Source organism: Rhipicephalus microplus, chromosome 1 (genome assembly GCF_043290135.1).
Source record: "Rhipicephalus microplus isolate Deutch F79 chromosome 1, USDA_Rmic, whole genome shotgun sequence".
NCBI lineage: Eukaryota > Metazoa > Arthropoda > Arachnida > Ixodida > Ixodidae > Rhipicephalus > Rhipicephalus microplus.
Window position 1 is genome coordinate 295,591,050 of NC_134700.1, and position 144,179 is coordinate 295,735,228.

At 45.9% G+C, this 144,179-nt stretch overlaps 2 protein-coding genes across 2 annotated transcripts; one reads left to right on the forward strand and one right to left on the reverse strand.

Moving 5' to 3' along the window:
- Positions 1-2,713: 2,713 nt before the first annotated feature.
- On the reverse strand, positions 2,714-60,163 carry LOC119160149 (uncharacterized). Its single transcript, XM_037412857.2, has 11 exons — positions 60,033-60,163; positions 57,862-57,985; positions 52,174-52,296; positions 45,363-45,564; positions 36,372-36,475; positions 32,569-32,774; positions 23,429-23,597; positions 19,700-19,975; positions 14,639-14,783; positions 6,627-6,887; positions 2,714-5,445 (listed from the first exon to the last, which is right to left on the reverse strand). The coding sequence occupies exons 2-11, from the start codon at positions 57,958-57,960 to the stop codon at positions 5,297-5,299; spliced, it is 1,734 nt and encodes a 577-aa protein (XP_037268754.1). The 5' UTR covers positions 57,961-57,985; positions 60,033-60,163; the 3' UTR covers positions 2,714-5,296.
- A 33,845-nt stretch (positions 60,164-94,008) lies between these two features.
- LOC119159442 (luciferin 4-monooxygenase) lies at positions 94,009-141,420 on the forward strand. Its single transcript, XM_075865275.1, has 10 exons — positions 94,009-94,024; positions 102,497-102,639; positions 106,374-106,575; positions 107,823-107,926; positions 109,417-109,616; positions 113,217-113,388; positions 118,429-118,713; positions 124,074-124,218; positions 131,792-132,049; positions 141,103-141,420. Exons 2-10 carry the CDS (start codon positions 102,514-102,516, stop codon positions 141,267-141,269), a joined length of 1,659 nt encoding a protein of 552 aa, XP_075721390.1. The 5' UTR covers positions 94,009-94,024; positions 102,497-102,513; the 3' UTR covers positions 141,270-141,420.
- Positions 141,421-144,179: the final 2,759 nt, after the last annotated feature.

Genomic DNA, 144,179 nt, shown 5'->3' on the forward strand with positions numbered 1-144,179 from the left:
CAGTGGTAGATATATAAAAGGCGTGTTTTTAAAGCTTTTAAAGTATGTAAGCGTGGCGCAGTGAAGAGCGTGCCAGAAGCGGTTGTCGCCGACCGAGAGGTCCTGAGTTCGACTTCCGTTGACGGAATTTTTCTTTGCCGTCTGAATGTTAGTTTTAGACGTTATTTCCGTGACGGAAGCCCGACACTAAAATTTTGATGGAACGTGGCATAAAACACTTTCTCGTTAAAAAAATACGCCACGCATAAACGTCAATGGCAGCCTGTCAGACGTCCTAGAACTGGCATTAGCTGCACGAGTCGCTGCTGTTCTTTTTTAGAGCAGAGCGTCTGCGAGAGCGTTTGAGCCCAGGCAAGCCCTTGTCTATGCCGCGGTGCTCACTCATTTTAGCGGTGCTGGCTGTGTAAACAATTCACAGGGTCTTTATGCGATTCACAAAAGCCCTCATCACTCTAACGAAGGCGAAAGCCATCTCCTTCTTCTTCATCTCAACCCGTTCAATAATCCTGATACACGTCTGAAATCTTTTCACGTGCTTTCAGGCAGCCTCAATGATCGAAAAAACTGCACGCTTCCTGCTGCGCCTCACCAGGTTTAGTGTGGCCTCCCTGATCGGCCAACCTTTGATGCAATGGGATGACGTCATATGATGCTATAACGACGTCACTAACATTGGCAGTCATGAGAGCTATAAAGACATCATATGAAACCGTAATCACTTGATCGCTTTGCAAATCGTCACGCCGCTGACAGTCCGTTTTGGCGTTTGAAGAGGCGTCTTATGGCTTTCGCCTTGAAACTGTTGCGCGACGATTTTGTATGCAAAAGCGTTGCCTCGTTCATGGTTGAGATACCTAAGGGATGTGTACTATCACAAAATTATAACTTCTCCGCTCGTATACCTCGAACCAAATGAATATGGATTAGATGGAAGAGCAAGCGGTATATAGACAAGATGCCTGAAGGGCCACATGCTCACGAGCGTTTCACAAATCACTTGGGAGGACACCGCACTAATCAATGCTCTTGTGGCTCCATGATATTGTTGTAATTACATGATTGTTTTATCTTTCTCTTTTACGATGTTTTCGATCAAGTTTTATACGAGCGCAGTGCCGCTATCCTTATACATACTTGCTCACGACCGCCCAGTTCCGGCACTTTTCTCCTTTGTGGCTCAACGCAGTTATTTGGGAAAAAGCCAAAAGACCGTCCCCGCTGTGCCCAAAGAAATGCCGAATGAAAGCTTCAAAATATCGCTAACGTTGCCGTCTTTTCTGTTATTTCGACATTTCGTGGAATAACTTGAATCCACAAGCCTATACATTATATAGCGAGCGTCATAACAAGAAACTCTTTCTGAAACATCGGCTTCAACGAATTTCCCTGTTCATCTTTTTCTCACTACTTGTAACCTTCGCCTTGCAATGAACTACTGTGACGGAAAACAAGTGTAAATTTAAGAGTTCATTTTCTTTGATAGTGTAATAATGAGCTGAGGCACGTTTTTTGATAGCAGATACTGTAATGTCAGGTGGGATACCATCGTAGGATTAGCTAGCGCGAACAGCAACAACGTCCAGCTTGAGCCACTCCTGTGTAGCGCTGACGGTATACGGCTGCAGATTTGTGATGACGATGATGATGATGATGAATCCGCAACCATGGTCGCACACCCACTCGAAAAGATCGCACCCCCCCCCCCCAAAAAAAAAAAAAAAAAACTACCGCTTACGTGAGCAGTTGCACCAACGTATCTGACCCACAGCGCGACATTAGCGAGTGAAGTCAGCACCAAAGGCATGCAGTGTTACGTTTGGCCCGGCAATTCGTCTTAACAGCCGTCGCAGCTTTGTTGGGGATGCGGAGCTCTGCAGGGTGCACTTCTTCATTACAGTTAGACACAATATTAATTAAGAGACAATGATGCCAAGGAAAGTATGTGGACGTTATTACAAGTAATTGTATGTATATGTGAAAGAAGCGATTGTGTATTTTTGACATTTTTTATAAGAGCTTCATAGTGGCACACTTACGATCTTTCAGCTCCCATTCCGCCATTACCCCTGCTACAGACGCACTCATGTATACAGGCACGCACACAGCACACACGCCTTTCCCAATAATAACATTCCGTTGATCGTGATCGTGCTTATTGAAGACCGATTGAAGGCAGTTCCGGTGGCTCTCGAAAATGAGACCCGTTTCACAACAATAAATTTTGTCTTTGTAGGCGCAGCTGTATTGCCTGGAGAACAGAAATAATTTCGAAAATCGTGCGAGAGCCACGTCTTCAGATAGGCCGTCGCTGCTTCATTCAGACTTGCGTCAATGTGGTGATCAAAGCATAACGCTTTGTTTGTATCCACCTGACATATGTACACGTGTGTAGCCTCTTTTCTGTTACAGCCTTCAGCTGTTTCCGCCGTCCGTTGGCGTTGATTTTACAGCGAAAGCTGCTATAAGATCAATTTTCGGCTCACGCGCAGTGCATGTTGTCCGCCGCCGCCGCCGCCACCGGTGTTTGTAACCACATAGTGCGAAATCAGAAAAAAAAAACAAAAAACTTGCGCAATGACACAGTGGGGCTTGAGCCCGGGTCCACTGGGTGCCAGTTCAATATTTCTATCACTGAGTTACGCCGGTGCTTGTAACTTGTCAAGCTTGTTTTAGGCAGGCATGACCTAGCACCAATGGCACAGTGGGGTTCGAGTTCGGGTCCGCTGGGTGCCAGCCCAATATTTTACCACTGAGCTAGACCAGTGTTCTTTTTCTTTAATGAATGAAATTATCACCAGTAAAGTGTACACAACATATTTCATCAGAAGTCAGGCAAACACTCACAAGTGTCAAGAACGGGAAGCCACTCGGGAACAGGGTCAAAAGTCTTAACAACACTGCGCACTTGAGCAGCTGCTTCTCGGAGGACAGATCTCGTCGACCGTGGTGGCTCGGCGTGTCTATTAATGATGCGACTTTTCCATAGTGAATAAAGCCCAAACAACATAAACAGGTCATAAGGAGTATTAACAGTCAGACTCTTTTTGAATGGGAGGAACCTAATACCATGAGCTGTGATAGGAAGTTCTTTTCTTAATGTTCTATTTAGAATTTATTTAGAAAAATTAAAAAATAAGCGTCACGACAATGAATGAAACAATACTCTATAGTCTCAGGTTGGTTAAAGAGCCTACAATTCCCTGTCCAGGGTACGTATTTGTCATTCAGCCACGTTTTCAATGGCAGCGTACAAGTGTGCAGTTTAAAGAAAAATGTTTTTGCTGAAGGAGATATCCACATTCTACGAACACGAAATAATACATCGTGACCAGGTGAAAGCGAATATGGCTTTCGATAAACAGGTTCAGGGAAAAGGTTATTCACAAGTGCAGCTGTTAAATTTGTTCTGTCAATAGTATACAAATACTCTAAGGTAAACCTGGCTTTCAAAAAATTGACAGTATCAACAATTTCTTTTAGGAATCCCCGCAACGGCAATTCCTTAGCAACGCTTGTTGTGACATGAATAAAAGGAAGGTGGTAACATAGGCGGTTACGAAGAACTGCTAAAAAAAAGGGGGTGGCACACATCCTTGAGGTAAAAAAATCGCAACACCAACTGTCGCACGAACAAATGCACAAGGCCGAGGCCACCCTTTTCAAGCGGAAAAAAAAGATTGTCTCTTCTCATGGGTTCCCAGGAGGAGCTCCAAATAAAGCAGGCAAATATCCTATGAAAGGCTTGAATGTGTACACGAGAGCAGTGCGACACCTGCAGAATATAAGCTTTGATACAAGGAACATATTGCACGCTTTTGCTCTGGCAAAAATTGAAAGCTCCCGTCCGTGCCATGTTGCCACCTTTCGGCGGATCGTAGTTATCGCAGCGGTCCAGTGTGGGCCACTGTTACGATAGTTATCGAGAGGCACACCAAGGTATTTCATAGGAGTCGCATTCCAATGAATATTTGCGAAGACGGAATTTTTGGGCCCACATACCTAGCCAGAATCCACTACTTTTATCAAAATGTATGCTGGCGCCAGCGTCTTCACAGAAACGTAAAGTAGTGTTGACTGCTTCTTGAAAGCTGGGTTTATCAGCGCAAAAGAAGGCAAAGTCATCTGCATAGGCTAGAACTTTAACTTCCTCAGCATCATATTGGCAGCCTCTAATGCTAGACTTTAGAAGCACACTCAAACGTAATGGTTCCAGATAAATTGCAAAAAGCAAAGGCGAGAGCGGACATCCCTGACGTACAGATGAATTTAACTTTATTATATTGAAAAGTGCGTTGTTTACAATTAGCCTAGTTGTGCACTTCTTCTAACAGAGTGAAATACCATTGTACAGTACATCACCCAACAGCAGGTGTCTTAGGAGCCGGAACAAAAAAGCATGCTGTACCTTATCAAATGCTTTTGCAAGGTCTATTTGAAGGAGGGCTACTTGGTCCATGCTACCATCAATACTATCAAGAACTGAACGTGTAATATGAATGTTTGTCTGTATAGAGCGACCACGAATTCCACCTGTTTGGTGGTCACCTACACATTTAGTAATCACTTGTTAGACCGGTGCTTGTGACTTGTTGTCAAACTTGCCTTAGGCAGGCTTGATGTCGGGAAAGCAATCACGTTAATTCTACTCATAAAACGTTTTACAACAGCGAAAAAACAACCAGTCGTCGCACAGTGCAATTAGCATAACGAGTGGGCCATCCAATGCTCCAACCCATTACAAAAGCGTGTTCTAGTTCCCCTATTAACTGTGGCGCATACACACTACAGCCATAATTCCTCATCGTCGTCAGCCACTGCGTGGACAACTGGCACAAAATTCTTTGCAATTGTTTAGTGTATCGACCACGCTTCTCATAAGAATGATAAAAAATGGCATAGCGAATGCCGGCCTACTACCCAAAAGCTTATTAATTATGCCCTAGTGGGTACCAAGCAAGTGTGCTTGCAGCAGTTACCCAATGAGTGTTCAGAAAAGTCTCTGAAAGGCCGCTCTTCTAGCTTTCGCTGCGACTGTGCTGCGCCTACCAAGCAGGCCTGGCGTTTTTTTTTGTTTTTGTGGTGTGCCGTGAATTTCTTAGCCTTTCGCTTTTTCCTCATCATTGAACGAGCAGAGTCCTTCACCTAAACCCACTGTGATGTCTCTTCTTTCCTTGGATGAAAGATAGAAACGTCGAAATAATGCTAACGTCCACTTGGTTGTGGTCTTCTGGTCTCGCATTTCCAACGGCGTGGGCCGCTCGCAAACTTTTGCAAGCGCAGCACGTGGTGGACGGATTCACGGTGTCGGGCCAGGCCGGTCGATTCGCGGCAACGAAACGAGGAGTTCGGGCAGCTTGCGACGCAGTATCTTTCCAGTATCAGTTCTTGGAATGGCGTCGGTGAAATAAACACCACCGTAGAGGTGCTTCCACGGTGAAAGACGGGCTGCGTGAAAGAGTTAAAGAAAGAAAGCGAAATATTAACTTAGTATGTATGACACATACGCAATGCCGAGCTCATGATCGCAGCTTCTCTGCAAAAAGAATACAAGCGAAACGAGCTCGGAGTGGTTGACTGTGTACACCGTCGACAACATCGGAACTCGTGGCGGCGACTCGGTGCCACCTACGGCCAGTGGCTGCAACTGTTTTCGCGCAGGCGCAGAGAACACCGTTCGCCGCGCTCTTTTATCCTGTGAATGCTTTCCACCGCGACTATTCGAAGCGCGGCAGCAGTGGTTAGCGGATGACGAAACAGCACCACTCACGCGAAACTGAGTTGTCGCCACCGGCCGACAGATGTTCCCTTTAACAGTGGTCCACTGTGTACACATACGTGCCAGCATCGTTGCAACTATGTACCGTAAAAAAATTTTGTTTAAACACCGGATATACCCTAAATTAGCAAACATTTACCACAGTTACGTCATCAAAATGTGACATGGGCCCGTGACAGTTGGCCAATACTAAGCAAGAAATAACCAATATTAACCCATGTAAAGGGACATTAGTCACCTTATCATTATGCCAAGACACGCAGATGAGGTGCTTTAGTCAGGCGTACTTACAGGAGAGTACTCGGCACGAAAGTCTACAAAGTGTCGTCCTCTTTTTTAACACATTCGTCTTTGATGGCTGTCCATAGCAATACGCAGTACTACCATTTGTTGCGACCACCAGCGGACTTGAGCGTACGGACTTTGAGCATTAACTAACACTAGCCGACAGTAACTGTAGTTCGGTCAGGATTATTCGACACCAGCTGACATTAGTTATCGTTTAGCCGAAACCAGCCAGTGCTATAGCTGATGTAAGTTAGGGAAGACGATACGAAGCTTTTGGTATCCGAGTGAACGCTATAGATCGACACTCCGTTCGCGAATCGCAGGAATGTACTCACGATAACAAAATTCCATCCGTAGTAGTGGAAGGGGAAAGGCATGGGCGGCGAGTACAGGTCACGAAAGAAAGGAGTGCACGTGCTATACCTTTGGACAGCGCTTTCAACCGACGCGTTCGCCAAGAGCCTTGCTCTTCTACGACAAATAAAGTCCGCCTAGACCTCCAAGGTGACATGACAATATGCTCCCTCACATGAAGAGATGCCAAGAACATTCTGGAACTCACCCGCCACGTGAATCTTGATTTGTTCGGCCAGCTCCTCGCCGCTGTTTTTGCTACATGGCTTCAGCACCACGATAGCGGCAGGTACCACGCCTGCTCGGGAGTGCGGAACTCCCAGCACGGCTGCTTCGGCCACGTCCGGGTGTTCCATGAGGCAGCCTTCGAGCTCGCAGGGACTCACTTTCTTGCCGTAGCAGTCCAACGTGAACTTGGCCCGGTCGATTAGATACAAGCGGCCGTCCTCGTCGTAGTAGCCGACGTCGTCTGCGTAGTTCAGGCACGCTATCTGACGGACATTTGAGAACAAGTGCCTTGAACACCAAAACTATAGTTTCTGCCATTTTGCCCAGCCGCGGTGGTCTGGTGGCTCAGGTACTCGGCTGCTGGACCGCAGGTCGCGGGATCGAATCCCGGCTGCGGCGGCTCTATTATCGATGGTGGCGAGAATGCTGTATGCCCGTGTGCTCAGATTTGGGCGCACTTTAAGGAACCCCAGGTGATCGAAATTTCCGGAGCCCTTCACTATGGCGCCCCTCATAATCATGTGGTGGTTTTGGGACGTTAAACCCCAAATATAAATCAAATCAGTGTATGTTGTTTTCAAGTTCTCGGATAGCCTGGTTTACCAGGCTTGCCCTCTTCTACTATGTACTAGACGCAACACCAACAAATATAATAAATTACAAGCACAACGGCTACACAAAACGTCTTGAACTGTTTTCCCAGATTCGGCTTCCTCACGTAACACATGAGTTCCATTTTACACTCGGAGCCGCTTGGCTGTACAAGTTTAGCCTCACCATGATCGGTTTAAGGTTCGGGCTCTACAAAAAAAAAAAGCTTGATTGATTGATTGATATGTGGGGTTTATCGTCCCAAAACCACCATATGACTATGAGAGACGCCGTAATGGCGTCTCTCATAAAAAAAAGCTAATGACTGATGTGTGCCAGTGTGACAACCGACGCATAAGGCAAGGAAGTTGCGTAAGTAAGTGATATCGAACGCATTTATAAAGCTCATGCTCACAGATCGTGCGACCAAGAACGCCCCAAATGTTTTAGCACGCTGACGTCCCAAGATCACCAGGTTGAAACAGTCTCTGCTAATCCGAAATGCAATGCTTTGCTTCGGTGCTCGGTTCTGCAGCTGTGCGATGTTTACCGACCTATATCATGCAGTGGATAAACAATAACCATTTTAACAATGACAGGGGCGTAATTATTGTACTTTTGCAGCTAATAACAGCTGCGCATGGCCAACCTCCTGTGCCCGTGGGGGCGGAGCAAGACAATTTCTCAATTGCGAAGTATTTCTTTGCGTACTGTAATCACCTTTGGTATCTATCTATCTATCTATCTATCTATCTATCTATCTATCTATCTATCTATCTATCTATCTATCTATCTATCTATCTATCTATCTATCTATCTATCTATCTATCTATCTATCTATCTATCTATCTATCTATCTATCTATCTATCTATCTGTCTGTCTGTCTGTCTGTCTGTCTGTCTGTCTGTCTGTCTGTCTGTCTGTCTGTCTGTCTGTCTGTCTTCTGTCTGTCTGTCTATCTATCTATCTATCTATCTATCTATCTATCTATCTATCTATCTATCTATCTATCTATCTATCTATCTATCTATCTATCTATCTATCTATCTATCTATCTATCTATCTGTCTGTCTATCTGTCTGTCTGTCTGTCTGTCTGTCTGTCTGTCTGTCTGTCTGTCTGTCTGTCTGTCTATCTATCTATCTATCTATCTATCTATCTATCTATCTATCTATCTATCTATCTATCTGTCTATCTGTCTCTCTGTCTCTCTGTATATCTATCTATCTGTCTATCTATCTATCTATCTGTCTGTCTGTCTGTCTGTCTGTCTGTCTGTCTGTCTGTCTGTCTGTCTGGTAAACCAAATTTAGTATGGGTGGGTGACATGGTTTGATGAATACGACTCCCTGGTCATAACATAAATGATGTCGCAATCCCGTCGCGTAAGTCTTCGAACGCTCTCCGCCAGACAGTGACACTTATACCCGTGGGCGAGTATGTGCCACTGGTATGCGGGTATGTGCCACAGGTGGTTGAAACTTGATATATGTCTAGAAACGGCGAGACTGCACATAGGTAATTCCAACGCATGAGCGTTAGGAAATTGGTGACATATGGTTACGCTCATCCAATGAATGTAAACAATAACTGTAAGGTTCAAAGCAGGAACCAAGTATTCTTGCCACGCCAGCTCTCGCAACATATTTTCAAAAAGACCTTAATGTTCGTGAAGCGTTCATTGGGGAGGAAGTGATGGCTATCCACTTTAATAAGCATTACATATGTATTCCTACGATACAGCTGTCACGTTGGGTTAGGATCAACTGTAGTTAAGCGCAGTGTGCTCAATGTCATTGACAATTTGTATCAACCAAGAAACGGCGAAACAGGGTCGCCACAGACTTTCAAGTAAAGTCGCCCAACGATGAGCAGGAAGTTGCCAAAAGTAGCCATTTTTCTTGAAATATTGTCAAAAAAGTCGCCACTGTAGATGTGTTTGTCATGCTTAGTAAAAAAATGCAGATTATGCGTAGCCCTGTACAATAACCCCCAAAATATGTTGACGTTTCTCATTGCCAGTCGCATCTCCCGGTTTACTATGAGAGTGCTTGGTGCGCCTGGTTCTCCGACTAGCCATCAGATGCACTTGGTGGCGCTAAGGCTGCATCCGTTGTGAACGGAGCACTCATGATCATCCTTCCATAGCAATCGGCTGAACACCGGAAAAACGGAAATAACTTCTTCGAAAGTACTTTGTAATCTTCACAATGCGCGCACCAGGCTTTTTGCATGACCTAGTTTACGCTAAACGTTAGCCTCACTGAAGTTATTTGCTGAAAGCCGCTCAAAGAAGCTGACAACTTAGTGTGAATGAAAAATGGGTTAATAACAAAATAAACCCTACGTAGTGAGAAGGCGCTGCAGCAGTGACAAAGTCGACAAGCTATTCAGAAAAGTGGGAGCTATGGTCGAAACACATGGCCTAACTACCGTCTAGCCACCTCAGAAGCCAAACTTTAGAGATTGAAGCACCTTGAAGAACTTAGTTTAATACCTCAGCTTCGCGGCAAGCGAAGCAATCCGCTGACTTACACTTTGCTGGTAGGTGGCTGGGGGACGCACCAGCACCTCTGTAATCTAGGTTAATTAAGAAATAGCACTGACATACTGAAGTGCGCAAAAAGTGTGACTTTTACTTGTGAGCCTAAAAGAAATAAAAATAGAAAAAATGTTCCTCACTCGTTAGGAAGGCACTGAAAATAGAATGCATAATTCAGTGGAGACGTAAGCCGAAAATCGCCGTAAATTCGCCATGTCGTCATTCCTTATTTTAGGTCACCACGAGTCTCTCAAATTCTCCAATTTGGCGAGAAATAGCCACCAGTGGGAACCCTGCATGGGCGCAAACAGACATTGGTAACTTTCGTTCGAGATCGTTAAGAATAATCAGTGCATCTTCACAAAGTGAAGAACGACGAGTGGGTGAAGCTGTAGGTGCTAAGATCCATTGTGTCTACATAAAAATCTCCGACTAGTATAAAGGACGAACGAACGGACGCATGCATGGATAGATGGATGGATGAGCACCTACACGGATGGAGAGGTGCATGGACGGATGGACAGATGGATGGTGTGGGGGACTATGTATTATGTTGTCGTATATTTGATTACACATTAAGCCGGTCGTCTACGCATATGTTTTCGTTTTTTGTTGTGCAGGTGTTCAGTTTCGGTTTGGGTTTCGTGAGGCACCATGGACGTCAACAAGGACGGCCCTAAAAAACTTCACCCGTAAAATGTAGGATTGGTAGCATCGACCCAATGAACGCGTAGGATAAATGTCATAGTCCCAGCAGAAATTAAACCCCAGCACTGTGCGTGGCAAGTATTCTACGACAGAGCCAAGGCAGGTATCGGAACCGATTTTCAATTAGACCTCAATGTCTATCATGTGATAGACCGGGGCAAAGCGCATGTCGAGAAGGACTTGACTTCTAGATTGAATCACTAACAATACAGACAAGAAAAAGCACGCTCAACCGCACGGGTGGTAATCTGCCCCCCGAACATGTTTAGATCAAGTGCTGTAGACCATTTAAACGCGGAGCTTCCACCTTTGCTGCCATTGTGAACAAGGCTCCCGTTTTGTGTGCCGGAACGTCTTTATATTTCTGTTGTGATCGGCGTTTGTGCATTTTTATTCAAAGACCGTAATGTCCGTAAAACGTCGATTGTAGTTGCAGTACTTACTATCCAATCTTATAAGCCGTGCATACGCACTTTTATCATACAGCCGTCACGTCGGGTTAACAAGAATAATAGTAAATCGCCATCCACTGAAGCTCATTTACCTAGCAGCGTCCATGGCCGCCGTCCTCGCTGGCGCTACATATCAGCTTACCGTAGGGAGCCTACATGAACGGCCGTTTTTAGGGTGATGTCAGCCTTTGACCCACTACATGCCACCGCCCGCCAAAACACAATGTTGCCAGACAGCAACGCCGCGCTGTCGCCCCATCTTGGTGCCCGCACTGCGTCTACGCCCGGTTGCGCTTAGTTCGCAATAATACGGCGTCGAACGTTGCGGTAGCGTGTTAAACGCTGCCGGTGAAGCCTTAGAATGCCTGGATGCTGCGTACCGCTCTGCACTAACCACAACAGAAAGGGGGTGCGAATGTTCCGCTTCCCAGCGAGCCCTGGCCGACGACAACTATGGCTGGCTCAAGTGAAGCGAGACGGCTGGGAGCCCACCAGTGCGTCTCGTATTTGCTCTGTGAGTACTGCGTATTTCGGTCACTGTTTTTTCCTGCGGCACACGTATATGTGTTTCGCGGTGTTCGCGAATGAGTAGATAACCGAAGTTGTCGTTGCTGCGTCCACGCATTGCGAGTAGGAAGCCCACAAACGGGACGCGTCCGCGCGTTCGTACGGAGACGCGCTCGCTAGTCTGAGCTGTTGCCACGCTTGCGTTCGTGTCAGCGTAACCTCAGTATTATGTCGCAAGTGTTTGTGTGTGGGCTGCGAATTTCTTCGTGCGCTCACTTTGAGAACTGGGTCGCTTACACGACCCTGAGAACCGCCACTGTCAAAAGCCCAGGTGTTGTGTGTTGTTACAAGGGCGGCTGGCTCCAAAATGGCGGCGCACAGAAAACTATGCTGAATTTGGTGGAAGCTGGCAACAGCGTGCCCCGTTGCTTGCTGGTTTTGGCTGAGTTTCTTGAAGGCACTTATTAAGATGTCTCCACCCTAAAAACGGCCGTTCTTGTAGGCTCCCTAGCTTACCGCTTCTGGTGTGGATGATACCCGTGTTGTTGCTGGCATCGTTACGCAACAGTAAGCATGTGACCGTTTAGCATATGTCTGTGGGCACAACATCTGCAGATGCCCCACCGTGGTGGTCTAGTGGCTAAGGTACTAGGCTGCTGACCCGCAGGTCGCGGGATCGAATCCCGGCTGTGGCGGCTGCATTTCCTATGGAGGCGGAAATGTTGTAGGCCCATGTGCTCAGGTTTGGGTGCACGTTAAAGAACCCCAGGTGGTCAAAATTTCCGGAGTCCTCCATTACGGCGTTTCTCATCATCATATGGTAGTTTTGGGACGTTAAACCCCACATATAAATGAATCAATCAATCAACGTTTGCACGTATCTTTAGCGTTATGTCGTATCGTTTCGCTCAATCAAAAATACTACACTGTCACCTCCCCTCCGCATGCTTCTCATAACACCAATTCCCTAATAGCGTGGGCCCTGCCGAATTTGTTTTTCATGTATTCTAAAAATCAAGCTGGAACAATCGCGAAAAAAAGATTGCAACCTCGTCTACAACAGTGGCGGCCCTTGCCAACGAGGAAGATTTATCGCATTCTAAAACGTCGTCGGTTTCCTTTAAATCAATGTTAAAGTTTCAGCGCGAAGGTGATGCAGTCAATGCGATAACACGAAAGTGGAGTGTTGTGCAAAGTATGGCTATAGCAGATACCTTTTTAGAATCCGCTCTCGCGTAACTCAACTAATCACTGGTTTAGGGCAATATACCTGCTCCAGACAGCGAAGCGGTTTTCACGCTCTCGGTCCTCCAAACGAGAATAGAGAGCACGGCAAGTTTACGAGCCGTCTCCCGATGCCCCTCGAGATAGCGCAAGCGCTTGGTAGCGCGCCTTTCTGGGTAAATTACCAAATGTTAAAAGTGCATAGAATGTTTGAAAGAGACTAGACAACAGAGGAAAAGAGTTCTCAGGCAAAGAACCATTCTAAGGCAAAGAGCGTTGACTTATAAGTAGTTCTATCACTTTTCCTGCCTTTTCTTTGCTCGCACCGTCCTCCCTTATATCGAAATAAAGCTAGTTGGATGTTAGCGCTCATTGCCTCAGTGGCAATCGATGTGATAACATTGATAACATTGCCCGCATCAACACTTGCCCAAGCGTCAACCCTTTCATATGAGAAATAAATGCTCGCAGTTGCCTTCCACCTCATTGAAAGACGGCTGGCATTTTTAATTCCTCTTTCCCTGAGGAGCCATATCGAATGCGGGCATCACACATTGTGCGATGTTATCGCATGCACTCTCCGTGTGCAAGAGGTGATTGACGGTTCTTTCCATGTCTGCTTCAGCGGCATTCGTCTCAATAGCGCTTACATGTTCAATCGTAGAACATATGATGAGCGGGTCGATATTATCGATTTGCAGTTTACACGGAAAGTGATAAGACGGCGATAACCCACCGAGAGTGGTAATATCCTCTTCAGCGGCTTAGACTATACGTTTTTGTAAACATTTGGCAAAAACAGAGCAAGGTACTGCAGTACACGAATTGAGCATTATACAGAGTATACACACTCAGTCAAGACATGCTTACTCTGTCATCATCATCATCATCATCATCATCATCATCATCATCATCATCAGCCTGACTACGTCCACTGCAGGACATGGCAGAGGCCTTTGTCCTGCAGTGGACGTAGTCAGGCAGATGATGATGATGACAAAGTAAGCATGTCTTGACTGAGTGTGCTACGTACGACTGCAGCCGATAAGTTTAGGGAAGTCACGATGTTAAAAACTATTAATTTTATTTTCTCGAAATGTATGTTAACAAAAACACCTTGTGCACACATTTGTAGCCTATGATTTAATAGCTTTTATGTCGAATTGGAACACGACTGATTTCAGAATAAAGAATTACAACTGATTGGTGAAACTGAAAGGCACATTTCTTTATTTTCTTTTTTTATTGTAATGCTTAGCGCCTTGAAGTTATTTTATGTAAGTTTGACTCAGCCGAAAACAGTGCATTCTAATTCGCCCCCAAAGGGGGTGTAATTAATCGCAGAAGCGTAACTAGCTGAATACTGTGCGCGTTCGTACACGAGAAGAAATCTGTGCGCAGGGCAAAGATAATAACACGAATATGTATTCAAGCGATGAAGCAAATTATGAAGACTTCCACCGTGTACAGCTTCTCCCCGGAGGGGTTCCAAGCTGTGGAGACTTTGTCTCTTTTTTATGTTTTTTTTTATTAATTTCTGTTGTTTTTTTCATCACGCCAAGTGGCGACAGCCCTCCGCTCTTAAAAATCATGAAAGGCGATGTGCCACATAAAACTGCGTGAATGCCACTACTCAATGCTAGTCCACTAAATATGGCAACAGACGGGATGCAATCATCATAAGAGAATAAATAGACAGACTAAACCAGTAATTAAGAAAAGCTTCAAGCAACCTAGAAAGAACCACGCTAAGCCTAATCTAGAAAGAACCAGATTAAACTTCGTAATTGTCTAGCTTCGTTGTTTGGCGGCGTAGTGAGAGCTTCGCCATTTTGTTTTTTTCTTCCTAATTTGCGCATGGTCTGTTTCTGTGCAATGGGCGCAACCACGTCAGCATTGGCGAAGCTTGTATTAGCGTCTCAGGGGAAACAACTCGATTATATATACGCCTAGTGAAGGCACCTTACTTGTGTGAAACCATCCCTGCGCATCCAGAGCAGCCGCAGTTTCGTCACTCATTTTGTAGTAGCCTTTCATGGTGGAAGGGGAGTGCACTAGGACTTCACCTTCTTCCATGGGTCCCAATGCTGTACCAGACTCTGTGTCAATAACCTGGCAAAAGTACAGCATCACTTAGAAGTTAAGGGGGGACGAGGGTCATAAAAAACGTTTTTTATTTATTATCTTAATGTCATACAAATTATCATGCATGCGTACCAATAAATAGAGATACCAAATCTACAAACAGAATTCAAATATCTCATTTAGAAAAAAATGTAATAACATATTTGCACATTACAATAAGGCGTTCTTTTACGGGTCATTATGGTTACTCGCAATAAAAAGTTAGTTTTCGAAACTACATGTTTCCTTTGAAAAGGTTAATCCCACAGGCCAAAGCAAACTAGATGTGAAAACGGCTGTTTCTTTGATCAGAAATAATTTTTAAACTTGGAAGGTAAAAATTAGTTTCCAGTAATTAGCTGGTATTTGTCATATAATTACAATTTTATCAAGGTTGAGAGAAAAAAAGGCTTCAGCCTGTAGTTCAAGTAATGCGGAAAAGAATGGTACCAAGTTTGTCTAGATATCTTCACAGAAACTTGCTCAAATTGTCCGTAAGGCAGGTTCACTTAATAAAAATACCGATGTCATGAAAATTATGTTTCCAGTTTCAAAACATTTGCAATTTCATATATAAAGCTTTTAAGAAAAATAAATGGTATTTTGTCATAATATAAAACTTTTCCAAAACACACTTTTCACTATGAATACCTAATATTTCAATTTTTGCAAGTCATCATTTCTTACAAGTTTGTGCTATTTTAAGACCCTCGTCCCCCCCTTAAAAATGCATGAATAGCTAGGACAATGCTACGTTCCGTAATCGGCACGCTGTTATTGCGTGTAATATTCATTCTTAGATGTATTGCATCACTTTTCATTTGGGAAGCATGGTTTTAGCGTTCTGTTTAGTATTATAGGGCGTTTAACTTTTTACATATATTAACCGTTCGCTACTGTAAGGAAATAATAAAAAGAAAACTATTTTTTTGTATTAGTAAGTTATTTTTTCAAAATGTGAATATGACAACTCTCGGCGTGAGAATACACTTGGTAAGCGAGGAAATGCCCAAAACAACAAATGCTGGTAATGACGCTACTTGGAAATTCCCGCACCAGTCGACGTGACGTTAGTTATTCTCAAGGAGGATACATAAAACTTGCTGGAGTGGAAGGGGCGCTGTGCGAGTGAAGCCAGCCGCCGCCATCTTGCCAGTGGCAAAAAGTGTGCTCAGCGCCATCGCGAGCTACTGATTTCGTCCGTTCTTGTTTCACCTTGTCGGCATGTAAAAACAAATGGTTTACAATGGTTGCCTCTTGCGTCGTTTACGGATGTGCCAACAGGTTGAAAAAAGGTTGTGGCCTCACATTACACCTGTACGTACACGAAAACGGCTTCGACATAGCCATTCCGCGCTCGTTACTAAAGGGAGCTATAGCTGACGCGATCTAAGCGCGTGCAAAACATAACAGTCCGGATTCGTTTTACAGGTTTCCTAAAGATTCCGTAACGCGGAGCCTCTGGGAGTGGGCCGTTCGCCGTGAGAAGTAGAATGCGAAAGACTGAGATCACTTCGCTCTGTGCACTTCGCGCCAGAGTGCTTTGACCACCTCTTTGACATTGAAGGGAAGCATGTGAAATGGGGTTATGAAGTGGCATTGAAGGCACTTCAACGTGAAGAAGGGTTGTGGCTCGGAAACAAACTTACGAAAGTCCACGTCCAATGGGAAAAGCAAGAAAACGAAGGTATGATATGCTGTACAACTGATCGAGTGCCTCAGTTGCCGACGCTTTGGACTTCTGCGAACAAAAGCTAAAACTTCCGATATTCAAGGGTGCCAGCACAAGATCTACGTTTATTAGAACTTTTGGTGGCCTGTTTGGCATCTTAAACTCCAGGAACCCGCTGGCAAGGTCGTACAAAGCGCCCCTTCGGCAGGGGAACGAAGCATTCTGGAAGTCTTTTTTTTTGTGGAGACTCGAGCGTACATAAACGGGCTGAGAGATCCGGCAGTGACAGAAGGACTGAAAAAAAAAAACGGATTCATTGGTTTTTGGATACGCATGGCAAGCACGGAAAGAATGTTTGACGGACTTGTCAGCCAGGGTCATCTGAAATACTTACTGACACACAAACTCAGTCAAGACTATGTCGAAAACTTCTTTGAATCAATACGTGGATGAGGCGGCCATAACAACAACCCAACAGCTTCGCAGTTTATGGCTGCATACAAGCGTCTATTGGTTCAGACGGAAGTCACGTCTTCAAGTTCTGGACACTGCAGTCCCAAGATGTTCTCTCCGTATTGAATGCAACGACTCCTGCAGCCATGGTACATCCAAGAAGCAATCTCACTGACATGCGCTAGGCCCCAGTCCTGCAGCTCGATGACCACGACAATACGCATCGCATTGACTAGCCCGAAAGCTTTTCTGCTTTTGCCGGTTAATTCCCAGGTGCCATACATAGCAGGCTTCATTGGTCGAAAGGTTGAACTGCAACTACCTGTGAAAAGTGCATAGCAGCCATGCACTTAGATGAGCTGACACCTTTAATTAAATGTAAGAGGCGACGTGGTCTTGTTTTACCGTCGCGAGATGTCATTAGCCCATGTAAAGAAGTCAACCTGGTTGTAAGAAGTCTGGTTGTAAATAAACATTTACAACCAGAATTACTTGTTTTCGTTGCTTTATAAACACATGAGTCACTTCACCCGCAGCGCGATGAAGCATTAAATTTGCAGAGCTCGGCTCTTTTCTGTCACTGGCGGATTCGCTCGGAGGATTTCAAGCTGGACGGTTGTGCCCTCGCGATCTCCGACTTCAGCGTAGCTCCCGCCGACTGGTTCGCCCTCCGCGGTCTCCTGATGCCGTGCAGCTCTCGCATTGTGGCACCCCGCCCTTGGACTGCTTCGACCGGATCCCCACTTTCCTATCTCCTTCTTTTTTCCTCTCGTTGGCTGGCGGCTTCTTCTCCGTCTATTTTCCTTCTATTCTTTTTATCCCTCCTTCCTTCTCCCTATATCTTTTATTCCCCATATCCCATTCCTCTGCTGACCTGTTGAGGTGTCCTCGTAAGGAGAGACAGTTACGGGTCGGCTCCTTTCCTTTTCTTTTCTTCTGATATAACCACTTATATATGTCACTGGCAACATGACCGCCGCATGCTCGGCGCGGCTTCACTCTCTCCCGTAGCGGCGCATAGGCGGCTTCTACTCCAGCAAGTTTTATGTATCCTCCTTGGTTATTCTATGACGGCGCCTGCTTGGGCTACGTATAGTTCTAAATCGATAAAAGTGAAATTCATTGTGCTTTGAAGGGGGTTAGAGAAGTAACATACCAAGTTCCAGGAAACCTCTTTGAACCAAAGTCGCCAAAATACCGTAAGACACTCTGAAGTCTGTGACGTCACGTGTGGATGTTTCGGCGAGAAATATAGAAGTGAAACTATTGTTTCCCCTTCTAATAATAAACCTACGATGGCGAAAATAATGACAACGATGAGGCCGCTTTTCGCGTAATTCCCTCGAAAGGAGGAGGGGTTGCAATTTTGCCATCAGTTTCATATCACCTATAGGACTAAATTGCGCTGAGACGTGCTCTCTACTAGCGCAGCAGAAGTTGCGTCTTTCCCTTTCGCCAACCTTTTCTCCTTTCCCTCTGAATGGTTCTTATGATCGTCACTAGATGACGCCAAAGGAGGCTGTTGTTTAAAGCCGCGATAGACGATTTTCCGCAGCGACGCCCGGGCGCTGCCACGTTTGATCACGTTGCCCAAGCGAACGCATTGGGCCAGTGAAGCGAGGGCGTAAGTTCCAGTAGCTGGGTTTAGAAGCCAACATGACAGCACCCATGCAGACGTAACTGCCCGCTTCGATCCAAACACAGGCGTGCTACTGATTGATTGATATGTGGGGTTTAACGTCCCAAAACCACTACATGATTATGAGAGACGCCGTAGTGGAGGGCTCCGGAAATTTCGACCACCTGGAGTTCTTTAACGTGCACCCAAATCTGAGTACACGGGCCTACAACATTTCCGCCTCCATCGGAAATGCAGCCGCGGCAGCCGGGATTCGATCCCGCTATCTGCGGGTCAGCAGCCGAGTACCTTGGCCACTAGACCACCGCGGTGGGGCTCAGGCGTGCTACTGGCCCACTGTCGTCACGCCAATAAGTAAATGGTGAAATCAGCTACCACTTCTTGTCATCTCACGCCTAGGACAAGACATCACGTATGCACCGTCTTTATTAAGGAGATTAGCTGTGTTTATTTAGCCATGTCTGATGAGCCTTGTCTCCGAAAATTCGACAAGTATGAAAAACACTGCAAAATAGCGATGCATACATTGCTCACGAAGCTACGGGACGTAAAAATAAAGCAAATAAACGGGTGCGTTGCGAACTTCCGGGTCACACATCGCAGGACGACGACATGATAAGATCGAGGTAGATGGGAACTGCACCCATTGGTGCCGCCATTTGGAGTTCTACCGTGGCCGTCTTTTTACCGTAGCCCTATGCAGCACTGCTGAACATTCGCGTCGCGTCGTCTGCTCGGTGACCCCCATAGCGTCTGTTTACTTGCGCGCGCACAGACGCTATGGGAACACTGATCAGACGATGCAAAGCGGTTGTTGAGCACTGCTGTAGAAGGCCACGGCATAATGACGGCCATGGTAAAGAGACGTCCATGGCTTTGTGGCGCCATCTTGATTTTAATGAGCAAACCTGCTGCGGGAAATCGCCTATACTGTCGTTGCACCCGCTTGAGCGTGCTGCAAGCAGCCGCCGGATCGCGCAAGCCACGCGCTCGCGTGTTCCCTTTCATAAAAATTTACAGTGCACATATTGTACTTGCCGTCTTCCGAACGTAGAAGTTACTGGACATCAGTGAAATTCGTAGATTGTCGAAATATTTGTCTCATTATCTGAGTCCCAGTTAGGAATCGCATATGTATACCTTGACCCTGGTTCCGGGCAGCGGAAACCCGACGTTGTCGAAGCAGCACTCTCCCTGTGGAGGTATGGTGAGAATGCCGCCGGTTTCAGTGGTGCCGTACGCGTTGCGCATCTCGCCCGGTTGTAAGGTGGCCCCCACTTCTCGAGCGACGGCCGTGGACAACGGCGAGCCGGCGAGCAATATGCTCCTGAGCGATGGTGGTGGACCACGGCCACTCTGCTGCACTTGCCGTGCGTAGCCCAGCGCGCGAAGAGGCGGGCTCATGAACCACGTCACCTACGCAGGAATGAAAGAGACGACTGAGAATTCGAGAAAAGAAAGAGACGCTTACAACGTGGAATGGACGACCGTTTTCAGTCATCTGCACGTGGCGTGATCCCTCAGCGGCAGCAATGGCCTGCTGTCATAACTGAATGAGAGAGCGAAAAAAAACTATCTCTTTAGAGAGGCTAGTTATGCAAACAACCCCTCGTACAGTGAAGACCTACTGGAACATTTTGGTTAAATGGCAGTGTTGCACTACCAAGCGTGTTGCTTCCCAGGGCAATTGAGCACCGCCCATTAGAAGCAAATAGGACCCCATCGTAAAATAATAAATACTCCGGGAAGTCATGCGGTGTGCAGCACGATATTGTAAATCTAACAGAATGTTCAAATGCCTTTGCCGTACAAAACCGAGGGTTGTTTCTTATATAGCCTTCTTCAAGAGGTACGATGTTCTTCGCCTACTTGCCATGCCGTTACAGCGAGTGCTGTCACCGAATAGAGATGGCGCTACGTGAGCGTCCCCACATCCTGCTCATGGCTGCTTTACTGATTGTTTTAAATCCCACTGAATACGTTTACATGCGACGCCAAAGCAGGCGCAATAACATTGTCATAAGGTCATGACGCTAAGAAGACGGCAGTCGGAGTGAAGTCTGTACACGTCGACTGTGACTTGACACCTTGGCTCGAGTGTGAAGCCGCTTGTCACATATACTATTGTCAAGACAGGAGACTTCGTGTTGGGATTGAACTGTTTATTTGGGCGAACCTGTGCCCGGTGAACGGAAAGTCCAATTACAGCAGCAGTCTCGCACAGATTGCAGTCTCGGACGGATAGCGGCGAACGGAGCGTCGGCCTTCGATCAACAACTGACAAGCGGCGAAGCGCGTCGGCGTTTATACTCTTGCCATCGAATGTTCTAGCGTTATCGCTGGCGGTGGCGTAGGTTCCAGAACGCATTTCCGATGGAGGCGGAAATGTTGTAGGCCCGTGTGCTCAGATTTGGGTGCACGTTAAAGAACCCCAGGTGGTCCAAATTTCCGGAGCCCTCCACTACGGCGTCTCTCATAATCATATAGTGGTTTTAGGACGTTAAACCCCACATATCAATCAAATCAGGTTCCAGAACAATCTGTACCGTTCGCACAGTGGGCGTGATCTTATCGAAATGATCTACTACAGTCCGGAACCTTTTCGAAAGCTGCAGGCGCGGTTTGCGCTGAGAATCGTGTGATGTTTTGGGACGATAACAGAAACTTGGGAAATGGAACGTGGCACTATGTATCGCATAAGATTTTCATGTAGGTACTAGTGAATTTTCGTCCGAACTCGGAATATGGTTTGGACGAGGTTCTTGGTGGCGAAGCAAAGCCGGGTCCGTTTCTTCGCGAGGAGGATCACCGCCGTCTTCGTGACTTTTCCCCAGAGGAAGACACCATCACCGCTGATCGTTTTACTAGTAGAACTTTATGTACACAAATATTTAGTATGCAAAAAATGGCAGCAAAAGTATGACCTCCTAGCAGCAAAGGACGCCCCGTCCTTTCCCTGGCGCTCTTTTTATCCCACCGTCCTCGTTGCCCGTGGCCCTCGTCGACACCGGGCAGGCAGTTTCGTGGAAGGAGCAGGGGAGGCAGGGTAATACCCCTGTCACATGGCCACCACAAAACTCCGTTGAACACCGTCAACGTAAATCTCCCCTAGGGGGTTCGACGGAGAAGGAGTTGTGGCACGGCAATGACAAGGTTGTAACAGTTGCCGCGAGGAGGCTCAGCTGGCGCTGTTTGATTTTCGGAAAAGTATTCTAATTTCATCACTATTGATTTTTTTGTGAATCCTCGTTATGCAGTTTTTACAAAAAAGCACCATTAGGTAGGTATGCGACTAACTAACCATTAAAAATAATTTCAAATAAAAACGCATTTGCTGAATGTATACCGATGCTGTTAGTGACGCTGGCCACATTGTGCTTTTAGTTGTTTTGTTGCCTGTGTACATGCCTGGTACGAAAGTTCTTATGCCTCCTTGCCTCGCGAGCGCACATTTTGTGTTCTTCAGCCATGAGTGACACAGCGCACGACGTGAGGAAGTGGTACAATATTGCACTGGTAATGACAGTGATCGGCTGGCGCCGGCCGGCCCGACTCGCGAGGCACGGTGTGTAGGGCATCGGTGTTGAGAGTAAGTGAACTCTGGAGGGCGTAAATATATGTAAACAAACACGCGTTGTGAATGAGTACTACAACGAAAGAACGTTTAATATTGCCAAAATGTATTATTCTTTCACTGCGGCCACTTAGTGCTCGAATTTTTTCTCTGGCTTCTAGACTGCTGGGGACGAGAGTATCTCGTTTCGCTGCGAAGGGAGATCGTTGAACTTCCTTTGCGAAATGCTCCGTTTACCTTCGTTTGTGTAAGGGTGGTCGTGTGACACCGACCGCATCTTCGTTGTCGTAAGGAAGAGGGAGTTAAACGGTCTTCACGGGTGCCCGTGTGACAGGGGTATAAGCTATGGCGCTGTTTCTCGGGAATGCGTCAGGCAAGCGAGGAAGGGGGCGCCACGCCGAGCAGGCCCTGTTTCTGGGAAGGCGTGTTATCAAGAAGGAAGGGAGCGGGGGATGTAACGCCGAGCGCTACCTCACAGTGCTCGTTCTCGTTCATTCTCAGAAATACGTAGGCAACGCTAATTCATCGTATGAGTAATTGTTGTGGCTAAAGGCCTCGCGAATCAAATACATTTTTATTTTTTGTACTCTTCTTGAACACGTGGGATGTGAAAGAAGGGCGTGCGTTTATGTCAGAAGCCGATTCATTAGTGAACAGATGTTCGAGTGTTTAGCTATGGCATAAAGACAAGACATTGCAAATTATACCTATGCTAAAATAGCGTATTTGGCTGGTTCAAGATGTCTAGCGGCCCTACAGTTAACGGTTGTCTCACTCTGACTAGCAAGCTGTCTACCATTCTGTAAGACAACCTCTCTCTCTTTCTACAAGAACAAAAATGAATTGTTACTGTGCACAGGGGAGTCTATCGAGATGAGGAAGAGAGGTTAGAGGAAGCACCACAATCAAGAATATGTGTTCCAGTTCATAATAGTTTGGTCAGAATATTTCAGCTATCAAATTGATTGATATGTGGGGTTTAACGTCCCAAAACCACCATATGATTATGAGAGACGCCGTAGTGGAGGGCTCCGGAAATTTCGACCACCTCGGGTTCTTTAACGTGCACCCAAATCTGAGCACACGGGCCTACAACATTTCCGCCTCCATCGGAAATGCAGCCACCGCAGCCGGGATTCGAACCCGCGACCTGCGGGTCAGTGGCCGAGTACCTTAGCCACTAGACCACCGCGGCGGGGCTCAGCTATCAAATTGCAGTTATGGGTAATTGTATCTAAGGTATAGTCGTATCGATCACTGCCAAATACACCCAAATAAAGGGCGTTGAACTTGACCTTATGCCTGACAATGGCGTCTACAAGGCCGTGTATGCGTTCACGCTGCTCCATCATCAGGTATGTGGCGCCAAGGTATAGTCCCTTGAGGTAAAGCGTGAAACCAATGTACGTGCAGATGTTGGCACCGGTGACGCATATGTCCTCTGACGTCAGTGGCTGGGTGACCCTGCAATAAATCAAACTGACATTAATTTTTTAGGCGTCTGATAGCCGCGAAAGGCGATCATCATGCATGCGCTCCCAGAACACGAGCGCCAATTTCTTCCTTGTATTACGTAATCATCCTACAATTATTTGTAGCAGGGACACTAAAGAGTAAAACTATTTTTCGCAGATTAGTAAAGTATAGGATCCCGAAAACACAATTCTTTCCGAGACACGCGCCGCTTGGTGAGTGAGAAAACATGCGAAAAGAAAATGCTGGTGGCAACGCCACAATGATATTCCAGCACCAAACGCCGTGACTTCGGAAGGCTGAGTCATAGCTTACAATCGAGAAAAGTCAATGTAATCTGTGGCTGCAGCATGCTATAGACTTAGCATATGAAGTTTCGGAAAAATTTATTGAGCCACTGCCATGAAAATACCAAAAATACATTTTGAAATTTTATACGTCATGGACAGAGATTTTGGTGCGAAATTTAAATATGAAATTTTATACCTAAATTACTCCCCTAGTAATGAACTTATGATGGGGAAACATGCGGCGTTAGAGTTCTCAGAGTGTAGTTTTTCTATCTAAACCAAGTCAATGTTCCTCTTTCGTGTCCCTTTAACCACGCGGCCCGCCGTCTGAACGCCTGCGGCACGCACATGACGGTCTTTGTCCCACATTTATTTCATGACTGTGACGCTTCGTAAGGTCGATGAATAGTGCCCGCATAATTTTCTCACCTGTTATGATTAATAACGCTTTGTGAGGGTGAGCTAGAGAAACGTGACTAGTCCGTTCTTTTTTTTCTCTCTCTCTTTTTCGTGAGGCACGTCGCGGGTTCAGGATCGGCGTCCAGAATTTAGACATTATCTAAATACACAGGAGAAATGACTCATATGTGAGATACTATGAGATACGGGAAAGGCCTTTTCTAAAATGCAAACGTAAGAGGGAACTCCCATTTCGTGGTGGTACCGGCTTTTCGAGGGACTGCATTTCGTGACTGCGTCCCTCTAGCTATATGCTTACAACACCCTTACTTGAATGTAACCATTCGACAGATGTCTGTCTGGTTGGGTATCAAACAGAAAAATGATTTAAACTCTAACCAAAAGTACGTGAAGAAACCCGATGTTTCGGAACCGCCTTGGTTCCTTCCTCGGGGGCAACTGGGGCTATGTTGCAGCGGCGTTTTTGAAGCACTCGCGGGGTGGTTAATGACACCCCCCCCCCTCCCTCCCTCCTGTTTTGCCGTGGAGCGTATTCTGTGTGTATACACTGGGGCAACAGTTCCGAGAGAACCAGGACTCGCTCGCTGGATTTCGTGCCGACCGGTTGTGCCCCCGCGATCTCCGATGACAGTGCCGCTCTAGCCCACTGGGCTCGCTCTACGCCATCTCCTGACGCCGACAAGAGCTCTCGCCAGTGGTGCCCCGTCCTCAGACTCCCGCGACCGTCTCCATCTTTCCTATCTTCTCCTTACTTCCGTCATTCGCTGTCCCTGCGCCTCGCTCTCTCCTTCCTATCTCTCTATCTTTTTACCTTTTAATCATATCTTTCATTCCCTCCGTCACCTCCACCTCTCGTGAGATACTGTTGAAGTGTCCTCCCCCTGAGAGACAGTTACGGGGCTCAATTTTCTCCTCTTTTCATTTAAAATCCCTTTCCCCAATTCCGAGAGAATGGTTGATGTTTTGGACCGTTCGCTGTATATGCCACGACCGCAGCCTGCCCTTTCTCGACGTCCAGGTGGCAAGAAAGCGCGACGGCTTCGAGTTCTCTGTTCACAGGAACGCATTCCTGCCGCTACCTTCAATATGATACGTCCCATCCCACCTGCCACAAAGGCTCGGTTGTTAACACGTTACTCCAGAGACCCAAGAACATATGCTCCAATGACACAGAGCGAAAAGAAGATTAGGCTCGCGTAATTGCGGACCACAGAAAAAAACGGATACCCAAAAAACTTCATTCGAGCCACCACCCGCCACGCAGAGCAACAGAGGATGCAGAAGTCCCAATCAGCAATAATTGGCAGCCCTCCGAAACGCGTATCGGCCGGATACGGCCAAGGAATCAGCGAGATGTTGGCGCAGGCCTCCAAAAAGTCCGAAAGACCGGCCAACAATGTACAGGACCCTGAGTGTCGTTTACCAAATTCCGAGCGCTAAGTGCCCTTCTTCGAATATTGCCGAGACAAAAAACCTACCGGAACAAATCAAACAACACGCCAACGATGTCCGGAAGCTCTACAAAGAACGCAGTGCAGTCACCGAGCATTCTGGGACGTTTGACCAGAGGATAAATTTTGACGCAACGATCATCCTTGAAAGCGAGACTAACTAAAGGAGAAGGTTACTACACGAGTCGTGGCGTATACAGCGAAAGGCCCAAAGCATCAACCGTGCTCTCGGAACCCTTCCCCCAGTGTATACAACGGACTACGCTTTACGGCAAAACGAAAGAAAGAGAGGGAGGGGGGGTCAATAAAGGGACACTAAAGATAACTCTTAAGTCGACCATGATTGTTGAGATAGTGGTCCATAAACCTCGTAGTGTTACTTTTGTGCCAAGGATGGCCTATTTTGAAATAAAATCATGTTTTAGTGGTCCGCATCGGGTCAGCGCACTTCAAAATACCCGCCTCAAAAAGCAGACCGACCGGACCAACCCACGTCACTGTTGCCCTGCACAACGTTACTCGGCTTTACGGCGCTAGTTGCAGCAGACCGAAAGCAGCGGGAGCCACAGAAGCAACAACGGCCATTGATCAATTTCCCGCCATTGACTTCGAAATCGCAGACGTTTTTTTTTTTTTTGTTTCAACTGCGCCCCGCTAGATAGCAACACCTGTCCCGCGTAACCACGCGAAAATTGAATTTTTGAAACACTCGCGCCTTTCCCAGTAGTAACTTAGAAGTGTGGCAGCTTGGGCTAGTTGGTATGGCATGACGATAGTTATAGCGCGAGAACAAAACGACGACACAGAGACAAGAAGTTTACGAAAGACCCGTGTCTTTCGTATCCTTCTTGTCTCTGTGTCGTCGTCATGCCAGTAGTAACGTCAGGCGGTTTTTTTTTTCATGAATCAAACAGAAACGAACAAGAAACACATTGTTACGTCTCTCGGTGCATGGAAATCTTTTTATTTAAAGAGTTAGATAGATTGCTAGTGATTAATTGTAGGCATTCCGTCTGATGTCATAGGAATAGTTTTGAAAATGTCCTACTGCGGCACTTTTGTTATTCTGCATTAACCTTAATTTCTCGGTAAGTAGGCCACTGTTGTTGATGATATTGTCGTTTTAGATGTTGTGAAACATTGAGCTTTCACTTTGACGTAAATTGTTATTTGGCTTTAGTGTCCCTTTAACCGCCCCGCGAGTGCGTTGAAGGCGCCGCTGCAACATAGCCTCAGTCGCCCCCGAGGGAGGAACCAAATGGGTTCCGAAACGTCGGGATTCTTCACGTACTCTTTGGTTGGAGTATAAATAATTTCCCAACACCCTTACTATGCTACACTATACGAGCCTATAAACCGTTCCATCGGGCGAAAAAAACCCGACTGGAAGCTAGCGCTTTGCCGACGGCGCGGAGTCACTGGCCGGTGCTTGGATGAGTGGCGTTGTCGAACATTTAGCCTGTTTTAGGTCAAACTGGAAATTTTCTTCTGTTTTATGACGATGTCAGATAGCGAAAGGTCAACGGGAAGCCACTGTGCTCCCTTTGGTGTTCCAAGAATTACAGAAAAAAATAAGAAATTCCCGCCTGAATTGTACGGGGCACGCATCGCCAAACGCAGTGTTCCTTTTTGCTTCCTGGTACACGTCATTTGTGTTACGTGGCAAGTGTTGTATCGGAAAGAGAGAAATAGAGAATAAAATGAAGGAAAGGCAGGAAGGTTAACCAGAAATTGTACAGCAATATACCCGGGATGCCCAGTGTTACCCTCAAGCGGACACGGTTAGGTTGATGACCAAACATAAGCGGTAAAATACAGCCCTGTCCTTTACAGAACATCTATAGGCACCACTAGTGCAGTAACCTGTGTTGTTTTTGCTTCGTTTTTATCATTATATTTTGTATGATGGGTTCGGTAAAAGCAATAGGCCTCGTATACCTCGGCTCAACATTATGATCAATATAGTTAATGTGGCTGTTTTAACACGGACAAGAAACCGCTCACCTCACATCAGGTAACCAGCATTAGACAATTAATTTATTCTGCGCACCGGCCTTGTGCAACCTGAACATTCACTGAAGTTTACATGAAAAATACGTGGCGGAATTCTTTCATGAGTGTACAAGTTACGTAAGACGGTGGGATGTATCGTGCACGCTGTGTGATGTGAAAGCCGAATCCAGAAAAAAAAAAAGGGGGGGGGGGGGTCTGTCACTTCGTGTTTGGAATAACTGTCTCAGAAATACAAATGCTGGCCTATACGCGGTAAAATAGATTAGCATAATGAGTACTTCAACGCGCAGGACCATGAATTTCTTTACCAGGACAGGCATCTGCTTGACGCACTAACCACGGGGACACGAACGCACGCGTCACGTAGGCACATTAGCCCCGCATATCGTAAGAATTCAAGGGGGAAAATGGAAGAGGCGCGCAAATTCTCTCTTTGCGTCTCAAGTTATATCCATCTATTCAAGCAACAAATTACTTTAACTACACATGTGTTAAATAATTTTCGCCATGTCAAGTGCTACTGTTGGCCACGTCAGAGCACCGTCGTCTACGCAGATGACCAATGTCACAGGACTGCCGTGTACGTAAGGTGATTCCTACGTGTACGTCATGCCCTCATTCTCTGGGCGCGCGCCCTCGAAAGAGAGAGAGTAGCATTCATCTTGAAACTTGGTTTATTTCTGCGGCAAATTTTGCAATTTCGCAAACTTTAGCAGGCGTGATCATGAATGCCCCACGTACGCATTGCGCTTGTCAGCTCAAAATTGTCAAACCTGGTGAGTGGCCCTTTAAGGACTACAGATGCCACCACAAAGATTCCGCCGCACGAAGGCGAACCAACAGGAAGCTACTCAGGCAACCTTGGCATCGACATTGGTGCCCACGCAGCAGCAGGAACCACGGATGTCTGCGCGCTCCTAAATCAAACTCCGGCCTGAGGGGAAAGCAGCCTTGACACTACCACCCTCTCCGAGCGAAGAGAAGGTGATAACTGCATCTTCCTCCTCTTTTGCCACGGCCGTAGCTTCTTGCAGGAACACCTTCTCGCAGCAACACCATCTCGTCTCCTCTCCCAACCCCAGTGGCAACCGAGCAAGCAGCGCCTTCCCCACCACCATCCCTAAGTGCGTGAGTGCCTCCAAGCACTTCTCCGCGCCCTCATCTGAGCCACTAGGCACTGCGCCGTGCTCCCGACCGGGTTGCAGAAATTAGGTGCTTTTTCTCATCTTCTAACCATTACCACCATCACCATCTGAGCCACTAGGACTTCGAAGCCGTTGGAGATTTGATTCCGAGCGACTGGGCGGCCACGATCAAACTTCCTAGCTGTGTCGAGAGACGCGATCACCGCTTTCCTCTCGGGATTTCCTGCCACCAAAAGTACACGGGTAAACTTAAAACGCAACCTGGTTGCGGTTGAAACGCACCCCATCACCGATCTAAAAACCCTGCTCCAGGGCGGGATGATCTACGAGGTACAGGTCCAGCCCAAGCAACTGGACCTGAACACCTGTGTCGGAATGATCTATGGGGTGGAGCCGTCCATCCCCTTCGAGGACCTAGCCGACAACATCGCCTCACCAGTGCCACTTGGGGCCGGTTTTCGTAGAGGCAACTGCCTCACCTTGGCGGGGACCATGATTCCCCCTGACATCCTGCTGTATAAGCAAACGCGCCATGTTTGCCCATGCTAGCTCAGACCCATAGAGTATTTCCGTTGCGCCCACTTCGGGCACGCAACTGCCGCTTGCTTACGACACGAACGGTACCTGTGCTGCGGGGTCAAGCAAATCCCAGGACCTTGTGCAACTGAACGACCTCGCTGCATTAGCGGAAAACATTCCGCAATCGAGCCATGCTGCCCTTACCGGCAGCTCTACCACAAGGCCGCCATCATCATGGCCTCGGCTGGTGGCACCGTGACCCGCCGCAAAGCTATCGAACAAGCCGGGGCCCTTGGAAACAAGCGAGATAGTGCAGCGGTCGTCAAGGGCTGATTGTTCCGGGATGCGGTCGCCGGTGCCTGCAGAACGGCTCCGGAAGACGTTCCTCTGCTTACATCACATGCGCCCGTCGTCTGCACGAGCACTACGGCGACATCGCCCTTTATCTCAACTCAGCCGGCCTCTGCCGCCATGACCACATGGTCGACGGCGGCACAGGCACCGCGTGCTTTCTCGATTCCGCGGGCCTGTGCCGCCATCTCCAAGAGCTCGAATATACGAACGGACGGCTTTCTCGATTCCGCCGGCCTCTGCCGTCGTCTCTGAGAACTCGACTCTACGACAACCCCAACTGCTTCCTTGAGCCCACCGGCCCCTGCCGGCCTCTGAAGCTTCCAGGGACAGACAGATTGCCATACTCGTTACGGCAATTCGCCTGATGGTCAGGTTCCTCACAGCCGACTCTTCGGAGTGACGTTGCAGTGCTAAGCTCGCCGTGCCAACTTCAGATTAGCTCTATGATGTGGCGCTACCAATGGGGCTGACTAGACTTACCACCTGAGTTTGTAAGACCCCGCTCTTCTTCTTCCTCTTGCCCAGGTTAAAACATGCATATCACTGTACCCCCGGTTTTCTTGGCGGTTTTATTGGTCGACTGCGCGTTGCACGGGGGTCAGTTCGAATGTTTTTTATTATTTTATACTTCTCTACTCTTTCCTTCCTCATCCCCCACGTGGTGTGGTTGAGGTGACCTCCACAGACGACGCGCTTATTTCTTCCCTTTTCCGTCAGAACCTCTTCGGACGAACAGAGCGCGTGCCGGTTCACGATGATCATCATTTCCGACGGACAGATCTCGGCGAGCATCAACTGCTCCGCTGTTAATCAGGTGGCCGACAGTGCCCTTCCTTCGTCTTGTATCTGCACTGTTTTTCAACTTTTCGAATCGTGCTTAGCTTACGACTCATTTCTCTTACCACTACGCTGGCATCGTGGTGGTGCATCACACGTACACATGGGGAGACCAAATAACACTGCCCGAAAAACAAGCCACTTGGAAAAATTGTTGCGCTCTGCTAATTGACCCCGATTGCACTCTGCGCGTTTAGCCTAAACGGCCGCTGCAAAACGACGATGGCGAACACCGAGTTCTGAGCGGGAGAACGCTTAGGAACGAGATAAGAGCGTCGGGTATGGGAGGATCCTGACGCGACAGAATTTAGCCGTTCAGCTTTGCTCTGCCTTTAGGGTCTCTTTACGCGCTACCTGCTCAGCATGTGGCGAGACACCTGCCGCATCCAAACGTAGGGCGAAACAGCGAATCGGCGACTCGCTTGCTGGATTCCGGGCTGACCGGTTGTGCGCTCGCGCGCTCCGCGCGCTTGCGATCTCCGGCGTCAGCGTGGCTCTGGCCGACTGGGCTCGCCCTACGTCACCTTTTGCCGCCGACGACCTTCGACGACAGTGTAGCTCTGACCAACTGGACTTGCTCTACGCCATCTACCGACGCCGAAAGGAGCTCTCGCAGGTGTCCCCCTCCTCGGACTCCAGTGACCGTGTTCCCATCTTTCCTATCTCTTCTATCCCCTCAGTTTGTAGTCGCTCGCTCTGGATTACCACCTCACGTCTCTTCCTCTCTTCTCCTTCTTCCGCTTTCCTACACCTTTACTCCTACCCCTTTTTATCCCTCCTCACCCCCATCCCTTGTGAGCTACTGTGGAGGTGTCGCTCACTGAAGCAGACTGTAACGGGGCTCACTTTTCTCTTCCTTTCTCTTTTAAGAATCACTTTCAGTGACTCGACGACGCTCTTTTGCCCTCCGCTAGGGTGCAGCAGGTGTGCCGGCACGTGCGGTGTGGTCGGACGGGTAGCGCAATGACAGGCCAAGCGGAGGGTGAAAGAGCGTCGCCGATTCACTCATTTGCCCTCCGCTTGGGTGCTGCAGGTCTCCCGGCGCGTGCGGTGCGGCCCGGCGAATAGCGCGTGGACAGGCCCTTAGTGCCGTTCCACGCGCTTCCCGCACAGCCGCAACGCACGTGCCGGGACCCCTGCCGCACGCAAGCGGGGACAAATAAGCCAATTGGCGACGCGGCTTTCTGTGCGGGAAGCGCGTGGAACGGCCCCTGCGCGACTAGTGCAGCGTACGCCCGACTTTCTTTTCTTTTTTGAGGACGTAGGTTTTACGTTACAAGACAAACATACGTCTGTAAGAGATTCCACTCTTGATTGCTGTACACTTTTTTACTGTTTTGTTTTCTTGTGCACTTTCAGTGTTATGCGAAATAAATGCACTCCCCCCACCCCCCTCGACACACAAACCCGGCACTGAAGCCTACATGTGATGATACTCCCTGAATCAAGACAAGAATCATTTCGCCAGTGTCGTCAAGCTATACTTAATAAAAGAAAACAGGAATGAATCACTTCGTAGTTTTTAAAGCGTGATTGCGGTTGCTGGCATCTGCCCCACGCTAAGTGAAACCATCGTGTAAATGAAGTATGTGCTCAAAGAACTCTGGTTCGCAGAAATCTGTCGACTGTAGAAGCAAGGTAAATGGCAATTTTTAGCTCTTGTAAAAGGTGCCAAGAGTGGCGTATATATATGGAAAAGAAAGAAAATGAATTGGCGTGTCCTCGTATAACCGAAGCGCATCTATTAAAATTTGACGCGGCAAGTGTGCAGGCCTAAAAGCTACATGAATTTTTTTATGATCTCACTTAATATATAATTTTGTGCAAACTACAAATATCAGTCAAAGCGCTTTAGAAAAATGGCCCAGGCCGTCATTGGAAAGAGTCCTTAACGCCTTAAACGCGAATATAACTTCCTGTCAATAACTCTCACTCGGCTGCGACCAGGCAGTAGAGGAGGCACCCTTGTGGTATTTCAATGTTCTTTGGAAGCCCGGACGTCCCGCTGCTGTACGCAATCATGGCTACGTCGTCTTCACAGGTGGCGCTGTTCCAGTTGTCGTGGAAGTGTTTTCCGTTCGCCCACTGCGGAGACGACACGCACGTGAAGCCCGGCAACTCGTCCACAGACAGCGCGCCCTGTCGAAAAACAAAAAGAACAAAAGATTGAGCCGACAACTAGTCTTAACATTTTTTTTTTCAAATACATTAACTCCTCCTTTCCCCCCACTCAAATCTACGAATGTTCAAGGAGAAAAGCACAATTCATTTTTTTTTTTCGCAATATTCGATGGAGGGGGCATGTACAGCTGGGAGAAGGAGTGGTGGTAAAGGACAGGGCAGGGTTCGGTAAAGCTTTTTCGGGCAAAGAACACTTTACGTTTTGCTAAACTGTCTCCGTGGCTTCTCATGACCCTCAGCTAAGCATTTTTCGTGATCGCTGGCTGTGGGGAAGGGAGTATTTAGAGGGTGAAGAGGATTTTAGCCAACCTCGCCAGCTTCAAAAGTCTGTTACTGCAAGTTTCGCATGAAAAACAAAATCACCGCATATCCACGAAGTGATTTTTTTTTAAATTATGGCGGCGGTTAACGTCCTGAAATCAGGAAATAATTATGAAATATGCCGTAGTGAACGGCTCAGAAAATTTCAACCACCCGGGGTTATTTAACGGGCATATAAATTTAAGTAACTTGGCCTCGAGCATTTTCACCTCTACCGAAAATGCGACCACCGCGGCCGGCATTCGATCCCGCGACCTGCGGGTCAGCAGACTAGTGCTATAACCACCATCGCGGGGGGGGGGGGGGGCACCCATGAAATGGATGATGATGAGTGCGCGAAGCGCGTGGATCGCTAACCCGCTTTGAACCACGTAGCGGAAACTTTTCAAACGTTCCTGTACGTTTCCTCTACGAGGTTCAAAGCGGGTAAATGATCAGGGTCGGGTGAATCGCAGTAGCCGTACTTAATGCTTTCGATATTTTGCAGTCACTTCCCGCGCTCTGGCTGCCTCCGGGTGCGCTTGCCAGCGTCGACGTGCCGCTGCAGCTTCGCGAGCCCTCAAGTCTGGATAAGCTTTTCTGCGTTGCCATGCTGTAGTCTCTCTGTGAGACCTCAGCGAAGCGTACAGTTTTGCCGCCATGTCTTCATTGTTTTCGCTGTCGAAGAGAGAAAAATCACGCGCTGAGAGCGAGTGATACCGCAGTGCCCCTATCGTTATGCACTCGAACCCGGGGTACGCGCCGGCAACGATGCGCTTCATTGGCTTCGCTGTCAAAGGAGAGAGCGCTTGCCTGGAAGCGAGCACTGGCCGCAGCGCCTCTAGCGGGTGCTCTAAGTACTATGTCACGCCAACGGGAGGACAAGGCTCGACTCTAGCAGGCTTCGTCTCCTAAAAGGTACACCTATTTCTTCTTTTTCATATGCAAGTGGCGCAACAGAGCGTATAGCTGCGATCTAACTTCGCAAAACTGCTTGCTAGACTTAAGCAACTCATCTGTGGCATATATAAATCTTCTGATAATTATGAATAGTAACTTTATCTGTCCTTTTGTACCTTTACACGAAATCGATACCACGAGGGGACGTGGAGCTTCAATCTAGGCTGTGTTTCAGGATCGTGGTTTATAGCTGCTTCCAGAGTTTAGTTTTCTGTGAATTAGGAGGGCGTTTTTTGAAGAAACCTGGTGTTTATCGGAGTTTTTTTTTTTTCGTGCACCTCTAATCCTCCGTAACACAGTGTTTCATTTTGCATTTTAAATTCTTGCAGTGATGTGTTCTACTATACTTTTAATTCCAAAGGATATGGTTTGCATTTTTGCTGCTATTCCTCTATATTCACCCTTTGATTTAACTTCCTGTTCATTTACCCTGATAATTGTACCACGCAGCTGGTTGAATTTTATCATGATTTATCCTCTAGTATTGACGAAAATGGGCAAATTGACTGTATTTTTCTTGATTTCCAAAAAGCTTTTGATTCGGTTTCGCATGCGCTCCTTTTGCAAAAACTTAAGTTATTTAATTTAGACCTAAATGTGATAATCTGGATAGAAAATTATTTAAAGCATCGTCGCCAATGTGTTGTTTTGAATGGAAAAGCATCCAGTTATGTCGACGTGACATCAGGTGTGCCACAGGGCTCCGTTTTAGGTCCTTTGTTGTTTTTAATTTATATCAATGATATTTCGGTTGGTATCTCATCGTCTATCCGGCTTTTTTGCCGATGACTGTATAGTCTACCGGAAAATTAAGAGTGAGCAGGATTCCTCCCAACTTCAAAATGACTTGGTGCGTATTCATGACTGGTGTACAACGTGGAAAATGTCTTTAAATTTTAATAAGTGCATTAACCTTTGTTTTTCAAAGAAGACAAATAAGATCGAATTTAGATATTGTATAAATGGTGTGCCAGTTACCACGAAGACAACTTACAAATACCTGGGTGTGTTCTTTTCTTCTGACTGTTCATGGAATATACATGTTGATTATGTTGTCGCGAAATCTGCGAGGGTGTTAAATTTTATTCAGCGTAACTTACGATGTTCGCATCAGCGACTTAAAGAATGTGCGTATTTGACGTGTGTACGACCAGTCTTAGAGTACGCCTGCGCTGTGTGGGATCCGGCGCAGGTACATCTTAGTGATAAGATAGAAAAAATACAGAACAGGGCGGCAAGGTTCGTCCTGGGACGGTATCAATGGCGGGAAAGCTCTACCGCTATGAAACAAAAATTTAATTGGGAGCTGCTTTCATCGCGTAGAAGAAAATTGCGATTAAAACTTTTATATCTAATATTTAACAATAAAACTGGAATCAATAAGGATATGTATTTACAGACGCCGTAGTATTTGTCAAATCGAATTTATCATCCTTTTAAACTGAGGGAATACCGTCCCAGAACTGGAATTTTCGCAAATTCTTTTTTTGTCAGAACAATACATGGGTAGAATGGGTTCACAAGTGCACAAGTGTCTGCTGTAAATGAAAATTTGTTTTTTTTTCGAATCTGTAACCCCCCTGCTATAACGCCTTCGGGTGCTGCAGGTATGCTTCGAATAAAGAATAAAGAATAATTAAGGTGTTAACTTGCGCTACTGTGAACTGGCTGAAGTGTACTTTTTGTGGAGGAAGAGAGTCCACGAGCTAATCAAGTTCCTTCTCGGCTTCCCCCCCCCCCCCAGTTTTTCTCATCTTCTTGACGAAATATAAATGATTTAATACTGTTACATCCTCAATAGTCTGAAATGTTAAACTAAGTAGTATGTGAACATGAAAACACATGCCAACAGACTAAGTGTATTCTAGAAGTCTGGAAGGTCTCAACACACAAACACATATACTGCATACAAGCACAAATACATGAATACAAGACACCTACGTTTGTTCGCATTACAATTTAAGGCTTGCTGTAACAAATGCAAGCTTACTTTTCTGGGTAGCTGCCACTGATGTAAGTGTGCTTCTTGCGACTGGAAATCCTCAGCTTAAAAAATGTCATTTGATCATTGAAAATCCTATTTGAAAATCACAGTTTACCCGAATCTTTAAAGCTTTTATCGGTGAGTGTTTATCAGATGTTTGCCGGATTTATCCGAAAACACAGAACCCTAGTTATAGCGTAGTGCACATGACCATACGAAAAAGAAACACCGTGGAGCTTGGCCTGCTTTAGTAAAAATTCGTTTGAAAGATTTGAGGGGTTCGGACGACACTCGCGGTAAAGGAATCTCACTTTGAGTTTCAGCTCCGGTAGCAAAGGAATCAGTCTGTTGGCTGTTTCGGAATCGGTGAGGAGGTGCGTGATGTCCAGCGACTTGATGCTGGCCAAGTGCTCCGCTGGAAAGAAAAGATTGCGAAACCAGATTAGCTGTCTGCGCACAAAAAAGTCATTCTCGTTGATAATCTGTGTAACGCTGTGACCCAATTTGGGCAAACAGCCAATCATTAGCTAGTACATTAGGGACTGAAAGTGTGTGTGGCCGATTTCGTAGTCATTAGCATAGTTCTGGTAAACTTTTTTTGTCAAAAAGCAGCCAATGTTCTTGATTTATCGTTATACAACATGACATATTAACATGACAGTGTTAAAGAGCTTGCTTGGCAGAAATTCTGGTGTCGGCGTAGTTGGTTGTGAACGAAAAATCATCATCTTGTGTTTGACCGAAACATCGGGAAAGATGCAACACAATTTTCGGGCCCGAGTGAGGATCGAACTCAGGCTATTTGCGTGGCAAGCCGCTGTTCTACCACGCAGTCTCGCATCTGCTTGGAATTATATTGAAAAGAGCTTCCTGTGCTTGAGAATACTGTGAAAATAACGTGCATGCTTTACAAACACACGTGCCATGTAAACAGTCTTCACAATTAAACATGTAGTATTGCAGTAATGCTGCATCGTACAAGTGTATATTGCCATCTGGCGACAGAACACGTGATTACCATAATTACCTCGTGGTTTACTTTGTAATAGGCACATACGTTACTGCGAATATTGCTGACCACGCAGTGGTTGTATAGAAAGTTCGAAAAAATTTCACGCGCATAATTGCTCGTGGTCTAAAGCAGGCCACCCGTTAAAAAGAATGAATCCATGTGCGAAAGCCTCAATGACACGAGCCACTTTGAACTTTATCAATTACATTGCAGTAATCCACAATTTAAACTGCTCGAGCAACATCATACAACAAAAAGTATGCTCTAAGGGGTTGAAGTATATAACACTCTAGGACATGATATCGCGTCAGGATCCTCGCCTAAAACAATTATAACGAATGTATACAATCCACCTAGAGAGAAACAAGTATACTTCCGCCATCTCATTAATTTTACAGCGGAGAAAGCTTCAAGAGGGGACCAAATCATAATACTGGGTGATTTCAATGCACCACACTCGCACTGGGGTTATCCGAACAATACTCGTAAAGGGAAGTATCTGCAACAAAAATCTACGGAAGAAAGATACACTCCCAAGAATGTCAATGGGCATGGGAAATAGCGTATCAAGGGACATGACTCGGGATCTAGCATTCACCGACAACCCGCATCGATCGAGGTGGACGAAGGCAGAAGAAAATTTAGGCAGCGATTATTATGTTATAGCACTAGTAATGAACTTCGCAAAATTAGGAAAGACGATCCATGGGTTCTGCGGTCATAACAGGCTGGACAGCCTTCAGGGCACAACAAGACAGACCTCATGGGGAAGAAAAGGCGAAGTCCTGGGCTCGATACATTAGAGACATGCATGACAAAAGAACAAAACAATTGGCACTCACAACCGAAACACTGACAGTAGGCGGTCATCTTTTACACTTATGGGACGCTCAACGCAGCCTAATCAAGAGATAGAAAAGGCAAAGACGCAACAAAAGGATTAAAGTAATACGCATACCAGGACTAGCGCAAAAAGCGAATGAGCATGCTCAGGCGTTGTATAACAACTGAAGGCAATTCTGCGACTGGGTGCAGACAACGAAGAAGACGTGGGCAATCCTTCGCAGCATGATTGACCCCACAACTACGAAAACAACAACCAACAGAACACTCAACCTGTTAGAGAGCGAGTGCGCAGGAACGAATCCCCAGATAACAGAAACGTTTAAAGAAATCTACGTTGGCGTAGCAGCGCACCAACCATATGATAAACTGCACCAAGGGCCTGCAAATACGGCGCTAGATGAGCCCATAACGGTAGCAGGAGTTTATGCAGCCGCAATCGTTGCAGAAAAACACGGCCCCGGGAAGCGATAGGAGGCAATGATCCGCAACCTCAATGACAATACGCTCAAACAGCTCACGAAATTCTTCGATGAGCAAGTCTGAGTGGAGGGAGGTGACGTTCCACAAGAGCGGAAAGAGGCAAATATTATATTACTACCGAAACCCGGAAAACTAAGAAACGTACAGAACTTGCACCCCATTTCACTCACTTCGTGCATAGAAAATCAGGTTCAGAAGGTAATACAAACAAAATTGAGTGATCATATCTGAAGTAATAGACTTTTACTTAACTCTATGTTCAGGTTCCAATCACGTTTCAGCACGTTTTTCTCCTGTTAAAGGCCAACTTCTGCAATTTTTCGGCCATGTCAAGGTAATGGTGTTTTCATGAGACACTCTTCTCACGAGCCCAATAGCTGAAGTGCTCAAGAAATTTGAAAATCATTTTTAATCAGCAAAAAGGTGCAATACCAAAAACGAAATCCAACCGGGCGCCCTGTCTGCGTATGACGTACTATTTGGTAAGAACTGGAGGCCATATGCTGGTCCCGCCGGCGCAGTATGAAAACTGTGAAAGCCAGACCAGCGAAGCGCCGGCCAAACACCACCTAGGAAGAAAGGGAGCTTTCCCGTGCTATACCCGTGCCAAAAACCGCCACCGTCACCTTGTGGTCAGCAAAATGAGCGCTTTAGCCGTTAAAGTAGCGATGCCATAGGCTGCGTCACTTTCATTGACATGCCAAACATGACTTCACACAAACAGTGTTGCCAATAATTCTGTCTAGCGAGGTGAGCTTTTCTAGGCAATCCTTAAAATTAATTTGCAAACAATCAGCGCATCTCTCAAGCCAGTAATTTGGCATAAATGACAAAAATGTCCAAAGAAACGTACCCAGTGAATTTTATTGATTGAAAAATCGCCGGAGTTGGCCTTTAGAGGCGGACGCACTAAGCCCACCAAGCGATCAGACAGAATACGAGCTCCTATAGCGCTGGAGACATAAAGGAAGCTTATGATACATTATCAAATAGCCTAATCCTAGAATAACTTAATAATATTCTATGTGGAAAGCGAGTTTATCAACACATTCGCTCTTTCCTAATGGTTTATCAACACATTCGCTTTTTCCTAAGCTATATAACGGCAACAATAGGCTTGGCATTAACTAGGTAAGAGCCATTCGACATACCAAACAGAGGGACGCCGCAAGGTTCGATACGTTCGTTGCTACTTTTTAACATATAGGATTGAGAAAGCTTGCAATAAAGCTAAAGGAAAAAATACTTAGGACATGCAATTTAAGCTGATGGTATTAAAATCTGGGCATATTAAGGTCCATACGGAAAGAAGCAGAATTTTCGGCAGAGCACTATCTCTAAGTTGAAAAATATACCGCAGACGCAGGAATGCACTGCTCGCAAGTAAAGTCTGACTTCATACAGATCTGGGCCCCATATTCGAGAAAGCAGCAACGATCACACATAGAGCTACATCTACACGGCCGGCCTATAAAAGAAGTGAAAATACCGCGCATATTAGGTCGGTGGATTCAAGACGACGCAACGTCGGTCACACCTTAGCCAAATTGAGGAAAACCTCGACAAGTGTAGCGCGCATGGTCTACCGAGTCACCAGAAATAAGATTGATTCATATGTGGGGTTTAACGTTCCAAAACCACCATATGATTATGAGAGACGCCGTAGTGGAGGGTTCCGGAAATTTCGACCACCTGGGGTTCTTTAACGTGCACCCAAATATGAGCACACGGGCCTACAACATTTCCGCCTCCATCGGAAATGCAGCCGCCGCAGCCGGGATTCAAACCCGCGACCTGCGGGTCAGCAGCCGAGTACCTTAGCCACTAGACCACCGCGGCGGGGCCATAAATAAGAAGGTTTGGCAGAAGAAACGAACGGGCTAGTGCAGGCTTTCGTCGTAGGTCGCGTGACTTATGGCCTCCCATTCCAGAAACTATCAAACACAGAGACCACCAGGTAAATGCTTTAATACGCACAGCGTACAAAACAGCCCTAGGACTGCATGCCACGCAATACAAGCACAGAAAACTTGAAGACCTGGGTATCCATAACACATTTGAAGAGCACGCAACGTCAGTGAATGCTCAAACAGCATGGTAAGGTAGAGCCTTACTACAAAAACGCTCCCCCTAGCGTGCGTCGCCGCACTAAATCGAACGATTGCCTTCAACCAATGACACGCGCCATATGTGACATCATTCCTATTTTAAAAGATCTCGCGTCTTTCATCAACTACAAGTACCGCTTTCTAGTTTATAACATCTTGCATCTTTTCATCATCAGCTACAAGTACCATTATCTAGTAAACACTACAAGAACTAAACGAGAGGTGGCTACATACAGGAGACGGTACCGCCATCTAGCGAACACTGCAAGAACTAAACTAGAGGTGGCTACATACAGGGGACGGTACCGCCATCTAGTGAACACTGCAAGAACTAAACTAGAGGTGGCTACATACAGGCTACAGGGGACGCACAGCCCACGCCCTAAGGAGCTTCGCACCTAAAACAAGGGTGCCCTCTAAGGCCACAATACTGCGGAGAAAAGACACTTCTTCTACCCCATGAGGTAGGAGAACACATAATGGCTTCTCCCATTCCCAAAAACATGAGTGTCGACAAATCACAGCATATTTAAGGAGTGAACGATGATGAGTGGGGTGAAGCTTCGGAGTGTTGTATTGGTAAACCGCGAATCGTCCGTCCGTTCGTCCGCTGGGCACGTCTGTCTGTTTGTTTATCCGTCCATATCCGCCCGTTCATCCGTCCGTCTGTCTGTCTGTCCCTTCGTCCGTCTTCCTGTCTGTCCGTCCATTTGTCTCCTGTCTGTCTGTCTGTCTGTCTGTCTGTCTGTCCATCCGTTCGTCTATCCGTCTGGCTGTTCGTCCGTCCGTTTTTCTGTATGTCTGTCCATCCGTCTGTTTGCCTGTCTGTCTGTCCATCCGTCTGTTTGTCTGTCTGTCTGTTCGTCCGTCCGTATGTCTGTCCATCTGTCCATCCATCTACCTGTCTGTCCGTCTGTCTATCTGTCCATCCGTCCGTCCGTCTGCCTGTCTGTCCATCTGCCTGTCTGTCCGTCCGTCTGTCCATCCGTCTGTCTGTCCGTCCGTCTGCCTCTCCATCCATCTGCCTGTCTGTCTGTTCATCCATCCGTTTGACTGTCTATCCGTCTTTCTGTTCGTCCATCCGCTTGTCTGTCTCTCCATCCATCTGCCTGTCTGTCTGTTCATCCATCCGTTTGACTGTCTATCCGTCTTTCTGTTCGTCCATCCGCTTGTCTGTCTCTCCATCTGTCCCTTCGTCCGTTTGTCTATGTCTGTCTGTCTGTCTGTCTGTCTATCCCTTCGTCCATTTGTCTGTCTGTATGTCTGGCTTTCTGTCCGTGCATCTGTCCGTTCATCTGCCTGTCTGTCCGTACGTCTGTTTATTCTATCTGTCTGTCTGTGCATCTGTTTGTCTCTCCGTCCGTCCGTTTGTCCGTCAGTCCGTTCGTCTGTCTATCTGTCGTTCGTCTGTCCATCCGTCCGTCTGTCTGCCTGTCCACCCGTCAGTCTGTCTGTATGTCTGTCCGTCCGTTCGTCCGTCTGCATGTCTGTCTGTTCGTCCGTTTGTCTGATCGTCCGTCTGTCTGTCCGTCTGTCTGTCTGTCTGTCTGTCTGTCTGTCTGTATGTATGTCTGTACGTCTGTCTACCTGCCTGTCCGTCGGACCATCTGCCTGTCTGTCCGTCTGTCTGTCTACCTGTCTGTCTGTGTCCGTCCGTCTGCCTATCTGTCCGCCCGCCCGTCTGCCTGTCTGTCCGTCCGTGCGTGCGTTTTTCTGTGTGTCTGTCTGAATTGTCATCTGTTCATCCTTCTGTATGTTTGTATGTCTCTCCATTCGTGCGTCCATCTAGTGAACATTCCAAATACCGCCACCTCGCATCTTTTCATCATATATTCATCATATACAAGTACCGCCATATAGCAGGCATTTAAAAAAATTGGCAGATTCCACATACAGTGGAAATTGAATATATGTGAAGCACGAATGAGGAATGTTGTATATGGCACATTAAAATCAGCACAACGTTACGAGGCTGACGTAAACTATGCCGTACATGATTTCCATGTCATGATTATCATGTTTGCGTCTGGCAATCGTCTTCGTCGTCAAACGCGAAAACCAAACTTGGTATATGTGACGCTAGCGAAACGGCCACGAACGCTCTATGAGCGTAGGATGTAGTCATGTTTTACATGACACGCGTATCATGATTATCATGTTTGGACGCGCCATTTACCTTGTGGCCTATCTACGTCCCGTAATACCAAATTTGGCATATGTGAAGCTAGCGAAACGGCCGCGAATGCATCGTGAGCATGGTATGTGGTCGTGTTCTTACGTGACACGAATGTCATCATTATCATGTTTGCGCCAGTCATACACCTTCGTCATTCATTCACGTCCCGTAACACCGAATTTGGTATACATGTGAAGCTAGCAAAACGGCCGTGAGTGCACTGTGAGCGTAACATGTAGTCGTGTGCTTACATGACACGCATGTCATGAATATGATGTTTGCACCAGTCATACACCTTCGCCATTCATTCACGTCCCGTTATACCAAATTCGGTATATGTGAAGCTAGCGGAACGACCACTAGCGCACCATGAGCGTGACGTGTAGTCATCACTTTCATGACATGCATGTCATGATTTTCACGTGAGGGCGTGGGACTTATGCTCAAAATGTAGTCAGGTCATACCATACCAGTTTTGTAATATTTCATATGAACGAAGCCACCGTAACAGTAGCAAGACCTTGACAAGTAAATCATGACATTCATAATATACATGTCATGATTTTCATGTTATAATTAGCCACTTATGTTCGTCATACAGTCATGTTATGCCATACCAGTTTTGGTACAAATCCCATTATTGAAACGGCCAAAAGAGCTAAAAGTCGTAGGCGGGTAGATAGATAGATACGGTCAAACTCGCCGAAGTTCGCTAAGAAATGCTTCGCATTTGAAACTAAACGAGCGTTGGCTATACTACATACATCGAGGACGCACGACCCACAGCTTAAGGAGCGTCGCCCTAATATCATCAGAGCAGACGAGAAGCCAGGGCCAGAACTTTGCAAAGGCAGTTCGGACACCGTCGAGACGTGTACTGCACAGACGCGTGCAAAATACCCAAAGACAAATACACTGTCATAGCAACAAATCAATCCAGTACAATCAAAGCAACCATACGAACTGTCTCAGTTAGCACGGCATAGTAGGCAGCCGCAGAATTTGCCATATGAGAAGCCGAATACAAGACCCAAGACGCCCTGTTTTTCTCCGACTCGACGTCATAATGCCGTCAATACCTGATCGGCGTTCTAACAAAAATTACAGCTAAAATCTGACGAACACATATTGAACAATATCACGCTGTCACTTGGTGTCCAGCGCAGGCAGGGCTAGAGAGTAATGAGAGGGCCGACGTATAAGCTTGTGGAATTAGTATCCGAGTGCCGATAGTGACTCGAAGAACCTCCAGTCAGCCCGCGCGACATCGTAGAGGCACAAAGAAAAGAAAGACGAAAATTCAGCCCACCACACGCCAAACTTGACATCGGGTACGTCAGAGACTGGCGCCAGTTCAAACAAAAAACGTACCCCAATCTAGTAATTCTCAGCAAAATTCACCCAACGCAGTACCCGGACACATGTCCGTCGTATTGGGAGTGGGCATTTCTTGTCCACATAACGGGACGTGTAGACTGAGGCCACCCAAAATGAATTCACCTTTATTAGGTAGAAACCCATCTGAGAGGCAGTGGAAGGTTTGGCTTGCGACCAAGGATCGAGAGAGCCAAGTTGCTCTGCTCGATCAGGCCCAGGGAGCCGAAAGGACAGTGGGGCCCCGGACCCCACCCACTTCATCCTAATTCCTTCTAGTACAAAAAAGTTACTACTACTACTACTACTTCTACTACTACTACTGCTACTACTACTACTACTACTACTACTACTATTTCTACTACTACTACTACTACTATTACTACTACTACTACTACTACTACTACTGCTACTACTACTACTACTACTACTACTACTACTACTACGACGACGACGACGACGACGATGACTACAAGTATGATTTGTGTTCGTTAGAGACAGACAGACAAGGAACTTTATTAGGGTCCTGATTAAAAAAGAAAACGCCAGGCCTGCGCGAAAGGCACAGCACAGTCACAGCAAAAGCTAGAAAAGCGGCCTTTCAGAGCCTTTTCCAACAGTCATTGGGTAACTGCTGCAACCACAATTGCTTGATAGCCACTGCGGCACTAATAATAAAAACTTTGGGGCAGTAGACCGGCATTCGCTATGCTATTTTTGTCATTTTTTCTGAGAAGCGTGGTATCCGCTAAACACTTGCAAGGACGAATTTCGTGCCAGTTGTCCAGGCAGTGGCTGACGACGATGAAGAATTATGCCTGAAGTGGGTATGCGCCACAGTTAATAGCTGAACAACAACAACCTTTTTTAATGGGTTGGAGCATTGGAATTGGACGACCCACTCGATGCGCTATTTACATTGTGCGATGACTGGTTGTCCTGTCACTGTTTTAAAACGCTTTATAAGTTGCATTAACGCGATTGCTTTTCCGACATCAAGCCAGTCTAAGGCAAGTGATGGAATACTGGGAAGGCATGCAGGCGACCCGGGATCGAGCCCAATTGTGCCATTGGTGCCAGTTTTTTTTTCTTCTAATTTCGTGCGATGTGCACACCAACGGCGGTGGCGGACAACTGCGCGTGACCCGAGTTGTGATCTTATAACAGCTTTCGCTGTAAAAAGGAATACAGAGAGAGGCTTGGTATGTGGTAAGCTCACAAGCGTGATTATAGTATTGCTACGCAAACTTGTAGCGAATGAAACATTCGCTGATGGAATACGATCCAATGTGTGCGCTTCACTTACCCTGCGTGAAGTCTCCGACGATGATGACCGTGGCTCCGGTGAAAATCACGGCGCACAAGGCAATCAGGCCGTCGACGCTGGAGCTGCAGAAGCGCGTGTAGACTCGGTCGCCCCTGCCGAGCCCGAAAGCCTGCAGGCCGGCCGCGCAGGACCTGAAGCGCTGCAGCAGCTCGACGTGAGAGACCGCTTTGTCGCGGTAGAGCTGCAGACCAGCCAGTGGAAATGGCGAAAGGCGGTGGATTGCTTTCAATACGTGGATATGCACATTCAAGTATTGGAACAGATAGCGTGAATGAGCTAGATGTGGGACGCTATGAGATCTTGAGAGATTTTTTTTTCTGGTTCCGTGTAAAGCGCTAACTGGTAAAACCGCACCACGCGCCGTTGTATGTGCGAGTGATAGCACGCGAGCGCTGCCGATGAACGCCACTCAAGCAAAGATGAAACGAGCCGGCCATCTCCGAGAAACGAAATACTTATGTATGCGAGATTGTGGTTATAAGAGGGAAAAGAAAAGAAAAGTGAGCCCCGTAACTGTCTCCATCGGCGTGCGACACCTCAACAGTAGCTCACACGGGATGGGGGTAAGGAGGAATTAAAAGGATAGGTTTAAAAGTATAGAGCGAGAGAGATAGAGAGAGAGAGAGAGATGCGCAAAGACAGCGAGCGACGACATATGAGAGATAGGAAAGATGAAACACGGTCACAGGAGTCCGAGGACGGGGCACCACTTGCGAGAGCTCTTGTCGGCGACAGGAGATGGCGTAGGGCTAATCCAGTCGGCCAGAGGTGCGCTGTCATCGGAGATCACGAGGGCACAACCGGTCGGCACGGAATCCAGCGAGCTAGTCTATGTATTCGAAAGCATGAACACATGTAATGCCTCGGAGCGTGTCACCACGTGGCTTTCTGACGCGGCGCCGGGCGCTCTCCCATTGGTAACAGTGGGTGCATGGTTACGCGAAGCTGCGTCTACCTTTTTCTCAATAGGGAGAGGGCGAGGTGACGGGAAAAGGGGGGGGGGGGGGGGCTGTTACGTGCTGTGCGGATACGACAGAAAATGTTCCCCTTGACCAAACGAATGTGGTCGCATGTGTTGTACTTCATCTCGTTAAAGGGGATCAGCGAATTACTAGTAGTTTTTTGCGTGTTACACTGTCATTGGAAGGTTTACAAGCCATAGGCAACACACACCGACTCGCTCGCTGCAACGGTCTGTGCTTTCTAAATGGCAGAGCCTTACTCCGTACAATACTCTAGTTTGTTGCTGTCACATTCATTCCCTCGCCATTGTGGGGAAAGATATTTCTTTTTTCTTCCTTAACACTTTTTCGCCCACATATTCCTTAGTGCTCTTTCCAACAATTGACAACGACAGAGTGCGTTTTCAAGATATAACATTTCGGAAATTCGATTACAAAAACTACAACAACAAAAAAGAAATATAACCTCCAACGAAAAGGTGAACACGTGCCCTGCCTCCGTTTTTTTGCCGGATTTTCAACGCAGGCGGACACGCCGACCCGATTTGCTCTTTCCAAGGCCCCCATATTTTTTTTGCTTGTCGCAAACTCGTGGCGCCAGAAATCAGCAACACTACAAAATGTGGCCGAGCTTGCAGTATATAAGCCATTTTTCACCAGACGAGTTTTGTTAGAGGAAACGCCTGAAGTTGCTGGCGCTATATAAACGGCCCTAGATGCACCGTCATGATGGCTGGTTGGCTCATATCGACAAATAAAGTACAGCGCGCCTTAAAAAAGCACTGATGCAAACATTTTGCAATTTTTTTTTCTTTGTTGCAATAGCTAGCTTATGAGCAATTTTTCACGCCTGTAAAGCTCGTTTGTATGAGTGCGTGGTGTGTTCATTTATTTAGAGACGTTTTGTGCCGCCCATACTCAGTTTCATTTTCAGAGAGCACCAAGCTATACAGCAGCAGTTAGGGGGCAAGGTAAACACATGTGACCACGTGACTACGCAAAACTGTCACTTAGGCGTCGCGTGCCAGAGCATAGGCCAGCGGTCGCTTTCTAGAGGGTGTTGGCGGTCGTCGCACCAAGAGAGAGCACAGCCGGCGCACGCGAAGCCGAAGGCACGGAGGAGAAAATAGACAGTTATAGTATACCAGGCTTGCCGGGATACCGGGCATACCGTGACAGCGGGATCGAAGTGCGCATGCGCAGATATGTACGGTACCCGAATAGATTACCGTATGCGCACTATTTTTCAGATTTAACGTTACCATGTTAGCGTTGAACGTAAAACATGGCGGTGCTCTTGGACACCCGTTTCGAAGCGATCTTGGCGTAATTGTTGAAATATTTACTTTGTTAGCGGCAAACGACTGTTTCAAGTGGCTTCGCTTGCCTTCTGTTAGCTTCGACGACCGAGTATTGCGGACCAGTTGGCGTAGTTTTTGAGATAGCTTCCCATTTCGAACGCGTCTAGGCCTAACTACGAGATCGATGGAAACAAATCGGCAACACAAATGTTTTCGCGTTTGGTGCGTGGTTCATACTTATTTACTTTTATTATTTCTGGAATAAACGTGTAACAACGCTTCGCGCGGTGACACAGACAGACATTCTCTTTTTCTTTTTATTTTCACTGCTCTTACTTCTCAAACATCCGATAGGCGGTGCCACCATCCCAACTGGGGCACGTAAACAACGTAAATACTATTCCGATAAACTATTAGACGCTGCCAGGAACGAACGTTTGCTGCACCGTAACGCCTCCGCTATCACGTTCATGGTAAACTATAACTTTCTAACCAGAAGTAGCGCAAGCACAACGCGCGTGCTAGCAACTAGCCAACCAAACTCGTGATGTAGGTTTGTTTACGATGTGCCTGCGTTGATGTTGGTTTCGTGGACGAATCTGCATCTCGCTCAGTCGCGTGCTGTAAGATTGATGCTAAATATGTCATCGGGTATATTTGCCCTTGATATCTCGTAGGTACTGTGTATGTCTCCACATAAATCTTTCTCGTTCATTATGCCGCCCTTGAAATTTTGTGTCAGTGCTCCTTTAAGCATAAAAACGAAGAAACAAGTATACCACACAACAGCGCTTGTTGGGTGGCTCGTGCTTTTTGGTCCCCATGCTTTAGACACGTTGTTTCGTAAACAACACTAGATATCAACGAATTTAGCTGCCTACTTTTATTGCAGGAGACGCCTGCGAGCGAGTTATATGAACGCTGCATTCGAAACTTACTAGGCACGCGTGCCCCTCCACGCACCAACTGGAAGGCAGATAGCTGAAGAAACGTATGCTAATAGCGAAAGTTTCTCGCCCCCCCCCCCCTTACACCTTACACAAAGAAGCGCTCACATGCACAGAGGGAAAAAGAAAAGTGCAGTTGCACTGAACGCAAAAGCTATAGGACGTGGGATACAGTTCTTTACCAGCCCTTTGGTGACATAGCCAGGCATTCCCGCCAGCTACTTGGACTCGCTATGTGCAACAAATGAGTGCAGGCTAGCACCGTTCTAAGATACGTTCAGTGACGCTGGCGTTGCACCCGGGCATGCAGCTTGCTCGGTGTCCATGGCGGGAAACGAAAGCTCTCCTCCTTTGCATCTTCCTCGTCGTGATATCACTCCTCCTCACCCACGCTTCCTTTATCGGCCCTTGCTATACAGTGCTATACTATATCATGCATGACCAAGCTATGGGCTATTTTTCGTGAGACACCTGGAAGTAGCCATTTTGGGCTGTCCAGCCGATGTTTTCTAGTTGTTGCGTATCACGACGTGACCAATAATGTATGCAGCAAAATAACCGTATTCATGCGTATGCGTCTACCGTACCAGTGTCCGCTTAGTTGTTAAAGATACAAAACACAAAGTATAAACCGCCTAGCGTGGCAACACTAAAACCAATCCGTAAAATACTATATACATGGATACGCCATACGAGGTTTTTCCGGGGTGAGGAGCAACATGAGGCGGCAGATTTCGACACCATACGACAACCCCCCGTTCTTAAGGTAAGGGATGCCTCTTCAATGAGAGCAGCAACAAGCAGGACGTTTGTTACTATCTCGGGTTGGACTCATAGCAAGCGGCCGAACGTGCTAGACATTTCCATGCCTGAGTACCGCTTACCTAGTGTTGATTATCGCTAATTCAGCCGCAAGCACGTACAAGAGAATATGCGGAGAAATGCTGATCGGAACAGGGTTGAAGCAAACTCGTCTACATCAGCTGGACATCATAGCTCCATCCTCGGCTGAGAGGCTCGCGCTTCATAACTAATGAATTTTAGAAGAAAGTCGGAGACACCTATCTTGGATGATTTTGATTGCGATCTCGGTTACGAAGGGGAGCAGGAGACTTCGTGTGTTATCGTGGAGTGTGCATTTTTGAGCTCTTTGTGACCGGCATGTTCCTTCTCGGTCAATGCCAGTATTTAATATTTTAAACAGATGGACAGAAGGAAACGCTAATAAACAACTACTGCTACTACTATAACTACTGCTGTCCGTACTGCCACCAGTACTGACGATGACCATTACTACTACTACTACTACTACTACTACTACTACTACTACTACTACTACTACTACTACTACTACTACTACTACTACTACTACTAATAATAATAATAATAATAATAATAATAATAATAATAATACAACATCATCATCAACAACAACAACAACAACAACAACAACTCAACAACAACAACAACAACAGCGATGACGACGACGACGACGACGATGACGGTGAACAGTGCTTAGTAGTTTAAATCCGTGATTGTTTCAGATACTGATTGATAGGAATAAGAAAAGGAATTCCCGAAGTGGATAGCGCAGCTGCACTTCTTCGTCTTATATATATAGTGGAAGTAGACGGTGAAAAAACATGGGGCCGCCTACTTCGCTCAACAACATTTGAGACAAGGTGAACATTTAAATGTAAATTCAATCACGACAGCAGCGAAAAAGAAGAGAAATACTGTAAGGTCATGTCTGAAAAATTGTCAGGCTTCTTTTAAGAATAGGATGGTACAAACAGTGTATGGAAGATGGAGGCTGATGCGGGGTCCACATTATAGGTACCTGCAAGACTGGGCACAAGAAAGGAAAATTAATTGACAGTACGCTTAATTATACTATATTGTAAATTTAGACATGGAGTACACCATATCTCACTCGAGGCGTATTTTTATTAAATACAGTCGAGTTGCATTCGTGGCTTTAGAATATTAGGCAGTGAGGTTAAAGTATTGGCTTATGCAGACGATGTCGCATTCTTTTGCACAGATAAACCAAGTGTCGAAAATGTGGTATATACTATTGAAAAGTTCGGCGTAGTATCAGGAGCTCGTTTAAATGCCTCTAAAAGTTTAGGACTGTGGTTTGGCTTGTGGGGTAGCACACCGAACCACTTTGCAGGGATTAATTGGACAAGAACTCCTCCAACATACCTCGGTGTACCATTGCATGCATATAGATTCAGTGCGCATTACTGGAAGGAACGCGTCCCTAAGCTTGAACGACAGGCCCAGACATTTGGTCCCTATAGACTTTCGATATTCGGGAGAGCTGAAGCTTGCAATACTTTCTTAGCAACAAAACTTTACTATGTATTGCAACTTATTCATTGCGCAAGATTCTATATACAACGCTTTCATCGAATTTTCGCTACTTTCATATGGTCTTCGACTTTTGAGCCCATGCGTCGTGATAATATATTCAAGCCAGTTAGTGAGGGTGGGTTAGGACTAAAACACCTTTATCTATGGCAAATAGTGTCCCGATTCTTCTTTTTTCGAGACAATTCCCATCCTGTAATCCGTTCCTTCTTGCAGGTTACACTCGTTGATTGCTTACCAGATTTAATTGTTTCATCCAACTTTTCCAAACGCCCATGCTTGTGGGGATTCATGCAGGAGGTTTACCTCGCAGTTCAGTTCCTTAAAGCTCGCTTCTCTGTAGAATACCTGTACACAGTATCGCGCAAGGCGCTGTATAAGGACCTACTGAGTACACTCTTCCCACCTCCATTGTACCGTTTAATCTACGCCAATCTTCCAGGTCACGATGTGTGGAAGCGAGTGCGCAAAATGTACATTCCACCGAATTCAAAAACATTCTTCTATAAACTCCACTCTGAAACATTGGCGGTAAACACATGGTTAGAAAGAAAAGGTATTTTCATTCCGTCTGTTAACTGCCGTCTATGTGATGTGCCGGAAACGATTGAACATTGCTTTGTTAGCTGCAAAGATGCCATACTGTTTTGGGATGTCCTTCAGCGAGCACTGAAAAAACGTTTTGTCATTAATTCTCACACAATACGTTATCTTCTGCCAGCAGCGCTTGATGAAGTACCATATGATATGTTTTTCCTCATGGGTATGCACAGCTTGTGGAAGACACGAATGCAAGACCGCAATGTAGAGCCCACCACCTCTTCAAGCGCACACTTCCTTCAAATGGCTATCCACCTGAAAAACATTTACGACGAGCTAGACTTTAGACCGGACTGGTACTGCGTCTTAGAGAACTGTTTGACCTCACCCCTTTTTTGTTTGTATAACACAATGTGAAAAACTCTCCATGTGAAGAACACGCGTTGTGTTAGGCATTTAGTGTTTATGAGTAACACTTGAACGCTTACTTTCGCGATTTGATTGTACTTTTGTTCGCTTGATTTTGTCATGATTGCCCAAGTACTTTAATAAATACCATGGTAGAAAAAAATTATTAGATCAATGGAGACATACTTTATTGTTCTGGGTAGGTGCCTTGTGCACGAGAAAAAAAGAGTAGGGTGGTTCATCTTGGCAAACTTACAATCGCCGCCTTGTCTCCGCTTCTCAGCATGCGCTCTTCAAGGAGGGCAAACAGCGAGCACGATGGAACGTGCACGTCCGGATAGGGCGAGTGGATGACACCGTCTTTTATCGTCGCTCTCATCTGCAACGCACACAGTAGTCATGCACAGTCGACTAGCCAGGAAAGCACGAACAAGTCTGCTTGGCGTGCTGACGATATATGTTTTGTGGATGTCTATATTCGGCCGGTATTTCTACAACCAGTCCAATCTTACGCCAACTAAACATCAGTATGTGCATGAAACTCGTTTGAAAAACTAACTTTTCACATTTGGGTTGTAATTTCATACGTTCATGCTCCATGAGATGCTAAGTAACAGAGAACTAGACTAAAAAATACAAATGTACGTACAAAAAATTGAGCGCTTTTTTGTATATGCTACTATTTTACGCCTTTTGACCTGTTTACGTTTTGCTGGACATCTACCCCTACTCTGATTCTCAAATTATCGGCTGTCTTCACGAAGTTTCCGATTAATGCGAATTAACTCGCAATTCCGCGCGTCATAGAACCACTGGTGCTTATATATCCAGTGCTGCTTCAAGTGTGAGTTGAACTGATTACGTCAACTTCAGCGGCATCCGTGTTGCTTGTCTCGTCACCTTATGTAGGTTACCAGGGCTTTCCTCTCTCTAATGAGTGTCACCCATCACCACTCCTTTCTCAACAGAATCCCCGAGGCACGTGCTGAAAAACGCTTGCTGTAAAGCCTAATCCTAAAGAGGCGCTGTGTAAGAGAACGTAGAAGTATTCGAGGTTGGATCGGGCTATAGGTGGCAGCACCATCTTCGCGGTAGTGTGGATAGGTGGACGGCGACGTTTGTACAAATACACGCAGTGGCGCTTCGTTGCGTGCGGTATGAGCATATGTCGGCGAATAAAATGCGTTCGCTGCAGTTTACTGGCAATACTTGCGCTGCTGTCCACTGAATTGGTGCACGAAGCCTATGCAACGTTGCCATTACTAGCGAGTGAATCGCATTCTGCCTGTCAAAGGGATGCTCGCCCTAGTTGACCGACTGCGCGCTTTCACACTAAATCACGATTTTAATTTATGTGTTGTTTGTACGTTCTTATCTTGTGATCCACCTGCTATAAACTGCTGTAGCGTATTCACTTATTTCTAACAACTTATGTCCTTCTTTCTCATCTGCATACAAAAACAGCACGCAATAATTGCTTTAAGTATTCATTTTTTCCTCGCACCATAGTCGAGTGGAACAAACTAACTAATGCAATTGTTTCAGCACCCTCATTGGCATTGTTTTCCTCGAAATTAGAAAGTGCACTAACCAGTTGATTTGTTGAATCGTATTACATACCACTGTACATGCTTGTATAATTGTAGTCTTCTATTTTTTATTGTATGATATTGCCAGTTGAAGTTTGTATTTGCCCTATACACATTGTATAACCTGTATATATTATATGTCATTGTACTTGCCATTTATTCATGACTAACTTCATGTACCACCCTGCTAAAATCACCAAAGGTGATTGCAGTATCTGTAAATAATAATAATAAAAAAAAAAAGAAAGAAGCCAGGGCTGCGTGGAACGCCCAGCACTAGCCACAGTGAAAGCTGGAAGAGCGGCCTTTCAGAGCCCTTTTTGTTAACACTGTTTGGGTAGCTGCTGCAAGCACACTTGCAGGGTACCCACTATGCCATTAATCATTGTGTAGTAGGCAGTCCTTCGATAATGATGATGATGATGCCTCCACTATGACTCTTGGCCACTCAGGGGGATGGGCCAAAAATTGGTGATATAAAAGTTTAGGCCTTTCAAGTGATACATAATAATAAAAAACAAAGTAGGATAAAGCAAACGTCGAAACAGAAAGAGTTCAATGATTCAATTTTTGCCATTACGACCACACAGAATAGTATATATCTTAAATGGAAATTACAGTAATTTCAAACATGTCTAAAATTGATGTTTTGAATTTGATTAATGATACTATATTAAAAGTCAAACAAAAATTTAGAGGCGAATTTGTTTTGTTTCAGGAACAATACTGCAAACGGCATCAAAGGCATTCCTGTGGCTGTAGTCCAGAACCGAAGCGCCAAAGGTGAGTATACTGTCAATGGTGAAGGGCAGCTCAAGATTAGCGAATGGGAGGACAAGTAGACGTTTTAAATGCGAAACATGTCTTAGAGAACTTTGGTGTCTTTAAGCGTATCTATCTATCTATCTATCTATCTATCTATCTATCTATCTATCTATCTATCTATCTATCTATCTATCTATCTATCTATCTATCTATCTATCTATCTATCTATCTATCTATCTATCTATCTATCTATCTATCTATCTATCTATCTATCTATCTATCTATCTATCTATCTATCTATCTATCTATCTATCTATCTATCTATCTATCTATCTATCTATCTATCTATCTATCTATCTATCTATCTATCTGCTTACGTTTGGGTGCTCTCGTGGTCAGACCCTTAACTCGGCGTGAACCAAAATTAGCATGAAAGGGTAAAATGGTTTGACGAATATGACGCACTGGTCAAGACATGAATAATGCCACAATCCCGTCGCGTACGTCATCAAACACTTCCCGTCAGACAGTGGCCCACGGGCGGGTTTGTGCCACAGCTAATTGATACTTAGTATCTACCAAGGGACCATGAGAACATATATGGGAAATTTTAACGCGTGAGCGTTAAGAAATACCCGACATCGGTAGCGTCGACCCAATGAATTCAAAAAAGAAATAACAGGGTCTCAGCTGGAATCAAACCCAAGCATTCGGCGCGGCAATGAAGCACTTTACCACAGAGCTGCGCCTGGCCTCGGAACTACTTTTCAAATAGACGCGAATCTTCGTCAAACGTCAATAGTGGTTGCAGTGCTGCCTACCCTATTTTATAAACATTACATATCAACTCTTTTGATACAGCCATGACGTAGGCCATTCAACATCTGAACAAAAGCTGCTTAAGGGACATATCACCAGACCAGCCCTGTGTGAATATAGATTAAAAGAGGGCACACGACATTGTAATCTAGTTAGCATGACTTCCAGCTGTCTATATTGCACCAATTGATATTTCATCGATATTTTAAATATCTAAAATCAGTCCATGGCGTTACTGATTCTATGGTATCAGCACTAAGGGAAAATTTTTGATATCTTATCGCCGTTACACTAGCCACTACCGGAAGGACAGAAAGTATTGGCCCATTTAATGCCACTCGAGCTAACGAGTTCGCCCTTTAATTTAACTCTAATCCGCAATGCCCACGTACCTATAATAATTTTAAGAGCTTCAGCTGTGGAGGAACTAGCGTAAAAAATTTCTGTAAGGTATCTGTTTTAGATGATGGTGTAAGTGACGTGCATACGCACAGGGAGTCTGTAATTATCAAAGCAGTACGGTTGTTCAAAGTAAGTTTATGTGGTGCTAGAACAATTGCAAAAACGTTCAGCTCCAAATGTAAGTGTGCTGTTCGGTAGCATTACTGAAAACCACCAGTCGAGAGAAGGAGAGTAAATACCTGCTCCTGCCTTTTTCTATATTACTGAAGCATCAGTGGCTATTACATTATTTGCTTCCACATGTGCAAGATAATCTTGCAAGCGGCTATTTAAGACCACGTGTGATTGAAATTTACGCTTATAGGGAAAAGTTTTGTGATATTTCATTGTAAGATATTGATTTGGCACATTTGCGGCTGGTGCATTTCGAATTTTCTCGTTTAGTCTGTTTATAATTGCCTATGAACAAAAATAGTTTGCGGTGTAAAAAACCGTGGCCAATCAGTCATAAAAAAGTGTGTGGGTTGTTGATGAATGCATATTGTGATTGTATTGACGAATAGCTCTAAAATTTTAGACATGTCTGAACCGTCAGGATACGGAATTGACAAGACAATCTTGGTAAGCGCACCTCCTGATACAGAACAATGCAACCAACTGAGGCAGCCCTAGACATATTCGCAGGGCTTCATGCTCCAAGATGATCAAAGACTTAAGTTTATAAGCAGGGCCACTTGAGAATAACACTCACTCAAATTTTAGTATGGGATGCATGCAGTACATTTTGTACATCATCACCAGCGTGTCCCTACGTAAATTATAGCGTTTGCAGGTCAATCTACGAATCATGGCTAAGACACATTGTGCCTTACATGCCATACTCTCTGTGTGAGGAGTCCAGTTTAATTTATCATTTTAAGTCATTCCCAAACATTTGAGCGACTCAACTTACGAAATAGGCTCTTTAAAAAAATTTGTAATTGAGATATGATCTGTTTACGGAACTATCAACATTACACTTTTGTTTGCATTTAGCGGCATGCATATTGTCTCTAACCACTCCTCTACAAAATTCATGTATACCTCTGCAGTTTTTCATTTAGAATCAATGTTAATGTCTTAAAAAATTGACAGTAATTATGCGATCCTTCGTCATTATTCGGAGAAGCGTGGTATCCGCTGCACACTCGCAAGGAGCTTTGTGGATTCTTTTTTGTGCTGTGGCTGACGACGATGAAGAATTATGCCAGAAGCTTTTGTAATCCCCACAATCCCCTACAGTGGTTCCGCCCCATTATAGGTAGACAAGCTCTAGCTTTTGCAAAGGGTGGGAGAATGCGATGGCCCACTCGTTGCGCAATTCGCATTGACAACTGCTTGTTCCATTGCTCTTCTATACGGCTTTACAACTCATATTATTGCGACACCTTACCTCGGCGGTCTAGCGGCTAAGGTACTCGGCTGCTGACCCGCAAGTCGCGGCATCGAATCCCGGTTGCGGTGGCTGCATTTTCGATGGAGGTGGAAATGCTGTAGACCTGTGTGCTCAGATTTGGGTGCACGTAAAGGAACCCCAGGTGGTCAAAATTTCCAGTCCTCCACTACGGCGTCTCTCATAATCATATGAAGGTTTTGGGACGTTAAAGCCCACACATCAATCAATGAAACGTCATATTATTGCGACAGACAGACACACACCCGAACAGACAGAAAGACGGGCAGTCAGATGAGTGGACGGAAAGACTGACGGACGCTTCGTCCCACTCATCATCATCCACTCCGTGGATATGCTGTGATTTTTTTTCTCATTTTGTTCACCATGAAATGTGAGAGCGTCAATAAATCTAGTCCTGACAGCTTAATGGCTGACGGTGCTTTGCGCTGCATTGCCTTTCCTACGTATACACACATGTTCCTGCATATGTAGAACTATAATAACCTGTAAGAGTTGAGCAGGGAGCTTTCATGGATGGATCACGTGCATGATAGTGCTAGAACAAATGTCTGTTTATTTTATAGGGCAAGCACATTTTTTTTTTTCAAACGAAAACAACCGCTGTCTTCCGTTTGTAAATAACAACGCCACACAAACGCTCAAGACAATGTGAAAAATGAAATGTTCAGTAAAATTATACTACAATATATGTAAGGCATGCCGTCTGAATTAACCTATATTGGGGGAACAATATACCTATATAAGCTGAACAAAAATGTGCGCCCAGCGTCCTCATATATATGAGTAAAAAACCACCTTCTTTTGAGGACAGCTACGCTCCATAACAGGTGAAGTTAAAGTTAGATATCTCAGTCACTGAAGAAGGATTGAGGAAACCATAGTGATTGATCACAGATAAATGAAGACTACTTACCGTTGTTTTCCTCTCGGGAAAACTGTATGCGTCGCTGTGCGATGATTCGCTGATGTCCGTACTTGGCCAATCAGTTGCCGCATGTGTTTGCGTGGTCATGGCAAGCTGAGTGGCGTGTCTGAAACTTTATTAACTGGAGTTAATCCGGAATAGTCGATATGGCAAATATTAGCATTATTTGACTGTTAACCCCACCTCATTATAATATAAGACAGGGAATGCTCGAAAGTTCATTTTTCTATGAACGTGTACCAAGCCCAATCATCGCTCGAAGAAAAGAAGAACCCGAGATCTACCCGCTCACGACTTTTAGCTCTTCTGGCCGTTTCAATAATGGTATTGATATCAAATTGGTTTGGAATAACATGATTGTTTGACGAGCATAAATGACTAGTAAAACATAAAAATCATGACATTCATGTCATGATTTACATATGATGGTCTTGCTCCTCTTGAGGTGGTTTCGTTCACTTTACATGTTGAAAAAGTGGTATCGTGTGGCATGACTGCATGGCGTACACAAGCGACAGACCCTAACATGAAATTTTGACATGCGTGTCTCGTAACAACATGACTACTTGCCACACTCATGATTCGCTCACGGCGGTTTCGTTAGACTCACATATACCAGATTTGGTATTACGCCACGTGAATGGATGACGAAGGCATGCGTCTGGTGCAAACATTATAATCATGAGATGCGTGTCATGTAAGAGGATGACTGCATGCCACACTAATGAGGCGCTCGCGGTGGTTTCGCTGGCTTCATATATACCAAATTTGGTATTACGGGACGGGGATAGATGACAAAGGTATGTTACTAGTGTAAGCATGATAATCATGCAATGCGTGTCATGTAATAACATGACTACATGCCATGCTCATGATTCACTCGCGGCCGTTTCGCTATAGTTTCACATATACCACATTTGTTATTACTTGTCGCGAATTGACGACAAAGCTAAAGGACACGTTGAAACATTGTAATCATGAAATGTGTTTCATGTAATGACAGGACTACATGCTACACTCATAGTGCGCTGGCGGTCGTTTCGCTGGCTTCACATATACCAATTTTGTTGTTACGTGACGTCAATGAATGACGAAGGTATATGACCGGTGCAAACATGATAATCATGACATGTGCGTCATGTAAGAAAATGACAACATACCATGCTAGAACATGACAACATACCATGCTCATGATAAACTCGCGGGCGTTTCGGGACCTTCTTAGTACCAAGTTTGGTATCAAGTGTCGTGAACAGGCGACGAAAGTAAATGACACGTCCAATAACCTTGATATGCGTGTCCTGTAAACGTGACTACATGCTACGCTCATAGCGTGCTCGCGGCCGTTTCGCTAGTTTCAAATATACCAAAATTAGTATTACGTCACGTGAATGGACGGAGAAGGTAAATGACACGTTCAAACATGATAATCTTGATATGCATGTCTTGTAAAACATGACTACATGCTACGCTCATTGCGCGCTCACGGCAGTTTCACTAGCTCGATATATACCAAATTCGGTATCACTTGACGTCAATAGACGGCGAAAGTAAATCACACGTCCATACATGATAATCATTACATGCAAGTGATCTACGGCATAATTTACGTCCGTCTCGTAAAGTTGTGCTGATTTTAAAGTGACACATGAACCTTCCTCACTCGTGCTTCGCATATCATTGATTCCCGCTGTACGTGGGATCTGCCAATTTTTTTTTTTCATTCGCACAGCAATATTTAGCACTGATATACTAGAAAACCGACGAAAGTAAAAGGAAACTCGTTTGTAGTGATTATGATGTAATTGTGAAGAAAATACTGCGGACGAAGATATAACTCGCCGAGGGCAGGCACCCAACCTGCGACTTTAGAATAACGCATCCGATGTTCTTTCTACCAACGCGCATATGCCTATTAAGGAAATGCGTAATGACGGACGCTGTGGCTGAATTGGTAGAGCATCGGACGCGGTAATCCGAAGGTCACATGTGATAGTAATAAACGCATTCGTGGGCCTTGCATTGGCTTGAATGAGAAATCGGCGAATGATGTTTCGTTACAGGAGGCGTCCTGCAGTGACAAACCGATCGCAGCGAAAGCTCATCTTACCCCGCCTCCTGATCCGCTCCGATCACAATACGATGGAATGTTCACTTACCTGCTATACCTTAGGTTTAAGGCGTGTGGCGCAAGCTTGTTAGTGTACACCAGTCTCACTTCAAACCGCAATGTTCAGCCGAGTCAACGCAGTGGCGAGCACTTCTGGCCTCTCAGTGGCACTGTTCACGGTGAGCCTGCTTTTTCAATTGCGTGTTTTCTTTATTTTGGTCGGTCATTATTTTTTTCTTTTAAATAACAGCTTCGGCATTGCCAGGAGGCAGACCGCGTTTCACAGGTAGGCCTTGAGTGTATATAGCACCAGCTGTTTCCTGTGTGCAAGGTAAAACTGTGATCAGAATTCTAGTAAGCGAACTCGAGGCCTGCTTTTCGGTTGTTCGGGCTATGAAGCACGCTATGAACCAGAGCTTCATTTCGAATTTTAGAGCTTGTAAAGAGATTTCAGGTGCTTTTGAATATTGTGTACTCCAACAATTCAATGCTGTAGAATCGTGCATTAACATGGTTACGCATGCACGTGCTTATGGCTCTGAAAATCACACGAGAACTATGTAAACTTTGCCAAAGTACACGAATAGCAGCTGCCGTCAGTAGAATATTTTCGTCAGTAAGAAAAACAATTGGCAGATCCCATGTACAGTGGGAATCGATATATGTGAAGCACGAATGAGAAAGGTTGATATGTCACTTTCAAATCACCACCATGTTACGAGGTGGAGGTAAATTATGCCGTACATGACTTCCGTGTCATGATTATCCTGTTTGGATGTGTCGTTTACCTTCGTCATCTATTCACGTCACGTGATGCGAAATTTACTATATGTGGAGCTAGCGAAACGGCCGTGAGCGCTCTATGAGAGTGGTATGTTGTTATTCTCTTACATGGCACGCGTGTCATGATTATCATGTTTGCACCAGTCATATACCTTCGTCATCCATTGACGTCACGTAACACAAAATTTGGTATATGTGGAGCTAGCGAAACGGCCTCGACTGCTTCATGAAAGGCCCAATACACTCCAACGTAACTTTGACGTGTGCGCACGCTGGGCACAGCAACGCTACGTTAGCAAAACGGGAGCACTCTGATGCCAAGCGTGACAGGCGCGACCAGCGTCCGTCGGCGTCGCCTGACGGCAACCGGCACGAACTGCAACATGCTGCATTTCGTGCCGATGCGTTACCCAGAATACAGTACCTAGAATATATTCTAGACACTATACCCAGACATCACTGATTCTGCCTCTTTTCGAGACGGAGGGACGCCGGACGCGCTGAAACGCGCACGCGTCAAAGCAACGCAGCGCGGCGCACACCTGCTAGTATCTGGCAATACCGGCGCCTGGCGTGGCAACGCCGGAGTGACGCGAGGAAACGAACGCCTTGACTGTGGAAACGCCTTGACTGTGGCATGACGTAATGTTCTTACATGACACGAATCTCATGATTATCATGTTTGCACCAGTCACGTACCTTCGTCATCCATTGACGTCACGTAATACATACGTGTAATGGTATATGTAAAACTACGAAACGGCCGCGAGCGCATCATGAGTGTAGGATGTACTCATTTCGTTACATGACACGCATGTGTGATTATCATGTTTAAATGTGTCATTTACCAATGTCGTCCATTCGCGTCACGTAGTACCGAATTTGGTACATGTGAAGCTAGTGAAACGGCCGCGAGCGCATCATGAGCGTAGCATGTAGTCTTGTTATATGACACGCATCTCTTGTTTATCATGTTTGCACTAGTCTCATACCTTCGTCATCCATTCACGTCCCGCAATAGCAAATTTGGTATAAGTGACGCTAGCGTAATGGCCGAGAGCGCATCATGAGCGTGGCATGTAGCCATGTTGTTACATGGCAGACACGTCATGATTTTCATGTTAGGGTCTTTCACTTGTGTTCGCCATGCAATCATGTCATACCACACCAGTTTTGCAACATGTCATGTGAACAAAACCATCGCAAGAGCAGCAAGACTATGAAATGTAAATCATGATATTAATGACTTATATGTCTTGATTTTCATGATAGGACTGGTGAATATGCTCCTCACACAATAGGCGGCTAGATAGATAGATAGATAGATAGATAGATAGATAGATAGATAGATAGATAGATAGATAGATAGATAGATAGATAGATAGATAGATAGATAGATAGATAGATAGATAGATAGATAGATAGATAGATAGATAGATAGATAGATACGCTCAAGGTCGCCGAAGTTTGCTAAGAAATGCTACGCATTTAATATATTGTCTTGTCCCTTTTTTCTTAACACGTGGTAGCGTTTGGTTTATATATCGGTGGTGCTACTCTATTAGCGATGTATTAGTGGCAAATGCGCATTGTTATGAACTTATGAACATACCTTCTTCATTTCTTGGTCATCCGGCGTAAAAAAATGACCTTATCGACAGGGCATGACCCCTGAGATTCGACGGTTCACACGCATAGGTTATAAAGAGCTTGGAGGCTATCTATCTATCTATCTATCTATCTATCTATCTATCTATCTATCTATCTATCTATCTATCTATCTATCTATCTATCTATCTATCTATCTATCTATCTATCTATCTATCTATCCGACTACGTCTCCATGCGCTCGTTATCACCCCCTTATTTAAACAAGTTTATTATAGGAGGATAAGATGGTTTGGCGAATGCGATTCGCTGGCTAAGACATGATTATTAGGCCATCCCGTCGCGTACGTGGTGAAACATTTTCCGCCAAAAAGTGGCGCAAACCCATAGGCTGGTATGTGCCGTGTGTATGCGGGTATGTGTTACAGGTGTTTGACAATTTAGAGCAACCCAGGAATGGTGAAAACAAACATGGGTGACCTAAACGCGTGAGCGTTATCAAAAAGCTTACATTAGTGAGGTTGATCCGGAAAATGAAAAAAAAAGAAAATCGGCAGATCCCACGTACAGTGGGAATCGATCATGTGCGAAGCACGAATGAGGAAGGTTGATATGTCGCTTTAAAATCAGCACAACGTTACAAGGCGGACGTTAATTAAAACTGTAAACATGACTCCCATGTCATGATTATCCTGTTTGCGCCTGGCATTTGTGTTCGTCGTTCATTCACGTCACTGAATTCACGTGTTCGTCGTTCATTCACGTAATACTGAATTTAATGTATGTGAAGCGAGCGAAACGACCGTGAGCGCATCATGAGCGTGACTGACAGGTAGTCATGTTGTTACATGACACGCTTCTCATGATTGTCATGTTTGCACCAGTCATGCATCTTCGATATCCATTCACGTCCCATAATACCAGATTTGGTATATATTGCCACGAGGAATTGCTAAGGCGCAGTACAACGCAGACGTTGTTAAAAGAGGAACGCTGACGGCATCGCTACGACTCATGAAGCCCGCCGGAAGGCACGAGCCGGCCCAGCCTGTGCACGAGCTGCTACCGAGCAGCGGCAAAGAAAAGAGGAGAAGAAGAGGACGACGAGCGTTCGCTGCTTTCTCCCAGCTACTGTGTAGTTCTTTTGGCTTTGGGCACAAGTTCGCCCTTATTAAACCTTGTAAATAGGACGTCCCGGTTGTGAGGTTGTTATATCCGTTACATTTTCTGGTGGAGGAGCCTGGGTACATGATTCCGAGCCCCACGCAAGAGCGAAGTCCAAGCACTGACCAGCCGCAACCAGTGGAGCTTACACCGGTGCACCAACGAGTCAGCCGCCGTATCCGAGGAGAGTTGCCAGAATTTGGGCCACTCCCTTCTGTATCAAGGGCATCGGTGACGGAGACAAGCGCCGCCACCACCATGACGAGCCAAGTTACGCCGGCACAACTCATCGTAAGCCAACCGGTCATTCCAAAGGTGTTTCATGGTGACCCATACGAGGACGCCGAAGACTGGTTAGAGCATTTCGAGAGAGTGGGAAATCTAAATCAGTGGAACGAGGAAGGCAAGCTGCGTAACGTCTACATTGCGTTGGAAGACTCTGCACGAGTGTGGTACGAAAACCACGAGGCATCTCTGACGTCGTGGCAAGAGTTTCGGCGGCAGCTACTGAGTACGTTCGCCAACAGTGATCGCCGGGAAAGGGCGGAAGCAGCTCTCCGCACACGGATTCAACGAACGAACGAAACTGTCGCGATGTACATCGAAGACATGTCCCGCCTTTTCAAGCGAGCTGATCCTGGCATGACGGAAGACAAGAAGGTGCGCCACCTCATGCACGGGGTAAAGCAAGAATTGTTCGCGGGACTCATCCGCAATCCGCCCCGTACTGTTGCTGAGTTTCGGTCGGAAGCAACAACCATCGAAACGACGCTTCAGCAGAGAGCCCGACAGTACAACCGCGACGTAGCCGGTGCATCCGCAGGAGTCTACTCAGCAGGCGTCGTGGATAATCTTGACACATTGCGCGAGCTCGTCCGGTCTGTTGTCAGGGAAGAATTAAGGAAACTGCAGTCACCTGATGTCACCCCCGAGCTGTCTCTTGCTGAAGTTGTCCGAGATGAAATTCGACAGGCCATGCGGGAGCCGCGGAGTGATGTGCCAGCGACACGACGGGCGGTAACGTACTCCGAGGTGCTCAGGCGACCTACTCCGCACTGTTCGCCGATCGAGACACCAAGTACTTATGTGCAGACAATGCGCAGCCCGCCTGAAATCGTAGAGGCAACACGCACTCCACCTCGTGCGAGAGAGATGATGCCACGGAAGAGCGATGTGTGGCGAGATGCCACACGTAGGCCCTTGTGTTTCCACTGTGGAGAGGCTGGCCACCTGTACCGATTCTGCCGATATCGTCAAGCTGGTCTTAGGGGATTCGCCATCAATGCACCGTGTCCGCGAAACGGCGAAAGACCTTCCGAGATTGAAGAATACCTATGCTCACGTCGGGAATTTGACCCGCCTCGTCGTCATCAACCACGCTCACCATCCCCTATGCGCTACCGCTCGTCTAGCCCACGTCCCTTCCCAAGCACGTCTAGGCAGCGTTCGCCTAGCCCAAATCCGGGAAACTGAAGAGGGCGACCTGTGGAGGCGAGGCCGCTGGCGACTTGGGATATGAAGATCCTCCACTGCGGTACGAGCCTGATAACGACGACTGTTTCCAGGTAAAGGAGTGCAGTACAGAGAAAATTACTTCAGACTTGCCGTTGGTGATTGACGGACTAGAGCTCAATGCTTTGATCGATACTGGTGCGGATTATTCTGTGATAAGTTACGAATTAGCGAAGCGACTCAAGAAAGTTCTGACCGAATGGGGTGGACCTCAAGTACGTACTGCAGGTGGTCACCTCATAACCCCTTCCGGCCGATGTACCGCAAGGGTCATGATACGGGGCTTCACTTACGTCGGTGACTTTGTCGTCCTACCTGTGTGCTCGAAGGAAGTGATACTGGGAATGGATTTCCTACAAGCTAATAGTGCGATTATCAATTTACAGAGGTCGAGCGTGTCCTTTTCGACGGAGCAAGCTTTAAAGGTAGCACGATCAGATGAACGATGTACCACTCCACTGCGCGTCGTCGACGATGATGTGACTGTACCGCCACGGAGCAGTATAATGGTTCTCGTGCATAATGATGCATTCAGCGACTACGAGGGTGTGGCGGAGAGCAACGTGGATGTTTTCTTGAAAAGAGGCGTTTGTGTGGCACGAGGGATTATCCAGCTGCGAAACGGGTGCACAGACATCCTCTTGACGAATTTCGGTAACGAATTCCAGCACATCGCAAAAGGGACGGCAATAGCGTTTCTTCATGAGTTCTGTGAAGTGACAGAAATATGCAGTCTTGAAACGACGTCACCGAATGTGAAACTTCCATCTGATGCCTGCGACACAATATACGTAAATCCTAATCTTTCAGAGATTCAACGTCAACAGCTATACGACCTCGTGCGGGAATTTGGCAGCTGTTTCTCCAACAGTTCAAAGGTACGGCGCACGAGCATTACAAAACACAGGATCATAACGGACGAGACAACCAGGCCGGTATGCCGGCACCCGTATCGTGTTTCCCCTAAGGAAAGGGAAGTCATCAAGAAGCAGGTACGAGAAATGCTTGAAGATGATGTTATCCAGCCTTCTAACAGCCCGTGGTCATCTCCCGTGGTGCTTGTCAAGAAGAAGGATAACACGCTACGGTTTTGTGTCGACTACAGGAAACTGAATGCTGTGACTAAACGGGATGTATATCCCCTTCCACGCATCGACGACACGTTAGATCGACTTCGGTGTGCCAAGTTCTTCTCATCACTAGATCTGAAAAGTGGATACTGGCAAATCGAGGTTGATGAACGTGATCGCGAAAAGACTGCTTTTGTTACCCCGGACGGACTTTACGAATTTAAGGCTCTCCCGTTTGGTCTCTGTTGTGCGCCGGCAACGTTCCAACGCATGATGGACACTGTGCTTTCCGGATTGAAGTGGCAGTGTTGCCTAGTGTACCTAGACGACGTGGTCATCTTCGCGGCTACATTTGAGGAGCACATCAAGCGCCTTCGGTCAGTGTTAGAGGCAATCCGTTCGGCAGATTTGACAATCAAGCCAGAGAAGTGCCGATTAGGTTTCGAAGAGCTTCGTTTTCTTGGGCATGTCGTCAGCGCCCAAGGTGTTCGCCCTGATCCTGATAAGACGACCGCCGTCGCAAGGTTTCCGGTGCCAACAGACAAAAAGTCAGTACGGAGATTTCTAGGTCTATGTGCGTACTATAGACGATTTGTGAGAAATTTTTCAAAGATCGCAGAACCCTTAACGAGACTTACGAAAGAAGATGTGCCTTTCCAGTGGCAAAACGAGCAACAAAGCGCCTTCAACGAATTGAGAAAGAGGTTAGAAAACCCCCCGATTCTTTCTCACTTTGATGAGACAGCCGACACGGAAATACACACAGATGCCAGTAACATCGGCCTTGGATGCGTTCTAATACAGTGGCAGAAAGGTGAAGAAAAAGTGATAGCTTATGCCAGTCGGACTCTAACAAAAGCAGAGACAAACTATTCGGCCACGGAAAAAGAATGCCTTGCCGTCATCTGGGCCATCAGTAAATTTCGGCCGTACCTATATGGTAGACCATTCAAGGCAGTCAGCGATCACCATGCGCTTTGCTGGCTGGCGAACATAAAGGAACCATCCGGACGACTAGCAAGGTGGAGCCTCAGACTGCAAGAATACGATATAACCGTGGTATACCGATCTGGCAAAAAACATACCGATGCCGACTGTTTGTCACGGGCTCCTACAGACACACCACCATCAGAAGAAGACGACTTTCCGTTCGTAGGAATTGTCGAGACCACTCAAATAGCCGAACTCCAACGTACCGACAAAGAATTACTCCCGCTTATCGAACACCTGCAAGGAATTGACGTACAAGTACCCCGTATATTTTCTCGAAGCCTCGCATCGTTCTGCCTCCGAGGAAACGTTCTCTACAAGAGAAACTTCAAGCCCAACCGCGAAAAGTTCCTGCTTGTCGTTCCAGCAACTATGCGACAAGAAATACTTCGAGCGTGTCACGATGAGCCCACATCTGGACATTTGGGTGTGACGCGAACGCTTGCAAGGATCAGTCTCCATTATTATTGGCCCAAGCTACTAGCTTCAGTGCAACACTACGTCAAAACATGCCGCGAGTGCCAAAGACGAAAAACACCAAGTTCTAAACCAGCGGGCCTTCTACAACCTATAGATCCACCGAAAGCGCCTTTCCGCCAAGTTGGAATGGACCTCCTTGGACCCTTCCCGACATCTTTACTCGGCAAGAAATGGATCGTTGTGGCCACTGATTATTTAACTAGATACGCCGAAACAGACTCTTTGGAACGAGGAACGGCAGCAGAAGTGGCCCAATTCTTCGTACACAAAATAGTCCTGCGACATGGCGCTCCAACGGTTGTAATCACCGATCGCGGAACGGCTTTCACGGCGCAACTTTTGAAGTGCCTGCTCAACATGACTCACACTGTTCATAGGAAAACCACTGCATATCATCCTCAATGCAATGGCCTGACCGAACGCCTTAACAGAACTCTAGCGGACATGATATCCATGTATGTGGATGTCGAGCACAAAAAGTGGGACGAAATTTTACCATACGTCACTTTCGCCTACAATACGGCTGTGCAAGAGACCACCAAAATCACCCCATTTGAACTAGTTTACGGTCGTGCTGTTACCACAACACTCGATGCTATGTTACCAATAGACCAAGATGACTACCCCCCCGATCTTGACGACTTTCTACAAAGAGCGGAAGAAGCCCGCCAGTTAGCAAGATACCGAATACGCCACCAACACCGCATCGATGCCGACCGCTACAACCGAGGAAGACTTGACACGCGATATGACGTTGGCGACAAAGTGTGGATATGGACTCCAGTACGACGACGAGGCCTCTCCGAAAAACTCATTTCCCGGTATTTTGGCCCCTACGAGATCGTACAGCGACACAATGACCTCGTCTACGAAGTCAAGCCTGCAGGCCACCTGCATCCGAGGCGACGCAATCCCACGGAGCGTGTACACATTGTACGGATGAAACCGTACTACGACCGATTCCAAACCTAGCCACCCCAATCCCTTGACGTACTGCAACCTCATTTTTACAAACTTGTACACACAAAAAAAAAAAAAAAGTACTGAACAGCCTCATCGCAAGCATCGGGGCGATGCCGCTTGAGAGGGGGGATAATGCCACGAGGAATTGCTAAGGCGCAGTACAACGCAGACGTTGTTAAAAGAGGAACGCTGACGGCATCGCTACGACTCATGAAGCCCGCCGGAAGGCACGAGCCGGCCCAGCCTGTGCACGAGCTGCTACCGAGCAGCGGCAAAGAAAAGAGGAGAAGAAGAGGACGACGAGCGTTCGCTGCTTTCTCCCAGCTACTGTGTAGTTCTTTTGGCTTTGGGCACAAGTTCGCCCTTATTAAACCTTGTAAATAGGACGTCCCGGTTGTGAGGTTGTTATATCCGTTACAATATGAAGCTAGCGAAAAGAGCACGGGCGCACCAGGAGCGTGGCGTGTAGTCATGACTTACATCACATGCATGTCATGATTTACACGTTAGGGACGGTCACTTATGTTCGCAATGCAGCCATGTCAATTCTGGCGACCAAGCGCCAGGAAGAAGCCTCAAGGTCAACGATAAAGAAGAAAACAAGCATCCAAACACTCCCGGGTGCGCCGTCTCTCCCCCCTCGAAAGCGTAGTCTCGCCGACCGACCTCCTCACATCGGCGGCCCAGCAAGCCCTGGAAGGTTCTCGAAGGAAAGGGGCGGGGTGATGCAGAGTTGCGTCACGAATCACGGGCGGCCCTCGAAACGTTTCGCTCTTTCCCCAGCCTTGGCTGTGCATCGCGCCGACGAAACGATGAGAAGTTTCTGGAATCTAGCGTGGAAGGTATTTAAGCGAGAAGCGGAGAAGGAAGATCAGGAGAGGAAGGAATTTTGCGCCAGTGTGCGTATGGTCTTTCCGCCGTGTCGGTGAAGTCTTTTGTCCTCAGTGCCAAAGGATGAGATGAAGATGATTTCCACCTGATGGGTGAAGACTCGGGCTACAAGCAGAAGAGTGTGTCTACCGCCAGTGAGCTAAGACGCGTTGCAACTTCTGCGCGTGGGAGCCGACGAGTTACAGGTGAAGAAGTTTGGTGCTTTGAGAGCGGCCAATTGAAGACGCGAGGTTTCCTGGAAGAGAAACTTCGGGGGCAGCGGAACGACAACAGCGCTGGACTTTGAGTGAGTGATTCTCGGAAGAGTATCATTCAGACTTATGTTCCAAGGACTTTGGAGTGAATAAGTTTTTGAACTTTTTAGACTTTAGCGTCTTCGTTGTTCGATGCAAGTGATTGCATTGTAGCGCATATTGTTGTGTTCGAGTGTGGCTGATTGTACTGTGTAATACGTTGTTGGATTGGTGACGTATCCTAATCAACTATTGTCGAGTGTGCATAGTTGTGTATCGTTTGATCTGCCATATTTGAGAATTTGAGAATATAATTTTGTTTTGTTTATCAACTCTCGGCTCTGACTTGTTCTTCGGGCGACAGCCGCCGTCCGCTGGCGCGCACGCCGGCTGTCGCCCCTTCTAAATAGGACCCCTTCTAAATTGTCCACGCTTCCGTGGTTCAGTTCGGGGGGCCGATACTTCGGTCCTTAGAATTAGCCCGGCGATCGCCTCCCTAATTAACGGTATCTGTGACAATTAATGTGGCATCTGCGACAGGACCCTTTCGGTGCACAGTGTGTCCAAAGGAGTGAGAAAGAGCCTCGAGTCGTTGATAGTGCTATCGGAACAATTTTTGTGTGTTGCTCAGTGTTCTCGTTAACGAGTGTGCAGAGAGTGTTTTGATAGACTGAGTTGGCAGATATATTGTGCACGCAGCTAAAATTTTATTTGAGAGGCAGCATGGATCTGGAGAAGTTAGTAGCTCTTGGTGAGAAAATGGGTCTTTCTGGCGCCGAACTGCGGAAGTGGGTCACCCAGAAGGAAAAAAAAGAAAGAGCGAGGGCCAAAGAAGAAAAGGCCGCTGAGCTGTAAAAAGAAAAGTTGGCAGCTCAGAGGACCAAGGAAGAAAAAGTAGCTGTGTTGGAGAGAGAGAGGTTGGCAGCTGAGTGGGCCAATGAAGAAAAAGCAGCTGAGTTGGAGAGAAAAAGGCTGGCCGCTGAAAGGGCGAAAGAAGAAAGAGAGGCAAAGGAGTGACAGCTGAGAGAAAGACAGCAGCAATTCAAGTTGGAGCTGGAGAGAGAAAAGCTTCCAGCTGAAAGGGCGAGAGAAGAAACAGAGGCAAAGGAGCGACAGCTGAAAGAAGAGAGAGAGGTGGAGATGGCCCATTGGAAACGGCAGCGGCAGCATGAGATAGAACTCGAGCGGCTCCGTTTGCAACAGCTAAGTGAAACTCCCGTCCAAGCGAGAGTTGAAAGCAGCGAACGGGAAGATCACGGATTCCGCTTGAGCTCAAGCAAGCTGCTCGTAGCGTTCGATGAAAGGAAGGACGACCTTGACGCGTACCTTCACAGATTCGTGACGATTGCAAGGAGCCAGAATTGGCCGGAACATCAATGGGCAACTGCTTTGAGTACTTGCTTGAGTGGCGAAGCGCTCACTGTGTACGGTAGGCTGACGCCGACCGATGCAGCCAACTATACAAGGGTTAAGGCTGCTTTTACTGAAGCGATGTCGATTTTCTGTCGAAGGTTTCAGGGACAGATTTCGGACAGGGAAGTCAGATGATGGCGAGATGGCTACGCAGTACGCAGTGCGCAGCCCGACTTAGCCTTTATTTCGACAGATGGATCGAACTTTCAGGGACAGCACAGGAGTACGATGAGTTTAGAGAGCTCTACATTAGAGAGCAATTTTTCACCAGTTGCCACCCAAGCCTGTCACTGTACTCGAAAGAGAGCTAAGTCACTTGAAGACATGCTTGAATTGGCTGATCAATTCTTAGCGCAAGGTGGCACAAATTAGGCCAAGGTCAAGAAGAAGTGTCCCGAAGACTTGAAAAAAAAAACGGTTCCCGAAGAAAAGAAAGAAGCGTGCACCGGAGAGTGTTCCACGATGTTTTCTGTGCAACCGAGTGGGTCATCGTGCTAACAGCTGTCGAACTAGCTTTACGAGCCCCACGGTTGTAAAATGCTTCAAGTGTGGTCAGACTGAGCACAAAGCAGACGCATGTCGTAACGGAGCGAGTAAAACCCACCAGGTAGCCTGTGTACAGGTTGCACCAAAAGCCGATTATGATGACGTCACTGACGGATTCGTAGAGTTGAAAATGGGAAGAAACTTTCTATTGTGGGTGCTGCAATGACAAAACAGCCAACCGGTGTTGCGTGTTGAATAATAATTTGGATCGGAGCAACCTGGAGGGGTCCAGACTTCATCGAAGTGTGCGAGTCATCTTGGCCCCCCTGGGAGGATGTTGCAGAACGCTCTCAGGTTTGTATGCATATATCTGTTCCATAAAGTTAACGAGATGATGCTTTCCGCAGTATCTCATTTGGTGGAACATCTTACACGTTATTTGAGGGCTGCGGGTTCAATCCCTACCAGCCACAAGTTCTTTTCGTCCACTCTTTCCAGATTTATATTATAGATATTATAAATAACATCCTCTATAATTTCCATGTCTCTTGTGAGTTAGTTCTGATGTTGTGACTAACAAAGAGAAGTCTTTAAGGTTCCCCTTTCTTTCTTATTTAATTTTGACGAGTTTTTATTGAACACTATTTACGCACGAATGATGACCAACTTCCTGGATAAGCAAAATTGTCAAACAATTTTCAATGCATTCGATATTTTATTTTCGGAGAGACATTGACTTTGTTTAACGAGGTATAGAAATTGATTCTAACGAGTAATGATTTAAAAATAAGACAGCCCATCATTATTTTTTACAAAAAATCACATATTCAAGATTTGTGTGCGATTTGTTTTCGGTCGTATGCATTTAGCGAGCAAGCGATACTTTTGACATTGTAGCTAGGATGTGGCTCACTTGTGGACCCATCGAATAAAGCCGTGCCTTCACAGGCGTGGTTGGCTGCAGTCTTACGCAGAAAATAAGGAATAAGAAAAGACGGGGAAGTAGACAAGTTTTTCGTCGGGCAGCATTGCAATCGGCCTTGGTGTTCTGATTCTTATGTCAGTGTTTGTGGGCGCAGTCTTTTAACTATAATACATAACAGCTAGAGCTCTGCTTGGTGTTCCTCTATTATGCTCTTTCTTGACCACTAGATCCACGAACCGGCAAAACACCACTTGCGTCCGAGCGTGTATGTTGAAACTCAAAAGATTAATAAGTTCATTGACTTCTCCCTGTCTTTACAACACACCATGTGCCACTTCGGCAGAAAATTGCCTGATGAGCATTCTCGAGGTAATTCCTCGAGTAAGCCCTTTCTCCTATCTCCACGAATACTTTTGAGAACGTAAAAAAAACTGCTTCTAGCTGATTTAGTCTGTGCCATGGTTCTGTGAAAAGGTTACCATATAGGCATGCCAGAATATGACCGCATACCCAACACTCGCCATAGGGGCTTGGAAGCTGCGGCGTTGCGCTGATACGAGCTAAGGCGCGGGTGTTGCGGTTATAATTGCAGCAGAGGCAGGTGAACTTATTTTGTTCGGGAAGAACTCATGTGTTTCGATATAGACGGCACGTTAAGAAAACCTATTTATTTGAGAGCATTAGGTGATCGATAACTGCCTGACGGCATGTAACTGGGCTGCTGGTAATGAATACGGGAACAGACAGTATTCAAGTTACATTGATATATCGACAGACAGGGTGCTTACTGTAGTTTTGTCTTTCTTTCTAGTGCTACATGCTTCTGTTCTCAGTAAATACACTGGCTGAAGCATGCGCAAGTTTTGCATTAGTGCTCTTTCCTGGCTAAACGCTAGTACACAAATAAATCGTACAGTTACTAACCAGGAAGGTTTTCATAGCGTTAGAGTGCGCTTCGACTGAACGTTGTGCTAATTGCTGTAGCGTGATTTTATCGTTTCACAACTTATGGAACGAGGACGAGCATAGAGTAAACATAGAGCTCAGAGCTTGCAACTGTTTAATTTTCTGCTACAGCGATGTATATGTGCTCATTACAAGAGAAGACGAGCGACATACAATTAGTCGAGGTAACAGCAACCTATCATCGGTATGGCAGGTTTTGTGAAAAAAAAATTATCTTCGTTAATTCTTTCTTAAACTTTGTTAGACAGAGTATTAATGAGAACTGACAGAGAATTCCAGCCGGCAACTCCAGGGTTTCTTTTGCACCAATACATCCTTTTACACCCTGATATTGACAGGCACAATAGATCCTCTATTTTATTTTGCTGAAAACCACAAATTTGATGCCAGTGCCATAGCCCCTTTCAGATATCAATAGTCCCGTTAATTAGGTAATCAATCGCTGGGCCGATTCCAAGTGCTTAAGTATCGCCCCCCCCCCCCCCCAAACTGCACCACGAAAGCATGGACAATTTTGATGTGGTCCTATTTGGCGTGCCAGCGAAAGCCGGCTGTGGTCCGAAAAATTATTCAGAGCAGAGAGTCGATAACAAACAAAAATATATTCTCAAATACAGCAAATCAACAATGCACACATATGCACACTCGGAAATAGTCCAGTGCATTATGTAACAACCACACGAACATCGGACTACAAAGTACAATCAGATACATCCAAAGCAACGGGCACAAACACGCGCTACAATACAAGCTCATGCATTAAACAACCAGACAAATGAAGACTAAAAAGTTCACCAACTTATTCAGTCCAAAGTTCTTGGAACAAAGTTTGAACGATACTATTCCAGGAATCACTCACTCAAAGTCCAGCTCTCTTGTAGATCCGCTGCCCCTGAAGTTTGAAGTTTCTCTTCCAGAAAACATCACGTCTTCAAATGTCCGCACTCCAAGCACCAAACTTATTAGCCGGTAACACGTCGGCTTCTCACGCACTGCGACTGCAGAACACGTCTTCGCTCACTAGTGGTAGACACACACTTTTCTTCTGCTTGTAGCACAACTTCACCCCTCAGGTGGAAAACCATTTCCTATCAACTGCTTTGTCACTGAGGACAAAAGCCTTCGCCCGACGGCGGAACAACTTTACGCACATAAGCGCAAACTCTTCCTTCTTCTACTCATTACCTCTTTCCGCTGCTCGCTTAATTACGTCTCGCTAGGTTCTAGACGTTTCTAACCGTAAAGGGCGAGACGTTTCGAGAACCATCCGTCACACGTGACGCAACTAGGGGGTGACTCACGCTTTCCTTCTCAGTGTTTCTGGAGGTCACTCTGTCATGGATGCGAGGAAGTTGGTCGGCTCGTGGCGGCGACGTTTTTTGAGGGGAAGGGGCGGCGTGCCCCAAGAGTCCTTAGATGCTTGTTACCTTCTTTAAAGCCCGAAACTCATGCATCGTTTTCCCGGCGTCATTGTCATGTCATTTACTGCGTTCGGAGCCAATGACATGGCAGCTACGGTGTTGTGCCGATCAGAACTATAGGACTAAAACCACGGTAGCTGCATTTTGGTGGAAGCCAAGTACCACTGTTCTATACTTGACTGTATACACGAAGCAAACCTGTATACTTTGAAATAAAGAAATGCCTAGGGGCAGACTGTCGAAACAAAAAGTGCCGAAATCTGCGTGGACGCAGGCTTACATGCACACTGCGAACTCCACTTAATCTAAATAAGAGCTCTGTCCAACATGCACGTCATCTTGCCTTGATTTTGGAAAATAGAACCTTATATGTGTTGAATATTTCCACTTGGTAATGACGAGACATGTCGATGCAGTTTTGCAAAGGGGTGACAACACCGAGACTGCAAAGCTGCCAACCATTAAGGAGAGGCTCCGCCAGTGATCCGTGAAGGTTCGCTGAAGCAGCAGCCCTTGCTGAAAGATTCGTTAGCAGCGCGAACTTTTCAGGTGAGCCCACGAAATGGAGGAAAGTACTGGGCATGTTCGTTGTATTGCCATTCGCCGTAGTTTCCTACTACTGCCAAACTTGAGTTCACATAGTAAACCTGTTATCCCGGGCTTCCAGTCTTTGTTTAGTGAAGCCACTTCATGTTCGGTTTACTAATGTACAAAGCCCACCATTCGATTACGACTTTGCAAGACACATCATTGACTAACTATGAATGCACGAAATTTACTATATTTTACTATTTTTGTAAAGTGAAATAAACAAACGACCAAATTACATAGAATAGTTTGGTGGCAGTAGGCATTTACAAAAAGATAAAAAAAAAAAATACGATTCCTGCCGAAACACCCGTATCAAATGTTTTGCCACACAATCGTTTTGTTTTGAATAAATCATTCGTATATGCAGCAACATATTTTAAACGTAACTGATATAAAGGAACTTCAGGCCCCAGAAATGCTTACTTCACGGTTAGCTGAAATTTTTGGTCGTTTCCTTGCAAATGGTAGTGCACGAAAAGTGGTCTCTAAATGAGGACGATGTGCCGAAAAGGGTTATGGGCAGCCTATAACCGCCTTGAGTACGCTGTGTATATTGGTAAAACAAGTGCGCTAAGTCTTGCCAGCTTTACCTTGCAGCTCTGCAACTGGTGCATGCAATGGATGATCCCAGAGCTCCGTGTATTTCGCCCAGCCATTGCTCCACTGAAGACGTTCCCAGTAAATCATCCCTCGGGAGACAGTGTTTCTGCCTGGTGGGGCTTTAACATTGGTCAACCACTGCATTTGCTCTCTACGGTGGCTTGCGTAAGTAAATCCACATTGAGTAAATATATGCAAGGGAAGGCAAACTAACAGATGCTCAAGTTTGTTCATTGGTGAAAAGTACACACACAGGTTAACAGAGCGTGCATGCAAGATGTTTCTAAAACTCGCCAACAGTGACTAAAAAGAAGAGACCAAAACAATACCTACTTTATGTTGCAGAAGGCGCAAGACCATCAACTAGCACCCAAAAATGAATTTTTGAGTATTTCTTTCAGTGGCTTACTCATTAGTTATTCGCACATCTCTTCATGCAATACGCTTCGGTTATTTCAAGCGTTTGTTTCTGTGACAAACAATATATGCGTTTGTCAAAGACCATGCACCAATAAACAGTCAGCATTCATCTCCTTTTTTTAAGCAGTTGTTTGCTGTGTGCTTTTGGGCTTTCCATTATTCTTACCAAACTCTGTTTTCTGTACTTTTACAAGAGTAGTGCCCAAAAATTTAAATGCGACAATGTAGGGCTAAGCAATGCACGCATTCTTTTTCAGTGCTCAGTTTGTGCCTAATTGGTCCGATTTTGATGTGAGCACTTGCATCACTCTGCATTTCTTGTGAATTGTGCAGCTATCTAGCAGTTGCACATGGCAGTCATTATGTAACAAGAAATATCGATGTCTTCAAAAACCAGGCGGATTGTAAACTCAAACCTCATTAAACAAAGTTGCATCTTGCCTCAAATTAAGTTTGTTATAAACGAAGAGTTATTATAAAGGTATAATCATAACCTTATTGCTAGATTATATTCATTTTACTTCGTTATATCAGAGTTCGTTACGTTGAGGCTTCAGTATACATCGATCGATCAATGTTAAGATGCCTCACTTTCCTTCCAAGTTGCCAATCTTCGCACCTGACACTCGCAAGGGACAATCACCCGGAAACTTGTACGCCATCTACCCCTTAATTGCTAGCCATTTAAGACGAATTTCCCCAGAAGACAGCGTTAAAAATACCTGCAAGTTCCCTCTGCGTTCCCATGGGCTTGAAGATCCGAGATGACTGCATAAGCCTATACGAACTAATAGTTCTTTCGAACGGCACCCTCCCTGCCTTTCCGCATTAAATTTTCTCTCTCTCTCTCGAACGGCACAATTTAGGTGAAGTACCGCACACATTCGTTTCCAGTCGTCAGTTCGGGTCGTGTTGTCATTACGACTTCAACACCTAGGTCGGAGTCAAGATTATCTTTCTAGATCTGATTGGTCTCGACATAACGTAGTCATTTCGAGCAATCTGGTATACCAGCCGATATGCTAGAGAATCCTGCTACCACGTTTGAATCCCTAAGAAATAAGAGTAAGGTTCTCACGAAATCAAAGCAGAAATTTAGGTCCAGGTAACGCACAGTTGCGTTTCCGCCGTTTTTAATACGTTTCATGTTCGGGTAATTTCGGCATGACCGCTTGCGTTAGTCACCCCTGTCTTAAGCAGCTCAATTTGAAGCGACATAACAAGGTTATCTCGAACAATTGTGAATACCACAACGGCGTGTTTTGTTTCCATTGAACATTAAGAAAGGCCGTTGATTACGATACATCACATTTGTCCTTGCGAGTCTGTTCTGCAACGCTGAAAACATTACTGGTGGCCCAGTTCTTTTCAATCGGGTAAAAGAGAAATTGAAGCTGGCAGAAAATTTCCATTGTAGTAGCGATTATTTCATTTTCTTGACTGAGCATTGCCAATCTACTGCACTTCCAAACACAACATTGCTTATAACTTTATAATGAATCAATTACTGATGTTGCGATTGCATCTGCCTTTGAATCGTATTCAGTTCGTTATATACTCAATATATCTGGAAGCTTCCTTTCTTTCAATGTGTAACAGCGTCCACTATTGATCTCACTGTCACGTAGTGGTATAATAAACTTGGTTTAAAAACTAGATACCGGCATCTATCGCCAAACTAGTGCACATTGATAAAACAGGTGTTCGCAATAAACGGGTGGCTCCTTTTCCTTCTAGCTTGCCAACCTATGCGTCGGGTGCATCCAGCGGACAACTTTCTCTGCATACTTCGGACATTCTTCATGCGAGTATTAGATCCCCCTACTTGGCGGTGAAATGGACAATGAGATTTTCTGGTGACTGCTTTCGCAAGCTGTGTTTGCATATCGCAGAGCAATGGTGATCCTTAATGTAAATAAAGATTCGGCAGCATTTGGGCTGATCAAATCCTACCTTAGCAGATCATGTTAAAGGAGAGTAGGGGGAATTTCGTAGTCTGCGCAAGCCAGACACTTTCGGCAATGTGGTATGAGTAGGTTCATAAGCGCGCGCACTGAGGAGTGGGTGGCAACGGGGTGGCTGCCTCCCTGGTCACTTTAAAAAAAAAAGGGGGGGGGGGGAGGGTTTGCAGTTGTAGAAGGGGTAGGAGTTGCAACACAACAAACCTTCGAGCCCCCCCCCCCACCCCCCCCTGAAAGTGGAAGCTTGTGCGCGCCTACGAGTATGCGTTGTTTTACCTTCCCGGCGTTAAAGCGGCACCAAGAATGATTCGAAATAGTAGGCGCGAAGAAGACTAAATGGGAGACACACGCGAAAAGGGAAGTGCCTCGGGTGTCTCTCCCTTCCCGTTCATTGTCCTGGCGCCTACTATTTCGAACCGTTGTCAGTGAAACTTTTGCAAGGAAATTGCATTGGCATCAGGGTACCCTTGCTCAACAAAACCATATAAGAATTTTGATACGTGTCGATCTGATCAAGTAATTCTTCACCAGACTCACTCGCATTATCTGAAGGACTTGTATGGTAGATATGCATGAAGAGCAGGCACAGGTATACAAACACGTGCACATGCTTTCGAAATTTGTTACCAGCGTGAAAGTGAACAACTGGGCGCCTCCACCCTTCGCGCCCTAAAGGGGAGCCCTGCTCACGCCAATGGGTAGGTTGCTCAAGCTTCGCGGCGTGAAAGCGGCACCGAGAAAGATTCGAAATAGTAGACGCAAAGACGACGAAAGAAAAGACGCACGCAGGGCGCCTTTATGTTGGTGTCTACATTTTAGTTTGTAGTCTTCATTGCGCCCACTATTTCGAACCATTCTCGGTGCAGCTTTCACATCGTGAAGCGCGACCAGCGACCGTCGGCACGCTCGTCGGGCCGCGCCGACGGACGCTGGTCGCGCCAGTCGCGCCTGCCGTCAGACTATAGAGTGCTCGCGTTTTGCTAACGTAGCGTCTATGTTACCAGTATTCGCGCGCGTCAACGTTACGTTGTAGTATATTGGGCCCTTTATGATGCGCTAGCGGCACTTTCGCTAGCTCCACATATACCAGATTTGGTGTTATATGACGTCAATGAATGACGAAATAGCTCCACATATACTAATTTTGGTATAACGTGACACATCTAAATATGATAATCATGACACGGTAGTCTTTTACGGCATAATTGACCTCCACTTTGTAACGTTGTGCTGATTTTTAAGTGTCATATCAACCTTGCTCATTCGTGCTTCGCATATAATCGATTCCCACTATACGTGGGATCTGCCAATTTTTTTGCAAGATTAGATTCTGAAGACTGCATGTGCTGGAAACAATCACTGCCTTGAGTGTTCTATGAGTGCAACTTCTGATACGAAATACATTTAACTGTAAATTTAACCACTGAACAATGTCGTCCAAGTTGAGCACACTGGTGCACCTGGAGACATGCTTATAGAACATAGACCTTGACGTGGAACTGAATTTAAACTGTTAAATTGTGTACGTTGAGTTTCCAAAGGCTGAAAATAGTTACTGTTGCTAAAGATATTTCGTTTTTAGTAGTGTCCGCTGTGAACTTGTTTTATGTCTACTTTACTAATAAATGAACAGACAACTTATCAAAGAAAGCATAGAGCCCCGCCGCGGTCGTCTATAGTGGCTAAGCTACTCGTCTGCTGACCCGCAGGTCGTGGGTTCGAATCCCGGCTGCGGCGGCTGCATCTCTGATGGCAGCAGAAATGTTGCAGGCCCATGGCTCAGACTTGTGTGCACGTTAAAAAAACCCCAGGTGATGAAAATTTCCGGAGCCCTCCACTACGGCGTCTCTCATAATCCTATGGTGGTTTTGGGACGTTAAACCTTACATATCAATCAAGGAAAGCATAGAAGTTATTTGCTCCACCGCAGGGGAAATTTTAAATTAAAAGGATCTAAAGTGAACGAAAAAGCGCCCATTCCATTTTTCGGATCTGACCCCACAACCTTCAAAGTACACGTCTAACGCAGTACCGATCGAACTTGGATGAGTGTCCCTGTCGACTTGGGTGTCCATGTGTCCAATCCCTGGAAGTGTTAGCAAGCGCCACTTGTGGGAAGGTGACGTGTGTGGAACAATTTCACCTGAGGATGGCACGCGAATTGGGCTCGAGACGGCTAATTACTAATAAAATCTCGTGTGTTAACCTCGGCTGATAACTCTACGGTAAGGCGAGCTTTGCACTTCGATTGAACAAAAAGGAATTGTTTCCATGTGCTCATTTCTCTGTTAGAGGCAACCGAATAAACTGAATATTCAGCTCAAAGAAAGCATAGAAGACACTGCAGTCTTTATTTTTGACAATCAAGTGAAACGGGGTAGCCGTGTCAAAGTAACGGGGACAACTCCTTCGTTTATTTTCTATTTTAATAAGACAAAAGATGCGAATCAAAGCACGCAAATAGTCCGTTTCTGTCCGTGGTATTCCAACACCAAGTTCCGAATATCACGCCCGATGCTTTACCGCTTACACAAAAAATGCCTTTATTTCATTCATTCCTGGGCAGCTGGTAGGTTAGGCAAACAGAAACTCGGCATTGTGTCAAAGTTTGTGCTTTGTGATCTTGCGTTACCACGCGGGCATTGTTTATGTTCACAACATATAAACAAGAATTCTTGGCATCCTTACAGCCTGTCGACCTTCATGATCACCCGGTGGATTATCTGTGGAAACCTGTGGCCATGCCATCCATTCGTCCACAACGAGTCATCTTTGGACTCCTGCCTGTTGCTTTCCTTCTGGGGAATGCGTCATGCAGCACAACGCAGCAATATCGCCTGCCCGTTTGCCTTATTTTCGTTAAGGGACTTCCTTGTGTGTTGCTGCTCATCACTGCGCGGTGACCAATGGTGGACGAAGAGTGGGCAACGAACTGTATCTCGACTTCCCCCACCGGACATGCCAGCACCCAGGGGCCCGTGAAATGCTGTGAAACATCCTCACGTCGGTGTATGTCAGTGTTATCGTACTGACAGTGTTTTTAGTGACTGTCGTAATGTTGGACCCACATTGTTAAGTTGCACAAGTTAAGTCCTTTAGTTGTTTAGTTGGTGCCTGTTTTTTTCATACTTGTGTTTAACCATCATATATGACTGCAGCGAAATTGATCAACATATATGCATGTTTTTCTTAGTTAAGATAGAGGCATCATTTCAAATTGTGCTATGTAGTGGCATATTGATGCTCTTTTGCTTTTGACTGCAAGGGAAGCTGGGCAACTTCGCAAAATCCATCTAATCAATCTGTTACCGGGAGGCTTCCTTCGTGCGTGCATGTGTTTGCATATATTCGGTGCACATCTAACGCTCTTCTATTTTGTCCATTCACTACTGAACTCGGTGTGTCATTGCTTCATTCATCAGGTTATTATGCGGATGCGCTCTGCAGGTTCTCGGTTGTCTGATGAAGAGATTTCGCTGAAGCATCGTCACGTACGTGTGAGAAATAGATTTCACTTTTCTGGAATCTGTCTTCTTCCGATATCCTGGTTAGAGAGCGTCCCAAGCATTCGTACATGGTCCGTTGCTAACACTTGGTCAGCTGGTTGTGGTCCACGAGCTTGACCCAACTGCCTTTCACATCCTTCACTCTGTTTCTGCTGTTATTGACTTTCTAACTAAGTAGTGCGCTTTGCTTCGCTGTGCCAGTAAATACATAAGAGCATCAATATGGCAAAAAGAGCACAATGCGACTAGAGGGTATCTGGGGCCGGGCCATAATCATAACAGAAAAACTTGCACCATGATGAGAGTCGGTTTCGATTTGTATGGTACACTCCTTTTTATTTAGTCTATTACTGTGTTCCCTCTCTATTCTTTTGTAGAAAACAAATACATGGGCCGGAAGACAATAAGCACCATGGGGTGCTTTTAGGGGGCCATGGTTTTAGTCTGTGGGTCGTGTCCCTTCAGGTAGTACGTTGCAGCAGTAGCCACATTTAGTTAATTCCTCACTAGATGGCGTTGTTTATATGCCCTTGTAAAGAACTTCCCGAGTTGACGTTAGTGATTTTCGTATAGTTGACGATTTCGTATAGTTAACGGATGGACGTTTCGCCCCACTCATCATCATTCACTCCGTGGATGTGCGGCGAATTTTAAGGAGGGGGGGGGGGCAGAGTTTTTTCCGGGGAAGTTCTAACATGTTCATTTTCAGTCAGGGGATCATAAGTACGTTCCTCTAGGTGAAGTTTGGTTGTCTTTAAGGCGCATGTTCTTGCCAGCTAAGGTTTATTATGTTTCAAGTTGCCAGTTTAACTAACCTTGCGAAATTTGCAGGCGATTGCTTCACCCGGTTGATCATTTCCTAACTGTACATGCCTGCAATTGTTTATGGAATGAAGATAAATGCTGTGAATACCTTTTCTTAACGCTGTTCATCAGTGTGTAGTGTGGTACAACTTGAGAGGGCCGTATGAGGCCCGCGCACATAAGTGAAGTATGGCCACCGGTCGCCCGTGTCTAAATAAGTCATATTCATGCAATCTATGACATTCTCTTAAAAAAGGGCGGGTGGTCCGGTTATTGAGCTTTTGACAACAGGAGTACATGCGCATGAGGGCTGACTTGTGTGCAATCGCCTTTGAGGAAGAAATGCCGTTTACTGGCGTCCGTCAGTCTAGTCGAGGGCGAATATATGTTTAATGGCCTTATTAGTGAAACATCTTGGTTTTAAGAAGTATTGAGGATTGTGTTTATTTCCTATTATACACTGCCCTGCACACTCGTAGTTGATAAATGTGGAGCAATATAAGAAAAACCTTGTGCAAGTACTATTAGCCATCGAACATTTCAGTACTTTTTATTTCCTTTGGATAAGGCATATGGTTGCAAACACATGACTTCTTCAATTGAGAGCATGTAACAGTATACAATATGTTCATTCTAATTCATAGTACCACCACATGCGGTCTTTGCTCAGTAAAGTGCGAGTTGCAATATAGCTTTCATATAGGACCTGACTACACGCGCAGGTTTCTGAACAGATCGTTTGCCAAGGGACTTGAACTGCTGTGTTCGTTTACATTATTTGTTCTAAATTTGGCGGTTACTGCAATACATAAAACGTAGATTGTGCGTTACGTTTTCTTAGTGTTTTCTGGTGCTCGGCCAGTCGAGTGCTTCTCTGCTGTTTTGACTAAAGCCTGATGGGGCACCCAGCGTTGCAGAGCAACGCTGTGTGCCCATATATAATTCATAAAATAGATTGATAGACATTGGAATGGCATACGCAACATGCTCACAAGATGGAAATGCAAACAAAGCAGAAGATAAAGGCTTCAAGAGATGAATATTCAACACTGCATGTTGGTGGAGTGTTTCAGAAAAATGGTCTTACCTTCATGGAGAGAAGGAGGAAGGGGGGGGGGGGGGGACTTGGACAAGACTATTTGCCAAAATGTCAGTTTAGGCACAATATTTTTTATCACATGTGCCCCTTGTGTGGAAAAGTCCGTTTCTCCAGCTGTTGTTCAGTGTACTAATTGTACATGTTTGGTGGTCGAGCGTAGAACTCACCCCCGTATTCACAAACGCTCCTCGACTCGACTCTCACCCTTCACTTGACCGAGTTGAGCACTGAACTGCTGCTCGGCTGAAAATGACACTGTGTTACTCAAGAATAGCAGCAAATTATCCCCGATATGCAGCGACTTGCCTTGCCTAAAGATGGCGCTCCCATCGGCTTTCTCAAGTGAAGTTGGGCGTTGATTGAAGGGGTGTTCTATAATACGGGGGTTAGTCTTCCGTTTTCTTCGAGGGCGGCGTCACTGTCTTGATTATTGGGGAAAGGGGGGGGGGGGCTTCGTTGCTCAGGACTAAACTAAAATTCTTGTCACGTTACGCGAACAAACAATTACGGTTAAATGGTTACAGAGGTGACAAGAGGATAATTGTTTATTGCATGGGTGGGGGACCAACTTCAAGCGAGTGCATTCGAGTGGAGGGGGGGAGGGACAAGTAGTTGCGAGCTTATTCTGTGTTTTCAGCATGTTTTCATTGGGTGGGGGCAAGGGAAGGCAGGTATATGGCAATAGTAGAGGAGCAACTACCCCTCCGATGGCGGTGCCCCTGATTGGCAACATCCAGTAAGTGAGAGAGGTGAAGCTTACCTTTGCCAGGGCTTTTCCGGGGCATTCGACAAAGGGCTCGAAACATTCTGGGGCATTTCAGCACATAAAACATTACTTCCAACATCTCATCTGCTTCTCAACTACTATGCACACCATTGACGTTGTATTCTTACGAACTTCAGATCCTTACTAATACCTGAATAAACATCAACTCTCAAACCAATAAACATCATGCTCTCAAAACCAGGGTGCTCAGTTCGATAATTTCAGCAGGTGTAAAAGATTCGCCTGACATCAAAGATGGCCCACCATATCGGAGTATTTCTGGTATGCCCAGTCCAAAAAGAATTTTTTTCTGCTTTACAAGCAATCATTTTTGAATACCAGACCATCACGGCAGAAATTTCAAAACTGGCGAGATCGCATCTGCATGTCAAGTTCAACGCTCGCCCACCAAAAATGTACAATTAGTACACTGAACAACAGCTGGAGAAACGGACTTTTCCACACAAGGGGCACATGGGATAAAAAATATTGTGCCTAAACTGACATTTTGGCAAATAGTCTTGTCCAAGTTCCCCCCCCCCCTTCCTCCTTCTCTCCATGAAGGTAAGACCATTTTTCTGAAACACTCCACCAACATGCAGTGTTGAATATTCATCTCTTGAAGCCTTTATCTTCTGCTTTGTTTGCATTTCCATCTTGTGAGCATGTTGCGTATGTCATTCCAATGTCTATCAATCTATTTTATGAATTATATATGGGCACATAGCGTTGCTCTGCAACGCTGGGTGCCCCATCAGGCTTTAGTCAAGGCAGCAGAGAAGCACTCGACTGGCCGAGCACCAGAAAACGCTAAAAAAACGTAACGCACAATCTACGTTTTATGTATTGCAGTAACCGCCAAATTTAGAACAAATAATGTAAACGAACACAGCAGTTCAAGTCCCTTGGCAAACGATCTGTTCAGAAACCTGCGCGTGTAGTCAGGTCCTATATGAAAGTTATATTGCAACTCGCACTTTACTGAGCAAAGACCGCATGTGGTGGTACTATGAATTAGAATGAACATATTGTATACTGTTACATGCTCTCAATTGAAGAAGTCATGTGTTTGCAACCATATGCCTTATCCAAAGGAAATAAAAAGTACTGAAATGTTCGATGGCTAATAGTACTTGCACAAGGTTTTTCTTATATTGCTCCACATTTATCAACTACGAGTGTGCAGGGCAGTGTATAATAGGAAATAAACACAATCCTCAATACTTCTTAAAACCAAGATGTTTCACTAATAAGGCCATTAAACATATATTCGCCCTCGACTAGACTGACGGACGCCAGTAAACGGCATTTCTTCCTCAAAGGCGATTGCACACAAGTCAGCCCTCATGCGCATGTACTCCTGTTGTCAAAAACTCAATAACCGGACCACCCACCCTTTTTTAAGAGAATGTCATAGATTGCATGAATATGACTTATTTAGACACGGGCGACCGGTGGCCATACTTCACTTATGTGCGCGGGCCTCATACGGCCCTCTCAAGTTGTACCACACTACACACTGATGAACAGCGTTAAGAAAAGGTATTCACAGCATTTATCTTCATTGCATAAACAATTGCAGGCATGTACAGTTAGGAAATGATCAACCGGGTGAAGCAATCGCCTGCAAATTTCGCAAGGTTAGTTAAACTGGCAACTTGAAACATAATAAACCTTAGCTGGCAAGAACATGCACCTTAAAGACAACCAAACTTCACCTAGAGGAACGTACTTATGATCCCCTGACTGAAAATGAACATGTTAGAACTTCCCCGGAAAAAACTCTGCCCCCCCCCCCCTCCTTAAAATTCACCGCACATCCACGGAGTGAATGATGATGAGTGGGGCGAAACGTCCATCCGTTAACTATACGAAATCGTCAACTATACGAAAATCACTAACGTCAACTCGGGAAGTTCTTTACAAGGGCATATAAACAACGCCATCTAGTGAGGAATTAACTAAATGTGGCTACTGCTGCAACGTACTACCTGAAGGGACACGACCCACAGACTAAAACCATGGCCCCCTAAAAGCACCCCATGGTGCTTATTGTCTTCCGGCCCATGTATTTGTTTTCTACAAAAGAATAGAGAGGGAACACAGTAATAGACTAAATAAAAAGGAGTGTACCATACAAATCGAAACCGACTCTCATCATGGTGCAAGTTTTTCTGTTATGATTATGGCCCGGCCCCAGATACCCTCTAGTCGCATTGTGCTCTTTTTGCCATATTGATGCTCTTATGTATTTACTGGCACAGCGAAGCAAAGCGCACTACTTAGTTAGAAAGTCAATAACAGCAGAAACAGAGTGAAGGATGTGAAAGGCAGTTGGGTCAAGCTCGTGGACCACAACCAGCTGACCAAGTGTTAGCAACGGACCATGTACGAATGCTTGGGACGCTCTCTAACCAGGATATCGGAAGAAGACAGATTCCAGAAAAGTGAAATCTATTTCTCACACGTACGTGACGATGCTTCAGCAAAATCTCTTCATCAGACAACCGAGAACCTGCAGAGCGCATCCGCATAATAACCTGATGAATGAAGCAATGACACACCGAGTTCAGTAGTGAATGGACAAAATAGAAGAGCGTTAGATGTGCACCGAATATATGCAAACACATGCACGCACGAAGGAAGCCTCCCGGTAACAGATTGATTAGATGGATTTTGCGAAGTTGCCCAGCTTCCCTTGCAGTCAAAAGCAAAAGAGCATCAATATGCCACTACATAGCACAATTTGAAATGATGCCTCTATCTTAACTAAGAAAAACATGCATATATGTTGATCAATTTCGCTGCAGTCATATATGATGGTTAAACACAAGTATGAAAAAAACAGGCACCAACTAAACAACTAAAGGACTTAACTTGTGCAACTTAACAATGTGGGTCCAACATTACGACAGTCACTAAAAACACTGTCAGTACGATAACACTGACATACACCGACGTGAGGATGTTTCACAGCATTTCACGGGCCCCTGGGTGCTGGCATGTCCGGTGGGGGAAGTCGAGATACAGTTCGTTGCCCACTCTTCGTCCACCATTGGTCACCGCGCAGTGATGAGCAGCAACACACAAGGAAGTCCCTTAACGAAAATAAGGCAAACGGGCAGGCGATATTGCTGCGTTGTGCTGCATGACGCATTCCCCAGAAGGAAAGCAACAGGCAGGAGTCCAAAGATGACTCGTTGTGGACGAATGGATGGCATGGCCACAGGTTTCCACAGATAATCCACCGGGTGATCATGAAGGTCGACAGGCTGTAAGGATGCCAAGAATTCTTGTTTATATGTTGTGAACATAAACAATGCCCGCGTGGTAACGCAAGATCACAAAGCACAAACTTTGACACAATGCCGAGTTTCTGTTTGCCTAACCTACCAGCTGCCCAGGAATGAATGAAATAAAGGCATTTTTTGTGTAAGCGGTAAAGCATCGGGCGTGATATTCGGAACTTGGTGTTGGAATACCACGGACAGAAACGGACTATTTGCGTGCTTTGATTCGCATCTTTTGTCTTATTAAAATAGAAAATAAACGAAGGAGTTGTCCCCGTTACTTTGACACGGCTACCCCGTTTCACTTGATTGTCAAAAATAAAGACTGCAGTGTCTTCTATGCTTTCTTTGAGCTGAATATTCAGTTTATTCGGTTGCCTCTAACAGAGAAATGAGCACATGGAAACAATTCCTTTTTGTTCAATCGAAGTGCGAAGCTCGCCTTACCGTAGAGTTATCAGCCGAGGTTAACACACGAGATTTTATTAGTAATTAGCCGTCTCGAGCCCAATTCGCGTGCCATCCTCAGGTGAAATTGTTCCACACACGTCACCTTCCCACAAGTGGCGCTTGCTAACACTTCCAGGGATTGGACACATGGACACCCAAGTCGACAGGGACACTCATCCAAGTTCGATCGGTACTGCGTTAGACGTGTACTTTGAAGGTTGTGGGGTCAGATCCGAAAAATGGAATGGGCGCTTTTTCGTTCACTTTAGATCCTTTTAATTTAAAATTTCCCCTGCGGTGGAGCAAATAACTTCTATGCTTTCCTTGATTGATATGTAAGGTTTAACGTCCCAAAACCACCATAGGATTATGAGAGACGCCGTAGTGGAGGGCTCCGGAAATTTTCATCACCTGGGGTTTTTTTAACGTGCACACAAGTCTGAGCCATGGGCCTGCAACATTTCTGCTGCCATCAGAGATGCAGCCGCCGCAGCCGGGATTCGAACCCACGACCTGCGGGTCAGCAGACGAGTAGCTTAGCCACTATAGACGACCGCGGCGGGGCTCTATGCTTTCCTTGATAAGTTGTCTGTTCATTTATTAGTAAAGTAGACATAAAACAAGTTCACAGTGGACACTACTAAAAGCGAAATATCTTTAGCAACAGTAACTATTTTCAGCCTTTGGAAACTCAACTTACACAATTTAACAGTTTAAATTCAGTTCCGCGTCAAGGTCTATGTTCTATAAGCATGTCTCCAGGTGCATCAGTGTGCTCAACTTGGACGACATTGTTCAGTGGTTACATTGCCAGTTAAATGTATTTCGTGCGAGAAATTGCACTCGTAAACCACTCAGGGCAGTGATAGTTTCGAGCACATGCAGTCTTCGGAATCTAATGTACTTGAAAAAAAATCATGCATTAATACATGACTTGACCACATGTACACAGGAATATAATTGATGGAGCAGCGCAAGCGATGGCTTCGAGTCATCGGATGATGACTTCATGGTCGTCTTGAATTGAACTACAAAACGAAGACTGCTGCGCACGGCATCATCGGCAAGTGTTTCCACCGTTAAGACCGCACCACAGCGCTGGCCGCACACCATGCTGTTCATGCCCGAAGACCGTGTCCAACTTGTGACTCCTCAACAGGCAAGTTATTTCTGTGCTTCTCGAGGAAACCGCGCCGAATGAGATCGAAGACGCGAGGATCAATGCAGGGAAGAATGTCCGTAGCGTACTGCAAAGCTTTCGGCACATAACAGAACTCGGCAGCGTGAAAGTTCGACCAATGGTCGCTACAAGTTGTAATGGTACTGTAGGCGTAATTTATGATGTGGATGTTTCCATCTCAGCTAATGACCCGTCAATATTACTAAAGCCAGCTACAGAAGGCACTCGCATCACGCACATCACCAGACTAGGCAACTCACTCTGCTTGAGGCTTGTGTTCGAGGGAGACAGCCTTCCCTCGTATGTCAAAGTTGGCCATGTTCACCACTCAGTGCGCCCACACGTACCGAAGCCACTGCAATCCTACAAGTGTTTCAAGATGGTACACGTAAAAGGTGCCTGCGAGAACAAAGTTGTGTGTCCGTGGTGCGCTCAATATCACTTAAAAGACGTCTGTGGTGCCACCGTGTTACGATATCCAAACTACCCCGGCGCTCATGAAGCCTCATCCATAGATTGCCCGCGGGGGCGAAACGAGCACGCGGTACTCAGGTGTATGGTGCGGGACAATTCAGCGCACAGGGAAGCTGCCGCTACATTTCGCTGACGACGGCGTCGTTGGCGAAGATCACGAAAAGAATGCTCTACCGATAGAGAGATGCCATCCTCTGTCAAAGTGACTGGCCTACAAACACCGAACTCACGGAATACGGATACTGCCAAACTGAAGGAAGGGACAGCAATCACACCTTCCGAACAGTGGCTCTAACTTCCACGAAGTCAACCTACTTTGGAGTTGCATCCAATCTCGCCGCCCTCGACGACCTTTCGAACCAGTGATGCGACGAATGAAGATCAAGTGATAAGCTTGCTGCAATCGCTGATGAGTGCCATGCGTGTCCTACTGAGCAATATGAAAACTTCGTCTGCGCAGACAGCCCTGCAAGTGCTGGACACCCCGAGTCCGGTGCTTGCAGCTTAGGGTAAAACCACGGCAAGCAAGACATCGTCGTTTCTAGTGGAAGTCAAGATTGCATCTGTCTTTCAGTGGAACGCCAGAGGACATAAATCGCGCATGTCTGACTTCAGGCAGTTTGTATTTGTCAACCGTTTCCCTCTTATTGTGATTTGAGAACCCAAACCTGTCCGCTCCAATCAAACTGTCAAGATATGTCCCCACTCACTGAGACTGCTGCAAGGTTATTGTATTCATGCGCCGTGACCTCATTCATGTTCACCACAGTCTCGCCTGATGAAGAAAATCAATATGTGTGCCTTACCGTGAAGAAGGATAAGGTTACTTTCACGATTCTCGGAGCTTGCTTATCTCCATCAAGCCGCCTTGACTGCGAGCGCTTACTCGGCATTCTGACATCGACTCTAAGTCCGTGGGTGATCACTGGCGACTTTAATGCCCACTATTTTCTATGGGGAAGCTCCAGGGTCAACCCTAGAGGAATAAGATTGGCGTCCTTAGCCTCGGAGTAGAAACTCTGCATTTGTAATGATGGAAGCCCTACATATTTACATGGATCGGCCTATAGCAGCTGCCTGGAGCTTACATTGGTTTGTCACTCACTTACCAGGAAAGTGCACTGGTTTTCTAATCTGGAAACGCGGGGCAGCTACCATATTCCAACTTACCTGCGGATAGAAGGTTTCACCAGCTCCAAGTCCTCAAGAGACCCCAAATACACTGATTGGCCGAAATTCAAAGTGTTAATGGAAGACTGTTGTACTGACGGCTCATCGTAAAACCTAGAGGAATCAATAAAGGATGTCCTGTAGAATACCACGCATTCACTTTTGACTACTCACAAGCGCACCGATTTTGACATCGAGCTTGAGAAACTTCGTGCAATACGTCGTCGTGCAGAACGTAGGTACCGACGGTCAAAGTGCATGGATGTTTGAGGCTGGCTATACGCATTCAATTGAAAATGCAGCGGCACATGGATAAACTGGCTTGGTGACATTGAACATCGTTCTGCGAGTCGTTGGATCCGCGAAAGCCCCTATCACTAATATCGTAACTGTCCAGGGTCTTAGCCCAACCTTTGGTCAGCGACACACATTTACATCTCTGGCACTTCACCTACAATGCGGAGAGATTGACGTCGCAGAATTCTTCTGCAGAAGAATGGCCGGTGTTTCCAATTTCACGGAATCAAGAATAGAAACACTTGACAACCCACCGCCCTCACGTTATCCCCGTATGGAATGCCAGTTTTCTATGTAGGAGATAGAGGCACCGCTGGCACTGTGCAGACGTTCTTCAACACCCTGACCTGACGGCATTGCCTGTCGTACTCTTTGTAATCTTGAATACGAAGCTCGGAAGGCACTCTTACGCCTATACAACGACTTCTGGCAGGCTGGTATGGTTCCCCAAGCATGGATGTGAAGTCGCCCCATTCCACTTCTAAAGACTGGTAAATCTCCTTTGAATATTGCCTCATACCGTCCTATCGCGCTTGCCAGTTGTGTGGGAAAAACAATAGAACGAGTGATTATAACACGAATGGAGTGGTATTTAGAGCACTACGAAATCTATTCAGTATCCATGACCAGATTCAGGCACGGCCATTCGTCAATAGACAACGTTGTTAATCTGGTGACATATGTGGAACACCAGAAAGCCTGTAAGAGGCTGTGCAACAGAATCGACAGTTGGGCTTGTTGGATATGCATGATATAAGTGTCAGTTCAAGGGCACGAATAAACAGAAAGGAAGAGAGGACAAGCGCTTTCTCGCAACTAAACTGTTTATTAGAAAGGGCAGAATATATATACAGGCAATTAACACAACGCATGCGTGTGCAGGCAAAAAAGTACACTCTTGGCACATCGAGAACACAGGGTAAAAGAAAACAGATTATCACAGAACATAATCTAGAAAACCAAACTCTTTATCGTGCAGCAAAACCGAAGGCTGGCTGACGCATTGTTCCCCTCTTTTTCTTATGTGAAAAGCTTATGTCAACTCGCGAGTTAATTTATTTTTAGATCGAAAAACCACTTCAGTATTCTGACGAAGAGGATAACAACCGCACTCTCTGCAATGAGCCGCGAGATGCGATGCACCCTCAAATTTCAAAAAAGAATCATGCTCTCTGAGACGAACATTGACACACCTTCCCGACTGACCGATGCACACTTTACCACAGCTAAAAGGAGTCATGTAAACAACGCCCATTGCGCAGTCCACGAACTTTTTGCTGTGTTTCATGCGACATTGCGGAAACTCTCTGCGCATGCGTGAATGGATGTCATCCAAGTGAATGCTTGCTGTCAAGTGTGTAGCGTATGGTATGATGCACCTAAAACAGAATGCGTTGCTCTCCGCGCTTAGTTGAAAGAAAAAAAAAAGACACTCGTTGAATACCACTATAGCAAAGAGCAAATCGGGTGGGGCAATTGCCTGCACCTTTCGCAAGGCAAGATCCACCGGCTACCTACAACATCCTAATAAAGTAACCTCAATGGCTTCAACATAGACTTTTTGATCTCGCCGCTACACCATCCGCTCATACATGCCCGTGTGGTGGGCGCTACTAAAAAAACGCCAGGCCTGCGTGGGAGGCGCAGCACAGTCACATTGAAAGCGGAGGGCGTCCTTTCAGAGCCTTTTCAAAACACTGATAGGGTAAATGCTGCAATCACATTTGCTGGGTACCCCCTACGGCATTATAATTATAATAATTCTGGGTATACCAGCATTCGTTAGGCTATTTTTTGTCATTCTTTTGAGAAGCATTTTATGTGCTAAACACTTGTAAAGAATTTTGTGCCAGTCGTTCTTGCAGTGTCTGACGACAATGAGGAATTACGCCTGAACTGGGTATGCGCCACATTTATTAGGTGATCAAAAACAAGCTTCGATATGTGTTGGAGCATTAGAAGACCCATTCATTACGCTATTTGCATTGTGTGACTCCCCGTTGTTTCTTTGCTGTTCTGAAACGCTTGATTACCCAATTTAACGCAATTCCTTTCCCGACATCAAGCCTGCCTAAGGAAATATTGCGAACAAATCCAAAGGGCCAGCGTGGCTCAGTGGTAGAATACTGGGCTGGGACACAGCGGACTAGGATACAGCGGACACAGTGGACAATGGTAGTAGTTTTTATTTTCTTATTTCGTGACTAGAGATCGGACACTGGCGGCGGCGGCGGTGGACAGCTACGGCGCCGCCGTGACCCAAGTTTTGATTTCATAAGAGCTTTCGCTGTAAAATACAGGACTTCGCTCATGACAACGTAGTGGCGGCGTGCCAGCTGTGTAGGCTATGAATTTCGCATCAACCGGATGTTACAGATGCACAGGAAACGAACGTTGGAAGCGAAGAACATGCAAAATAGGTGGTAAAAAATTTTATATCCCTGTAAAACACCTGCGCATTTCATGCCGATGGAATGAATAGCGTTAGCGGCATTTGACTTTGAAGAGGCTCGAAGAGTTGGTCCCCGGTAAGTGGAGATAACTTGCTTTTCTCAAATGTTCGTTTGGGCTTCATAAGTGGTGGTTCGCGTGTATAAAATATAAAACAACTAATTGATTTTGTGATTTTTAGCGGCTTTTTAACAATATTTTTAATGTTGCAACAAGCACGTCATATTTTTTGGGCGATGCCTAATATGTGTGTTCAGCAATTCTTCACATAGAGTGCCACTGATGACAAAAGAAAATGCATTGTCTACTTTCGTCAGTCACTGATATAATCTGTGATCTGTTATTTAAGCAGTGCATAGTTGTCACAATCTACACGCTATCTGCTATCAGCGACATAGCTGTACGGATAAACAGACTCTCCAGTGATTTATAGTCTATAGTATGCATATTAAATTCGAAAAAAAGTCACAGCTTTGCCGGAAAGGCGAAGCAATGAACGCGATAGGAACAAACTGAAAGTTCACGGGCAGAATTGCAAGCAGATCAAAACGTGCCCCGCGTTTCTCACGCACAAACGACGCACAAAACATACTCATAGGTACAGATGAACGAGAATAAGCATCTCAGTTGTTACTTCGCTGTGCCTGAAAAGCGCGCCCTTTTTGCAAACAGAGGCTGTGCAACGATTGCAGTGACCTTTGTGCGCCCCGTAACTACAACAGAATCGTTCCAGTGCAAGCCCAGAGGCAGTGAAAACGTAATATCCTCCCCCCTGGGAGATAAGTGTGCTCGAAAGATTGCCCACTGTCCTCTCCGCAAGCCAAAGTATGCGTGAGAGAGGAGAGCCGCCGCGCGCTTATTGCGCAGCTTGCTGATTTACGTCAGAGTGAAAGCTCAATGTATGGCAACATCTAAAATGACAATATTATCAACAACAGTGCCCTACTTACCGAGAAATTAAGGTAAATGAACAAAAACACAAGCGCCGCAGTGGGAAGTTTTCAAAATGATTACGATAACATCAGACGGACCGCCTACAATTATTCATTAGTAATTGATCTAACTGCACTAAATAAAGAATCTCCCGTGCATCAAGTTACGCAATAAAATCCTGCTTGTTCGTTTCTTTTTTATTCATGAATGGCAGCACATCCACGCATTGAATGATAGAAAGTGGGGCGAAGCATCCGTCCGTCCATTCGTTCTTGCTTCTGTCCATCCATGGGTGCGTCTGTGTGGCCGCATGTGCGTGCATCTGTTCGTGCCTCCGCACGTTCATCTGTGCGTCCGTCCATGCATCCGCTCCTGCGTCCGTCCATGCATCCGTGCAGCCATCCGTGCGTCCGTCCATGCATCTGTCTGTGTGTCCGTTCGTCCACCTATTGAACACTCCAAATACCACCATCTCGCATCTTTTCATCATATATTCCGCATATAGAAGCACCGCCATTCAGCGGACATTCCAAGGGCCAAACGAGAGGTGGTACACACACACTTTCTCACGGCTTGCGCTTCGTGTCTACTTCCCACCTTTAACCACCTCGAGTTCATGGTATATACTAGTCCACTGTATTCATGGCACTGCGGTCTAACGCTCGCTAAACCTTTCTAAAACCAAGGAGGTTACGCCCATAGAGTATAACGTAGCAACTCGTTCTTGTCAGATAGTGGTCAATGTACATTCCAATAGCTGCTAAGGGGGAATGAGAAGCAGGAGAATACGGCTTTTAGTTAACGCCCACGCTGCGAATTTTTTATTGTTCAACAACGCACAGAAGAAATCTCTCACTGGCAGCACCTTGGAAGTCAAAATGTAAGACTGGTTACACACTACGACTACTACTACTACTACTACGAGGGACGAACCGGTGCCGCTCTAAGGAGCTTCGTCCCTAAAAAAGAATCGCCAGACGTCACTATGGGGAAAGGCGCGAGTGGTTCAAAAATTCAATTTGACGTGGTTGGATGGATGGATGGATGGATAGATATGGCTGTACCCTCTAGATCAGGCGGTGGCTAGCGCCACCAAGCCGTAATACTCAATGAACAAAAAACTAGATTTATTTTTTTTTCTTTAAGAAGTGAGTTTGAGGATACGTACTTTGCAGTGAAGAGTTTAATTTTCACTCGTGCCTTGACTTTAGCCACCAATCAGATAACCTCCTTCTAGTTAAGTCTACCCGCTTAAAGTCTAATTTGCCCTCCCGGTACCTAAACCCCAGTGCTTTGAAAAACTCTGCGCCATCATCCTGAACTATAGGGTGAAGCCCTTTACAGAACATTATCAAGTGTTCGGCAGTTTATTCTTCCTCTCCACACGCACTGCATACTGTGTCTACCCCTTCGTATTTGGCCTGATATGTCTTGGTTCGCAGTACTCCCGTCCAGGCCTCGAGCAGTACAGAACTACCCCGAGTATTATCATAGATCCTTTCCTTGGCAATTTCCTGCTTAAAAGTTCGATAAATCTCTAGTGCGGACTTCTTAATCATGCCCATTCTCCACATGTCAGTCTCCGTTTCCTTCACTTTCTTCTTAACCGATAGTTCTTTTTGGTTTGGCCACCTGCTGTTTTCTAAGTATTTACCAGTCAATTTCCTGGTTCGCTTCCTCCATTTTGTATCGACATTCTTCATGTACAAGTAGCTGAAAATCTTCCTAGCCCAACGCTCCTCCCCCATTTATCTCAATCGCTTCTCAAATTTTATCTTGCTGCTAGCTTCCCTGCCCTCAAATGATGTCCATCCCATATCACCTTGTACTCCCTGATTTGGTGTATTCCCGTGAGCTCCTAAAGCAAGCCTACCTATTCCTCGTTGCTTAATTTCTAATCTTGCTTGAACTTCTGATCTCATGCACAAGACCGCATTGCCGAACGTCAGCCCAGGAACCATGACCCTTTTCCATATTCCTCTCACAACATCATACCTATTGTAATTCCACAGTGCCCTATTTTTCATCACTGCTGCATTCCTGTTACCTTTAGTCGTCACGTATATTTCGTGTTCCCTCAGGTACTCGGTCCCACTGCTTATCCATACGCCCAGACATTTGTATTTATCTGTTATCTCTAGCGTGACCTCCTGTATTCTAAGCTCACTACCTTCGTTGTCATTGAAAATCATGACTGCTGATTTTTCCTTACTGAATCTAAAATCTAACCTATCTCCCTCATTACCACAGATGTCCATCAATCTCTGCAAATCTTCCTTGTTTTTGGCCATTAGCACTATATCATCTGCGTACATTAATGCTGGTAGTGCCTGATCAATAAGTTTTCCTTGTTTGACTAAAGAGAGGTTGAAGCCCAGTCCACTTCCCTCTAATTTGGCCTCTAATCCTTGTAGGTACATCGTGAATAATAAGGGTGACAGGGGACACCCCTGCCTAAGCCCCCGTTTTACCTCTGCAGGCTTGGATACCTGTTTTTATAACTTTATAACTACCTTGTTACCTTTATAGATATTCTTTAAAAGATTAGTGACTACATGTTCCACGCCTAGTGTGTCCAGTATTCCCCACAATTCCTCTTGAACTACGCTATCGTACGCTCCGTTGATATCCAAAAATGCTAGCCACAGGGGCATGTGTTCCTTTTCTGCTATTTCGATGCACTGCGTCAGTGAGAACAGATTGTCTTCCAACCTCCTGTGTTTCCGAAACCCATTCTGCAGTTCCCCCAGCACCCCTTCATCCTCTATCCATGCCTGCAGTCTTTCCTTTATAATCTGCATTGCCAGCCTGTAGACCACTGATGTCACTGTTATAGGACGGTAGTTGTTTATGTCAGCTTTGTCCCCCTTTCCTTTATAGATCATGCTCAGCCTGCTAAGTTTCCATCCATCGGGAACTTCACCATCGATTATTATTTTGCTCACTGCCTCTCTCAAAGCCTGCTTAGACTTCGGACCTAATGTCTTTATCAGCATAATTGGAATGCCATCTGGGCCTGTTGATGTACTACTAGGAACCCTTTTCTCAGCCCTTTCCCACTCTCGTTGTGAAAATGGAGCCATTGCACCACTTGATTCGTCCTTCTTTATTGTGGTGCATAAAGTACTTCTTTGTTGAAATTTTTCTGTCACCCTTGTTCTTATATATTCAATAGCTTCGTCCCCTTCTAGCCTAGTACCTTGGGCAGTAGTTATAAAACTCTGCTCTAGGCTCGTCTCATTTCTTAGGGAGTTTAGATGGTTCCAAAATTTTGCAGCTGCCTTTCTATCTTTTTTATGTACTTCTGCCAGCCACTGAGCTCCCTTTCTTCTAATCTTTTTATTGATCAGAAGGGATGCATCCCTTCTACAGCTTAGAAAGGTTTCCCATTTTCTTTCAACATCATCTGTCGGTTCACCCCACTGCTTAGCATGTCTGTGTTCCCTAGATGCATCCTGACGTTTTGCTATGGCTCCCTTAACTTCCTCATCCCACCAACTTTTGGGTTGGTGTCTTCTTTTTTTCCGGGGTGACTTGTCACGCATCTTAGCAAGCTCAAGCTCAAGAAGTCTAATTAGATTCGTGTATATCCACACTGTCTTATTATCCTCCGTGATTACTTTCTCAATTTGTTTAGTGGCTATTTCAATTTGCCTTTCCGAATAAAAATTTTCCTGTAGTTGCTCATCTTGTCTCCTTCCCACTTTCACTGCTCTTCCAAAACTTAGCTTGATACGTTTGTGATCACTACCCAGACTTCTGGAGCCGCCTTCATCTATGTGCATTCTCCTGAGCTTATCATACATCCTATGTCACATCAGTGCATAATCTATCGTCGACTGCAGCCTTCCTACCTCCCATGTTATTTGCCCTTCACACTTCTCGGTACTGTTGCAAATGATGAAATCAAGCCTTTCACACATATCCATGATCATTTTGCCTGTCGGGTCGGTATACCCATCTATATCTTCTATGTGCGCATTCATGTCTCCTAGTATAATTATCTCGCACTCTCTTCCTAACTTCTGAATGTCCTTTGATATACACTCTACCATTGCCTGGTTTTCCTCTCTGGCCTTTGCTCCCGTCCACAAGTACACAAAACCAAGGAGTGTCATTTGACCTGCCACTTTCCCTTTTAGCCATAAATGTTCCTTGCACTCCTGCTTGACCCTTTGCCAGTCTGTACTTTTATAAATGAATGCCCCAATACCACCCCCCTTTCTGCTGCCTTCTGTTCTATTACAATATTCCCACGCGTAGTCCGGATTGTTCGGAGGTTGTTCCATGTCCCTGAGATGTGTTTCTACAAAACCGTATACCATCGGCCTCTCTTCCCTTAGCTGTTCTTCTATCTCTTCCCACTTCAGCCTGTTCCTACCACCCTGCATGTTAATATACCCTATGTCTGAATTGGCTTGGCGCTCGTGGCTACGTCTATTTATGCCCCGGACTCTACCTATCTTAGATATTGGTGCCACTTTGGAATCGTATCTGTCCATACCACCTGTCGAAGAGTCTCCCTGGTTGTTTTCCTCGTTACTAGCTATCCTGCACCCCGAAGGACTCGCTTGCCCCCCAAAAAAGCTACTGCGCGTTCTGCAAGTCGCCAACCCACCACATGACCTAGCCGCTCATCAAAGTGAATTCTGTCTCGCTGAAAACCACCCCACCTATGCACCTCTCTGTTTATTTCCACCACCTCAAAGCGTTTCTCTCGACTTATCCGCCATATCTCTTGGTTTGCGTTGACAACCGCTCTTTGCAGGCTGCTATCACGCACCGGTACCTCAGGTATCGTGCATATCGCTACCTGTACCTGAGAAGAAGTGGCGCGCATGTCATCGACGCTTTTCGCCAGTGTAGTTGCTAGTCCTGCTGTATTTTCATTTAGGACATCGTTCAAACCGCCTGAAATTATCACGAGGTTTCGTCTATCAGCTGTAGTTTTAAGTTTTGCGCTCGCTTGCCTCATGACTGCTTCGAGCTTGCGTCCTGGGAACGCCCCTACTGCCACCCTCTTGTCACCTCTTACCCTCTCTTTGATGGCTTCTGTGCATCGATTTAAATTCGTGTCCCCGGCGATTATCACATGCTGTGACTTTTCAGCTGGAGCGTCCTGCACCTGGGGGCTACTTGCACCTGTGAGGCCGGCTGCTTTGTCCCCTCCCAGCCCCACCACTACCTCGCTGAAGCTAGGCCTTGCGACAATCGAACCGGCTGAACCTGTTTTTTCCAAACTTGCTTGCTCTTCCTTCTCCACCGTTCTGGTTTCCGGTTCCCTACTGTTCTCTCCGTAGGCCGCTTCTTTGTTCAGCTTCGCTAGTGCTTCCTCGGCGGACTTCAGTCTTTCTCCCATTGCCCTCGTTTTCTCTTGCTCTGTCGCCAACGCAGTCTCGAGCTCGGTGATTCTCATCAGCAGTTCACTCTGGGCAACCATCATTTTCTCCATTTTTTCCTCGACCTCACATTGCCTACACTTCTCGTCAGCCTCTTCTACATCCGCTTCTACGCTTGGGTCCACTTTCAAACCCACTCCACATTCTGAACACTTTACAGTCTTTTTAACCATGTCTTTCTGACACCAATTGTCCCTATACTCAATAATTACTAAACTCGAGCCCTGCACTACGAAAAAAAAAGAAAGTCTGAGCTCTACTACAAAAATTTGCGTGTTTAATGTACGCGCACCTCCCCCACGGGGAGGCAAAAGAAAAAAAACAACAAATTCAAACACACACACCCGCACTAACTAATAAATACCTGGTGACTGGCCTCCGAAAAAGCCGCACCATAAAGTAAGTGCTACGAAAATTTCAACCGCTGCCTTATAATTATAAAGACAAGCTCAAAACATGCAAAAACACTTATCTGCTCAGTCGATCCGGAGCGCTCAAAAAACACGTCCATCCACCGTGACAGCCCGGACTGAACAGCAACAGTGGTCAGGTAGTGCCATCTAGCGGGGCGCAGTTGACACGAAAACGTCTGCAATCTCGAACTCAATGGCGGGAAATAGATCAATGGCCGTTGTTGCTGCTGTGGCTCCCACTGCCTTTGGTCTGTTGCTACTAGCGCAGTAAATCTGGGCAACCTTGTGCACGGCAACAGTGACGTGAGATGGTCCGGTCGGTCCGCTTCTTGACGTGGGTAATTTGAAGTGCGCTAACCAGATGCGGAGAACTAAAACGCGATTTTATCTCAAAATAGGCCCTTCCTTGGCACGAAAGTAACACTACGAGGTTTCGGGACCGCCATTTAAACAATCAACGTCGACTTAATAGTTGGCTTTAGTGTCCTATTAAGTTACACGTGTAGACATGGTCACATCCTGATTTGCACAAATGGCGAGCATTCGCTGCTTCGCCACAGTCGATCAAGACGGAGACTAGATATGGAGTTTTAACGTACCAAAAGCACCATATGAATATGAGAGACACCATAGTGGAGGGTTCCGGGAATTTCGACCACCTGGGGTTCTTTAACGTGCGCCCAAATTTGAGCACACGGGCCCACAACATTTCCGCCTCCATCGGAAATGCAGCAGCCGCAGCCGGCATTCAATCCCGTGACCTGCGGGTCAGCAGCCGAATACCTTAGCCACTAGACGGCGGGGCACGACGGAGGCTTTGTGTGGCGGGTTCACAAGTCCGCTTGTTTGTAGGACGAGAGCTTGATGGTGATGTTGTCTCCATTGACAGCCTCGACCATGCATTCAACAATGTGGCCTGCGTCGTACACCTTCTCGCCTCGATGAGACAAGCTTTATCTACAAACTGTTGGAAAAAGCCACAATTACTGAAACAAAAAAATCTGAACAATTTAGTATCGTGCGGCGCAACTGTGATAACGAGCGAGAACACGCACACACACAGTTTCACTTTGTTACCCGCAATGTGGTCGGTGTCTTTGACGCACGTTTAGGCCATCCGGGGTTTTCCTGGCTCTTTCAGTTGAGTTGCAACTAAAAAAGAAGTGTACTATCACACTTGAAAACAGTCGTTGAAGGCGTTTATTGACCCTCGCAAGGCTGCTAGTTCGAAGAAGTTTCCTTGCCCCGCCGTGGTGGTCTGGTGATTAAGGTACTCGGCTGCTGACCCGCAGGTCGCGGGATCGAATCCAGGCTGCGGCGGCTGCATTTCCGATGTAGGCGGAAACGTTGTAGGCGCGTGTGCTCAGATTTGGGCGCACGTTAAAGAACCCCAGGTGGTGTAAATTCCCGGAGCCCTCCACTACGGCATTTCTCATAATCATATGGTGGTTTTGGGACGTTAAACCTCACATATCAATCAATCAATCAATCAATTAATCAATCAATCAATCGAAGAAGTTTCCGTCTGGAGCAGACGATCTGCGTACATGAGCTGCGTCAGCAGTGGCCTGGCTGAAAGTAGAATCCTCAAATGGACGTCACACGCGAGTGTGCGATAAGCCAGGCGTGGAAGGTTTTTTTTTTCTTCGCTGACTTGTTCCCTTCTTAATTCATCATTTACTGTGGAGATAATTTGTAAAATGTGACATGGTTAATAAAGCGCTGCAGCAAGCAAAAAAAAGCCTTGACATCGATGTATCGTTTTGATTACTTACTGTGGAAACTGACGAAATCCTGTTTTCAGCAGCTCCCTCAAAGAAGATGCAGGCACGCATAGAGGCAGGTGTGGTGCACTCACCTTATCCGTACAATCCGCGCGCACATGATGCCTCTGCATACGGCCTTCTTTGGGACAAGCTTGCGTCGCATGGATCGAAGACAGCCTTGGTAAGACATCGAGGTCGCTTGGAAGACAAGAAAGACGTGTCTCAAAGAATTCGCTGAAAACACTGCTATCGTAGTGTAGCATATGCACTACGATAGCATATGCAAGGTTGGGCTTCGCGCCCAGAACTGTTGCTCCGTGCCACTGTGACTGCCTTAAACATAATGAAGATGTTCGACTCCTTCATAACTTCACCGAACTCCTTTGTCATGCTTACAAAAACTTCGCCAAAACTTTTTCATCTGGGTGGCGTCACGATCTTCAGCTTGTACCCTATCGGCCAAGAATTAACGCTCTTAGATATGCTTTATCTGTATAAATATTGTACTTATTTAAAGAATTATTTTCGGTTAAACTTTGCGTTGATGTTTTTTTAATCGTTTCATTTCATTTTTTATTACCTTAAAGGTCCCTAGGGCGACATTACATAAGGGGTGGGGTTACAAAAAACGTACAAAAAAGCCATGAATTAGCTTGAAAAATGGCTTGTGACGCTATGCATAAATGTTGATGGACAGGGGATTGCTGCAATATGGTGGGGGAGGTCATTCCAGTCTTTTGCTGCACGAAGAAAAAATGAGGCAGCAAAAGTAACGGTGCGGGAACGTTGACGGGCAACTTGAAAGACATGGCCAATGCGATATGACCTGCGAAATGGGGGGGAAACGTAAGGTTCGATTGCAAGTGGACTGTGAAAACGTTTATGAAACAAGCAAAGGGTGGCAATGCGGCGGCGGGAAGATAGAGGGGACAGGCCAATTTCTTCTTTTAAAGATGACACGCTAATGTGATAGGCATATGAGGAATGAATGAATCTAGTAGCATGGTTTTGAAGTGATTCGAGTGCAGTAATGAGATTCGCGTGTTGTGGGCGTTGTGCCCACCACACGCGTATCTTTGTATGGCGTTGTGCCTCATGTCACCAGATGCGGGCTTCGTGTGGCTATGAACTATTAGGTATCATTATATGGTGTCTCATTTGACAAAATCGCAATGTAATTATGAGGCATGTCATGGTGGAAAGCTGCCGAAACTTCGATCACATTGTGTTCGTTAACGAGAACTGGCATCGCACATTACACGGGCCTTTATCAACTGGAATCGGACCTGCAACCTTCGGGCCAGCAGACGAGCACTGAAACTGCTATGCGCCACTGCGGCGGATAGGTAGAGATGCAAAACTGCTAGAAATTTCGAGCAATCGAAAAAAAGTCTGTTTTTTTTTCACTTTTTTTGAAAGTTTGGAAAAAATAAAAAAACTTCTTCAGCATAAGGCAATAGTTTATTGCCATATGGTAATAGTTCATATTCAAGTGTCAAAAGCGATAACTTTGTTATGTAAATAACAGAAATGAAATGCTTTCTCTCTTTCCACAAACAAATGCGGCATTTAGCAGACCGAAGGCAGACCAGAATCATTACCACAAACTCATTTAGCTCTCTGGAATGGTTGTGGCTTCCTAGAATTGTTACGGCAGTTGAAAAAAAAAAAAAGAACGGAGATGTCTATTCAGTCATGGCTTTGACTATGGAAACATTGATCAAGATGGTAAAAAAATGAAGTTCGAATTAATATTCAGAGACAATATCGCTGGCTTCTTCTGTAGCTTTTTTCATCATGTTAAGATGTGGAAATGGCAAAAGCGTATACAGCTGCTGTTGCAGTGTTTACAGACAGCGAGTGCTCGTTTCTGGCCGACGGTCTCCCCGACCGTAAAGTGCATCCACATGACGGAAATCGACTCAAGCACTGCAGAATCTGCTTGCACACTGGTTCATAAGTGGACTTCCACCACAGGTCGCAGAAGTGTACGAGGGAAAGTCAGAGCTGAACAATAACGACTACCGAAACATCAGAAACCGCCCCCATCATGACCACACTCGAAAGATGAAGCTCTCAAGCTGAGCTGACGCTTGAGCTGACTTTATGTGATGTCGATGGCGAGTGGTCAGCCATCGTTTGGTGTTTTATTGCGACAGCGTTTAAGAGTTCGTTTTGCAGAAATTCTGGCATTGGCGTCATAGGTTGTCAGCAAGAAATCATCATTCTAAGCGTGACCGATACACAAAGAACGATGCAAATAAAATGAATAATTGATAAGAAAGTCTTGGGTCACAGTGGGTACCAAACCAGTGTCGTTTGGGTATGGGTGGGGACCGAACCCGGGTCGTTTGCGTGTCAAGCGGATGTTCTACCACTTGGCCACGCCTCTGCTTCTGAAAACATGAAAAAGAGCTTCCTCTGCTTAGAAATGCAGTGAAAGCAGCTTTCGTGCTTTACAAACACACGTGTGCTGTATAAATGCTTCACAGTGCAACATGAAGTATTGCAGTAAAAATGCATGGTAGATGTAGATGTGAATGTAGATCCTAAACTTGGGACTCACACCCACCATGAAGGATTGGCCAAGAATCGGGTTGATTAACAAAAATATATATATATGTTTAAATGCTAACGAAAAGAATACTAACAGAAATATTGATTTTCGTTAATTATTCTTGACAAAAAATGGTTGAATGAATTAGTTTATTCTGAAGGAGCAATAAATGATTGATATCAAAGAAAATTTCATTAGTGTACATTGGCTAACTGAGAACCTTTTGGAATTGAGGTTATTGAGTAAATTTCTTCGACAGTATAATGAAATCCTGCACGACCTTGCACACTTTCCCGTTGCTGGGCCCAAGTATACGTACACCTAGGGACAGTAAATTTGACGTTGTCAAAGCTAATCCAAGGATCAGAAACGGAATTTCTAGTGATACTTTTCTTAGTGATGAAAACTTTCTACAAGAGATCAAAACGTGTTCCACAGTTTCCTCTTCTCCACAAAAGTAACAGAGTGGGGAGGGAGTCAAGCCTGTTCTAAACAAACAAAAATTCAACGGAGGAATATAACAGCGTATTTAAGTGATTAAAATTTTCAGGTGTCAGTTATGACATGAGGATGTTTTCCAGGGTGTCATTAGATAGTTGAAATTGGGAGAATTTTTGAAAGATGGTGTAGAGAATTCTCGGATCATCATTTGTCTCCGAAATCTTCACGCCACTATAAAGGCTGTCATAGGGGTAATGTTTACAGCTGGTCCGTCTAACGCTGCTTCAAGTGCCAATTGCCAGCGGGCGTCAGAACACGTGATTATCATAATGGCTCCGTGCTTTAAATCTGGTCACCCACTACAAAAGAGACATACGCTATTGCGCTTATTCCATTAAGTCCACGTAGTGGGTACATAGCAAGTTCGAAAAAAACTTCATGCACTTAGTGATTGAAGTATGCACACGGTACAGGATATTTCTATCACGTCGAACTCCTAAAGGCGAAGCTTTAGGGTTCCTTAATTTTCGGTAGCATGTGCAACGTTTCGGTTTCACATTCAACGTTAGGAGTTGCCTAGGCTTTACTTCTGTACGTTCTGCCAATGAAAATTTCGGCCAACTTCGTCTATTGCACTGAAAAAAAAAAGAAAAGAAAAAACGGTCTTCTCGGAATATTCTTATTTTATTCTGCACTGTGCATCTATAATATTGGAATACTTTCAGTGTTAAGTGAGAGTTGTGATGAACGCACGGCTTTAGCATATGGAGGGATAGTTCCCAATAATGCAGCAAGTAGACTATGTGACATTTGCTGTCATCATAAAGTGCGTTTATTACCTTCGCTGAAATACTTGAATGTTGTTTCTTCGTACGTTCTGTGTATACCCCACGGATAATGTGTGGTCGCTTTCGCAGATATGCGGAGACGAAAAGCTAACCTACGGTGAACTGCGAGAGAAAGTGTTGCACAGCGCAGCAAAATTCCGCCGCCAAGGCATCGGCAAAGGCGATCGGCTTTATGTGCACATCGGCAACTCCATCGACAGCTTCGTCGCTGTGTGCAGCGTCCCGCTCACGGGAGCGTCTTTGGTGTCATCCGACATCATGTGGCGTGAAGGTGGGAGCATGCATGTAACCTCAACTCGTGCGTTACATTCGCAGTAGAAAGAAGAAAATTCTGGAAGCGACTCAGGAATTTGATCCTGGTGTTCAGAAGGGGCACTCGTGCGTGCACATTCGTGAGCCCTGGTGTATTCCTTCCGATAACGTTGTGTTTAGAGCAGTGCTGGTGCGGGTCCAATAGATGTAAGCGCGTCGTTGAGATCTGCTCCTCAAGTGCGACAACAATCGAAACTGTCCCCAACTTTTCCATGAACTCTACCCATTCGTGTTCATCTTGACAGTAAATTGGCCCTTAGTTGTGCTCCGATATCGTATGTGTCTAATGTAACTGCTAATTCAAAGCAAATCTCTTGGGTTTGTACTAGTTTTCAGGAGATCTCAGATGATTTCAAATCTCGAAGACTCCCAGGGATTATACTCGCAGATGTACCCAACGAAGAGATGGTGATTAGGTTTCCGTCGCAGCCCGATTGGGAGAACATCGCATGCACAATTCGAAGTTTGTAGGCTTGGATCCCACCGGCAGCCAGGGCGATCAGCATAAGTCGCCTCAATTTACGCCATAATGACTACACTACAGTTGAAAGATAACAGTTACTGTGGTTGTACTTTCTGGGGCCAAATTGTTTGCTGGGTTCATTTGTTTACTTCAGGAATGACTGTGTATCTTTTATTATTATTACATACACAGGTTCTGAGTTGTGTAAAGCTGACACATGCGATAAACAAATATGAACTGCTCGGTGTTCGCGTCGCATATAACACGATGCTTTGAAACTGTGGAAACAGTGGGTGACGTTTTACGCGTGGAACAGATTAGGGGGCCGGGCTGTCTGTGGCATGACCTGGTCGTATGTAGTCGTCTTCACTTGGCACAACGCAGGCAAAACCACATACAGCTTATACAGCTGTTTAGCATATTGAGCCAAGGAGAAGTTTTCGTCCTCTTGTACCTTCTTCAAGTGCCTTGATGATGAGGATGCTGCAATGACCAGAAAAACACGACAACACAAACCGCGTACAAAAGTTCAAAAAGAAATCAAGCGACAAATAGAATGAGACTAAACGAAATAAAAAAAAGATAGGAAGAAAAATAGAAATAAAAGACGTAAGCCTAAAAACAAGAAACTACAGAAAGAAAGAGAGGAGGAAGGAAAGAGATAACAGCACTTCCTTCAGGCTTGGCATCACCTTTTTTTTGGTCATGCCTGGTTTTTTTATTCTTTTCTTTTTCTTTTTCAGATGACATTGTGGACAAGATAGAGAAATCCAATGCCACTCACGTTCTCACCGATGTAATTTATGCCGAAATGTTTGCTCGTATTACCAACCGCTGCAAAATAAAAGTGAGTGCTGGAAAATTTTTGAGTATTTTTTGTTTCGCTTTTTGTATTTTCATGTTTTCTGCTAATATGGAACATAAACATGGGTAATTCACCGTAGCTTACAGCTTAATACCGTGGAAGCAGAACAAATGGCAAGAACACACACGGACAAACGCATACTTTCAACAGAGCTTTGTCGTGGAACGGAGTAACATTTATACAGACAGTGTTGTTAGTGACTCACCGGGACTTTTTCTAAGCAAATAATTATTTGGACACCGAGAGCTCCCCTAGACTCCTAATTATTCATTTAGGAATGTAGGTACCTTCCGTTTTCTCTAGTAACAACTTATTAATTCCAGTTCCCTGACTTGTGTCACCAAAAGGAAAAAGTCATTCATGCCTTACCAGAGGCTGCAAGTGCTCTTTTTTTAACATCAAGTTAACGTTTTACAAGCACCAGTTACAGTGACACGATGACTATCGCTGAAAAAGCGTTACACACAGAAATGATGTTGGCTCAGGTGACGCGCCAAGGTGTCGTGGACCACCAAGAGGGTGTGACCTCACGTGTCTTTATCCAAAATGCCATTACTCAAGTCATAACAGGAACGGGGGACGAAGAACAGCGCACTGCTATCTTCATAAGTATGTGTCGAATATTTCAATCATCATCCACATACGTCACGATTCATAAAGTTTTCTCAAAGCTTTTGTAAACTTAAAAAAACACAGCGCTATCGTATGCGCGAGTGGTGCTTTTCCAAGTACCCAGCGGCTTCAACCTCGAGTAGTGTTCCGCTGCATCCGCAGTCTCTCATTCGCCAGATTAATCGGTAACAGCAGCACGGAGGCTGTGTACTGACGCGGCTGTCGTACAGTTTTGGCTTTCTGCTGGGACTTCTCGATTTTGATTACCTTCTCTAGAAGTACATTTTTTACGCAATGTGAACCAAATAAGCCATAAAGTCACGACTACATCAAACCGCACAGAAATATATTGAGTGACAGAGCTTCAAATATCATGCTAGATCGCCCCGCCACGGTGGCCTAGTGGCTAATGTACTCGGCTGCTGACCCGCAGGTCGCGGGATCAAATCCCGGCTGCGGCGGCTACATTTCCGACGGAAGGGGAAAGGTTGTATGCCCGTGTGCTCAGATTTGGGTGCACGTTAAAGAACCCCAGGTGATCCAAATTTCCGGAGCCCTCCACTACGGCGTCTCTCATAATCATATGGTGGTTTTAGGACTTTAAACCTCACAAATCAAGCATCAATCATTATCATGCTAGATCAATTAATGAATAGGGGTGTACGATCGGGGCCTTTGCGGATGACGTTCTATGGGGTTTTAGGCCGTTAACATCGAATATCACGGAGCGTTGCTTTCTGTGAGGACACAGACAAGCGGGAAGTCGACCTGTTTGAATTCTGCAATAATATTCAAAGGGTATCGTTCATTTTCCGACTTAGCCACATTCTTCTGATTTCGCCATTGTTCCTTTCTCGCAGAAGACCTTTTTAGTAGGCGAGAGAAGGTCCGGCTTGGACAGCGGGCTTGGGCTCTGCAGTAATAACGAATCGCATTGTGAAATTGACATCTTTGACACGGGTGATGGCAAACTTGTGACATGGACCACTGCGCCAGATGGTGCATCTAAGGGCCTTGAGATCACTCTAGATCGCTTTCTGGCCCAAACCACCAGTCTTGTGTAAGTACAGACGCATTTATCATTTTTGTTTTTTTTAATTGTGTAACGAAGGTGTTGTGACCTGCCGTGTCACTGCGCTATTCACCCTTTGTTCTTTTGTAATATTTTGCCCATGAAGCAATGCATTCACACTGTTACAAAAGAACTGATGCATTTGCAAAATTACAATATTACAAAAATACATATAAACCAGATTACGTAAGTACTCACCAAGTGACAATGTTAACATGATTTATCTCCTTAGTATGCTATCGTCTTAGGCATTTTTCTTGGAAGCTGCTGTGTCAGGGCACTTTTTCTGATCCCGAATTCATACCCAAAAGCACGTATTTTGCAGCATTACTCAAACTTAGTGCTACATAGTGTCATACGTCTACGTAGTACTTCGTGAGGTGATTAGTAAGAGCGAGTAGAATCCATGTTTTTCGGCACTGCTGACCTGTTGATTTGTACTATAGTTTGCAATGCCTAGTCAGGCTTACCACTCCTGAGCTTTGATATAGGATCTGCCCATTGCCTATGCAGCAGCGCAATCATGAGGGTTATTATTATTATTTTAACACTGAAGTTGTAGCTCGCCACAGTTTGTGCGGCGCCTCCGGAACACTCCCGAAGTGCCCATGCATGCCACAGGAAAACCTGCACCACTGGTATGAGTGTGAAACGGAAAAGAACACGGAAAAAGAGTGAAAAAGAAAGAGATAAACAGTAAAAAGAAAGAAAGGGAAACAATGAAAGAGAAAGTACAAAAATAAACAGAATAAAGGCATAAAACGGTAAAAAGACATAAAATATTGCTAGAGGGAGAAAGAAGGAGAAAAAAGGTGATCGACAGAAAGGTAAGAGCAAAGTAGTGAGAAATAAACGAAATAAAGGCGTAAAAAATATAAAACGACAGTGAATAACACACGGAGAGATGGTGACAGAAAGAAACAGATACGAAAAAGAGATAGGAAACAAAATAAACAGAAATAATGTAAATACACAATTGAAAAAAGAAAAAAGAACTAAAAACAAATATGCAATGAAGACAAAGAAAAAGAGACAAAAATAAGAAAGTAATTGATAGGAAACAAGACAGGACACCAAGCAGAGTGTAGATGATTACGTGCGCCCTAAATTTCGTAAGCTGACTGTGATTGGAAAACGACTTTAACTTCCTCGCTGCGCGTCAACTAACAGGGTGGCTTGGGCCGCGCGCGCAGAAGTGTCGAAAGGAAGCGACTTGACTTGTCGGTGTCAGTTTCAAGACTGGTTTTGGTGAAGACGACTAAAATGTTGCAAAGGAAATCGAAAGGTACAATAGGAAGAAGGCACCATCATAGCCGGTCCTACAAAGGGTGCCATGAGAAAGGTGCGTGCGAAACCTCTTTGATCCCGTCGGCTTTGTTTTGGCGGCTAAAACTATCTCAAGTCCTAGGAGTAGTCATTTCTCGAAGTTCAGGAAGCTGCTGGCGCGATTTGTCCCATCTCTCTTGCACATATGAAGGAATGTTTTCATGCCATGTTGTACCCCGTACCCAGAGGCTGTTAAATAGTATCTTTTCCGTAATAGTAGTGGGCGCGAGGAGAACAAACGGGTCGAAAATGCGTGTGGAGGCCCGCAGTAGAAATCGCTTTGTGTCATGCCGACTTGCCAGAACTCTAATCAAGGCGCACATCTCAAAGACGAACTGATCCTTGTAGGGCGTCCACTCTACACCGAGAATCTTTGTGGGGCACAACTCCGGTAGAATCTTTAGGGCTGTCTCACTTTCAGCAAACAATGCCATTAAAACTGAATAGTTCGATCACCATTTTCTCAGGTTCATGCTTCCCATCTCTATAAGACAGACTGCGCTTCCTTGCATATCTGCTATGACTCTTCTACACTGTCAGCACCAGTAACAAAGTCATCAACATACAGGTTGTCGCCCAGGATATTAGCGGTGTGGGGAAATGTCTCTTGGATGACAGGATGACGTAAGGTAGCTGCGTAAAATAACGGGCTACGCTTATACTATAGCGCCGAATGGTGCCCTTTCCATTCGGTATTCTTCGACCGGGGGTAGCATTTCATCTTGCTTTGCGGTAATTCGATACCACAGAAAGCAAAGCACGTCGAGATCCTTCTCAGCCAGCTCAATTTGGAGCTGGCTGGGAAGGACCTTTTATATGCCACACATTATGGCCATATTGGGCAATCGAAATCGAATCAGGGTGTCTAAAAAACTTGGATTTAGGCTTGGATTTAGGTTTGGTCCGGCTTAGAGAACGTCGTTCAGTGATAGCTTCCCTGCTGCTTTGGAGGACGCATCAAACATGACCCTCAACTTGGTTGTTTCACTACATGGCTGGACAACGCCTCGGAGTGGCATGTATTAAATGGGCCTCTGCGGGGATCACCCAATTCGTTGACTTCCTCAGTGTGTCTAGCTTGAAGGTAGTTCCGGAGTGCCTGGTCATAGCTACGGGTCGTTTCGTCATTTCACAGTAGCTTCGCAGAAAGTGAGTGAAGCCTGCGCGATGCCGTTCCCTTGTTGTCGGTCAGTGCACTCTCTTCCCATGGAAGCGTAGCTGACTTCGTTATCTATCGTTCTGGTGGATGACGGAGTCCTCAAATGCCCTTAGAACGTCATCGTTTTCGGAAGTCAGTGGTGCGTCATCGATGATCCCAAGGTTATCTACAAAACGTCGAAATCGGTAAAAGCAGAGTAGCCGAAACAGGGACAGAGAGCAGAGACGTGGTACTGACAACCACGTCTCTGCTCTCTGTCCCTGTTTCTGCTGCTCTGCTTTTTTTTTTCGCTTTCCCGGTTTTGTGGCTTTTGTAGTTAACTAAATATGCAGTGCTTTGTACCAACTTGCCCAACAAGCAACTCTCCTGATCACAAGGCGTTCCAGCTCCCAGAATGATCCGATTTTACGAGAAACGTCATCTGTTGCTTAGTTCATGCTGACTCTTATAACGCCGACGCTCATTATGTGCGTAGAGGCAGACGATGTTGTGTCTGTGCCCTGTAGCACCCCTCCAAACACAATTTCTACGGCTAAAGACCTCCCATCGACGCGCTTGACACTTCCTGTTGTAAGCTACCCGTTGGGATCAGCCCCAACAAACAGCCCAACTCTAAGATGGTAATTGTCAGTTACTGTGCCAGCCAGTTAGAGGTCCTGCTCCTTTGCAATGTTGGCAATGCGGTTGCTGCATTTCCAAGGAGAAAAACTTATTTTAACCTCATTTCCAAACAGAGACATGGATGTGTGGCTTAACTTCTGTTTGCCACACAAATGACCTGGGTTTATTTCTCCCTCAAACCGGACAATTTTTATTACTTATGTTATTCACATCTTTCTCAATTTTCGTGTCGCGCGAAAGATGCCAATTTTTTGCTCACAACCGCCGAGGCCAGAATTTCTGCGGAACGAGCTCTCGCATTAAATAGGGTAACTTGCCTACATTCATTAGAGCCAGCTATCCTATCAACATGAGAGTAGTATTGAAGAAACTCACAAAACACGGTAAACTAGAACAAATAAATTAATAACGAAACAAAAATATTTAGAAGCATTATACAAATATACGAGAGTACATTTGTTTGTTTCTCGTTTGCTCCTTAGCGATGCCCAGATGCTTACTTCAGATGATGTATTTCTTGGCGACATCAACATATCTTTTCTCCTGATATTATCGTTTTGGATTCTGGCGCTCCATCAAGGATCGGTGATTCTCATCAGCAGGACGTGCCATGCAGTACCTTTTGACGTTTTCGACGCCATCAAAGACTTCAAGGTATTTAGTGACACTTGTGCACCACAGCCGACGCACTAGCCTTTTAAATACGATGCAATTATAGCGGACCAAAGGAACTTTGACCATATCTATCTATCTATCTATCTATCTATCTATCTATCTATCTATCTATCTATCTATCTATCTATCTATCTATCTATCTATCTATCTATCTATCTATCTATCTATCTATCTATCTATCTATCTATCTATCTATCTATCTATCTATCTATCTATCTATCTATCTATCTATCTATCTATCTATCTATCTATCTATCTATCTATCTATCTATCTATCTATCTATCTATCTATCTATCTATCTATCTATCTATCTATCTATCTATCTATCTATCTATCTATCTATCTATCTATCTATCTATCTATCTATCTATCTATCTATCTATCTATCTATCTATCTATCTATCTATCTATCTATCTATCTATCTATCTATCTATCTATCTATCTATCTATCTATCTATCTATCTATCTATCTATCTATCTATCTATCTATCTATCTATCTATCTATCTATCTATCTATCTATCTATCTATCTATCTATCTATCTATCTATCTATCTATCTATCTATCTATCTATCTATCTATCTATCTATCTATCTATCTATCTATCTATCTATCTATCTATCTATCTATCTATCTATCTATCTATCTATCTATCTATCTATCTATCTATCAGCCTACTTCTATTCTGTGTACACCAAAACTGACTTAAAAAGACAGTAGCGTAGCTCAAATATTTCTTTTCTTGAGGAGGGGGCAGGGGATTATTAAAAATAAATTGCACCAGTATTCATAAACCCGTCTTATCTCTCGCCATGTTACCATTTTTGTGCCTCTATAACGCTTGTAAAGGGTAAAGGAAGTTGAGGAAAACGTGCGGTAAGTTCAAGGTTGGTTTGTGAATACGAGTCTATGTGTTCGTGGCTACGCTTGTATGTGTGCCTCTGTACATACACTTGCAAAATTAAATATACTGGAGGTGGGGCTCTGAATGCACCAACAACCCTATATGAGCTACCTTTTCACACGCCAAGGTATACATTCGGCAAGCCTGTTAAGGCTTTATGGCTTGATCGGTATTTTTCATTTAACAGATATCGTTCCCGCGGTATATCTAAATAACGTGTTTAGGAATAGTATGAAGCAGTTTTCATCAAAATGTTACCATTAGCTTACCAGAAAGAAAGTGGGACGTATGTGTCCCATGGGCCCATGAAGCGTCTTTGAAAAAGTGAAAACAATGCCTGTCTTATTGTAACCTTGGGGTCACTAAGCGGTAATCTTTTGGCGAAATTTCTTGCACGAGAATTATTATGCAAGCGCATCTGAGGGACATTTCAAATACCATGCAATTCCGCCGCCGTGGATCAGTGTCTAAGGTGCTCGGCTGCTGGCCCGAGAGTCGCGGATTTAATTCCGGCCGCGGTGGTCGCACTTTGGTGGAGGGAAAATGAATAGAGTCCCCTGTACTCGGTGCACGTTAAAGAGCACCAGGTGGTCTAAATTTTCGAAGCTCGCCACTACGGCATCTCTCAATACTGTATCTTGGTTTTAAGACGTAAAACCTCAGATATTATTACTGAAAATTGTGGAAACAAATTTGTGGCGCTACTTATTTTCATAAGTGATATGCAATGTGTACCTCTGCCTGTCGTGACCAGCCCAATGGTTCGGGCTGAGATACTCGCATAGACGAGACTTGTTTAGCTTTCAGAGGCGAAGGTCACCTTAAGGTCAAGGCTTGTTCATACGTTTGGCGTCCGTGAGCACGGCTATAATTTGTGAGCCACAAAAAAAGGTTTAATAGAGCAATAGCAACGATAATCGTGACAAGAATATATAAAACACCTACAAGCACAAACTCTTTATACAAATCGGTGACTTCAACGTAGGCATTATGGACCTTAAGACCTATAGCTTTGTCGTCGACTCTTTATGGCACTCAATTTACATTAAATGGGGCAACAGTCGAGTAATATATGTGAGACACGCAAAAAAGGTTTAACAATAAACTGATATCTATCAAAATTGTGACGGAAGATGTAAAACAACAGGCATAGATCTTTTGTTCTAGTCGTCGACTGACTGCAACGTGGACATTATGATCTTTACGGCCTAGTTTCGCCCGCTCTTCATGATTCACTTCGGGGCGACGCATGGATTTTCGCCTATCTCTTCGGTTGGTGTTGATAAGGACGAAGACCAAAGTTTACCTATATTTCCTCCCATATATAAAATTCTGGCCATAAAGCATGGTAAGCCACATTGACGTGATGTCACTGAATGCATGAAATCCTGGAATTTCATTGACAACTACGACATACTTTTTTGGATTCGTAAACTGTATTCCGGCCGGAGGTATTAGATTTTTGATAGATATTGTATATTCGTGTTCTCTTTCATATCCTAGCTGTCTAAAGCAACAATTTGTTTTTTTTTTTTTGCCCTCGATTTTGAAAGTGGCGCATTAGCCACACACAGATTTTGGTTGCTTTAACACTGCTCTCATAGTGGTAAAAAAAAGGAAAAAAGGACTCGAGGACATACTCCTTAATAAAGCCATTTTTGTGGCACTTATTATTGCCATCAAGCTTTTTTTTTTCAAAAGCGCTTATGTGTTTATGGTTAAAGTTAGGCTATAGGCAAGGAATTACTCTATTTTTCGTTCAAGTGTACTTCCAACACAATTTATGGTCAATATGCTGCTCTAATATAGAACAAAAACCCATAGTTGCATGCGAATATAGCTTTTCTGAAGATCCAAAAAGAGATAAAAGTGCCATAAATATAGAACCTCAGCTATCTTGCATGCAATGTGACAGTGGTTTTTAAAAGTTCTCAATGCGGCAAAATGAATTCGAACTCAAGGTACCACCGATACCGAGCACCGCGAGTGTTCCAAGTATATTTTCTTGGTTTCCTGAGTCATTTTTCTTATGCTCTGTAGCAGAAAAACATATATCATATCGTAACGCAAAGCGGTTGAGAAATCTTTTACTTAAGAAGATAACTTATGGTCCATATCTGATGGGATGCGAGCAGCAGTGGTCCACATGGCGCGCACGGTGAACCCCGTTGAAACGGGTGTCGACGCGGGTGCTGTAAGAACGGTTTGAAGCAAAACTCGTTGTAGCGTGTACTCGAGTAAACGTTTGTTTGAAACGCAAAGACGTGGGAGGTGGGTTGGGTTTCGTGTAAGTTTAATTGCAGATAAACGGGCCGAAAGAGACTAGACATGTGGTCTAGCGTTGCGGGCGGTGGAGATGGTGAAGCGTGAGAGGTGTGTTACCAGCTGGCGGAGGAGCCAAGAGCTGCTGCGGGTGAGTGAGAGAGTGACGTCTGCGACTTGACCTACTTGGCATCGTTCCAGCGACTGCGGTGAGGGTAGCGCAGTGCGGCGCGTTGGCACGGAGACACGGACGGACAGCGTCACACAGGCCAGTCAAAAAACTGCTTGAAAAGTGCGAGCGATTCGTCCCAGTATGCCCCAAAGGGTTAAGGCCATGATATGCGCACAAGTACTCAATTTACACTAACACGTCGATTCAATCCACCTTGCAGCGATTGCTTTCACGATATTGATTCGCACAATGACCAGGATCTCTCGTATTTTTTCGCATTCTTGAAACAGCATCAATTGAAGTGGTAGGTGAGACAGTTTACAACTTGATACACTCTATAAAGTTCTACTTGCAAACTCTTTTGTATTTGTTGAATCAGGTGCTAGCGCAAGGTGTGGCCATACCAATGATTTTCAAGAATTCAGACCCAACAGCACATGCTATGACGCTGCCATGTGATTAATACAAATGTACGAAGACTTTGTGATGCAGGAACTCGAAGAGACGCATGGAGATATATATGTGTTACGACATTCATAGCACTAAGGAAGCTACAATTTTGTCGCAAGGGGGGAACAACGAACGCGACAGCAACCTATCGGAATGTTATACGAAGTGAGCTAGCAGCAGACTTTTTGAGCATCTGATCTGGCGTTGCTCAACAAAATGCTAACGTAAAGACGCGCGTGGGCATGCGAAGTGAGCTTTATGTTTTCTATCGTTGCAACGCAAACAGCTATAACACGTTACGTATACAAGAGTATGAGCCATATGCTGGTTAATGTAAAGAGAGGGTCTCAGAGTTTGGGTTGACGCTGATCACGAATCTTAGGTTTCCAACGAGAAGGGGAGATTCGGATAAGAAAGAGACCATTCTTGATCCGGTATTCCTTGAGACACGTTTACACTGGAACGACATGACAGGGACACGAGCCTGCCAAAGACACGAAGCAGACGCAGACCATCGGCTGGCGAGGCGCCCGCCGACATAGTCGCCAGACTTCCTGGCCTCACTAGGCCGATGATTATGACGACGCCTCAAAAAACAGCATGTCGTAATATAGTATAACTTGATGAGAGTCCGAAAACGCCACAAAGCGCATCTGCAGACCTGTCGTCGGCGTGTCTTCGGGAGATCGGCGGCTGAGCGAAAATTCGCCTCGTGTCTTTGCATCAAACTACCACGAGGGGGGTAATCTTGGAGGAGTTGACAATGCCCTCTCCGAGGCTAGCGAAATGGCTGCGCTCTCAGCTGTTTCGCTAGCTCCACATAGGCCAAATTTCGTAACACGTGACGTGAATAGATTACGAAGGTGAATGACACGTTCAAACATGATAAATATGACAGGGAAGTCAAGTACGGCATAATTTACCTCCGCCTCGTAACGTTTTGCTGATTTTAATGTGACATGTAAACCTTCCTCATTCGTACATCGTATATCATTGATTCTCATTGTACGTGGGATCTGCCAATTTTTTTATAGTAGCCATCATTAGGTTGAAGACTACGGCGTGGCATGCTAAATGAACAGAGATATTGGTGAACACACGCGCAGAAAGAAAATTTAAACAAACGTAGACTCTTACTTGGTGAAGAAACCTATTTACAAATTTAACCTACCAGTAGCCCACGTAAGGTGTCTTAAAATCCAATGATACAAATTACTGCATTTTTTCAGGAGGTGACCATCGTCAGCTTCGCTTCAAGGATGAAGCAAATACTGAATTTCATTAAAACGTCTGAAAACTCGGACATCCCGCTGAAAAAGTCACTCAGGAGAATCATCCTCTTTGGCTCCTCAACCCCGCCAGAGCTGGCGAAAGAGCTGGCTAGCACTTTCCAATTGAAAGACCTTCGCAGCTGGTACGGCATGAACGAGGCTGGCGGACTTTTGACTGTTCCTCCTAATGGAGATGTGTCCGGCATAGATGTTGGCTTCCCGGTGCCAGGCGTCAGGATGAAGGTAATATTGACCACCGACAACGGCACTTTGCTTACGTATATCGTACATCTGCAGTAGAATTGAGATTCCGGGTCAGCTGGTTTATGTTTCTGAGGAATGCAGTGGCCCAAAGTACCTAACCACAATGAAGAAAAGTGCACCAGACAACGACAGCTTTAAGTCCAGTCGTTGTGTGTGGCCCTTATGTCCTTCAAAGAAGGAAGTGTAAATTCTAGTGCTCGTTTACCTCGTTCGCCCGACGCCTCCTCCCTTTTATCAATGCCAGCCAGATGCGCCCGATCCGGCCGTTCACCAACCTCTCCTCTAGCTCTTTCCTGCTCTCCCCTATCACCTAGTCTTCATGTGTGCATTGCGGTCATGGCGGAGAGAGCCCCTCATGCAGTGCCTCACGACGGAAGTCATATGAAGTAGTTTTTTGTTCACTTGTGTACAGATATGTGGGGTGGCGTGTTGCATTCTTCGTGTTCACTATGTTGGCGGTTGCGCTGGCTGTGTAAAATTTACTGTGTTTTGAGGTAGCGTGTCGCCGTTTATGGCACAATGCGGGTAGGTAATGGGGAAGCGTCGCTGCAACGCTACTACACGCGCTGCGCCGTGATGTGGCGGTGGCATTGCTTCTAGTCACAAGAAAGTGGCACGGAGGAACAAATCTGACAGACGTATCGTATTGTACTGTAAAACACGTTTATCGCATTTCCGGTGGAAAGCGCTCGTAAGCTCGTGTGACGCAAGCAGTGCTACCCATCATGCAACGTCGCATCATGACCACTCCCTGAACTAAGGGACCGACGGTCCTCGCTGTTAAGCGCGCGTTTGCACTGAAATAGAAAAGAATGAAGGAAGCGTTGGTTAGACACAATAATAATGAAAAGTAGCAGATAAGGTTGTAAACGAAAGCACAAGTGATCATCAGAATTATTTGAAGCAATTGATTGATTTGATTGATTTGCGGGGTTTAACGTCCCAAAACCACCATATGATTTTGAGAGACGCCGTAGTGGAGAGCTCCAGAAATTTTGACCACCTGGGGTTCTTTAACGTGCACCCAAATCTGAGCACACGGGCCTACAACATTTCCACCTCCATGGGAAATGCAGCCGCCACAGCCGGGATTCGAACCCGCGACCTGCGGGTCAGCAGCCGAGTACCTTAGCCACTAGACCACCGCGGCGGGAAGTATTTGAAGTAAATGTCGGGGAGAAACACGACACAACGCTCGTATGGCAGGCCAGCTGTTCCTATTCTGCTTCGTCTTCTTTTGCCTCGAGCTGGCCGAGCGTGAGAGCCAAAGCTACGTTGCAGTTTTTCATCATTACACTTCGCCATGACTGCGAACGTGGCAAGCTGCTGCAATTGTCTGCGGAGGGCGGCACTGAGAATGTCGGGTGGTCGGTAACCTGTACGTCGCGAGCTGTACTGTTGAAATGACATTACTCAGATGGTCGACATTGGCGAAATCATTCTGGCCGCAGACCTCGGCGACGCTGCTATTTGGTCCGGTCATCTGCCAGAAGTATATCCGGAGGGCGAGAATGGCTGCATCGTGGAGGTGGGTCTCGTCCTCGAAGCTACTTTCGGTGGGTGGCTGCCAAAAATACATCTGGCCTTCACCTTCTGCTGTCTCGTGGAATAAGCGGTAGACACGGTATGCTCGAAGAGGGTCGCCAGAAAAGCTTCCGAAGGAACTCACCGGGTGGCGAAGGTTCTCAACTTTTATCTTCGGCTTTTTAAAAGTAGCCTGTCCCGTTCACATTCTGGTCAACTCCAGGCGGGCGTTCAGGACCTTCATCAGCCAAACAATCTTTCCGAACTTTTGGAAACCGGAAAGACCAGGTACAACCTCCACGTTAGTACGAGAGGGCTCTATGGATGTCGTGATTCTTCGATGCTTTTTCTCGCTGTCGTCCACATGCGATGGGATTCGTGACTAAGGAACACAGGGGAATGTCTCGGCTTTTGTGAGCGTTTCACTCGCACAAATGTTCTTTCTTCCCATGAATGGCCATATGTTTCTGCCAACGACTGCCTTGAGATCTCTGGCAAGGAAGTGCGGAAAGTTGGTGTCAACATGCGCTCCGACAGCTGAACCACGAAGCCCACCTTACAGCCTGCTTCGGTGCCCCCCACTTGGCGTTCTGCCATGATGTCATCAGGGGCGTTACAAGTACAGGTGTGGAGTCGGGATGGTTCCCTGCGAGTCCGTACTGAAAGTGGCACCATTCGCGAGGGCCGTCTTCGGATTTGGTCACGAGCCGTGACGTACTTGCGTCGGATACCAATGAAGAGTTCGCAAGCTCAAGTGGCTAAATGCAGCTGAAAGTTGCAGCCTTGGGATGGAACGCCTCCTGAGCTCAATCCTCGGTAGCGGCCATGTTGAACTGAGGGGTGACAGAGAGGTGGAAGAGAGTCTGGCGAAAAGCAGCAATCAGCTTGCAGCTCCATTCCACCCACGATTGCTGCCGCACCCCTTCGTGCCTCTTTCACGCCGCGGCCGAATTTCGAAGTTGGTCTATGGCTATGCACCAGTTAACTCTGCTGTTCTGCCCATAACTTGCGAGCTCCGAGAGCGTTGACGGTAGCCACCCAATTGTCGACGTCGTCCTGGAAGCCGCGAAATTGCGATAGTTTGCAGGCAGCCGGCGATGATGATACAGCCTCCAAAACTCTGGAGCAAGTCGACACCATGCAGCCCAGTTGCTCTGAGAGCTCCTTGAGGGAACACGGGAGCTTGCGACGGTTCTCGGGTGGGCTGGCATCAAGTTTTTGTGACGCGGCCGCAGCCCACATGGCCTTGAGTGCGCAGAAAGTTGGCTATGCGACTCGTGACAGCTTGGAACTGGACGCTAGCAAAGCGTCAGTAATGACGCGGAGTTGTGCAATGGTGTGCTGCAGCTCCGCGGTGCTGTCATATGATTCGATTGGATACACAGAGCGAGTATCTGCGGAGGACACAGCAATTCCGGTCCTCATGGTGGCAGAATACAGGACCATGGACGCGTGAACAGCGTCCCTTGGAAATCCGGTATGGGTTAAAATCGTGACAATGGGATCCATACCATTGGGAACGTCAACGGCGCCCAAAGCTATGTTGCCGCTTTTTATCGTTACAATGTGAAGAAATAAAAGAAAAAGTGGGTGAAAAAAATATAAATTGCTTATATACCCCATAAAGAGGACGGGAGGATGACCGCCGCCGTAGCTCAGTGGCATAGCATCGGAAGTGCTATTCGAAGGTCGAGTTTCGCTTCCTCCCGGCGGCAAGTTATATTTTCAGCGAAGGCTCTTTCTTCACGTTTAATTACATTTACTTCCAATATTATCCCCTATACTTTCCTTGGCATCATTGTCCGTCAGTTCCCATTAGCCTTTTATCCTTAGTGATTTGTTCATTTGGCTGGTTCCAATCCTCAACTACGGAACACAAGTTTTGGTGGTGCTGCTGTTAGTGTTTGTCTGGCGTACATAAGAGCTATTGTTTCGTCCGAGCCTTTCATGCACAGTCAGCAGACATGTATGACCAAAGTTATGATCAGCCCCGTATTTCGCCTATGAAGCTATTAGAAGTTGTACAACTGCTCTTTCGATTGCCACTGGTCCACTGAATGTGACGTAAACGATGCGCGAGTTCGTAGAAAAAGCTATCCTTTGCTTGTTATATCATGCTATATATGCAAGCCCTCTTTTTGTTCCTTCGTTAAACTGTTCAGTTTGGCGCTTGTGCTTTCGTAAGTCTCATTGTGACCTGGTGCCCAGTGCAATAATGCAATAATCTGAATACTGAAAAAGCGACGATGTATATATACTGAAATACGATGTATATATACGATGTATATATACTGAAAAAGCGACGATGTATATATATATATATATATATATATATATATATATATATATATATATATATATATATATATATATCGCTAGACCGAAGGGGACAAAAAAGGAAGACTCCAGCAATCGTCCTGCGCGTTTCATTATTGTCCCCACACATTTAGCGAAAAAAAAACAATAAAGAATTATGTGAAGATCTTTACGCAAGTGGCAGAGGAGTGTGGCGATACGGCCATGGCTAATCTCATGTGTAGCCTCTGAGATTTCGTGGTGTGTCCGAAACACCTTAAGATCAGGGGCAATGCATCAGGGGTCACAAACTCGCCACAGCTAGCGGGCCACAGATAAAAAATGTGTTACTGCAAGGGCCGGGACTGCGATGAAAGTGGGAGATTTTCAACAACATGTCAGTGGACATTGCCACTTGAAAGAATAATTTTCCCATATTACATACATAGAGATTCCAGAAACATCAATTGAATGACTGAATTGTGAGAAGTTATTCTGAACATATAGTTTATGTCTTACGGAATATGCATTTCTTGTTCCATGTGGAGACCGCGTGGGGGCAGGTGGGGGGGGGGGGGGGGTGCATGTGTGCCGTACGAAAGGAATGCATAAAAGCAGTCGTGTCTGTGTAGTGTGACCCTGCCCCGCCACGGTGGTCTAGTGGCTAAGGTACTCGGCTGCTGACCCGCAGGTCGCGGGATCAAATCCCGGCTGTGGCGGCTGCATTTCCGATGGAGGCGGAAATGTTGTAGGCCCATGTGCTCAGATTTGGGTGCACGTTAAAGAACCCCACGTGGTCAAAATTTCCGGAGCCCTCCACTACGGCGTCTCTCATAATCATATGGTGGTTTTGGGACGTTAAACTCCACATATCAATCAATCAATGTGTAGTGTGACCATACTTATTAAAGAAATTAGTATTGTAGACAACTATTATGCACTTCTTCCTCATATGTGCAGCAATCACTCATTATCATCTGTTTGGGTAATAAACAATGTTGTTTTTGTGTGCGTGCTTCATCGCCGGATCCATGGCCCTTGTTCGCTCCTGAGCTCGCGGCTAAATAAGCGTCGTTACAACCGAGTCGTCAGACGTGATGGAGGTGCAAGTGCACAAAATATATGAAACGAAAATAGTCCTGTGCGGGCCGGCCCACTAGCGAAAGGTGCGCGGGCCCCGTGTTATGATACCCGGCCGTAAAGTATGACTACTTGGGGGCGAGACAAGTGACGCCATAACTAAGGCAAGGAAACTAAAAAAGTTGCCCATCACGTGGCGTCTCGGTCGTGTTTCGTATGTTAATATTGAAGATCGCACCATAACTTTTCATAGTGCTTTTTTGTGCCTTCATAAAATAGCCCTATTTGAAAAGTTGGTTATCGTTCGTGAAGCTCTACTGTGACCATGCTTTCCTTCTGGCGGGGCAGCGGGGGAGAATGTATATTTAATTGTGATGCAAGCGCATTTAGAAAGAAACACAATAAAGACATTTCACATCAAGGTATTTTTGCTTTTCCAGATAATTGATCCAATCAGCGGCAAGATACTGGGGCCCATGCAACGCGGAGAAGTGCACTTCTATACACCGTACGCTGCAAGTGGCTACTCGGGGCATTCCCAAGATACGATTGACACCATGGATGAACAAGGCTGGATACATACGGGTAACTGGGAGTGAGAACCTCAGCTAATAGAAAGACGTAGCTTTTGATGGGTAGTTTTTCAACCTAAGCTGTTACGAGCGCACAAAAACAATTTTCGGGGACGCACTTGTCTAGTATTATCCCAGATAGCCAAGCCGATCGTTAAAATGTGTCTCAAAAAGATCCTGTGCCAGCACCAAGTCAGCCGACAAATCGCACTGACAGGTGGACTGTTGCGTCGCCGAAAAATAAAATAACACGAGGTGCCAGGTCATGTGAATTGCCCAACGAGCGGTTGGTTTAAAGCTTCGTTACCAATACATAGAGTTCATTCATAAATCTTCACCACCATCAGCCACAGCATCAACAAAGCGCGGAGTGTGCAAGTGCATGTTGCTTTACGAACGCATAGCGCGCTCCTCGCTACCTCGCAAAAAGACTAAACGGCACTTATTGGGTACTTCCATACTTCGCCAAATGGTGACAGTTATGACGTATGGCTTACCGAAGGGTTGCACTTGGGCAAAGGGTTGCACGTAGTGTTTACCGAAGGGTTGCACTTGGGTTGCACTTGGGTTACAGCGAGATCAAGAAAGCCCGCTCCTGCTGCTTACGATGTGACTGTGCGCCGGATTGTCGTTTCCTAACGAATTGTTTCCGGAATTATCATCAGCGTGCTGAATGAGGTGGGTTATGTTTGAAAACTGTAACTGATCAATGTCACTATCGTCAAGAATCCTCACTTCAATCTCGACTTACTGGCCACCTGTAGAGATAAGAAGTGGTTGAAAAGAGGGGTCGCCTCAACGAGAACAAAGAGGTGGTGTATACTCAACGAAACCCGTCACACAAAATACGGCTTACTGAATAATGCCTCTGTTGCAAAATATTCTCTTGGAGTGGACCAGACTGTCGAAGAGGATGAAGTGGGGGACAGGAACGCGCTAGGACAGCTTGAGCTCCGAGTATGACGAAGGAACGGGTCGTCTCCGATTAACGTCTGCGGACCAGTCCTTTTGTCACATTTGGGGCCTGAAACCCGGGATCCACCCGTTCGGAGACTTCCCTGAATGTCACGACCATGGCGAACGCTTATCACCTTTGGAAGAAGCGCTGCTCGATCAGAGCTGGTGTCACCCGAGCCCTAGCACTGTTATCGGACCTGCTGCAGCGATTGGATTCTGATGCCTCCCAGAATAACGGCCACATGGATTTACTGAAGGATAAAGAAATAGCACTATCGAGGCTTGAAGAAGTAATTCTGACGGCAATGAACGAAGAAGACATGGACCATGAAGTGGAAGCAGCAAATGAGTACAACGAAAAGATTCTTTACGCCCTGTCACGAGCAAAGTTCTGGCTACAGGAACTGGATCCGGGCCAAACAACTACGAACGCCCGCACTTCAACGAAGCAGCAGGGCAGGTGAGAGCGCACCGTCCGCTTGCGGTTCAACTGCCTCAGCTCTAGATGTCCACGTTTGATGGCAGTTTTCGTGGATGGCAGTCCATTCGGGACCGTTTCGAGGCTACCATCCACAAGATCACCGAGCTGCCATGCTTAAAAAAATGGCAGCATATCCACGGGTTGAATGATGGAGAGTGGCGCGAAGCATCCGTCCGTCCATTTGTTCTTGCTTCCGTCCGTCCATGCGTCCGTCTGTGTGACCGTCCGTGCGTCCATCTGCCCATCCGTGCGTGCGTCTGTTCATGCGTCCGCACGTCCATCCAAGCGTCCGTCCCTGCGCTCGTCCATGCATCCGCCCCTGCGTCCGTCCATGCGTCCATCCGTCCGTGCAGTCGTCCGTGCGTCCGTCCATGCATCTGTCTGTGTGTCCGTTCGTCCATCTAGTCAGCACTCCAAGTACCCCCATCTCGCATCTTTTCATCATATATTCCGCATACAGAAGCACCACCATCCAGGGGACATTCCAAGGACTAAACGAGAGGTGGCACATGCACACTTTCTTATGCCTTGCGCTTCGTGTCTACTTCCCACCTTTAACCACCTCAAATTCATGGTATATACTAGTTCACTGTATTCATGGTACTGCGGCCCAACGCTCGCTAAACCTTTCTAAAACCAAGGAGGTTACGCCCAGCGAGTATAACGTAGCAACCCTTTCTTGTCAGATAGTGTTCAATGTACATGCCAATGGCTGCTAATGAGGAATGAGAGACAGGAGAATTCAGATTTAAAATAACGCGCAAGCTGCGAATTTTTATTGTTCAACAGCGCACCGGAGAAATCTCCGACCGGCACCACCTTGCTGGTCAAAGCGTAAGACACGTTACGAACTACGATGGGGGACGAACGAGTGCCGCTTAAAGGAGCTTCGCCCCTAAAAATCAAGTACCCCTCGCCTACTAAACCGGGAGCGCGAAGCGAGTGGTCTAAGGCATTCGTCTAGCAGAGCAGAATCACGACCTTGAAGTCAAGGCCGTCATGGATAGTTTTGAACGGCAAGCTAGATCTGCTTGTGGACGAGCATGTTGATCATCTGCTTGCACTACGCCCAGTGAAAAGCTCGTTAGATGGTTTGAGGCTTCGTCTGCTGCACGATAGTGTGCAGTTCCACGTGAGTGCCTTCGAAGGTTTAGGAGTTGTGCCCGACCTGTGGTCTTAAACCATGTCCTGATGCGATGTCTGCCGGAGGATATCGCCATTACTTACAGGCAGAAATCCAAAGAATCAAACGGCGCCTCCAGCATCACCGAAACGCCTGAAGAGCGAACCTGGCTAGCCGAGGATTTCCTAACGTTTCTCCGCATTCAAGTGAAAATCCGGGAAGAAGGCCGGTTACAGTCTCGTCGTGCGTCGCAAGATGAACCCAGCTCCCACATATGCGAAAAAATGTATTGAACAGAAACATACCGTCAGAAAACGCCCAAACGGGGTCTACCTTGTTTGTTATACTGGCGTGCCCACTCTGCAACAGCAAGGATCACATGATCGCTGGCTGCAACGCCAACCTATCTAGTGAAGAGAAGCGGGCAAGGCTACAATACACCAATTGTTGTTTCCGCTGTGCAACACGAAAACATATCGCCAGAAAGTGCAAAAAAATCATTCAATCTTATGTGTGGTATCTGTCAGCGACGCCACCTGACAATCACCTGCGAGTTCTAACGGCCAGCCGAGCATCCGCAGCCCAACGCAAGATCCCCAGCGTTTCCTCAATCACCACCACTAAACACGCCAACTGTGACTACCACCCAGAGTAGTCACATACATAGTTTCCTAATATACACTAGAGGGAACTCTGGCGCTAGTACCTATGGGAGCTGCGACGCACGGTGCTTCAGTGAGCATGGGAATGATGAATAGTACACAGATTTGTCTAATTTTCGTACTTCTGGCCTGCTTCTAGCTCCGTGTGGGTTCATGTGGCTTGGAGCTGCTTTTCCACGAAACCAAAATCAGCAAATGTTCAGCGGTTGTGCTTCACCGTCGTATTTTTTTAGGTTTACCTTTTCAAATCGGGTCACGAAGTTCAAAAGGGTTTGTTCTTTCCTTCGAAACAAAACTGAAACACAGCAATAAACGAAGCCACAAGTGCGATTCGCCACCCTCAAGCATGAAGACTAGGCAAATCTGTGTACTACCTATCATTCCCATGGTCGCTGAATGATCGTAGCGCCAGAGTCCCCTCTAGTTAATTTTAGGAAACTCTATGGTAACGTTGAGTCCACTCACGTATTGTTGCATACACGCAGATCTTGGGCAGAGTACAAAGACCATAGATTTCTCCTTCCTCTTTCCTCTCTCCGCTCATGTCTATGACCCCCCCCCCTCATTCCCCTTCCCCTGTGAACCACTGCTGAGGTGTCGCACTTTTGCTGCAGACAGTTGCCGGGTTCGCTTTTCTTTTCTTTTCCAATTTTAAGAATCACCGTACTGATGGGTCTGACTTCTATTGGAAGGTTAGCACTGGCAAAATCGACTGCATAACCGAAACGTTAACAGCAATAGAGACAATGTTTCGCTGGATGGTACAAGGACTCTTGTTACCTGACAACATACAGTGCCCGTCAAGCGCACTGTTTGTCTTGAGCCGTAATCCTTCTGCAACGCACACAGGCACATCTTCGATGCGGCGTTTTGGCACCATCGGGATAGATAAAGCGCCTTCACGAATCTCAGACAAGTACTACGAACTATCTGTATGGGAGTAAGGTATCTCCCCAGGAAAGAAGTGCCATGAACCTGAGTACGCGGTCACCAGTGGCAGCAACTTGAAAGAGGCTAAGACGCTGGGCAATCAGGTCGATGCTCATCACTGCCGTGTGCGTCGACGTCGTCAGCGCCAGCGTGTCCGTGGTGACGCCGTACTTGAACAACTCGTCTCAGACCTGCCACCTTCCTTTTGGGCGACCACTACGACAGGCATCACGTCTTCGTACTTCTGCACGCCGAGTACGTAAGCCTAAGACACGTCAAAAACAGCCTCCGCCTCATCAGCATCGGTTCCGGAGACGGCAAGGTGTCCGACAGCCGCCATTAAAAGGACATAGTGCACAGGCACTCCCGGTAGTAAAGCAAGTGCATTTTCAACACATACTGCTCTCTAGATTGGCACAATTCTTGTTGGCCCCCCAGGAAGGATGTTCAATAATAATCCGCATCGGAGCAACCTGGAGTGGTACAGACATCATCGATACGTGCGAGTGATCTTGGACCCCCTGGCAGGACGTTGCAGAATATTTTCTTGGAGTGGGCCAGAATGTGGAAGCGGGTGAAGTGGAGACAGGCACACTCTAAGAAAAGGACAACTTGGGCTCCATGACGAATGAACGGGTCGTCTCCGATTAACGTCTGTGGACCGGTTATTTTGTTATAGCCGGTGTTCCCGATATCTCTGCACTTGGAAGACAGTGACATTACGGATATATGAAACCATTTAGGCGTTTCATAACTACGGCAGCGCTGCGCTTCCAAAGTGTGAGGGTGGGTAAAAGCACACGCCCCACACTAGAATTATTGAGGAAATGAAGAAAAGAGTGAAACAGCCCCATTCAGCAACTGCAGAATAAATTGGAGCAATTTTTCTGTGCATCGCAGGTACCACAAGCACAAAAGAGCACATAGTTGTAACAACAGGCTTAAATTGAAAGACACAAGCTCTAAGAAGGAAGCTATTTCATTATTCAACTGAACGATTTTGATCAGGCTTCTTGTCTTAGCAAAACACTTTTTGAAGGCAATCGGAGTACTATTCGGTGTATTCGGTCTGATCGATTAACTAAATACGCATTAAACACGTTTACTACTATTTTAGTCTTCGAGAACCTATTGCCTATGCTCCTTCGCTAACAAAAGAGCTTAACTATCCCTAAACACATACATGAATGACGCACTAGTACTTCCAAAGAACAGCGACGTAATGCTTAGCACGGGAGAAGGCTCTATTGATTACATAAAATTGGCATATCCCACGTACCGTGAAAATTGATTGAGTGTTATGTGGAGTCTAAATATGTGGTCCCAAAACCACCTTATGATTATAAGAGACGCCTTAGTGAAGGGCTCCGGAAATTTCAACCACCTGGGGTTTTTTAACGTGCACCCAAATCTGAGCACACTACTGTGGAAATCGATGATTTGCGAAGCACAGACGAGGAAGGTTTATACGTCACTTTCAAACCATCAAGACGTTACCAGGTGGACGTAAACTATGCCGTACATGACTTCTATGCCATGATTATTGTCTGTGGACGTGTCATTTACCTTCGTTGCCTATTCACTTCACGTGATACCAAATTTAGTATCACGTTATGTAATATGTAGAGCTGATAGAAACGTTTTTTTTTTCTTGAAAAAATGATGTGCTGCACAAACTTGAAGGAAAACAACGGAGACAGGACAGAGCGCAGACTACCAAATGTTTATTGTCGTTTCTTGAAGCCAATATATACGCATGCTACGCTGCGCTTCCACGATGCGCACAAAACCAAAGATGCCACAAACAAAGCCGTCCCAAAACAAATCAATTCAATTGTGACTGCCACCACAATGACAAATGCGTATAATGGCAAATTACAAAAGTGATACCCACCACAGTCTAAACTGCGTATTCCCAAGGTGTGCGCTCTTAATTTAATCTAAAACTTATCCTTTATTATTTTTTGTAGTTTTATTGCACCAAGAATACTTATGTACTTTCGTACTTCTTCTGTACTTCCGTACTCGTGTAAGCATACTTCTGTACTTGATGTTCATCATCAAATTACGCAAACACTAATCAAGCATCAACCAATCGATTTTCAATTTTGATCTTTCTCTGTCTCACTGCCTTCGGCTTGTTTCCTTTTTGCCATGCTTTTCTAAAATCGTCAGTTCAACTTGTTTCGTGGAAAACGAGCATCAACATATATAGGCCAGTGTTTCAGTAAGCTGTCGCGCATGCACTAGTACTCTTTTATTTAGTGCATGACACAATGTCATAGCTCTACAAATGATAAACGAAAATTTGTTTGTACTTTTTATTGAAATCAAACGAGTAACACTGAGGCTGCACATCCCAGTGTTTGCACAAAAGCAGGGAGATGCATGACATCTTGAATAAAGTGTGCCGTAAGGCACTGTAAAATGTTTCCGCCCCCGACCATCTTGTAGAAAAACGACCATCACAAGGCAGTGGGACGAAACGGCGACACACAAATGCCACGGCATGCAAGTGAAGGTGAACTTGATGCCGGCGCCGGGCGTCCAGCTGGCGTGGCGGAGGCAGGGGGGGGTGGGGCGTTTCTCTTTTTTTCTGTGCTCAAGCTTGTCGCTGAACAGTTCTGCGTAAGTTGATACCGGCTCCTGGCCCCAGGCTGGCGTGACAGAGATGGCGGCTCTCCTTTTTTTTCTTTTTTTTTCCTTCTTGCACCTGGTCTTACCAGCCATAGGTGTTACTTCCGCACCCCGCGCCTGTCACGGGTATTTTTTTATTGCTGAGCTCCCTATAGACAGGATTTTAGTCAGTACGCAGGAGCGCGCCGCCTATACGCCGTTCGTTATCTGGCCCCTAACTGAGAGTGTAGTGGCTAAGGTACTCGGCTGCTGACCCGCAGATCCCGGCTGCGGCGGCTGCGTTTTCTAAGGAGGCGAGAACATTATGAACCCGAGGGGCTCAGATTTGGGTGCACGTTCAAGAATCCCAAGTGGTCGATATTTCCGGAGTCCTCCACTACGTAAGGCGTCTCCCATAATCATGTGTTGGCTTTGGAACTTTAAAACCGGCATATAAATTAAAATCAATTTCTATCTACAATCCACTCACAGAAAAAAATACGCTGACCATGAAAATTGAGAAAAACCAGAACTTTTCTGCAACCTCACTACACAGCCTGTTAATCACTCTTCGGCCGGTAATTTGATTGAGCTGACCACATTGTCATGCAAAGATTATTGGCTACTGCTACAGGCTGCACGGGGCATTGAACGTGTTCTGGTATTTTGCAAACTTACTTGGCCATATATATGAACGCGCTATAGGTGCTCTGCTGTTCACTGAATAGCCTCCATGTTTTGTTATTGAGCGGAATGTATACTTAAACTGGCAACTTGATCGAATTGCTGTCACCTTATTCATTAACTGTCAGCGCAGGTGACCTTGGTTACTACGACCACGATGGAAGACTGTTTTTGTGTGGTCGGCTGAAGGAAGTGATGGTGTGCCAATCGAGGAAGGTAAATCCAGCTGAGATAGAATGCTGCCTGATGGAACACGCTGCCGTAGAAGAGGTGGCCGTGGTAGGCATACCCTGTCCGGATGGTGAAGAGTTCCCTGCTGCCATGGTTGTCACAAAGCACGGATATTCCCAAAACCAGGACCTTGCCAATGACTTGAAGCGCTACGTGGCTGGTAAGAACAAAAGAGAAGAAAAAAAGTGAGAAAGCTAGAAAAAAATTTACTTTGCACGCGTAACGAAATACAAACAACGAAGTACGCTGCACACAAGTGAGAAATACATGCAAGTAACCAGGCAAGATAGTTGAAGGAAGGAATGATGTAAGCGAGAAGCAACCTTTTCAAATTTCTGAGCATACAAAATGCCGGGTTTAGATGCCCATCAACTTTCTCCTCGGACCACAAAGAGCCATACTGCAATTAAATTACAGCTGGTCGAATAACGCTTTCACAGTAACACCAAAAACACCAGGACGATAAAACGATTCAGAGCACTAACTATTAGGAAACTAGGAGATAGCGAGCGTAGCGGCTGTTGTGGCACGTTCCGAGGCAGTGGTTTTACTTCGTTTTCGTGATCATTCGTGCATAATATGAGCATTGTCACTGCAGGCAATCTTTGAATGCAAACTGTTTTAAATGCGGATGCGTTTTTAGTCCGGCTATGTCAGGCGTCCGCGAGATCCGTACACCGCCCTCTCCCATAGCAAGAGCTGCAGGCGCACGCGTCCCTAGCAACCGGAGCCCCTTCATACCACGCTTTGGCGTAGGCAGCTGTCAGCAACAGCTGCGGGCACGCGCACTTTTCCTCGTCCCTTAAAACCGGAGCCCCCACCTCATTCACTTGAACGTTACTTGCCACCACCTCTTAGTGTGCGCGCGTGGGCTGCCGAATGTGTTGTGTTTATCTCTCTTTTCTCTCAGCTCTTGATCTTTCATCTCCCCCGTCTCTCTCGCATGCGCAGGGTAGCAAATCGGGTGCCTATAGGCTGGTTAACCTCCCTGCCGTTTTTCCCTCTTATTTTCCTTCCTTTCTTCCACCGCCTCAATGCTGTGCCTTTGAAACGCGTTTGTAGCGTTTGTGCTGCCGTCGTTTGTGTAGCGGTTTTTTTTACCGTGCACGCTAGCTACTAGAGCTGAAAACACATACCGCGTTTCTCGCGACAGAAGAACGCCACGTGCATCGAACGGCACTATTGGCTGCACGGTGTAAGAAAAACAAACATTATTCTTCTAACGCTTGGTTCTCACGTGCGAAACGTTGTTATGGACGCTACGCAAAGCATTCGCATTTCCTCACGATTCCTTTCGGGGAAGTGAGGGCATAATTCCTTCTAGTGAGCGACACGCGGTCTTCTGACATAAAGGACAATTGACTGCTGATAACAGAGCTAGCACGATTTCTGCGTCACAGGACGAAGGGGCGCAACAACTGGTAGAGCGTGCCATCATGGTGCCCCCGCTGAGTTTCTCGACATCTGTGGCAGAGGCGACCTGAGGGAGGAGAAAAGACAGAAGTGGTGGCAAGGAAACGATTCACGACGCGCATGGAGAATCCTCATTATACGTAGAGTCGCTCGATGCTACCGAGCTAACAAGCCAATAATTATCACAAACGAAGCCTCTCCGCAAAAAGCGGTACGGCTTTCGCGATGAAGCCCGAAATAAGCGGGAGTTTATTTTTTCTTATCCTTGGGGAATATCAAAACTCAACCTTCTACCCACTCCCTCTGTTCCCTTGAGCAGAACTCTCCCAGCTGCGTAGCGGCTGTTGCTGTAGATGGGAGTGGAAGGTTGGTTGCATGGTGTTCGTCTTGTCTTGTCGTGGCTGCTGCTGCTGCTTGTAAAGGATGGAGACCAGCGCCTTTCGATACGTTGCAACTTGACTTTATGTACAGGAACGTATGTACATATTTACCGAGACTCTTTCACAATTGGGACCATCGCATGTTGCCTCGGCAGAGCCGACAGTGCAGAACACTGTTTGCTGCAACCAGAACGACCACGAGGAAACGGGAGCCAAGTTGTAACCCCTTGGTTGCCCCTCCCGATTCTCCTCACGGCCAACCAAAACAATTCAGTCCGTTTATTGGACAGACTAAACACATTTGTTGCCGTCCTCTCATCTCGTTCTCTTATTCAAGCACTCGACCTCTCGGCCGGAGAGAGAGAGGTGAAAGGACCGGCCTGCACACTACGTTCCGCGAACTGTGCGAACGCACACAATGGTGGCGCCGTCTGGCCGTGGGCCCCCTGCCATTACTGCGATATGACTATGCTGTCCAGAGTGACAGCCATCCCAGGTACTCTAATCCAGATAGATGTGTGCCGATACACTGGATGTCCTCACGTCACCGGCGGGCACTTCGCTGGCCGAGGACCACCTAGCCGATTGTCAAAAGCGGCGACCAACCACGATCTTCTAACCAGAACGGACGTCATTTCGCCGGGATTATCATCTCCAAAGAAATGGCACTTGGGGAAGCGCACCTTTCTTCGACAAAGAAGGCTCACCTCTATGGCCTGCGGCGACAGACCTTACAGGAATATTTACCTATAAGAAAAAAAAACACTCTCATAAAGAAAATATAATTAAAAAAACTGCCTTATTTATCTTTTGCAGTGAAAATGTGCGCAACTAAGAACATATTTACTTTTCAACATTTTCTACAGGGACATTGTCTTTTTACATTGTCTCCATTTGGTTGAATGCACGTTTGCCACAGCATGATAAACGCTACTTGCTGATTCTCGTAACCTATGTTCTACTACGAAACTAAAAAATTCAGTCATCTAAAACGCGCTACTATTGAACGACAAGCACGCCATCAATGAACGTGATGAGAAATCTTGATGATGATTCAATCGAATACCTCACAGAGATGATCAACGAGACGTGGAGAAATGGCAGCGTCCCAGAAAAATGAAAGACTGCCACGACAGTTCTGATCCCCAGACCAGGCCAGACTCCAAATATTTATAACCTCTGAACCATCTCTCTTACGTCCTGCGTAGGGTAAGTGACGGAGCACATCGTCCTCAATCGATTAAGCCGACATCTGGAAGACAACAACGTCTATACTCAAAACATGCTTGGCTTCCGAGCCGGCTTGTCGACGCAAGACGCCATGAAGATGATCATGCATAAATAATTGACGTCAGTACCAGGGACACCAGGGCCTTGCTCGGACTCGACCTCGAGAAGGCGTTTAACAATGCTCTCCACTCTTACATACTGGCTTCTGTCGCGAACCTCGAGCTGGGTCCCAAACTGTATAACTACGTTCGTCCGTTTTTGACCAGGAGGAAAGCGAAACTGCAGTTTGGTGATGTCTCTGATGAGGTGCTGCTTGGCCCACGGGGTACACCGCAAGGCTCGGTCATTTCGCTCACTCTATTCAACATCTGCATGGTCGGCCTTTCGAAGAAACTGGCCCAAGTCGAAGGTGCCAACCACACCACCTACGCTGACGACATCACAATCTGGTGCACCAGCGGCAGTGAAGGACTAGTGGAAAGTTCGATGCAAGAGACGGTAGACATAACGGAACAGTGCCTTCTATCTACCGGACTCAGGTGCTCCCCAACTAAGTCCGAACTCCTGCTTTACAGAAAAGAAAAAAAAGGGGGCAGACCCAAGGGTTGGAAGCCCGTCTCTGAAAGTGACATTCACTTGTTCACTCGGAGTGGCGACCCAATACCAAGGGTCGACACCACCAGAGTCCTGGGTATGTTTATTGAATCACGTGGCGGCAACGGCACTGCAATGCGCAAGATTACTCTAAAGACCGAACTCTAAAGGCCGCTTTAAAGCCACTCTAAAGGCCGCTTTCACCTCCTTTGAAGAGTCATGAACACATGTCGGGGCCTCAAAGAAGACAGCCTGCTTCAGCTCATTAACGCCTTTGTGCTGTGTCACTTCACTTACATGGTGGCCATGCACAACAGGCTCAGAGCAGAGCGTGACAACCTTAATGCCTTCATAGGAAAATGGTCAAGAGAGCCCTCGAGCTGCCGTCAGAACACATACCGAGAACCTCCTTCGGCTCGGCATACACAACACCCTGGAGGAGATAGCCGATGCTCAGGAACGGGCCCAGCTAGCTCGGCTCTCTACCACGCTGGCCGGGAGGCCCATACTAGAAGAACTTGGACTCGCTCCCACCAAGAATTTGGCTAGACACACAATTATCCAGAGAAATAACGGAGAAACTCGTCGTTGCTCCACTGCCCCGCAATGTCCATCAGTGCACAACGCAGGTCATCGCAGGGCAAGAGCGGCGATGATACATCAGCAAATTTCCAAGAACAAGATCGAGGCAAGCTTCGTAGATGCCGCCGAGTACCGAAATGGCAAGACTTCTTGTGGTTTCCGCTGTGGACACGCAGTGCAAGATCATCAACTGTGCCTCGGTTCGGACGACGGACCCCGAGGTGGCCGAGCAAGTGGCCATTGCACTCGCCATGCAACACGGTCGGAAAGACAGCGTGCATAGCGACTCCAAAGCAGCCGTGAGAGCATTTCATTTCAGAACGGCCGGGTAGCACGACAAGTGGTTCATATTCTGAAAGGCGCCAGAAACAGTGACAGCGCCACACACAGCGTCTTCTGGTTCCCTGCTCACGTCGGAGCAATTGAGGGAGTTCCTGTGAATGAACCTTAACGAGTCTGCCCACGAGGCTGCGCGTGGCTTTACCGACCACGCTGCCCTCAGATCAGGCGATTTTTCTCCTGGACACAAGGCCGCTCCTAGCACGCACAATAAGATAACGATATTCTTTTATTTAGATAGAGGGCTCTTCCCGCCCCCTCATACCAAGCTAAACAGAGCGCAGGCGGTCACGCTCAGACTCCTGCCAAACAAGTCTTACCCTAATCCTACGTTCCTTAATTATATCTATCTGCATATTTACGCAAGTAGTATTTTGCGCGGCTTGTGGTGAGGTTGCTACCTTGCCTCACGTGCTCTGAGAGTGCGGGTCGCTGTGCCCGACGTTCAACAAGGAAAAGTGAGACACGCTCTTGCGAAGTCCCGTCTTCGAAGATCAAATCCTGGCCATCCAGCAGGCCGGGGATTAAGCCGGCAGGCTAGACCTGTCGGTTCCGTCGTGGGATTAGCCAGGTGCGCGTTTTGTCGCGTTTTGCTGGACCAAATAAAATTCATTACGAGCGGCTTGTCGGAAAGAAAAGCCCGATTCTGGTTATTATTATTAGTACTGGCTGCTTTGTTTTACGGGTTTGTTGCCTGCGGACGCGATGGGTCAGAACCATCCAGAAGCTTCGCTATGAAGCTTCGCTCTGATATTCTGCCGACAGCACTCGTGATGTAAGCAATGCGATTGCCTGGCTTCACGAGCCGCTTGTTCCGCAGCAACATTCTGCGGCGAAGGGCAGTTTCTTGACGCGTTGTGTGATGACGTATACCTCATCTGGTGAAGGATGAGAAAAGGCAGAATTTTAAGGAACCCGACTGACAGTGATGGTGTGATCGGTGAAACTGATCAGGTTTTTATGTCAGTAGACCCTTCGTGCAGTTTTAGGTATTGAAAACATCATGCGCCTTGATGATATTTTGTCATCCTGGCTGAATGAACTTTCCAGGTGAGGCCGGACAAAAGTCGAGGGCGTTCTTCTTGGTTTAGTGTCTGGTTCAAAACCCATCACAGTCAAAGCCTTGCACAGTTAGAGAGACCAACGAAAGTTTAGAACTTGTGATGAGGCCCTGTTGGGAATGGAAACACTGTCGACTATATATAGTCAAAGATATTCGTGATTTCATCGTAACTATATTTTTATAATGTGTTCAAAAGCCACACAAATCGGGTATGTCGCGCAGCTGAGTGGAAGAGTCTTGATGCGGCACCACGTAGTTGCTCCATCTGCATGCTATACGAAGACTGATGCTTTTATGTGCAAGACTATTGATGCTTAAAATTACAGTATGCAAACTGTTGCGGGGTTGCAGCTATAACTATACGGTGGGGTGAATGCAGCAAAGGTGTTGGTGTTCGGAAAGACAACAGCCGACATCTTGACTGTTGGACTACTTCCTCTTTTAAATAAATGCGCATTGTTTTGGTGGAGGTGCTGGGTACGACGAAAAACGGTACTCCGCAGCGCATGGTCTTTCGACAGCCCGCAGTGTTAGCAAAACCAATTATGATGGTTTCGCTTAAACCGAGATTCCGGCACTGCTGGTCCAGCTGGTCGTATTGATTCACTTGCGTGATCCTGGTAACTTCTGCTGCACCTACCACGTTGATGTTGATGACTGGATGCCGAAGTATGAACGGCGTGCAGTGGTTTAGTGGTGGGACCCTACAATAATTTTCGCCAACAATGACTTTTCTGAAGAACAGCAGGGACGTGGTTTCAGGCTCATGAAGCCGGGGTGACTGCAAACAGGAGGTTCGTCACCTATTTGGTAGAGCGTTGGGATGCCAATGGGTCGCTTCAAAAGAACTCTCTCGTTGAGTGCAAACTTCGACCAAATCATATGTCTCATGCATCATTGACGTCCTTACCCTTTGCCGTCATGTCGAGCCCAACATGACAGAGGAAGACCAAGTTAGCCATTTGCTTAAATGCATTGCAGATGATGTTTTCAACTTGCTCTTCTTTAAGTACTCAACCGTTGACGATTTAATCAGAGTGCTGCCGTTTAGAGTACCGTTAAGTGCGGGCGAGCGGGCGGGTAAGCGGATGAACGGACGGACGGACGGACGGATGGACAGACAGACAGACAGACAGACAGACAGACAGACAGACAGACAGACAGACAGACAGACAGACAGACAGACAGACAGACAGACAGACAGACAGACAGACAGACAGACAGACAGACAGACAGACAGACAGACAGACAGACAGACAGACAGACAGACAGACAGACCAAACTTTTTCCGCCGCAGGTCCCCAAGAAAGACTATCATCTTTAGAATATACGACATATTGAGCAGTTCACGTTTACTGACCATGTCGTGTTACTTAGTGGAACAATCAGACTGCCGAGACTGCCGAGTATCAGATGCGTCCTGCGAAACATGCTTTGTATTGCCAGTCATAGCTCTGCGTGCTCGTAAAGACTCGACTTTTACACATTGGCTAATCAGGTGATAGACGTAATGTATTTTATTGGTGAATAAATTATTGTAACGCACTTTGTGTTTGTACGCCAGGTTTAATTTTCGTCCCACTTCACTTGTATCTACACGGAAGTCTTTGGTAACGCTTATATATTTTTTCTGTTAGTGTTGCTCTTGGCGAAAGCCTTTCTTATAAACATTTAACAGTTATAGGCCTGCATTTGGTTAGTGCGCGCGAGCCTGAACATTAGGCGCACTCGATTGCGTTGTCTGGTACGTCATCCGGCGCACTTGTTATAGGATAGGCTTTTTTTATTCAGATTATTGCCATGATTTTTGAAAATCGGGAACGGTCCTCTTGCTCATTCAGGCGGGATACTACCAAGCACTCAAGATCAAGTGACCTTCCACGCTATCAACAGCCTGTGCTAGATAGATTTATTTTAAATTTGAAGCCTTTCTTAGCGAACGCGAACACACGACACCATCACTCACACACGCACACACCCAGGCATCAAACACGCACAGCGCTCGCTTCAAAGTTGGAAGTGAGCGCTGTGTGTGTTTTATGCCTGGGTGTGTGCGTGTGTGAGAGAGTGTGTCATGTGTTCGCACTCGAATTAAGCTTTAGAAATGTACGAACTAGCCCAACATCAAGTTCTTTTACAATACATTTCTCAGCGAACTTCAGTGACTTTCAGCGTATCCGTCCGCCCGTCCGTCCGTCCGTCCGTCCGTCCGTCCGTCCGTCCGTCCGTCCGTCCGTCTATCTATCTATCTATCTATCTATCTATCTATCTATCTATCTATCTATCTATCTATCTATCTATCTATCTATCTATCTATCTATCTATCTATCTATCTATCTATCTATCTATCTATCTATCTATCTATCTATCTATCTATCTATCTATCTGTCTGTCTGTCTGTCTGTCTGTCTGTCTGTCTGTCTGTCTGTCTGTCTGTCTGTCTGTCTGTCTGTCTGTCTGTCTGTCTGTCTGTCTGTCTGTCTGTCTGTCTGTCTGTCTGTCTGTCTGTCTGTCTGTCTGTCTGTCTGTCTGTCTGTCTGTCTGTCTACGACTTTTAGCAATCCGGGCCCTTTCGATAATGGAATCGATACCAAAATTGGTATAGCATAACATGACCATATGATGAGCATAAGTGACTAGTAATAACATGAACATCGTGACACGTGTGTCAAGAATGTCATGGTTTATACTTAATGGTTTTGCTTCGCTTGCGGTGGTTTTGTTCCCATGGCATGTTGAAAAATTAGTATGGTATGACATGGCTGCATGGCGAACACAAGTGACGGACCCTTACGTGAAAATTATTACGTGCGTGTCATCTAAGTCATGACTACACGCCATGCTCATGGTGCACTCGCAGTCGTTTCACTAGCTTCGCATATGCCAAATTAAGTATTACAGGACGTGGACGCATGAAGAAGGTATACAACGAGTTCAAACGTGATAATCATGAGAGGCGTGTCATTTAAGAACATTACTACGCGCCACACTCAAGGTGAGCTCACGGCCGTCTCGCTAGCTTCACATATACAAGACTTGGTATGACGGTACGTGAATGAATGGCAAAGGTATGTGACTGGTGTGAACATGATAATCATGAGATGCTTGTCATCTAAACATGTCTACACGCGACGCTCATAGCGCGCTCGCACCCGTTTTGCTAGCTGACGCACATATAGCAAATTTGGTATTATGTGACGTGAATAGACGATGAAAGTAACTGACACGTTCAAACAGGATAATCATGACGAGGAAGTCATGTGCGGCATAATTTGCATCCGCCTTGTAACATTGTGCTGATTTTAAAGTGACAAATCAACCTTCCTAATTCGTGCTTCGCATATCATCAATTCCGACTGTACTTGAGATCTACGAACTTATTTATTTTTTGCTTCCAATTCACCGAATCACTTCTGTGTTGTTGCAATTTGTGCTTTGATTTTCTTTCTTTTAGTTCGTCCCTATTTCTTTGACGTTGGTTGCTAACGTACTCTGCACTTTGGCTGACTAAGTTGACTGCGCATGAAGCGTGTAATCATCGCGTTTCATAACCAAAAAGCGATAATTGTCACTTTGAAACCAAGTTTTTTTGTTCGTTTTTCACTCGCTCAGAACGAACTGCCTCCTTCATGCACCTGCGCGGCGGAGTCTATTTCACTGACGCTCTGCCGAAGAGCACCCGTGGGAAGGACAGGGCCAATATGCTTCGAGAGCGGCTCGCAACCCTGCCCAGATTGGACAACGCCGAAGAAAGCGAAGCTAGTGAATGCGTCTACTAGAAGGTCCTTGAGGTTGGACCTCGATACAGAACGCCCCACGGAAAGCACCTGTCTTGTAGATGTGTAGCACGCTAAAGTTGTTTAAGTCAAGTGGTCGAAACTTCACGATTACTTGAGCGAGGTAGCAAATAAAGAATACCCTACTGCAATATGCCAGCCGTGGAAAGTTGTCATTTTGAGACATTTTAATTTCCTTTTGCTGATAAGCATTGCATTTCACTAAATATCACCAGACGATTTCTCCTGTATACCATCGCGGTATACATTGTTCGTGGCTGAATGTAGCTCACAAATGATCGGGCTTCTTGGTTCTAGATATCTTTCTTGGCAGTGCTGTCGAGTCTGCCGAAACGCGTGATTGCTGAGGCGAGTACGGGAAATCGCCGAGCTAATGAACTCTTCGTGTTTGTTGCCTGGTTTGAACGCAAGAGCTATACCGGAAGACAACAACCTCCCGACGGACTAATGGAGTTTCTGAACAAGGCACTTGAATATACGAATTCATAGACATGGTATAGACACTTGAACACATGGATTCATAAACATGGTAAATACTATCATGTTCTGCTATTAACTCTTTATGGCGAGTCAGATGAAAGTCTACAGTATATAATAAGTCTACAGTATAGTTCGCTCAATGTCACAGTTGCTGGCGCTGAAGCGCTTGCAGGTACTTTCAAATTAATTTCTTCTGCAATGAATTCAGACTCGCACTAAACACCTAAGTCTAAGGAATGAAACGAGCAGTTCTTCGGATATCCCAGAAGGATCGATAGTGGGCAAGTTGGTACGAGATCTTAACGAGGACACTACGGAAACAAGACACAAGAGGCAAATAAAGGGGCAACTGAAGCGCTCACTGGCAGTCGTTGTTAGTGAGCGATATCTTTGCCGCTTTTGGCCCTAGTGAACTGGTTTTCCAGTGCTCACTTCAAATGCCCGATTTTCTATTTGTGATGTCGATGAGTGCAGAACACCCCAACGTGAAGTGCGCTTTTGATTCCTGTTGACTTGCGATTGTGGTTTAAAGCCGCGTTCGGCAATGAATGATTTGCAAAAAGAGGCCCCGTACAACTTTTCCGATGAGACACAGTAAGGTATCCGAAAGGTTTTAGTTTTTGTTTGCACGAGGCCTGCTTTACTGGCTGGTTATAATTATGCACTTTTTCAATGCGAAGTATTTCTTCGCGTACTGCAAGCACTATCTATCCGCCTACATCTGACAAAGAAGTAACAGTGCTGGAACCGGACACATACGAAAAGACACGAACACGGTGCTGTGTCTTCTCGCCTCCGTCCTGTTCGAGCACTGTTACTTCTTTATTTGTCAGTATGTACCAACCAGGCCAATTCAAGCCGCCTACGTCAGTGTGTCTCACGATGACCCGCTCAACGTGGCGCGAACCAAAATTAGTAGGGAAAAGTAAGATGGCTTGACGAATGCGACACAGTGGTCAAGACATGAATAATGTCACAATCCCGTCACGTACGTCGTTAAATACTTCCAGTCAAACAGTGGCACATGCCCGCAGGTGGGCATGTGCCACTAGTATGCGGGTATGTGCCACAGGCGATTCTTGCTGGGAAGGAAGGAAAATAACATTATTCTGGTCCTGCGGAACGCGACTGAGTCACGCACACGGCTCAGTCCTACGTAAGGACCGGCAAGCTGAAGCATCTATCCAGGAATGATGAGAACACACATGAGCTATTTTAACGCGTTAGCGTTCAGAAAAATGTGCCATCGGCAGCGTTGACCCATTGTATGCAAAGAATAAATATCACAGTCTCAGCAGCAATTGATCCCAAGCATTGTGCGTGGCAATCAAGCATTCTACCACAAAGCCACGCCAGATCTCAAAACTACTTTTCAAATGGACCGTAATGTTCATGAAAGGTCATTTGTGGCTGCAATGCTGGCTATCCAATTTTATAAAGACTACATATGTACTCCTATGATACAGCCATCACGTCAAGTTAACGTTCATTGTATTTAGGTGCCATGCGCTGAAGTTCATTTATGTAGCAGTGTCTAGGGCTACCATCCTCGCAAGCACCAGTCCTTCATATCAGCTTTTTGCTTCGGGTGTTGCTAATACTCATGTTCCTGATGGCATCTTTGCGCAAGCGCATACTACTGCATGGTTATATAAACGCATGGTTATATAAACTCTTCAACATGTGTCTGCGTGTGCAACATTTATACATATATTGAGCGTCGTTTCATGTCATGCCGCTCAATGAAAAATTTACAACACGGTCACCTTTCCGCTTGTTTCGCATAACGTCAATTGCCAAGGTACGTAGAATCTGCCAATTTTTGTTTCATGTTTATGTGGTGATCGGTACTCTACGCGTGCTTATAGGCCACTCGGCTATTTTTTGCATTAAAGTTCATTATCAGCGTAATCAAAGTGCCAAATTCAGTTCTCAAAGTTAGAAGCACGCTTTGACTGCCATGTTTTGCCACCATGTACTCACACACCAGCGGCTGCGACAATCATCGGATATTAATAATTTTGCTAAAACTGAAGAGACAGCAAAGTAGACGGAAAGGAGCCAAGTAGCCATGACAATTTTTCTGCTGCCACCGACCTAGAAAAGTAGCCAAATTGCCATAAAGTAGCCAAACCTGGCACCCCTGGCTACCGGATCATCTTTATGGTCAGAAATACACCAGCGATAAGCTTAAATGTTCATCTTGCAATCACTTCCTCTCTTTGTTTCTCTGTATTTGTTCTCTCGAGTTACTGCAACCCGTGTGGGAATCTCGGCGCACATGTTCGGAGAGTTAAGCAGAAGATGAACTCGGGAATAATCACTGCATATCCACGAGGTGAATGATGACGAGTGGGACGAAGCGTGGACGGACGCATGGATGGACAGACAGACAGATGGACGCACGGATGG

What these genes read in the sequence shown, in the direction of transcription:
- LOC119160149 (XM_037412857.2), bottom strand. Translation starts at nt 57,960, where the DNA reads ATGACCACGCAAACACATGCGGCAACTGATTGGCCAAGTACGGACATC. An exon ending in ACGCCATTGTCAGGCATAAG is followed by an intron (nt 19,976 to 23,428) that starts GTCAAGTTCAAC and finishes ATTCCTGCGTAG; the next exon opens with GTGACGTGGTTCATGAGCCC. An exon ending in TGCCCGGAACCAGGGTCAAG is followed by an intron (nt 14,784 to 19,699) that starts GTATACATATGC and finishes TACTTTTGCCAG; the next exon opens with GTTATTGACACAGAGTCTGG.
- LOC119159442 (XM_075865275.1), top strand. Translation starts at nt 102,514, where the DNA reads ATGCAGGCACGCATAGAGGCAGGTGTGGTGCACTCACCTTATCCGTAC. An exon ending in TGCCAGGCGTCAGGATGAAG is followed by an intron (nt 118,714 to 124,073) that starts GTAATATTGACC and finishes TTGCTTTTCCAG; the next exon opens with ATAATTGATCCAATCAGCGG. An exon ending in CTTGAAGCGCTACGTGGCTG is followed by an intron (nt 132,050 to 141,102) that starts GTAAGAACAAAA and finishes TCACTCGCTCAG; the next exon opens with AACGAACTGCCTCCTTCATG.